This window comes from Electrona antarctica (assembly GCF_951216825.1).
Source record: "Electrona antarctica genome assembly, chromosome: 23".
NCBI classification, from domain to species: domain Eukaryota; kingdom Metazoa; phylum Chordata; class Actinopteri; order Myctophiformes; family Myctophidae; genus Electrona; species Electrona antarctica.
The window spans coordinates 32,936,365-33,080,543 of record NC_136804.1 but is presented as its reverse complement, the minus strand read 5'-3'; the positions used below and the strand labels follow the sequence as shown (position 1 = coordinate 33,080,543).

General features: G+C 43.9%; 1 protein-coding gene across 1 annotated transcript; it reads left to right on the top strand.

Annotated features, from left to right (window-relative positions):
* Nucleotides 1-27,150: 27,150 nt before the first annotated feature.
* On the top strand, nt 27,151-99,437 carry LOC306916760 (thyrotropin-releasing hormone-degrading ectoenzyme-like; the record flags this gene model as incomplete). The annotated part of the gene is made up of 10 exons (XM_079494775.1): nt 27,151-27,162; nt 27,640-27,705; nt 29,718-29,884; nt 72,829-72,917; nt 74,722-74,855; nt 75,259-75,314; nt 91,013-91,160; nt 91,353-91,468; nt 91,789-91,896; nt 99,425-99,437. 10 exons carry the CDS (start codon nt 27,151-27,153, stop codon nt 99,435-99,437), a joined length of 909 nt encoding a protein of 302 aa, XP_079350901.1.
* Between the last annotated feature and the right edge of the window lie 44,742 nt (nt 99,438-144,179).

The window sequence follows — 144,179 nt, the reverse complement described above, 5'->3', positions numbered from 1 at the left end:
CAGGGGGAGTTGCAGAGGCTCTATGCATAGTGACCAGGGGGAGTTGCAGAGGGCCTATAGTGACATGGGGGAGTTGCAGAGGGCCTATAGTGACCAGGGGGAGTTGCAGAGGGCCTATGCATAGTGACCAGGGGGAGTTGCAGAGGGCCTATGCATAGTGACCAGGGGGAGTTGCAGAGGGCCTATAGTGACCAGGGGGAGTTGCAGAGGGCCTATGCATAGTGACCAGGGGGAGTTGCAGAGGGCCTATGCATAGTGACCAGGGGGAGTTGCAGAGGGCCTATGCATAGTGACCAGGGGGAGTTGCAGAGGGCCTATGCATAGTGACCAGGGGGAGTTGGAGAGGGCCTATGCATAATGACCAGGGGGAGTTGCAGAGGGCCTATAGTGACCAGGGGGAGTTGCAGAGGGCCTATGCATAGTGACCAGGGGGAGTTGCAGAGGGCCTATGCATAGTGACCAGGGGGAGTTGCAGAGGGCCTATGCATAGTGACCAGGGGGAGTTGGAGAGGGCCTATGCATAGTGACCAGGGGGAGTTGGAGAGGGCCTATGCATAGTGACCAGGGGGAGTTGCAGAGGGCCTATGCATAGTGACCAGGGGGAGTTGGAGAGGGCCTATGCATAGTGACCAGGGGGAGTTGCAGAGGGCCTATGCATAGTGACCAGGGGGAGTTGGAGAGGGCCTATGCATAGTGACCAGGGGGAGTTGGAGAGGGCCTATGCATAGTGACCAGGGGGAGTTGGAGAGGGCCTATGCATATTGCATATGCAAATGTTGATACAGGCTATCTCCTACTGACAGTTGTTTGCACACGCACTTTGCTACAGTATGTGTCTGGAGAGTTAATTACGTTCACACAATGTAGGCTATAGTACTAAATTAATGAACAATATTTAAAAATACATATCGTTGCTGTCGGGCAGAAACCTTGTATATCCATTTTTTTGTTATGTTTTTCCGTGCATTAATGTCCTACTTTGTCACACCAAAATGGCACAAATATATATTTTTTTTAATCCTGAAAAAGTACCAGTTTTGGACTTTCCACCCGACAGCAAAGATAATTTCTGTGGTTCCCAAACTTTTCAGCTCAGGACCAAAAAGTTACATTTTGTGCCCTCTAATGCTCTAAAAAGTACCAAAAATACATTATGAATTAACTATAAGATGAGAGCGTTTAGATGCCCAAAAGGTAGATCGTGATCTACCAGAAGATCACAAAGGCTTGGTAGGCTAGGTAGGTCACATGGCATGATCCTAAAAATGTAATTTAAATATAAAAAATGAATGAATATATGAATATAAAAATGGCATCTGACACTGACTTACTTGTTTGACAAGAAAAAAGAAACCCTACCAATTCCATTTTCCCTCCATTTCCCATTCTTTTTTTATTGGGTGGTTGAGTGGTTACATACATTCTTGAATACATATTGATACACAATATCGTTTCCCATTCTTATGTCTTACTGTATGTACAGTAGCCCCGGCCGATACTGCCGTGAGCTGCCTATGCCATAGAAAGCATAGGTGGACCCCAGGCTATAGAATTAAGGTGACTTACTTGATTGACAAGAAGAAGAAAAACCTACCAATTCCATTTTCCTTCCATTTCCCATTCCAAGTGTTTGTCTGTCTTAAGGCCTATTCATAGTCTGGATTTTCGGTGGTGAGGTGACCACTGTTCCGGTGGTGAGCTGACCACCGGTCAGCTTTACTGGTGAGTAAAAACAGAGAGAAGGGCTGGAGCAGTGGCGGTGGTTTGCTCTTCACCGCGGCTCGTGACGTCATGTTGTAGTTTGGTGGTCACCTAACCACCGAAAATCCAGACTATGTATGAGCCTTTACGGTATGTAACGCTAGTGCCACTATCCCAAAGCCCCAAAGCCCACTCGGGTGCATTTTTAAACACATTTCAGCAATGGGATAATTTCTTTGTGGTTAGATCTTGTTGAGCTGGTCATTTTCAAAGTGTCTCTCGGGTCAAAACAATGTGGGCACCCCTGTTGTACTTGTAGATCAACCACATCTGAACTAATAAACAAAACAACAGCGTCATAGTGTTACTTTCTGCAAAAAGTTACAAAGTTTCGAATCAATTTGGAAATCTTACCTTTCACGAAAATGTATAGGCTATTTGAAAAAAGTAACACTAATGACATTTGCATCCACCCACTAGTACATCTACGAGCTCACAACATGTCACAACACAACTTGAATTAAAGACGGCCTACTCTCGATACAGCATTGTGTAGAAGGTCTTGCAAGGTAATATAGTCCACGCTGATCCTCTTTAGAAAGATTATGTTCTGTTGAACCTTTTTTCTTTGGTGTTGCGAGAGCTCAGAAAAGGCCTTTGGACGCTTCAACAGTAAAAAGAAAAGAGTGAAAGTGCTGACTTTCTGTCTCTGTGTTCCATGAATAAAACTCACAGCAAGCTGAAAGCTCAGCACTTTGTTCCCCAAAACTCCCAAATCATTGCTTTTGTTTTCCGGTGGTTCACATCAAGGTTATTATTCGTATTTAGTTATTTTTCTCACGTGTCTGTGCTAATTTAGCACCGTCCATCATGTGACATCATTTCCATATAATCAGTCAAATACAGTTCACTCCTGCTGCCCTACAAAGCCAACGTGCAGTAACTATGGGGTGGGAAAAAGGACTGATATAGTATTGTCATTGACTCATTGTACAAGACAACGAAATGTATTTGCAATCCAGCTCAAGTGCATTTAACACTAGGATGTCTGAAAAAATGCACTACTACTATTACGGCTAACGGTCAGGATGACCGTGTTTTTCGTGATATTTGATTGGCCATTCTCTCCCCCACTGTCTAATGATCTTCACACCTCTCTGCACCCGTTGACGGCTTGCCATTGTCTTCTAAATGTTACATTCCAACTAATCAAGGCAGCAGTTTCAACTCGACAGGACAACTCAAGTTATTTTTTATTTCAGTTTACCAAACTATAATTATAGTGACTGTGAGCGCTATATTGAATACCCTTGCGCAGCAAACACTGTCCGACTTTGTATTGAGCCAATAAAATAGGCTACCACACGTTATTGCCTTATTAGTTATATATTGTCATTTTTATATAGAGGGGGAAACATCGATGTAATTAATATATATTTGATTGATTGTGCCAAAAAAAGGAAAGAGCTGTGCGTGCGTGCGTGCAAATCAGAAAAGTTTACAGACAAAGGAGTTGGGAGTTGGGAGTTTGGGAGCGGCTAGCCTTCTATATAATGCTGCGCACATATTAGCCTATATATATTTTAAAAATACCCAGCATAATTTTTGGGAAGGCTAAGCCTGGCCTAGCCTTACATACCCGCTGCCTACGATCGATTTAATTTATATATATTTGATTTATTGTGCCAGCAGAGAGGTCCGTAGCAGCAGCACGGTTTATATATATACACCATAGGATAGATCAAGTCATGTGACGCATCACCGCCACAAATACTGCTACAGCGTTATCTAAAATGCACTTCTGCATACCTCACCGTCAGTTACTTGGATATTCTCTCCCTCTTCACGAGAGAGGGGGAGAGAAAAAAAGAGAGCCGTGATGCGTGGAAATCAGTTCCACTGGTCGCGTGCAGAAAAGTTTACAGACAAAGAAGGACGGACAGAACTGTTCTTCTGACTGACAAAACATTTAGAAGTTCGGGACGTCTATCGGGTTGGACTGATTTCAAACACTGTCATTTTTATTTGGCATCGCGCATCGGCAAGCATTCTCGCTCCAAGGAAAGGAAATGTCGGTCGGGTCAAACAGACCATGCTATAAACTTTATTATTCCAGGATAATTGATTCATTTTTATCATCGCCACCTTACATAATTATGCTATAAAGATGGCGTGTATAGTCAACATGTATTTATATCTATTGAGCTATGCGCTTGGTGGAAACAATACCACACACCATATTTATTTTTCCGTTTCGAGAAATAAAGTCAGACATCGTTATTTCTGCAAACCGCATATAACAAATATAACATCTAAAACAACATTTAGTTTATGTACATTCGTAATGTAAGTTTGCCTAGATACATGTGGAAGTAGTTGGAATGCAAATGACACATTAGCTTGAACAATGCCCGTCTCCAGCCGGGAGGGAGGTGTGAACTTCACTGCTTGCGGGGGAGAAAGGGTGAGAGTCTATGAGCGGTCCCACGGACCGAAAAAGAGCAGACATTTTAGTAGAATTATGTCTAAAATCATATTTCCAAAACGTTTCAGATGAAAAAAAAAACAGATGGTTTGAATCGAACATTTAGAAAAAGTCATGCAAGGGGAACTTTCTCAGGACTTCATGGGCAAAGAAAATCCACTTCAAAATATCAAAATCGGTCAGCCAGACCGCTCCGACACGCTAGTGTTAAGACATATTGCACAGTAAGTCCCTTTAGTCCATAAAGTGTCAAGTGTCAGAGTTCAAGTGTCAGTGTTTAAAGCTATGACTGCTCTGGGGTAAAAACTATTTTTCAGTCTGTTCGTCCTTGCATTGATGACCTTATAGCGCCTCCCTGAGGGCATCCGTTGCAGCAGGTGATGACCTGGGTGGGATGAGTCCTTGAGGATGCTGTTGGCTCTACAGTGTCTAGTGTCTCTTGTCTCCTCCAGAGATGGAAGAGGACATGCCATGATCCTCTGGGCCGTGTTTATGACCCCTGAAGTGAATTTCTTTCTGCCACCGTGCAGAAGGACAGTAGCACATTCTCCATTAGGTCCATTTTCCTCAGCAAAAAATACAGTCTCTGTTGACCTTTTTTTCTGGAGCGCAGTGGTGTTTGTTTTCCAGGTCATGTTGTCCGAGATGTTCATGCCCAGGAACCTGAAGTCTGAGACCCTTTCCAACCTCATCTCCCTTGATGTAGATATAGGCTGGATAGGCTGAATATTCTTCCTCCTGAAGTCAACTATCAGCTCCTTGGTCTTGGAGGTGTTGAGCATGAGGTTGTTCATCTCACACCATTCTGTGACAGCGCTTGCACCTCTTCCCTATACGCAGTCTCATCCCCTTCTGCAATGAGTCCCACCACTGTGGTGTCATCCGCAAAACTTGAGGATGGCATTACTCGGATGGATGGGAGTACAGTCGTGGGTGTAGAGAGTGTAGAGTAGGGGGCTCAACACACAGCCCTGTGGAGCACCAGCTGAGGAGAGATTGGGGTTGTGTTGTCAACAATGTTTCAACTGGTCAGTCAAATGAGGTATCGGCAAATAAGTGATATTACACTAATTGTAAATTATGTTCTTGAGGTAGTTGTTTATCCCCCAAAATCACGAAGGCTAATTTGACCTTTAGATATACGCAAATACGTTGGTGTGTCCAAACACGTATAGTTACTGCACGGTGGCTTTGTAGGGCAATATAGTAGACCATGTCACTGGTTCTCAAGCCTTTTCATGTATAGGACATAGGATTTTTTTTTGTTATATTAGTTTTTATTGGATTTTTTATAGACATGACAAAACAAGACATACATAACAAATACACCAGACTGGGCAATGTATAAGAAACGAGTGGCGGACCTATCGTGATGACTGATGGGATAGCATGGGCCTATTATATATGAACACAGCATGGGCCATTATGAACACAACAATCGTGAAACATCAACAGGGGGGGATGCAGAGCAGCAGCCATACAGAGCATTAACATCAACAGACGCACAGCAGGGCAATCAGTCTAGGAGTTACACAGTTGAATCAAGGTGAGCTGTAATAGGGCCCCATATATATTCAAATGTTGCTAGACTGTCCTGGCCGTTGCATCGCAACCTCTCCAAATGTATCAAAGATACGAATGAAGTAAGCCATTTAGTAAAACATGGTACAGTGAGTGTCTTCCACTCAGTTAAGATCATTCTTTTAGCTACTAATGTGCCGAGCATAAGCGTTGTTGTTAAAATATTTCAAAGATATTCTACATTTGTCACATTTTATTGTTGTTGAAAATAGTCGATCTACAAGCTCTCAACACGTCGCAAGGGTTTAATAAGTCATTAAACAGATGTTGTATGCTTGGCTTATTAGCCAGGCCTGTTTTAAAGGACAACAGTGATCTGCATTTTTGGGGGGAAAGGGCCAGGGCATTCCACACTTGAGTGGCAGCGCCAGTGCTGTAGGGTATGCGCATGCTTAAAGTAAATGGCACATCGAGTGGCATAGCAACATGCAAAGTGAGTTTAACATTGTTTAACATTGTTTAATGCAATCAGATAGGACTTTTCTGTTTGGATGCATGGGTTGTCAAGGCCAGAAAGTAGTTTTTTGCCACTCAGTAGGCATCTCAGTAGGCGTCTCTTCCGGGTTTGATGATGATGTCACGCGCATACCCTCTATTGTGGCTGTGGGTGTTGCTCACTTTTTTTTAGGTAATTAGTCAGGGTACTGAGGGCATTGAGGTCAAAGCCGCATTTACAATTGAATGTCAATCCCATTTTAAATTGCTTAACTCAGAGCCAACCTAGGCTATGTACTTGGTCTGCCCTTTTTTCCCTGTACACAAAACTTCTTTACCGAAAATAGCTGCACAACACGTTCAAAGATTTCAGGCACATTTTCACGATTTTTCAAAAATAGCAGACCTACAAGCTGTCTACGAGCTTGTAGATCTGCTATTTTTCAATAGCTAAATTCCCTATCCCTATCACACATCTCTGAGGACCCCCTGTTGGTAGGTCTAGGCTTCCAATCCCTGTATAGAGCATGTTTCAGTGCTTTAATCAAATCAATATCAAGTCTGTAAACTGTAGGGTTTCATGTTTACAACCATGTCACTGTCGTTTCAGGAGAAACAGCGCTTTCTGACGGACGTCCTCCATGAGGTGATGCTATTGGATGGTTTAAGCTCCTCCCACCCCATCTCCCAGGAGGTGGTTCAGGCTTCTGACATCGACCGAGTGTTTGACTGGATCGCGTACAAGAAGGTACACACGCACACACACACGCACACACACACGACGGGGCGACTGTGGCTCAGGAGGTAGAGCAGGTCGTCCAATGATCCATGGGTCGGTGGTTCGAGTCCCGGCTCCTCCTGTCTACATGTCGAAGTGTCCTTGGGCAAGACACTGAACCCTAAATTGCTCCCGATGTGCTGGTTGGTACCTTGCATGGCTTCTGCCGCAATCGGTGTATGAATGGGTGAATGTAATGCACAATCTATGTAAAGCGCCTTGGATAAAGGCGCTATATAAATGCACCATTTACCATTTACACACACACGCACACACACGTACGTTATGCACTCGTGAAAATTACACTACTAGTGGACCCCAGGGGTCTTTAGTAAAGGAGGCACCTGGTGGTCGGTAATGGTACTACAGCATATGGCTGAAATACATCAGTAGTTCTCAATCATCTAGACTTGGGTGCTGAGGCGCTCTCTAATAAATACAATGAATATTTTAGCATGATTAACTTGATGCTAATATGACATGTATTTTAGTCGCTTCGAAGTTCAGCGTGCTCAACTACAAACAAGCTGTAGTGTTTGAACTCTGTCGGGTGCAGATTGTAAGCAATACTGACACACGTCCCTTCATCAGCGCATGGTGAAGGCCAATAGGGAGAAACGCGTTTGTTTCTGTGACTGCTGCTTCTGCATATTATGTGCTCTAACCCTTTTAGGATTCTACAAATGTCTTCAAAATCTTGACAGTTTTCTGAAAGACATCTAAAAATATGTGACCAGATTTGACTGAGGGGCTGCCATTCGTTTTTTCATGTCATATGAAAGCAGGGAATCATAGCTTCTAACTGACATGTTGGTTGTTCAGTTTGACCCACCAGATTTTGGAGACATAGCTTATAGAGTAATGTCTTACATCAAGTTGAGAAAACAGGCTTGAAACGTTCACTTCTGTGGTCTAACATTACACCTAGCTACATGTTTAAGCATGTATTTCATATTTACATGACAGCTATGACATTTATTTCAGACATTCTCTAGTATGTGAAGAGTCTGCCTGTGCTATTAACTCATTTTGGATAAAATGGCAGCCCAAATCTGGTCACATGTTGTTCCAGAGACCCCCCCCCCAGATGCAAAGTTATGTGTTAAAAAACGTTTGCCGTGAAATAATCTATATTAAAAAAAAATCGCACATTTTTACGACTTTTCAAAAAAGTGCAGCGCTCGGTGCTGCACTCGGTGCTATGAGCTTCTAGATCTGCTATTTATTTTAACTAAACTAAAGTTTAAAATAATTGGTTAAAGTCGTGAAACGCTAAAAGCGACACAGATGCGTTCCCGTCCTATATGGGTATTAACTCATTCACCGCCACCAGGGGGCGCCAAAAGTCCCAGACCGCCACCATATATATATTTTATTTTATATATTTTTATTTTTTTCAAAAAAAAAAGTCTAAAAAAAAAAAAGTCTAAAAAAAAAACTAGAAATAAATATAAAACACGAAAAACACGTCCTTGGCGCTCCAGGACATCATGAAAAAGAAGTTAAATAAGTCCTTGGCGACCATGACCATTGAGTTAAAAGACGTCCAGTGTGATTGGTGTTTGATGTCCAAATGACATGCAATTGCATGTACAGTATAGCAAGGAACAATTACCAATGTGTGTAAAATCTGTAAATACGTCAGTGCAGCTGTTCTCAACCTATGGGTCGTAGGCCGTGGGCCGGTGAACGACCGGGTCGCACATTGACAACTGAAAACAGAAAAATGTGTCCTTACCTTTTCAGTCTGTTTTATTTTGTTGTTTAAAACCCATTTTGACCAGAGATCAGATTCTAAAAATGTCTTCTACATCCTGACAGTTTTCTGAAAAAGCTATGTTTCTATGTCAGTCGTTGTCAGACCTACAAGCTCGTAGCGCGCCACTCGGTGGCGCGCTATGAGCTTGTAGATCTGCTATTTTTCAATAGCTAAAGCATAACATAATGCTAACACCAAAAGGGGTTCCCGCCCAGAATGGGTTTACACTAGCATAACTGAGAGGTCATTTTGACCTTTTATTTTTATTTTGAAGTTGATTATCTTTGCCCATGAAGCTTTCAGAAGGTTCCATGACCATCATCATTATATCATCTCAGATTTTTTTGACATCTGAAAACATTTTCTAAATAAGAATTTAAGCACATGCTACTTCTGTCACATTTTATAATAATACAACAATATATATTCCTATTCAAGGCTACCAATGCAACAGGTTATACATTATTATATAATTGGTACAGTATACATTTTTTTCCTTTTATGAAAAACCAAAGAAAGGAAAGAATAAACAGAATAAAAAGCCTCAATCCCTCCCACCCATACTGCTCAGTGACACTGCATAGAATAAATAGTAAGATGATGAAATAGTCATGGAAAACAACAACATCTGCAATGAAGATGATACAGTCAACCACATCAGTGGTATCATGTCCATTTAGTGCTTCTACTCAAATAATGGACAACAAGGGGCAGCCAAACCTTATCAAATTGTCTCTCTTTGTTTTTCAAGAACCAATGCTATACTTTCATATATTTAAATAATAATAATAATAATGGATTTTATTTATAACGCACTTTACATTCGTTAGAATCTCAAAGTGCTAAATGCCCTACAGTACTTCCAGTTGTGTAAAGTAGGCTACTGTACCGAAGTACAATTTTGAGGTATTTTTACTTTACTTTTACTCCAGTACAAATAATTGGAAAACTATAATAGTGACTTTGTAGATTTGGATTGATATTACAAAATATACATTAAATATTTATTTTTATTTTAGGTTGTATGACCTCAATTACATCCAAAAAACCTGAACTTTGAACATTCAGTGGATTTTCTGTGGTCTTTTCTCTGGGGTTTGGAAGCCTTTTGAGCCGCAATGAAAACAGGCAAAACAGTGACAACAGTGACATCTGTTGGCAAATCTCATTGACATATATGGGATTTGCAGTCTGTGACATCACAAACAGCAGGAAAATCAGAGCACTTGTTTGAGCCAGAAAACCCCAGTCCACAGAAAATCTACTGCATGTTAAAACACCCCGAACGCCCAGGGTTATTTAATCCATTAAATCATAGCGCCCAGCGATTTATATAGCAGCGGAGCACATTTAGCGACGGACCGGATGTTATCCCGGATGTGGCTGAAGTAACGGGAGGTATGATTAATTCTAACGTGACTAGCGACGGGACCGCGGTGGGCCGTCTAACACATAATCTTTTCTTAGAATTGGACGGAATGATTTAGATCAAGAGTTATTCACGTTTTAAGATTTTCGAAAATGACCTATTTCAACTTTATAATTGCACTTTAAATCAAGTGTACAATTCCAAAGGCCGCCTGCATCAGTGAATAAAACTTTGTTGCTTAGTGCAGGTGAAATTAATAAGTTCAATGTACTATTATCTGTGCTAGATGTTTTCTGCTTGAATCCTGCAATCTGTGCTCTTGGCTGCGACCTAAAAAGAAAATCCCTTTTCAATTAAAAAACACCTTTGGAGCTTTATTCAGTGAGCTGACTCTTTTCTATTGCAATGTGTGTTTCTGCCCAGCACCAAGTCAGGGAGTACCTTCTGCTTGCTAACCACTGAAACCCCATGGACTTGAGTTATTATAGGCTGCTTTCTTCCGTCAAATCTCTTTGATTTGTAGATCAGCTATTTGTTGAATGTTCCCCCCAGAATAGGTAAATAGGGTGTTCATTTATGAAAAAGATTAAATCTGAAGCGGCAATATGTTTCATTTACAAAGCAATCGTGACTCGGGATGGTGTTCCTTTCATGAACAATTTGGGCAAGAATTTACACACTTTATTTAGTGTCCAGATTGTTTTCTGTTTGCGGCAGGGTAATAGCATGCCAATGGTTGCTGTCAGCCATGCTTACTCTAGGCTACTAATTAAAGGGCTGTTGAAATATACTTTGTGCATTTTAAGCTGAGGCTGACAATTAGCCCAAAATTATTCTCCAGCAGACATTATAAAAGGTTCTTACTTATCCCTGAGGGGATATTACTTCTCTGCTTTCAGATCCGTCCTATCCCATTTTCATGCTCATTAAAATATCTTCATTTGCAGAGGTGGAAATAAGTGACTAAGTATAGTTTACATTTAACATCCATATTCTTTATGGGTATTGAGGAGAACATTCGCTAAAGATTGCAGATCTACAAGCTCACAAGAGATTTGGTGGAGAGGGAGAAAAAGCAGTCTAAGTACAACTCGGGTCCGTTTGCTAGCTTAAAGGGGAATTCCACTCATTTTCAACATTTTACAATGTCATTAATATACCTTAGAGCTGTTGTGTGGAAATAATAAAGTCCCCCCATTCTGTGTTTCCTAGAACTAGAGGTCTGAAAAAAATCACACCCGTGTGAACTGAGTGGTGTAAGGTCTTATATAGACTGAACAGCTGTGGTCTGACGTAATGAAATCACACCCGTGTGAACTGGGTGACCATAGCAACCATGCTCATTTTTTTTGGTACGAACAGACACGGGTAATTTTTTTTTGGTACGAACAGACACGGGTACAAAGCCAGTTGTTGGAGTGGTTTACACCACTCAAAAATCATTAACATGGTGAAACACATCTTGATGTCATCAAGATGTGTTTCACCATGTTAATGATTTTTTTCATAATTACAGTTCTAGGAAACACAGAATGGGGGGACTTTTTTGTTATTTCCACAAAACAGCTCTTAGGTATATTAATGACATAGTAAAATGTTGAAAATGGGTGGTTTTCCCCTTTAAGTACAATTTTGTAAGTGTAAGTGTTATTACTCAAGTATGTCAATTTTTTCATTATGCTTCCACTACATCTCAAACATGCAACCAATTAAGGCCTTTATTATTCAATAATAGCAGATCTACAAGCTCACCCCTTGTCGCATCGTGAGGCGTAACAGGGAATGCTGTGGGCGGAGTAACAGGGAAGCGTTTCATATTTCCACAGATATATTTGATATACATAACAGGACAATACAACTGCACACAAAGACATCAAAGGGGTCTTCAGCCCCTGCCATTTTACCCATCTGTATAAAAGTGACCTCTCCAGACCATGCATTATTAATTCTGGCGACAGAAATGAAAATGCCCCCTTTCCCTTTTGCCATTTGCCATTGGGTGGGAACCAATTGCAGCTTCAAGAGAATTCTTCACAGAGAACATTGCACATCTCTGTCTATATTCAGGGCAGGTGCTGGATGTCAGGCATCAAGGCAAAACATCAAGGAAGAGGAAGAACATCCGCACAACAGTTTGCCTCATGAAGACCTAGTCGGTCGAAACGTTGCAATTTGTTACTTAAAATAAAGTAAGTCTCGGAGCTCTACAAACTGGTGTGCGGATGTCCTTCCTCCTCCTTGATGTTTAGCTTCGACAGCATTGCCTTTTCCAGACTCTCCTGCACTTGAATACAGCATTATATGTTGAAAGAATTGCCCTCTGTGTAGAAATCCATGCATGCAGTTTGCACATCTCCATAATAGGCTTTATTATACTTAGGTCGCATTCACACCAGAATACTTTGCTGCGATTAAAAACGAATCCTTCTGCGTATTGTCGGAAAGTGTGCTTCATTTGGCAGGTGTGAAGGCTCATTAAAAGTCTGATTCGGATCAAACAATTAGCCCTTCACTAAATCCCACCCCAAAACGCGATTGTCCAACAATGCCAATCCAAATAGTTTAGCAACGGTTGCTATGCAGGTCAAGCTTTCTTCGCTGCTAACGTGCCTATTGGACAAGGATGGGTCGGGGAGGGACTTAAGGTGGCCTTACACTAGCCGATAATCGGGCATTTTTGACGCTTGGGGGGTGCTGAGCGCTCAAAGCGCGATCGGGATCGGCCCGATCAACATCAAGAATGTTTGATATTTGCTCTGCCCCGCTCCGATTATCCTGTAGTGTGTGGTGCTATCAGATTTCAGATTGAAAAAAATCGGCTAGTGTAAGGCCACCTTTAGTGAAGGGCTAATTGCTCATTTCTAGTTTGCCAAAAAACGGGGGGTTTCGCTTCGCTTCAAAGCGCATCTGACTTCGATTCAGTGCAGGTGTGAATGCAATCGCATCAAATAAAGGAAATGAAACGTGAGGAGTATGAGGAGTAAACACAGTTGGAGGACGAGAGGGGATATTTTACGCAGCGCAAAGATCGAGGTCGAATGAGGATAAACGTCGGATAAATCTGTTTGTGCTCCTGTCTCCGTTGTGCCTCTGCAATGTGCCCAAAAGAACAGTGTGTGCACGGCACACACACACGCACACGCACACGCACACACATACACACACACACCCCATCCAATCCCAGACGACACACTGCATCCACGTAACCCTCACTTTACGTCCTATTACTCTGGAATGAACTCCCCAACCATCTCAGAGCTGCTCCCTCTCTCCTCTCATTCAAAACCTCACTCAAAACCCACCTTCGGGATAGCTTTCCCTAGCTGAGGTCTGGTCAGGATGTCCCCTCCCCCCTTTCCCTTGTTTATCCTTTTATCTTTTTAACCCTGTACTGTTGTTGTATCTGTTATGTTTTGCTTTGTTTTTTCTTAATAAAGTCTGTTCCTAGTGTTCCTATGTAAAGCGCTTTGGGTATTTAGAAAAGCGCTATATAAATTTGAGCTATTATTATTATTATTAAGTCCTAACTATTACTCAAACTATATATTTTTTTTATGAATTGAACACATTGATAACGTTCCCTGATGCGGTTCCCTACTGCGGTTTGACACAGCCAGTGTGAAGGCAAACGCAGCAAATGAAATATGCAAGACTTTCTCCGCCCATTGGCATCGAGTCTCCCGAAGTAGAGGTGTGAATGCGACCTTAGTTGGGTGTTGCAGCGAGCCTGTTTTTGTTGTGCAACACTGTGTTAACAAAGTATGATAAGGCAAGCCCTCAAATCGCAGCCAAACCCACCCACCCACCCACACGCACATGTCGGTCTTAATTTGCGACAGGTGTGTGGAAAAACAAAGTAAAGTTCATTTCAATCTCATTTTTGTCAAGGGGGCATGTGGTTAGATGAAATTGAGTGAGAAAATGAGCTCGGTTTACTGAATAATGAAATCACAACAGAGTCATAGCAAATTTAACTTGTATTCAGTCTGTGGAGTTTTGTTCTTCCGTGAGTATCATTCTAATGTTATATTGACATGAGATTTCCTCTAAATGTGTCTCTTAACATTCTCTGCACGTCCCACAAACACTCCCATTGCACACCCTGCACCTACTAGGCGTATATGTCTGTTAGCAAAGATATATTCCCAATTATAATACTCTGTTTCCGGTGGGCACTGGCCTACTTGGAACGATACAAGTTGGAAATGAATGCCCCACCCAGTTATTATGTCGGTGTCCCTTTTATGCCCATATATGGAGTTCTTTGTCAGGCATGCCCAAATATGGAGTCTATGCAGATGTCAGAACAATCATTGTGATGTCAGAACAGGCCAGCTCCATATTTGGAGATATAGGGGTGATCCGGCCCAGATCCCGGGCAGAGGCTTTTGTGCTGGTTCTGGACAACGGTGTATCCGACCGACTCGACACTGGGCACTGCGCTCCCTGTGGGGGTGTGGGACGTGTGTGTCAAATTTGAAGTCGCTGGGGCGAACAGTTCTCGAGTTACGTGGATTACAGTACGTACGATGCTCAGTTCGGAACTCACCAAAATCAGAACGTGGCTTACTGATAACAAACTCTCATTACATCTTGGTAAAACAGAATCCATTCTGTTTGGGTCTAACCACTCCCTTAGTAGTGTAAATGACTTCAGTATCAGAATTGACGACATTGTAATTACTAGCAAAGTAGAGATTACATATCTGGGCTGTATCCTGGACAACAAGCTGACAGGTGAGGGCATGGCAACAAGGGCGATCAAAAAAGTTAATCAAAGGACAATATTCTTGGGGAGAATCTCCTCCTTTGTAAACAAGAGGGCTCTCAGAACATTAGCTGGAGCGCTTATTCAGCCCATATTTGACTACGGCTGTACCTCCTGGTTCTCTAACATCTCAATGTCACAAAAAATTAAGCTTCAAACCTCCCAGAACAAACTAATCCGACTCCTTCTAGGCCTAGGGCCCATGACCCACCTTTATGCAACACATTTTGATGGCATAGGATGGCTCCGGGTAGAAGACAGAGTCAATCAGTTGAAAATGGGGCTGACATTCAAAATTGTAAATTCAGCTCTGCCCTCTGTGCCCTCAGTCCCCATTTACTTAGCTGATTACCTCACAAAGGTGAGCAACTCTCACAGCCACAACACTAGAGGGAGTATAAATAATGATCTGGTGCCACCCACATTTAGAACAAATATGGGTAAATTCACTTTCCACAGCACTGCCAGGGTGTGGAATGCCCTGCCCCCTTCCCTGAAAACAAACAAATCACTGGCTTCCTTTAAAACCGGTCTGAAAAATCACCTGTCTAAAGGAGAGAAGATGATTGCCCAACCTCCCTATACCCCCCCTCCGAGTGATTTATTTGTATTTAGATTTTTTGGTACTTCCACCTGTACATAGTTATTATGAGACTGTGGCTCAGGAGGTAGAGCAGGTCGTCCAATGATCCATGGGTCGGCGGTTCGAATCCCGGCTCCTCCTGTCTACATGTCGAAGTGTCCTTGGGCAAGACACTGAACCCCAAATTGCTCCCGATGTGCTGGTTGGTACCTTGCATGGCTTCCGCCGCAATCGGTGTATGAATGTGTGTGTGAATGGGTGAATGTAATGCACAATCTATGTAAAGAGCATTGGATAAAGGCGCTATATAAATGCACCATTTACCATGTATTTATGTTTTTGAGATATCTTGATTATTGTCATCGTTGTGTAGTGAATGAATGCATGGGACCCGAATGGAAACAAGACCGCATGCATCCAAACAAATCTGATTGCATTAAACAACATTAAACTCACTTTACCAAGTGACTTTGCCACTCGATTTGTCACTCGATTTGCCATTCACTTTGTGCATGCGCATACCCTCTTACTAATGAGTATTAGGCTATATATAAATGTGTCAGAAAGTAATGTGTGCTATTTGTGTGTCCTACAGGGGGCAGCACTGATCAGGATGCTGGCCAACGTCATGGGACAGAAACTCTTCCAGAAAGGACTGAATGTGAGTTAATGTCTTCTCTCACCTCGTTGTTGTCCCTTTCTCTCTTTACCATCCTCCTCTCATCATCTGGGCTATGTCTGTCTCTCTCTCTCTCTCTCTCTCTCTCGCTCTCTCTCTCTCTCTCGCGCTCTCTCGCTCTCTCCTCTCTCCTCTCTCGCTCTCGCTCTCTCCTCTCTCTCTCTCCTCTCTCCTCTCTCTCTCTCTTTCTCTCTTCTCTCCTCTCTCTCTCATATTCTTTCTATTCTACCGAGCTGAATCTTGCTGACCGGCGCTGCTGCGCAGGTGGTTTTGCTGAGTCGCGGTAGTGATGTGGACCAGCAAGACTTCTGGTGACTCAGCACAACCTGCAAACGGCCTAAAGCCACCCGTGAGAAAATATAGAACATGTTGGGACGAATCCAGTTTTAACATTTACACAGAATTCAGCATGATTTCTCACTCTAGCAGTCTTTTTTATTTCTAACTCTCTCTCTCTCTCTCTCTCTCTCTCTCTCTCTCTCTCTCTCTCTCTCTCTCTCTCTCTCTCTCTCTCTCTCTCTCTCTCTCTCTCTCTCTCTCTCTCCTCTATATTTCTTCATCCATTTATCTCTATCATATAATTTAATAATTCTCACTTCATGGCTTCATTTTTGCCTATGTCTTCTAAAATCATGACAATTTTCGGAAAGATGTGAGGCACCTTTTAACGATTTTTCTAAAATAGCAGACCTACAAGTTCATAGCGCGGCGCTCGGTGCCGCGCTATGAGCTTGTAGATCTGCTATTTTTCAATAGCTAAATTATAACATAATGTATGTAACACCAAAAGGGGTTCCCGCTCAAAATGAGTTAACTCATTGCTTATATACTTATATGACTTGTCCTGCCAAGGATGACTTATATACGACATATAGCTTTTTTTTTTACACTACTAGATATGATTCACCATTTGAATCCCAGTGTAACCTGCAGGAACTCACTAAAACTGGCTTCCCATACACTTCCATGTTAGAGAAGTTTCTAGAACGCTCATACAGTATGTCTCTTCCTGTATCGTTTAACTACTGCTGTTACCACCATTACATTTTCAATTGACTTCTTTCTTTTTTCCACCCTTTTTTTTGTGGTGAACATGTGCAGCGACGAACATGAATATTCTGTGACTACTTACGCAAATACGAAAAAAAAGAAAAAAGAAGGCTGGCAGAGTGTGTGGCTAAACGCAGCCAGGAATACATCTGTCAGTCAATAAGTTTAGTTTAAAAAAGGGCCTGTAAACAGCAAAAATGCCATGTTTGGGCATTTCCTGCTGAGAGATGTGTTTTTCTGCGTGGGTGATAAACTCCCACCTGATGACTCTGTGCTCAGGTGAGACTCAGACGTCATCAGAGCCCCTGATGTCAGAGGTCTGGTGTGGTTATGAATTAATGATGTGAAGGTGCACCCGAGGTACACCAGTCTCCTAATGCTGTACCCCAGAGTATATCTATCTCTAGGCTAGAGCAGTGTTGTTTTTGTCAGCACATTTCTATTTTAGGTTAGTCATAGTCTTTGGAATGAAACTTAATTTAGTCACCTGGAATGTTTAGTCTAGTTTTAGTCGACTAAATCTACAGTTGATTCGTAATCAACTGCCGTCGTAATGACTGATTTTACACTTGCTGAAAATATCTACAAGCTCACAACGCGTCGCGCTGCGGCAATATCTCACAACTAGTAGTATTAGTCGACGAAAGCAACACTGGCCACTGATGTCAGAAGTCTGGTGTGGTTATGAATGAATGATGTCAAGGTGCACCCTGAGGTACACCAACCAGTCTCCTAAGGCTATCTATACCCCAGAGTGCATATATATCTATCTTTAGGCTACAGTATCATTATTTCAGTGCTGCACCGGTCGTTGAGAAATAACCCCCGACAGGATCTTGAAGGGGGTTATTTCTAAACAATGATCCCACTTATTGCATGGCTACCATGGCTACCATGGCTACCATGGCTACCATGGCTACCTGCGTACATTCTATATCCGTTGCATGTGCCTGCAAACAAAACAAGCCTCTGTGAATTGGTATCTGAGTCAACACACTGCGTTCTATTTAGTCCTGAGGTGACATCTCGTAGAGCGGGAGGTCCTGCTCAATCGTCCTTAGGCAGCAGGCTACAGTACATCGACCGACTGGGAAGAAGGAAAAACACGTCCGTGTTTTCGACAGCTTGATTGTTAATTAACGATGACGATATTGATATATTTGATCATGACATCGAATAGTTGCTCACTCCTTGCTTATTTTGCTGCTATAGATTAAAACATGGAATAGAAGTCGAATTTGCGTTTTCCGTAGTATGTGTTGTAATTGACAGCATAAAGAGGCAATTGGTTTAATAAATAAATAAACAACAAAGCAAAGTATTTCCTTCCTTACTGAAAGTATTCCACGTTTGTTACCAGTGCGGCCGTTCTTCCAGCGCAACTCAGTTAGTTGCCTCGGAAAAGTGTTGATCAAATAGAACACATTTTCGGTTATACTGCATTGTCTATTTCTCGCTTCAAATGTTTTCAAAGACATTCCTGAGAGCAATGTTCCGCTGTGTGAATTACATTAAATGTGTTTGTTTACATGGCTGTCATGTAAACAAACGGCATCCATTCAAGCAGCGCAGACAGGTGCTCTGAGGCTTTGATTAGACAGCTGTCTGTTATGGAGCCCATTAGTCGTTATCCAGAAATAAAATTGCACCGCTGAAACGAGCATTCACCAAGCCAAACAATAATACTTTTACTGTGTATACAACAAATGGTGTCTCTGCATCTCTCTCTCTCTCTCTCTCTCTCTCTCTCTCTCACATATGCACACACCTCCCATACACGCGATCACACAAGCTAATCTACATGAAAGTGCAGTTCCTCTCCAACTATAATGAATGCATTCGCTCAATCACACATCACTTATGTATTATGTCCTCTTATCTTACGCGATTCTGCATAACTTGAAGGTGTCGACACACCGAAGGATATTCACTTTGGTCGCTGGGTTTTGCGATGGGACAGAAGTGTTAATTCAGGCGTTCAACTAATTGCCTCTTTATGCTGTCAATTACATTATAACACATACTACGGAAACGCAAATAAAAGTTTTTGTGTGGCTTTCGCCTTTATTTTATATTTTTATGGAGGGACAGACAGTAGGCTGACAGGAAATGGGGAGAGAGATGGGGGGGGGGGAGACATGCAGTAAAGGCCGTTGGGATCGGGAGTCGAACCCGCGGCACACTGCCAGACTGGATTACCAGCCAAGGTGCCTTGACCACTGAGCCATGGCCCAGGCCCGCAAATTCGACTTCTATTCTATGTTTTAATCTATAGCAGCAAAATAAGCAAGGAGTGAGCAACTATTCTATTTCATGATCAAATATATCAATATCGGCATCGTTAACAATCGAGCTGTCGAAAACACGGACGTGTTTTTCCTTCTTCCCAGTCGGTCGATATACTGTAGCCTGCTGCCTAAGGACGATTGAGCAGGACCTCCCGCTCTACGAGACGTCACCTCAGGACTCGGGAGTGAATAGAACGCAGCGTGTTGACTCAGATACCAATTCACAGAGGCTTGTTCTGTTTGCAGGCACATGCAACGGATATAGAATGTACACAGGAACCCCTCCAGCATTCATTTAATACTTCTATTTTGTACACTCTTACACTCAAGAACTCAAGAATACCCAAGATGGTTGTTGTGAATGTGTGTGTAGCAGCTAACAATAGCCAAACCACTCTAGAGTCGATCGACAACAACGGGAGGTAAGAATAAATCTATCGCGACTAGCGACTGGACCGCGGAGGGCCGTCTAACACAGGATCTTTTTTCATAATTAGACGGGATGATTTAGATTGCGAGTTAATAATGTTTTAAGATTTTCGTTTTCATCAGCTAAACTGGTTCTTATCAGTGTTGTCTAGAAATGTGTCTACTTCAGCGAATACACCATCTTCAAATTTACGGTTCCGAAAAGCAATCAATGCTATAAAAATGGTGTGTATATATTGCAAACAGATAGCTTCTCATGCACATCCAGGTGGGGGAGGTGCTGCATGGTAGGCAAGGTGTAAATTCAGGCCAAAGAGAACTTCCCCAGGGAAAGGAAGGGACCGCACACTCCAGAGACTCAGGACAAGATTACTTATGCTTCATTTTTTATTGCATGCCGCGTTTCGCCGTTTGGCTTCGTCATACATGTATGCAAGCACCTGACGAAGCCAAAACGGCGAAATGCGTCGTGCAATAAAAAATAAGTAATCTTGTCCTGAGTCTCTGGAGTGTGCGGTCCCTTCCTTTCCCTGGGGAAGTTATCTTTGGCCTGCATTGGTTTACATTGTGTACGGTAAACAATTATACGAATTAGCGATTGTCAAAGTAGTACCCCATCTCCAGTCGCAGGGGGAGCACTCCCTATACGATCACTGCACCAGAGCCCGCTTGACCGCGCACCTGTATCCGCTCAAGCCTAATTTATGCTCCACCAATGCGAAGGTGTTGCACGTAGAGCACGGACAAGAACAGCATACCTCTAAGGCTCTGAGCTCACAACGGTCACGTCCGCGACATGATGTGAGCTTGTTTGTCAGCTATTCTCGGCTCGCAATAGCGTTTGCGGTGTGTATAAGTATATTTGTATCGCTAGGAGCGTCTCAACCACCACAGTGGAGGTTGAATGAACTGAAACCAGCGCTTCCCAAAACTACAGGTTCTGTTGGGAATTGATTACATGAAACCACTGCCCTGCAGTCTCGTTGTTTGTAAACAAAAAATAATCCATCTATAGTGTGTGTGTGTGGCTTCAAACATGGTCTGTAGAAACCAATGGTGATGTCACTGTTCCTGTGTCCATCTTTCGTTACAGTCTATGGAACACAACTTTAATTTATTTTCTGTATTGTCCTGGAGAACAGAGAGAGGAGGCGGCGGTTGTTAATATGCAGAGTTCTCGAAGACCAAAGTGGCGCGGGAGAGTAGAGGAGAGAAACGTGATGTTGAGAACAGAGAAGTTATCACGTTTCCATCTGACAACTTGACCTCAATTAACCTATTCTGTGTGTGTGTGTGTGTGTCTATGTGTCTGTGTGTCTGTGTGCGTGTTTGTCTGTGTGTGTGTGTGGAAAAGCTATCAACTAAGACTCTTGCGGGAGATATAGAGAGAATAGAATGTCAAGCACCATTATAGACGAGAGGAGAGCAGACGGGAAGAGGGAATGGGAGAGGAGAAAAGATTAGAGGACAGGAGTGGAGATAATGAGAGAAGAGTGGATAATGGAAAGAGAGAGGAGAGGAGAGGAGAGGGGGAGAGAGGAGAGGGGGAGAGAGGAGAGGTCGCACAACTAACCCGTTGAGTGGTGAAATAAAACGCAGCTATCTTCTGTTATCTTGTTCTGCGTGTGAGCGTGCGTGCATGCGTGCGTGCGTGCGTGCGTGCATGCGTGCGTGAGAACAGGTCATGACTTTGGTGAGCTATAATCTCACAATAACATGTGTTATTATATCTCTTGTTATTATCTATCTCGTTCTCTTCTCCTCTCTATTATTCTCTCTCCCATTTAAATTCAATGTTTCATTGCAATGAATATCCTTCTTCCCTAATTGTAAAAGTGGTGCAAAGGAGTATGCACGTTTATCCTTTCGTCGTCTTCTACCAAACGCCTCTGTTCGCACACATCTCTCCATGCACAAATACTAACGCATGCCATAGGAAACAAAACGCACTACATTGCATCCTTCCAACGTGCATATTTACCGTACTGTTTGCATTTGTACCACATACTATGTTATTGTGCAACATTTTACCATAGGTGCTGTGATGCAAATGAAATCACATTTTCCTCATTCACCGCCCCCTGCACGCGCGCACACGCACACACATGTCCCTCATGGACAGCTGGGAACCATAACCAACTGGACACTAGGGACATGTGGCCACCTGGATGAGCGGGCAGCTGGACAACTGGGCAACTATAGAAGCTTGTAGAAGCACAACTAGAAGCTTGATGTACACAATGTTATTTATAGCATGTAGTTTGGCAGATCCTATGGGTTCAGATGCTATAGAGACGATACATTTTACTTGCTGCAGTCCACCTATGGGCCGTTCACACCTGAGAGACAGCTGTCTCCTGGGTGTCTCCTGCTGCAGTCTACCTGGGGGCCGTTCACACCTGAGAGACAGCTGTCTCCTGGGTGTCTCCTGCTTCAGTCTACCTATGGGCCGTTCACACCTGAGAGACAGCTGTCTCCTGGGTGTCTCTTGCTGCAGTCTACCTGGGGGCCGTTCACACCTGAGAGACAGCTGTCTCCTGGGTGTCTCCTGCTGCAGTCTACCTGGGGGCCGTTCACACCTGAGAGACAGCTGTCTCCTGCTGCAGTCTACCTGGGGGCCGTTCACACCTGAGAGACAGCTGTCTCCTGGGTGTCTCCTGCTGCAGTCTACCTGGGGGCCGTTCACACCTGAGAGACAGCTGTCTCCTGGGTGTCTCCTGCTGCAGTCTACCTGGGGGCCGTTCACACCTGAGAGACAGCTGTCTCCTGGGTGTCTCCTGCTGCAGTCTACCTGGAGGCCGTTCACACCTGAGAGACAGCTGTCTCCTGGGTGTCTCCTGCTGCAGTCTACCTGGGGGCCGTTCACACCTGAGAGACAGCTGTCTCCTGGGTGTCTCCTGCTGTAGTCTACCTATGGGCCGTTCACACCTGAGAGACAGCTGTCTCCTGGGTGTCTCCTGCTGCAGTCTACCTGGAGGCCGTTCACACCTGAGAGACAGCTGTCTCCTGGGTGTCAACTGCTGCAGTCTACCCGTTCACACCTGAGAGACAGCTGTCTCCTGGGTGTCTCCTGCTGCAGTCTGGGCCGTTCACACCTGAGAGACAGCTGTCTCCTGGGTGTCTCCTGCTGCAGTCTACCTGGGGGCCGTTCACACCTGAGAGACAGCTGTCTCCTGGGTGTCTCCTGCATGTGTCTTCTGTGTGTCGCAAGCTCGCTATATTCTTTTTCAATGGGAGTCACATGGTTTGACGAGACAACCTTGTTCCATGGGGAGGGGGAGGGCAGAAGACAGCCGGGGAGCAAGCTTAATTGTGACACAGCTGTCTCTTATACTGTAGGATGTGAACGGCCCCTTATGTGACTATATTTACCTTGTTGTTTATTGAGTAGAGTTCATGGCATCTACTCTGATCTTGCACTTGTAAGTTACAGTAAATGCCTAACAATAATGGGCCTGTGCTCTGTAGCGTCTGTTTCTAACAATAATGGGCCAGTGCTCTGTAGTCTGTAGTGTCTGCTTCTTGCTTGTTTTTTTCTCTGCATGCTCAGGTTTTTTTGTTTGCTTGCATCATTGTTTTTTTATTTTTTTTTAAATATTTTTCCTTTATTGATAGTACAGTACAGTAGGTTGACAGAAAACAGAGAGGGATATGGTGGGAAGACACACAGCAAAGGTAGTCAGGTTCGGGACCAGCGGGAACCCGCGACACGCTGTCAGGATTACCAACCTATGTGCCCGGACCGCTAGGCCGGCCCGGGCCCTTCATTGTTTTGTGATGCAGCTATAGGGTTTTTTATGCTTCCCTTCTTTTTTGTCTTTAGAGTAGCCAATTATTTATATGTACCCTTTATTTCTCCCAATTTAGTCAAATTAATTCCCCCCCACTGCTTGCCACTGCTTCTGCCGGGTAGGAGCCCCCAGCAAATCCTCCCTATACTCCCGTTCTTCAACATCCCCTGCTCACAGGCCCCACCCCAGCCCATAAGAGTACGCACAGTGACAAAGATCACCCTATTCGGGCACCCACAGACGATTATAACTTTTGCGGATATACAGCTAAAAGCGTATCCGTGTGGATGTGGCCTCAGACACTCAACAGGCTGGGTCTTGCTCGCAGAGTCGTGGGGATATAGTTCGGTGTCTGGGACATTGTATTTTTTGTCCTACTTTACCAAGAGAGTCAGACAAACTTTCTGGATGTATTCTTTGTCTGTGTGCAGTTTGGAAGTTTCAACGGTGAGCTTATAGCTCCTTTCCTGCATGTCTATGGATCAAGTAGCTGCTCCTCTCAAAAGTAGGTTAATAGAGGCTCTGCAAAGCAGAGTGTTTAATATTTTGTACTGTGGAGCTGGGAGTTGCCAGTATTTTCACATTTTTCGCAAAATCCTCAAAATTAGTATGGGACAGTTTACAACTTTTCCTAAATGCATATTCTTATTATTCCACCATATAGCTGAATTTATTTGCTAATAGCTAAATTAACCACTTAAACCCTGGGTTTTACAACTGTACCTGCATTTTGTCCGTCTACACCAAATCTGAAAATGCTGATCTACAAGCTCACAATGCGTCACATTGTGAAGCATTACAAGTTTTGTAGATCAGCTACCTTTGGCAAATGTTACCCCCAGAATAGGCATGCTGGCAGGTCGTCATTGTTGAGAAATAAACCCAACAGGACGATTAATCCCTGAGGAGAAGCCTTCACGAGGGGTTAAATTATCCTGACAGGGTTTATTTCTAAACAATGACGACTTGCTGTCAATTATCCTGCTTATTATTACACAGCTACTTAATAAATAAATGAATACATAAATTGACCCAAAGGTAACAACGCAGTATTTCACTGCTTACGGTAATGAAGGTATTACATTAATTTATGCTATAGGTGTGGCCGCCAGTCCTGCGCAACACGGTCGCCTCGGTGTGTTAATGAAATTGAATATTAAATTCTCGCTTCAAATGTTTTCAAAACAATCCCTGAAAGCAATATGGCTGTAAATGACATTGTGTGGCTGTCGTGTTGGATATGGCACAGCGCAGCAGGTGCTCTGAGCCTAATTGGATATAACGGTGGTCTGTTACTGAGCCCAGCGGTCATTATCCAGGAGTAACACACCGCCGAAAGTCAGTGATTGACCATTCAACCAAGTCGTGTAATAAGCAATTATAACGTGTAGTGTTTTTGAGACATGAACAGACATTCAGGGATTAGGCAAAATATTCTTTCCACGCGTTTGATACAATCCCCCCCAAATGAACAACATTCTGTGTGTCTTTTAAATGCAAATATCTCCTCTCCTCTCTGTCTGTCATAAGAAGTATAAGTGCTGTCAGGGACACAAAGACCAAATCTCTCCAGAACGCCATCGGACATTTACATAAACCTAGGGATTATCACTGTGCGTGCGTGTGTGCGTGCGTGCGTGCGTGCGTGCGTGCGTGCGTGCGTGCGTGCGCGTGCGTGCGTGCGCATGCGTGCATGCGAGAGAGATATTGTGTGTGTGGGGGAGAGAGAGACTGTGTATACTTGGATCACTATTATACATGTCAATTGTCCTCACAAGTAGCCTATAGTAGAATTTGATAGGTATCGTGAGGATCATAATTATCTGGTTTGTTTTTTTATTGTTAAAATGATTTGGGGGAGTTAGGTTTAATTAATTAAATTATATATTTTTTGGTAATCTTTTGAAATAATAATTTTAAAAGATTGTAGAAAATTAAGCATTGGGTGTTTTAATTTAGAGCAGTGGCGATCACACTTTTCAGGCAGAGCCCACCCCCCCCCCCCGCCCCCCCTGGGGACCTCCCACCCTGACAAGCACTTGGAATTGTATGCGTCGAGGCATTACATTTAGTTTGAAGATGTATTGTTAACAAATTTTAAATTAACTACCAAACTACATTAAAATTCTCGACACCCCGCCGAAATGTAGATACAGTACAACCTTTACTAGTGCTGCACGATTCTTGCTCAAATGTGAATCTCGATTGTTCCTCCACAAGTATAATATCTTTTTCCCATGATAATATACTTGTCTTTGTCTGTGGTTGCTGAACATTACTACATTCAAAATGTAGCACCTGGAGCCAACTACTGTGGCTTTAAAGTCTCTCTCTTGCAGCAAAAACACAAGAGTAACTCAAATTAATTGGACAGCCAGCTAGTGTTGTAACATTCTTGCTCAAATTTTGAAATGAGATTGCATTAGGCGTCTGAATCTAGATCTCTGTCTTTTTTTTTATTCATTGCTGTGCATCACTACCCTTCGCTAATAGTCTTCTACATCCTGACAGTTTTCTGAAAAAGCTGTGTTTCTATGTCAGTGGTTCTTCGATTTTTCAAAAATAGCAGACCTACAAGCTCGTAGCGCGCCACTCGGTGGCGCGCTATGAGCTTGTAGATCTGCTATTTTTCAATAGCTAAAGCATAACATAATGCTAACACCAAAAGGGGTTCCCGCCCAAAATGGGTTAACAACCGTTGAGCGGCGGTGGCTCAGGGGTAGAGTGGCTGGATCGTAACCGCAAGGCCAGTTCGAACCCGGGCTCCCCCAGAGTTGGTGTCAAAGTGTCCTTGAGCAAGACACTGAACCCCTAATTGCTCCTGATGTGCTGGTTGGTGCCTTGCATGGTTTCCGCCGTCTTCGGTGTGTGAATGTGAGTGTGAATGTAATGCACAATCTATGTAAAGCGCCTTGGATAAAGGTGCTATATAAATGCACCATTTACCGTTGATATGCCTGGGCAAGCTTCCGTCAAAATGGTGTGTGTGTGTGTGTGTGTGTGTGTGTGTGTGTGTGTGTGTGTGTGTGTGTGTGTGTGTGTGTGTGTGTGTGTGTGTGTGTGTGTGTGTGTGTGTGTGTGTGTGTGTGTGTGTGTGTGTGTGTGTGTGTGTGTGTGTGTGTGTGTGTGTGTGTGTGTGTGTGAGAATCCTTTGAAAAGCCTTCAAAGTTTGCAGTCAATTCTGCAGTATTTATTCAAATGAATGCGAACCATGACACAAAGAGGTCTCCCCGTGTTCACGCACGCGCACACACACACTGTTCTCCCTTTCGTACTTGTGCACATCGATATGCATACGTGCACGCTTACGCCCACATGCACGCAGAAACCTCAAATCTCCATATTTCAACAATTTTATGTTTTTTTTTCCCTCGTAAATTAATGCCAAACCTCATCATACAAGATTGTTGCACAAAATAAGTATTAAAAACAGCAGAAAACAGCAGAGCTCACAATGCAAGGCTTTGTGAGTTTGTATATATCTGTTTGTATATATCTGTTTGTATATATCTGACCACCTTGTCAATAATGTGATCAAAGACTTCAGCCTTGCTTCAGTGACCAATTACATTCATGGTTTACTTTGTAAAGGACCCGGAGCCCAGGACAATGTGAATAGAAATAATGCAACACCTTCTCTTCACGCAATGTGAGCTGGGGTTGAATTGAATAGTCTGTGAAAAGAACTGTGAATTGCTGAATTTCATGGTCGGAGTGGTTTTCAATTGAACACATTCTATTAGCTTTGTTTTCAAAACCAACCGCTGGGTCAATCTAATTAACTATGTAATTATGTTCTGCTTTCGTATGAAATGAAAACGCAAACTGATTTTTTTTTTATTATTATGTTTTGCCTTGGCCTCTTATTGTTTTGGAACAAAACATATTTTGTTACAGTTGATAACCTGTCTTCTTTCTGTTTTGTTTTTGTTGGTATTTTTAGGATTATCTGACGACTCACATGTTCGGCAACGCCGCAAGACAGGACCTCTGGAACAAATGTTCTCAGGTAGCGTGCGTGCGTGTGCGTGTGCGCGTGCGTGTGCGTGCGTGCGCGCTGATGTGATATATAGGCTGCTATGTAATTACCATTATTCCAGACTGCTGTTTTTAATGATAACAATTAATACTGTCAGACTCGAGCTTTATAATAGCATGTTCGACACTGTGTTCGTGCACGAGTTAATACATAAATATAATAATATATCTTCACACACAGAGAGAGAGAGAGTGAGGAGAGCAGAGCAGTGACACATTATGAGACGAGAAATGAACGAGAGATGGAATATGAAGAAAGTCTCTTTAACGCATTCTGGGCGGGAACCCCTTTTGGTGTTAGCATTATGTTATGCTTTAGCCATTGAAAAATAGCAGATCTACAAGCTCATAGCGCGCCACCGAGTGGCGCGCTACGAGCTTGTAGGTCTGCTATTTTTTTTAAATCGTGAAAATGTGGCGCAAATTTGGAATATATATTTTTTCAGAGCGAACGTTTTTAACTCAAATCTTTGCTTCTGAGGGGTCCCTGGAACAACATATTTTCAGATGGGGGTCGGCGGTCAATTACATATAATTTTTGGGGTCCTTGATATGAAATATTGAGCATCACTGAAACATGGGTACCGGTACTTCAGAAAACTGGAGGATTTAGACAAGACATTTTTTAAATTTCGAGGTCAGGCCTAAATTGGTTAAACCCTGCTAATGAGGGGGGGGGGGGGGGGAGAGGGGTAGAGGGGGAGAGAGAGGAGAAATGTGATGACGGGAGAACAACAGGAACAGAGTGAGAACGAGAGAGGAAGCTGTAATTAAAGGGAAGGAACTGAGAGAGGAAAACACTATAAATAGAGAGCGAGAGAGAGGAGAGCTGACATAATGGACCTCTCTCTCTCTCTCTCTCTCTCTCTCTCTCTCTCTCTCTCTCTCTGTTCATTTAGATTTACAGACATGAGTCACACCTTTATACAAAAACTGCTCATTAAGCCTGTGGTTCTCAACCTTTTCTGGATGAGGGAGACTCCCAAAACTCTCGAAAAGGCGGCAGAGAGCACCAAATAGTCTGATGTAATTTATGCCTCCTACCTGGGTCACGTACACCCCCCCCCCCCCCCCCCCCCGCCCCCATTCTGAATCCCCATAGACCTGTTTAATATTGCATCATATAAGAAATGTGTTCCCAAAATGAACAACTGAGAATGGCAGTTTGACATTTGGTCATATCTCCTTCAAATATTTTCCAATTTAATTATTGAACAATATATCTCTGCTGTCGGGAAGAAACCTTAACTCCAAATTGTTCATTTTTCAGGAAATTAAAATGATGCGTTTTTCAGGAAATTAAGAAAACCTTATATCTTCAAAACAAAGCAATACTGCCCCATCAAAGACGGTGTTGTGAGTTCATATATTGTCAATGACTTGCATGAGAGGGGAAGCGGTGGTGGAGTTAGTTGCTTTAGCAGACAGTTTGAGGGTCCAATGGAGTTAAGAGGTTTTCTCCAAAGCGTTTTTTACTACTTTCCATTGGTTCAATATTTCTTAAACAACTCACAGATGTAAAGGGTGTTCAATAGCACTGATTTATGCAAAAGAAAATCAAAAACCTCAAAAATGGAGTTATGAGGTTTCCTCCTGACTGCAACGATATCATATGAAAGCTTACATTCTGTAGTTTCATAATATGTAAAAAGCTGAAAAATGACAATGGCCCCCTTGTGTATCAAACCACTGCATCTGGTCAACTGACGGCGAGGAAACGCTAATGTTACTGCCACCAAATTAATCAAGAGTGAGTGACGTCGGGACCACGTTGTCCACGTGAATTTTCAGAGCACGATCAATTCAACGATCAATGCATTGATTGTGGTTTGGATCAATGCAACTGACATACTGTAGTAGTATACTTTGTGCATATCTTCCTGTTTCTCTCTTAACCTGTCAATGTTTTTGCATAAACAAACAATCCTTATTTCTCTCTCTGCTTGTCTCTCTGCCTGCCTGCCTGCCCGCCCGCCCGCCCAGGCGATGCGTTCAGAGGGGCTGGACATCGACATCAGCGAGGTGATGGACAAGTGGACTTGTCAAATGGGATACCCCGTTGTCACCATCAGCAAGAACGAATCCACCAATCACGTCACTGTACAACAGGAGCACTTCCTGTATGGTCAGGAAGCTCGGAGCGACAACAGGTAAATGAACAATATTGATGTTGCTGATTGTTTTCAAAGATAAGATCAAAAATGTTGTAAAATGAAAAGGCAGGTTGAAACCCGCATAGACTGTAAACATATGGGCAAAGCGAGCCCCATTGGTTTCTACAGAGCGCTTTGAAGCCACTTTTGTGGCGAAATGAAATCGGCCGTCTTTGAACCTCCGAGGCCAAAACTTTGTTCACTTCTTTTGATTTATTACTTTACACCACACTGATGATATAGTTTAAGATGGTTTAATCTGCAACTAAATGGTTAAATGGTGCATTTATATAAGACTTATCCAAGGCTCACTTCCGGGTTCTCGTTCAGCCTGCTGTTCCTATGAATGACCCAGCAGACGCTGTTATTTCACCTTCTACCGTGTGCAATATATTACAATCTCAATAACAGTCCATCTTTTTCTTACTGTCGCCACTTCGTGTTTAAATGGGGAATCCAAAATGCCGCCTGACAGTAGATTAATAAGCCACTGGGGTGTCTTCTATGTCTACTGTTTACTGATTTACCCCCATGGGATAATAAAGGTATCTATCTGTCTATGTTTTCAAGATCCAACGCACGCACGCTCGCACGCACGTGCACACACACACACGCACGTGCACACACACACACACACGCACGTGCACACACACACACACACACACACGCACGTTGCTGCCATTCTACTACTAGTTCGAACCAGTACTGTTCAAACAAACAAAGCTGGGTGCCTGACCAGAGATTGTTTTTCTCGTGATTATGGTTCATGTTTCTTTTGTCACGGCAATACATGAGCGTCGTGTTTTCGATTATAGCGTTGGCTATTCCAAAATATCAGATCTACAAGCTCACAAACTCTATGTCGCAGCACAAGCTATTTTGACCATTTTAGAAAACTCAAAAAATAATTTTGTGGGGTTTTTTTTCTTTTTTTTACACAAATCTTGTCTTAGCCTACTTTGGCAGCCCTTGTGCATGACAATTTCTGTTCAATGGTCCCTCCATTAACACGTCGGCAAACACGTTCTCACCTATCAGCCGGAGATGAGCTACCGCCCCCCCCCCATTAGCTGCTAATTTGCTAATTTGCCCAGTCAATCAGCTAATTTGCCCAGTCAATCATTTAATCCCTGCTACGCGCCGTGTGTGTGTGTGTGCATGTGTGTGTGTGTGTGTGTGTGTGTGTGTGTGTGTGTGTGTGTGTGTGTGCATGTGCGTGCGTGCGTGCGTGCGTGCGCATACGACGAATTAGACCATTCCTCACCCAGGAATCAGCCCAGCTCCTTATCCAGACATCAGTCATGTCAAAACTTGACTCCTGTAACTCCTGATGCAAATTGATCTAAATTGCCGCAGCTCGCTTAGTCTTCAACCAACCAAAATTCTCACATGTCACTCCCCTTCTACGCTCCCTCCATTGGCTCCCGGTACAAAACTCTGATGCTGGCATTCAAAGCAACCAAAGGTATGGCACTACCATATCTTGCAAGTCTGATCGCACGCTACAAACGCTCCACACGTCCCAAACTCTTCTCCCTTCTGGCTCCAAAACTATGGAATGCACTTCCCATTGCAATCAGAACTGATTCGCTCCCAATCTTCCGCCGGAGTCTGAAAACACACCTCTTCAGTGCCCATAGCACTTGCCGTAGTACTTGACATAGCCTCAACCTCCTACAGGCGTATGAAAAGACTCAACTTATGTATCTTAGATAGCATTTTTATGTAGACTTAGAGCAGTTTATGTAGACTTATAGCATTGTATGTAAACATAGCACTGTATAGTATATATATGCATAGTTTCATTATATAGATTTTCCACTGTTACGCTCTTAGCTTACGTATGACTCGTGATAACTACTTCGTATGTATTTGATGTATTGCTATGCTTTTTTATTCTTTGTTCTTGCTTAATGTAAATCGCTCTGGATTAAGAGCGTCTGCTAAATGCCTAAATTGTGCGTGTGTGTGTGTGCGTGCGTGTGCTGCTCTCAGATCTCAGACATTCTTTTATTTGTTGTTGTCAGTCAGTAGTTAGTAGTAAGAGAAGTAGCCTATACAACACTAGTGCCCTGGGTAAATACAGAATCGATATATCTATATTATATTTAAAATAAGGAAAACATAGCTCACTATTATCCACAAATGGCTCAGCTGTTGAATAAAGGAGAGGATGTTACACTATTCATTACTTATAGACTTAAATTGACATTGAGCTTTTTTGTTTTATGTAAATAAACATTTTACCTCTTATTTAAGTTATTTTATAACATTTTGGAACCGAAATAGGGAACCGTTAAGAACTGGAATCGATCAGCAGAACCGGAATCGGTACCGGACTCCTAAAGATACCCATCCCTACTTATATGGAGGTTTGATAATCCTGTTTGTAGCCGAGGTAAACGGTGATCAGATGTTACGTCCCATAGCTGGTGGTGACGGGGCGTTGCAACTTTTTCCCCTGTTGGTACTCTAAACAGACAGACAGACAAAGGGGCACACATTGCTGGTCCTTGGAGTGGCTGCACCACTCAAAAACGTGAGTTTTTCTTTCCACAACTGCTCCGGTGTGCTCAGAGTATTGAACATAGAACAATGCTGTTTGACCCTATCAACCTCCACCCCGGCTCCACATTCTATCAACCTCCACCCTGGCTCCACATTCTATCAACCTCCACCCCGGCTCCACATTCTATCAACCTCCACCCCGGCTCCACATTCTATCAACCTCCACCCCGGCTCCACATCCTATCAACCTCCACCCCGGCTCCACATCCTATCAACCTCCACCCCGGCTCCACATTCTATCAACCTCCACCCTGGCTCCACATTCTAGCCTCTGGGCATTCCTTCCACACAGAGAACCAGAGCACAGACTATGCTGCTTTAAAAAAATGAAAAGTAATAACATCTTAAACATTGAAGGTCAGATCAAACAACATTTTAACTGGACTTTAATGGAAGATCTACATACATACATACATACATACATACATACATACATACATACATACATACATACATACCCTGTAAATAAATGAAGGGCTTAAACTGTCTTGAGTTGCTCCAGTGCCTTCCTTCCTCCATACATATTGTCATATTCTACTCTCATTTAACACGGAGCCCGCCAGAACCGTAGGATTAAATTAGTTGTGCAGCACGCCAGAACCGTAGGATTAAATTAGTCGTGCAGTGCTCCAGAACCGTAGCCTAAGTTTCCCAGGTTTATATTCTTTAATCCATGTTTTGATCGGATCGCATCGGTAGCTCTCTCGTTAGCATAACAGTCAAAGTGGAACATGCAGTGGCCGCGGCCATTTTGAAGATGCGCGTGCATCCACTTGCACTCCATGTGCTGCTTTCAATGGCCTGTATCTCCAAATCGGTGCATTGAATGTCGTTTCTGGTGAAAACAAGGTTTTTCAACGGCCGACAGAAGGCGCTGTGATACTCGCGGTCGGGTTTCTTCACCACCGACCGAGAGAACAGCAACTGGTCAAGACACCACACACAGCATTGTGTCGTTGTAACATCCGGTTACGGATATTTGGCTCTTCAAAATAAGGGTTCCGCGCGATAAAACCCTGGCAATGACTGATAGATAGATTAATTTATCCTGGCGGTCAAACGTTTAACTGTGTTTAACTGTAGAAAGAGAGAGACAGAGCAGCTGTTGCAGCCTGAGAGGTCTTAGCTGTGTGTGTGTGTGTGTGTGTGTGTGTGTGTGTGTGTGTGTGTGTGTGTGTGTGTGTGTGTGTGTGTGTGTGTGTGTGTGTGTGTGTGTGTGTGTGTGTGTGTGTGTGTGTGTGTGTGTGTGTGTGTAAAAGCCGCTGGCTGATTTACACGGTATAAATTGTGTGATGGAGGAAGAAAGAATGAATTATGGAACAGCTCTCTGACACGCCCGCACGCACACAGTGCCAAGGCACATCATATAACACAAATAAGAACATGCAGAAAAAAGTACATTAATTACACTATTAGTCATGTCATATATTATTAATAGTACTATTCTACTCATTATAGAATGATCTTATATTAATATAATATGTAACATTTAAAACGAATACCAGTATCCATCATCATCATACTATAATTCTGACAATGTCTGAATGTGTGTGTCTGAAACACCGCCGTATCTCCTCACCACCTGCACCAATCACTCCCACTTTTCACACAGGCATTGACCATAATAATATGGAGGTCTTAACGAAGCCCTTTTTTCGATTTTACACAATGATTAATAATGAATTCATTAGGGGCAATATCTCACAACGGGTAAGGGCTAGTAATGATAATTGAATGTAAATTGTACATTATAATTTCATAATAACATTAATATTAATACATGCATGCATACATACATACATACCGTAGTACCATCAGTGTGTTGGTTGGTCGTGCACGTGACATCACGTGACTTCATCAGGGATGGCATGGAGATCGCTGACATCATCAATATTAAGCCCGTATATGGAGATCCCTGATGTCATCAATATTGGCCAGCAACTCTACATCTGACCTCAAACCCTTAGATCTCCATATATGGAGCTGACCTGTTCTGACATTCCATATTATGTTGATCCTTCCCCATCCATCCATCCATCCATTTTGACTGATACCTGTCCATTTAAACTCTAGACGGGCCTGCCCCAAAGTTATTAGTGCAGCCACGCCCGGCAGCCGGTGAAAGCTAGAGTTCTCAACAGGCCCGAAAATTAAGCTCTTACCCCCCATGCCAAAGCGCCAGTGCTCGCCCAGCAGTCTGCTGTCACCCAAAGTCAAAGTCATACGATTTGTCACACACGTTACTGCAGTGACATTTGTTCTCCGCATTTGACCCATCTCTTGGAGCGGTGAGCCGCAGCGTGCCCCGCATTGGGAATCATTTGATTAGTAGATTTGACCCCCAATCCAACCCTTTGATGCCGAGTGTCAAGCAGGGAGGCATTGGGTCCCATTTTTACAGTCTTTGGTATGACCCGGCCGGGGATCGAACCCCCGACCTCCCAGTTTCAGGGCGGACACTCTTAACCACAAGGATGCGTGCACGCGACCTCGCCCTTAGTCGTCTTACTGGTGAGTATTATTATTATCCGTCGCTAGCCTCCGGTAGCTCGCATGCTGTGACGTCATCGAATATCCAAAAACTCCACCTACACGCACGCTATCTAAAGCATTTCTAGGGCTCAGATTGAGCTAATGGACGATGTTTAGAGCTTAATGAAACTTGCAAAACCATTGTTTACACTGAGAGAAGACGGCACGGACTGAAGCTATAGGATTCATCACACAAACACTTACGGTTCAACCAAAGAGTTCACAGCTGTCAACGTTTTGTAGTTTTCTTCAGGAAAACACCACTGAGTTTTAGTAGATGATGGATGGAGCCCACACACCATATAGGGAGGACACAAGACTTTCTTCATTGAGAATTCTGACAACGTTTCGCTCTATTTGATCTTCATCAGGTCACCATGACCATTTTGGTTCGCGCAACTTCGCAGCCTCTCGTGCAGCTTGCGGCCCATGGGGGTCACCTCCTATGCTTCCTATAGTACGTCACTGCAGGGGAACGTGGGAAGTAGCCTCGGAAACCCAGACATTTTTATTTCCAGGGAGGAGAAAAAAAAGTCTGGGACAGAGTTCACTTAAATTCGGCATAGAGTAGCGCAAACATCGATCACTCTCTGCTGATTTCTGATCGTCTGCACCTTTGTTAAATTGACGCACACACGCACACCCGTACACACACACACTCCTCTCTCTCTCTGTCGCTCTAATTAATTAGTCTCATTCCGCGCAGCTGCGTCTAGATTCTTCCGGTGGATCCTGCCGGGAGCTGCCTATGCCATAGAAAGCATAGGTGGACCCCAGACTACTGGGGAAGGGGCCCAAGTTCTTTCCAAAATGCTGTGGGCGTGCAGTGCATAGAGCCCATTGACGGCGAGCTGGTCATTGTTGAGAAATAAGCCCCGACAGGATGATTAGATGATCGAGACGCGAAGCGGATGGGTCTTTATTCCATTGATTTGCAGGATCCCATGGGTCACAGGAACAGACGTCAACAAGTCTATTCCTCGCTTCAGATATTTCCCAAAAACATTCTTAAGAGCAATGTTTGTGCTATAAATTGCATTGTGCGTTTGTTTACACGACAGCTGTATTGGATACGGCGTATAAGCAGGCAGCGCGGATTGATATGAGCCAGGTGCTCTGAGCCTTTGATTAGACCGTTACGTCTGTTGTGGAGCTCAGCAGGGTTTATTCAGATATAACACACCACTGAATTCAGGGATGGACCAATGCTAGTATAGCCCATTCTGGACGGGAACCCCTTTTGGTGTTTTAAGCATTATGTTATACTTTAGCTATTGGGAAAAAAAGCAGATCGACAAGCTCATAGCGTGGCACTCGGTGCCGCGCTATGAGCTTGTAGATGATGATGCTTGTAGATGAGCGATATCAGCTTGTATGAGCTTGTAGATCTGCTATTTTTGAAAAATCCTGTAAAGTCGCAAATCTTTATATTCTTTCAGAGCGAAAGCTTTTAACTCAACTCTTTAATTGCTTCTGGGAGGTCCCTGGAACAACATATTTTCAAATGGGGGTCGGCAGCCAATTACATTATAATTTTTGGGGTCCTTTTTTTACGTTTTCTTTTTTTGCGGCTTTCGCCTTTATTTTTATTTTTTTTATAGAGGGACAGACAGTAGGCTGACAGGAAATGGGGGAGAGAGATGGGTGAGTGACATGCAGTAAAGGCCGTCGGGATCGGGAGTCGAGCCCGCGGCACACTGTCAGACTCGAGCTACCGGCCAAGGTGCCTTGACATGAAATATTGAGCACCGCTGACATACAGTAGGAACATAGGTATTTCAGAAAACTGTCAGGATTTAGAAGACTTTTTTTTTTTTTTTTTTGACGTCAGGCGTAAATGGGATAGTAACAGGGAACTGACGTTTCGATGTCTACGGCTTCTTCCTCAGAATCATGACTCTGAGATAGGGCATTAAGCAACTAGTCGACTAGTAAAAATGACTAGAAGTGAATGCCCTACTCTGAGAAAGATGCCATGACTTCAGTTGTGTAAAGTAACTAAGTAGCCTACATTTACACAAGTACTGCATGTACAATTTTGAGGTACTTTACTGAAGTATTTCCAATTTTCAATAGAATACTTCTACTCCACTACATCTCAGAGGCAAATATTATACTTTTAACTCAACTCTACAATTATTTAAAAACTTTAGTTTACTAGTTGTAGATTTTGATTACTATTACAAAACATATACATTATCCACTTCTGCCCTCTATATGCATTTCGGACATTTGAAAAATAGCAGATGCACAAGCTCACAATGTGTCATGGTGCGTCACATTGTGAGCTTGTAGATCTACTATTTTATACATTTTATACACGTGTGAATCTGCATAATAAGTATTTACTACTTTTTGGACTTCAAAGGAGAATTTCATACTAGAAGGCTTTCTTACATTTATTTGTAGTTACGTCCCCACCAAAGAGGTCCAGGTGTTATTTGTAGTTGTTACGTCCCCACCAAAGAGGTCCAGGTGTTATTTGTAGTTGTTACGTCCCCACCAAAGAGGTCCAGGTGTTATTTGTAGTTGTTACGTCCCCACCAAAGAGGTCCAGGTGTTATTTGTAGTTGTTACGTCCCCACCAAAGAGGTCCAGGTGTTATTTGTAGTTGTTACGTCCCCACCAAAGAGGTCCAGGTGTTATTTGTAGTTGTTACGTCCCCACCAAAGAGGTCCAGGTGTTATTTGTAGTTGTTACGTCCCCACCAAAGAGGTCCAGGTGTTATTTGTAGTTGTTACGTCCCCACCAAAGAGGTCCAGGTGTTATTTGTAGTTACGTCCCCACCAAAGAGGTCCAGGTGTTATTTGTAGTTGTTATGTCCCCACCAAAGAGGTCCAGGTGTTATTTGTAGTTGTTACGTCCCCACCAAAGAGGTCCAGGTGTTATTTGTAGTCGTTACGTCCCCACCCCCCAAGAGGTCCAGGTGTTATTTGTAGTTGTTACGTCCCCACCAAAGAGGTCCAGGTGTTATTTGTAGTTGTTACGTCCCCACCAAAGAGGTCCAGGTGTTATTTGTAGTTGTTACGTCCCCACCAAAGAGGACCAGGTGTTATTTTGTGCCCAGACCAGGATTTTCACTAGTGAGGGACATTCAAGGTGGCAAATGCTATCATGTTTTTTTGAAAAGGTCTGTATCCCTAGATAATATTTCAACATGATAGCAGTTCCCAAGTGGTAGCTTAGTTGCAGTTATCAGCCTTCAAAGACACCAACTATAGATTCACAGAATGAAAAATCACCTAACTGTTTTTTGAATAAAACATGTCATACAGAGGCAAAAAATGAAGAATTATCTGCCTTTCACTCACTTTAACCAATGAACATCATCATAATCATCACTGTCATATCAATATCAATTCTTCAGTATTCATCATCTTCATCATTATCATCACATAATCAATCAGTTTCACTTCATGTTTGTAGCTTGCACATTTCTGTGCGCTTTAATTGGTTGGCAAGGCAGGAGCAATCTGAAAGCTTGCAGGTCCGTACACACTTGCAGGCCATAAGTTCCATCACAGCCATTTGTGCTGGTGCCCCCCCCCCCCCTAAGTAGCTTACATTTACTCAGTACTTAAATCACTTAAATCAAAAGGCTAAATGTCCTCCCTGCTCCAGTGTATATTTAGCCTTAGTATATTTACATTGCAGTATTGATACAGTAAATGTGAGTACTTTTTCCACCACTGCATGACTCTGAGGCCTCACTCAGACCTTTACTGCATTGTGAATGTTGTGAGTGTCATGGTCGCTGTCAATGTTGTGAGTGTCATGGCCGCCCCAATGCATTTCCAATGGGAGTCACATGGTTTTTGGACTACATGCTGTTATATGGCTTCCAGCTGTGTTTCGACTGCGCCCCTCCCCCTCATACAACACAATGTTGTGTCAAACCATGTGACTCCCATTGGAAATGCATTGGGGCGGCCATGACACTACACAACATTCATCCAACAAGCATACAGCAATGCAGTAAAGGTCTGAGTGAGGCCTGAGGAAGACTGTTTACTGTACAAGCACTTAAATCAAAAGGCTAAATGTCCTCCCTGCTCCAGTGTCCTCTCCTCCCTGCAACTACATTAACCACTTGAACCCCAGTGTCCATATTCTGGAGGATCCTTTTTCTTTTTCTTTTTAATAATAACAGAAAAGGAGAAAAAAAATAAGCGATACCGATATTGCTTGTAACCCACAATAATGGGTTCGCAACCCATAAAAAAATTGGGTCGCGATCACACCACTGTTTGTATCACACTGCTCTAGCCCCTTTTGGGCGGGAACCCCTTTTGGTGTTTTAAACATTATGTTATAATTTAGCTATTGAAAAATAGCAGATCTACAAGCTCATAGCGCGCCACCGAGTGGCGCGCTACGAGCTTGTAGGTCTGCTATTTTTAAAAAATCGTAAAAATGTGGCGCAAATCTTTGAATATATATTCTTTCAAAGTGAATGTTTTTTAACTCGGGTCTAAATGTGCTAGTTTGGAGAGGAAACTTCCCCAACTCCGTGTTCAGGTTGCAGGCCTTTCCTGGCTCCGTTATCAAAACATCTCAAAGTTGGGAAATCTGTCCTAATTGCCATGAACACATTCTCAGAGTTGTTCTTTTGCAGATGGTTAGGCATGCTGTAGAGAGCAGAGCATGTTCTCCATATACACCCCTATATATCCAGCAGAGTCTGTTAGAGTTCCAGAGGCGTGCGTCCCAACCCGCCGCAGCCCCAGCAAAACGCACACATTCTGGGGCAGGAGAGAGAGATGTGTTGCATGGGATGGGAGCGTCCGGATAGAAATTGAATAATTATTGTGGCTATGACCTTGTCGGATAAGAACTCTTCAAGTTTAGAGATTTCAAAACACCTGACGTTTTTGTCAAGCGAATTATATAACTGACAAACATAGTTATGAAGTAGATATTAATAGAAACGCTACTACAAGGCTAGTTGTTCCTCTTCTATTACTACTGTAGGTCAGAGAGGCTTATTGTCAGCCAGAGGGTCATATTTTGCAGTGTTTGGGGCAGAGGTTCTTCCTTGGGCTTGAAGTCATTTTGACCTGAGATCAGATTCTAAAAATGTCTTCTACATTCTGACAGTTTTCTGAAAAAGCTATGTTTCTATGTCAGTGGTTCTTCGATTTTTCAAAAATAGCAGACGAGTGGCGCGCTACGAGCTTGTAGATCTTCTATTTTTCAATAGCTAAAGCATAACATAATGCTAACACCAAAAGGGGTTCCCGCCCAAAATGGGTTTTAACAGAGGGTATATGCACGTGACATCATCATCATACCCAGAAGTTATGCGGGAACGCTACTGAGTGGCAGAAATCTACTTTCTGACCTTAACAACCTATACATCCAAACAGAAATTACATGACGTTAAGTAAGGGATAATATCTGGCTAGGTGGTAATTGTCGGGAGATAATTCACCGACAGGGAGTTTAACCAACGAGGCGGTTAATCACCCTGTCGGTGAATTATCTCCCAACAACGACCACCTAGCCAGATATTATCCCGCTTATTACATGGCTACCTAACATAAATTAATAAATTGGCCCAAAACACAACAAAAAAGTGTCCTCTGGCTGCTCCAGCCCTGCGGCTGCAGGGCTGGAGCACTGTCGGAAAACAAGGAAGTGAGTTGATCAAATAAATAGAATCCATTTTCGGGTACTGCTTCGTCTATTTCTCGCTCAAATGTTTTCAAAAACATTTTTGAGAGCAATGTTTAGCTGTAAATGACATTGTGTGTCACATAGTGTGTGTGTTTACATGGCTGTCACGTTGGAAACGGCAGTAAATCAAGCGGGGCGCAGCTGGTGCTCAGAGGGTTTGATTAGGCAGAGGTCTGTTATAGAGCGGAGCGGTCATTATCAAGACATAACTCACCGCTGAATTCAGCGATAAACCAATCAGAATCAAGCATTCAACCAAGCCATGTAATAAACAACGTTAAACTCACTTTGCCACTCACTTTATGCATGCGCATACCCTCTATACCCATCGGTAACTGTGCCAGAAATGTGCTGCACATGCATGCGCATGCACGCACGTGCACGGATGGACAGCAGCGATAAACATACTATTCGGCCTTCAGCCTTCCGGCCTGTCAGAGACAGATAGCAGATATACTATTTTTGCTATTTTTGAGGGTTTTTGTCGTTAATTCATATTGTACATTGAAATTTGGGTCCTGGGGAGACTCTAAAATTGCTCTTTTGTGCCTTGAGCTGAAAAAGTTTGGGAAAGCCAGCAGGCGTTACTCCTATTTCACAGCGGCAGCATCACAACTCTGGCATGTTCTGATTGAGCATCAAGTTTCAATGCACTTAAGCCCCTCTTGTGCACTTAAGCCCCTCCACATGATTCAGAATGCCGCAGCACGCTCGGTCTTCAACCAGCCAAAATGTTCACGTCCCCCCCCCCCCACTCCCCCCCCTTCTCCGCTTCCTCCGTTGGCTCCCAGTTGCTGCTCGAACAGAGTACAAAACACTGATGTTGGCCTACAAAGCAACCAAAGGTATGGCACCCCCATACCTTCAAAGCCTGATCTAACCAACCCTACAACCCCTCCCTCTCACTCAGATTAGCTAACACAGCTAGGAGAGTTGTCAGAACCTATAAATAACAAGCTCATATAACATAAAGTTAAAGTCGTGAATGAATTCAGTCCAAAAATGGCTCCCCCAAACCAGTGTTTGCGAAACACTTCTCTAGGAGTTGTGTAGACAGACAGATAGACAGACAGGTAAACAACATGCCGTGCATCAACCATCCATCGGGGACAGCTCCCGTCCGGACGCGGTTATCCTGCGCCTCACGCAGCAGCTCGTCTCCGATAGCAGCGCTGACAGCCAGGCACAGAGGAGGAGGCGAGATGGAGACAACCCATTGTGGGTCACTCGCAGCTTTAGGGTAAACAACCTACGGTACGGTACTCATTTCAGCGGATAAATAGGTCATGCAGTTGCTCAATAGTCATTCATTTCACATCTACAGCTTAGTTTAAATGATTGTTTTCTCCATGCAGACCGTTTCTTCACCTCGAGAGTATAGACACACGGTTGGGTGACAAGGCTGTCACTCATAATAACCTTGGACACGCCCAAATGTATCACATTTAGCTTTGTGGCCTAGTTTCTTTCTTTTTTCTTTTATTTTTTTCTATTACCCCTCTTTCTCCCCAATTTAGTCTTAATTGACACGTAGTGACAAATCTCACCCTCCCCGCTTGGCTGTCCTCCCATGAACCGGATGCACCGTGGAGGATTTGAACCCCCAGACTCCGTGTTGAAGGGCAGGCACTGGTACCCGGCCGGCACTGCGCCAGCCGAGCGCCCAGTGTGTTGACAATTCTGGTTATGTGCTGTGTGATGTTACATGGGGGTCTATAGCGCTTTGTGGAGCGGAGACAGACTCCCGCACTTTGGCTAATACCAGCAATTCCTCTCCTCAAACTATTTTATTTTTTATTAAGCTTAAACAGATACAGGCTCTAAGAATTCATATTCATAGAGCCTATCAATGATCTGCAGCTACTCAGTCTGGGGTAAATAAAAAATGAATATTGGATGAATAAAAGTCCTTGAAGCTTGGTGGGATAACAGTCACATACTGAGGTGATTCTTCAGCCTCTTTTTGAAGGCATGAACACTACTTGAAGTAATGTCTCCCAACAACCGCAGGAACCACATGGAAGGCTGTTCCATGTTGTTATTGAGTAAAGCAATGTCCTGCTGCCTCCTGCATTATGTGCAAATTCAAAACAGGTGCTACGCAGGGCTGTCGAGTGATATCTAACGAGCACTTCCAAACTGCAAGGACAGAAAGTAACTCATAACATGTCTACAGTGGATTTTTATGAAACAAACACTTTGAGGATAGAAAGAGAATAATTCAAGCTTTTCGTACAGCTGCAATGTTGGTGAGTTTGACGTTGTGTAATACAATCAGATGGGACTTTTCTGTTTGGATGAATGGGCTCTCAATGGGAAGTTGCACCTAGGTAGCACCTTGCCATTAACTTATATGGTAAGATAAGATGGCCGCGGTCTGCAAATGGACAATAGCAGAGTGGAGAAAGCTCCTGTCAAGGCATTTGGTGTTTGACTTGGGGGTTTCCAGGGTGTGCCTTGGTAGTACCCTCCGTGTGATTCCACCTGTGGTGTGAGCTTGGGGTAGCAGACTAGCAGTGCGTTGAGGTCCAGACTGTACAGCATGGGAGTGTGCACCTTGTAGAGCAGTGGTTCCCAAACGTTTTCGTGTTGAGGACCCCCAAATGAACATAGGGGTCTATAGCGCTTTGTGGAGCGGAGACAGACTCCCGCACTTTGGCTAATACCAGCAATTCCTCTCCTCAAACTATTTTATTTTGTATTAAGCTTAAACAGATACAGGCTCTGAGAAATCATATTCATAGAGCCTATCAATGATCTGCAGCTACTCAGTCTGGGGTAAATAAAAAATGAATATTGGATGAATAAAAGTCCTTGAAGCTTTGTGGGATAACAGTCACATACTGCAGAGGTGTTTCTTCAGCCTCTTTTTGAAGGCATGAACACTACTTGAAGTAATGTCTCCCAACAATTTACAATTTTACAATTTAGGCATTTAGCAGACGCTCTTAATCCAGAGCGATTTACATTAGGCAAGAACAAAAGCATGGGAATACATCACATATATAAAATGCATTTATCATGAAACATGCGTAAGCTAAGAACGTAACTAGAACATATCTATATAATGACACTATACATATAAACTATACATATATACTATACAAGTAAGACGCGCAAACGCGGGAAGCGAACGCAGCTCGTAAATTGCAATAACAATTAGAATAAATTATGTACTTTTTAAGGTTTTTTTTAAGTTAAGTTTTTTTAAATTAAATGTTTTTTCAAGTTTTTTTTGTGTGTATGTGTGCGTGCGTGCGTGTTTCTTTTTTAGGTTTTTTTTTAAAAAGTTTTTTGTTTACGTTTTTTTTTAAGTTAAGTTTTTTTTTAAGTTAAGTTTTTTGTGTGCGTTTTTCCTTTTTAAGTTTTTTTTTTAAGTTAAGTTTTTTGTGTGCGTTTTTCCTTTTTACGTTTTTTTTTAAGTTAAGTTTTTTTTTAAGTTAAGTTTTTTGTGTGTGTGTGTGTGCGTGCGTGCGTGCGTGTGTGTGTGTGTGTGTGTGTGCGTGCGTGCATGTGTGTGTGTGTGTTTTTGTGTGTGATTCGACCTGTGGTGTGAGCTTGGGGTAGCAGACTAGCAGAGCTTTGAGGTCCAGACTGGACAGCATGGGAGTGTGGATGTTGTAGAGAACAGTTGTTGCTGCAACGATGACTCAGCTTGCTTATGGCGTACTGCTGTAGAGCAAGATCCTCATCTACCCCAATGATGTTTGTGGAGTGGTCGGAGAGGCATTCATTCATCCAGGCTAGGCAGGAGTATACCATAATGCTCCTGGCCTGGGTCTTGTAGATGTTGGACCTGCCTTTAGCACCAAGCGTGTTGGATAGCTTGCGCAGTGCTCCAAGACGTACTGTAAAATAGCTCGAACCAGTGCTGATTAATTCGTTAGGACCCGCTACAGTGGTGTTCGATACGAACTTAACCGGGATGTAGAAACCTCTACTTCAATGCTCTACGAGTTGCTTAGCCATTAGCCAGTTATTCTGTCTCATCTAGAAGACTCGTACCCAAGGTAATACAAGCCATTCAAGGTATATGGGTTGTAAAGCCAGATACCTTGATTCGTATATGTTGACCAGTTGGAGATACCGCGTGCGTTGCCTGGAATCCGGTTTAGAAGCCATGGGAGCCGCCTTTTATGCTGTGCAAGTCTAGTGTTACGATGATGTCACCACATTACAGTCAGTCATTTAGCAGACGCTTTTATCCAAAGCGACTTACAATAAGTGTATTCAACATAGGTAGGGAACAAAAACTGTTGGGCAGTGACTCTGCTGTCCTAACATCAGTGGGGAGTTCATTCCACCACTGTGGGGCCAGAACAGAAAAGAGTCGTGACCGTGTGGATCGGCCAGAAGGACCCTTGAGTGACGAGGCAATCAGTCGCCCCGAGGTGGCAGACCGAAGTGGTCGGGCAGGGGTGTAGGCATCGACCATAGCCCGGAGGTAGGAAGGAGCTGTTCCTTTCACTGCCCTATAGGCTAACACCAGGGTTTTGAACTGGATGCGGGCCGCTACGGGGAGCCAGTGTAGAGAACGGAGAAGGATGGTTGTGTGGGAGAACTTGGGGCGGTTGAACACCAGACGAGCCGCAGCTTTCTGAACAAGCTCCAGAGGTCTGATGGCAGATGCCGGAGCACCAGCAAGGAGGGAGTTGCAGTAGTCCAGGCGGGAGATGACGAGAGCCTGGATGAGCACCTGGGCTGCCTTCTCCGTGAGGAAGGGGCGAATCCTCCTGATGTTGTAGAGGAGGAATCTGCAGGACCTTGTCACTGATGCGATGTTTGCCGAGAACGTCAGTTGATCGTCCAGGGTCACACCCAGATTTTTCGCAGTCCGAGTTGAGGTCACCACAGCATTATCAATGGTGATGGCCATGTCTCGGTGCGGACAGCCCTTCCCCGGGAGGAACATCAGCTCGGTCTTGTCCAGGTTGAGCTTCAGGTGGTTTGTCGACATCCACGCCGAGATGTCAGCCAGACAAGCAGCAATGCGTGCCTCCACTTGGGTATCAGAGGGGGGGAATGAGAGGATCAGCTGGGTGTCATCGGCATAGCAGTGGTAGGAAAAGCCATGGGAGTGGATGACAGCACCCAGAGATGTAGTGTAGAGAGAGAAAAGAAGAGGACCCAGAACCGAGCCTTGGGGAACCCCAGTTGTGAGCCTGTGTGGTTCTGACACAGACCCTCTCAGCATCACCTGGTAGGAGCGACCCGTCAGGTAGGATGCAAACAGGGAGAGTGCAGAGCCTGAGACACCCATCCCCTCGAGGGTGGAGAGGAGGATCTGATGGTTCACCGTGTCGAACGCTGCAGACAGGTCCAGGAGTATCAGGACGGAGGAGAGAGAGTTCGCTCTAGCGGCATGGAGGAGGAAAAAGTAGAAATGAGAGATTGGAAGGTGAGAAGGTCCTCCGGGAGGTTGCCATTTCTCCATTTGCGCTCAGCCGCTCTCAGGCTCCGTCTCTCAGTCCGCACTGAGTCCGACAACCAGGGGGCAGGTGGAGTTTGGCGTGCAGGCCTGGTGGTGAGTGGACAGAGATGGTCGAGAGAAGAGGATAGAGTAGAGAAAAGAAGATCTGTGGCGGTATCAGGGGATAGAAGAGCAAAGGATTCAGGGGCAGGGAGAGCAGAGAGAACAGAAGAGGAAAGATCAGTGGAGGAAAGTGAGCGAAGATTGTGACGTGAGGAAATCATGTGGGTAGGGAGGGGCTGTGAGGGGGGAGAGGAGAGAGAGAGAGAGTAGGACATGAAGTAGTGATCAGAGAGTTTCTTACCCTTTTCACTGGAAAGAGGAGTGACAGACAGGTTAGCAATAGAGCAGCCTCTGGTGAAGATCAGGTCCAGTTGGTTGCCCGCCTCATGGGTAGGAGGAGATGGGGAAATAACTAGGTCAAAGGCGGCGAGAAACGAAAGTAGTGGGTCTAGCTGCTTCTCAGTCGGGAGGTTGAAGTCACCCAGAAGGATGAATCCAGAGCCATCGACAGGGAAGTGGGAGACTAGATGGTCCAGCTCCTCCAGGAAGCCACCAGCAGGGCCCGGTGGGCGATAAACAACTGCAATGGTGAGCCTGACTGGATGAGAAACAGTGACCACATGAAATTCAAATGAGGTAGGAGAGAATTGTGACAGTGAAACCGGAGAGTATTTCCATTTTCTGGAAATTAGCAGACCAGCCCCACCACCTGTCCGCACCACAGTGTATATCCATCTTTGGAGTTTCTACATTAATCTGATGTCAGCGCTGGATATCACTGTTGTCTCCATATATGGGACTATGGGTTATCCCATATATGGAACTCTAAGTGAAAGCCTTCGCAACACGTACGTTGTTCAGCACGTTTACAGATGTTGGACAGATTACTTACTTACTTACTTACTTACTCTGTTAAATTCATATCGCAATACTGTGCGCAATAATTTCTTGAGGTGATCTTCTGTACTTCAATGAAACTATTTCAATGCTTTTTTAAAAGAACCTTGTTTGTCTTCTGAGTTCCTCTGAAGCCAGACGTTGGGAAGGGATATTATGCAGATTCATTCATTTCCCGGCCACTCAACCCGATGTCATGTATAATTAAGCTGCATTCATGCAAATCGCTGCTTTCTTTCCCTGGAGTTGTGGGTGTCATTGAATGTCACACTTTCTAAGATCATCGCCCCGAGCACAGACAAGGATACATGAGAATGCAAAGTGATTCATTCCACAAAGTGCTTATGGATGCAAACTGTGCTCATTGATGCTGTTGCAGATTTCCTCAGAACTGATACAAACTTTCAAACGGTGGTGGAAGTACCTTTCTAAAGTAAAAGTCCTGTATTAAACTTGAAAAAGGTTGCAACAAATATTGGCATCCAAATATACTCTTAAGTACCAAAAGCAAAAATACTCATCCACATTTTCTAAATTTGGCACAATCGTTCAAAAGTATAGCCGATCTACAAGTTCACAACATGTCGCAATGCCATGAGTTGTGAGCTTATGGATCGGCTATTTTTGAATTGGCTAAGTGTAAAATAGGGCTCAATTGTGTGTGTTTTGTAATAATGATCTGAATTTAAGTAACCTGTAAATTGTCTAATGTCTAATACTTGTTGTGGAGTAAAAAGGAAAATGTTTTCCTCAGAGGTGTACTGGTGTACTTCAGTTTGGTCATCATAAAAATGAAGTAGAAAAACAGAATGTGAGTAAAATAATGACTTTCCACCACTGCTTTCAAACTATTAATGTATCGTGTTTGTGAGAATTAGATCTCACATGTATTAAGTTGTAATCTTGTTTTATTGTTTTGTGATTCAATTACATATGGTAGTGTAGCATTGTTTTTTTTTTTTTTTACAAATACGGTATATATTTTGAGCTGAGAAACTTTTAAATCTTATTTCTCCAAACGTCATTTCTATAACGGAGCAGACAACACCTGGGTGAAACACAGCACGCACGCACGCACGCACGCACGCACGCACGCACGCACGCACACACAGAATGCACTGCAAGTCATGAGAGTGTGGGAAGGCTGTGCTACACCTGCTGTTAGCTTCATGTGGTGAGGCAATTAATCCATGAGCTCAGTGGGAGCAGAAGATAAGGTCAGTGCTCTGTAGTGACGACGGAGGAGGGGGTATCAGGTGATACGGCTCCCTGCTGCTTGTCGGGTTAATGCCCATATCCGTGCCTCACACTGGTTCCGTCCCGTGTGTCCAGGCATTTTTAACAGTATAGTCCAATGTAATCTTATAAACTGGCAGAATGAGATTGGTCCACTCATCACATCCAGACCACGGCTAATCGTTTATGCCATGTGATGCTTTTGTACCTATTCCAGGTGAATTGGTGGCGATATGCTGGTCGTGACGGTTTCGTCAAGGTTTTTGTTGAGAGGCAAAGTGATGATTGTCATTTTGGAACGTCACATGCAAGCGATTAGAGCGTCTCATGCAACATTCTATCCCTACGGTTTCGTTTTCTATCCCCTAAAAACGAAACCGTATTAAACGCAGCTTGTGTTTTTGCCCAGGTTCCCTGGCTGCCACACTCTCAGCTCCTTCTATATCTTTTTTTCTATATCTAGAGGGCATAGATTTGTCCGTTTTCCTTTGCAGAGTGAATAAGTGGCTGACTTATTTGTTCGGCGTTTTAGGTCAGCATTCAGGGTTATTTAGCCCCGTTAGGTGTGTGCTTTTCTGTGGTCTCTATGGGATTGTTTGCATTTGGTTCCGAGATAGATTGTTCTGACACTTTTAAATGTGATTTCTGCCTTTTATTTGGCTGACTGGGAAAAATCAATCTGTGGGACATTGGCTGTGTAGCGGTGCAGGTAATGAGGTGACTGATTGCAGTGCGCCTCCTAAAAAAATAACACTTGTCCCTTAAGCCTGGTGTATATATATATGCTTAATCGCGTGGCGGTGTGGCACACCGGAAACAGCAGATGTACAAGCTCGAGAGCTTGTATATCTGCCTTTTTCGGTGCGCCATACAGGCTTTGTATGTGGGCTCATGGGGGGTGCTGTTTTTGGCAGGAGGAGAAAGGAGAATTTGTACTTTTGCTTCTCAGTTCCTTCCACAGATTGTTTTTGCGTTTGCCTTTGTTTATTTTTTTTGTAGCCATTGATCAGAGATGTTTTTTCTTAGTGATGTATTATTTCTGAGTGCCCTCAATAGAGGTGATTTGTTTTAGTTAAGTTGTTTGTCTTTTTTGTTACTTTCCTTTTTTTTAGACTAATTATCTAAATTATCTTCCTTTTTTCCCTCCCATTTGTTGTTGTTATGCTCGCTAATTAATTCCCACTGCTTGCCACTGATGTTGTACCCTATACTGGCTCAACTCCAGCGAGGAGCCCCCACCGGGAGGACGTACTTTAAGCTCTGTCCTACTCCTCCCATTGAACATTCCCCGTTGACAGGCTGCGCCTCCCCAGACTGTAGGACAGGGGTCGGCAACCCAAGATGTTGAAAGAGCCATTTTCGACCAAAAATGAATTCAAAATCTATCTGGAGCCGCAAAAAGAAATTACACATTATAATGCGTCTTGCCAAGCTTTATTATCTCCCGGCGTTGCAACGAAACTAGCAGCAGCAGTGGTGGAGTTTGAAGATGCAATCCACTTTTTAAAAGATTGTTTTCTCTCTTCTACTTTCTTCAGCAGTTCTGCAACAGCACTCTCTCATTCTCAGCTGCATGCTATGACGTAAATTTTAGTTGACATATGTGTTGAAACTTAATATTTATTCTACACATTTTTACAAAATTGGAAAACTTAAGAATGTTTGTCACGTTTGGCTTCCTACAGAAACCATAACTGAAAAGAAAAGTGAAAAAAGAAATGTTCGATTATGTTGTAATGCTAAAGGGAGCCACTAGGGGTGTGCTCTAGAGCCACAAACAGACCCCTGCTGTAGGAGATGGGGGTCCGCGACCAAATACATATGAATGTGGGGGTCCTGAAGTTTGAGAGCCACTGCCCTATACAGAGACAGGACTCTACGGTGGGTGGATTAGGTACTTATACCGCTGCTCCTTCCAGGCGCCCCTGGTTATGCCGTTTTTCATTTGCAGACAACGATCAGCGTTGGTGAAATTCAGTTTGGGGTTTTTTACATTAACTTTTCCTGCTGGTTTAATGGAGGTGCTTCAGAAGGGCACACAGGTGTTTCTGTCCCCTCCACTCTTTCTCTCGCTTTTGTGTTCTCTTTTTCCTCGTTATCTTTTTACGGAATGGGTCGTAGGAGGCCAGACGTCCGTCTGTCTGTCTGTCTGTCTGTCTGTCCGAGGCTAGTCTCACTGATCAGTATTTCACATCGTTTATGTTGTTTATTTCACAACATACCTGTACACAAGTCAATGGAGGTGTAATCAGCCTCAAACCTGGCATCAAGTCATAGATTATCTTTCTATGCTTTCTCTCTCTCTCACTCTCTCGCTCTCTCTCACTCTCACTCTCTCTCTAATTGAATTTCTCGCCTGTCAATCATTTTGATATAAATATCAGATGAAAACTGCAGTTGCTAGGCGGAATATTGATTTCCCAGTCGCCCCCGGCGACATACGGCTATTATGGGATTGGCAAATTACACTGAAGCTAATAGCTAATTATGATGCCCTGCTCACCAGGTGGTGAGGACACACACAGTCACACACAGTCTCACACACACACGCACACACGTACACGCACGTGCGTGCATACACACACGCCTATATGCACGTGTAAACAGACATGCACATGCACACACAGAGACGCACGCACACACACACGCACGCACGCACGCGCACACACACACACACACACACACCAAATGCGTGTGTGAGTGCATTGTGCATCTGCACAAACAATAGTTCCTTGCATCAGTACACCATCTATGCACACACAGACATGGATGGTGTTCTTCTCTCCTCCACACACAGACTCAATACAACGCTCTCTATTTTTACATCTCATTATACGCTGCGTGGATGGGAGGCGACAGCCTCCTCCACAACCGCCACGCGACAAGAAACACAACAAGAATAACATTATACGGTAGCAATAGAAACCGCCGTGGAGATAAAACTACACATCATTTACAATTCAAAACTAAAGTGCAATGCAATAACACATCATCACTGTCACCGTGGAATACTAGGCTACAACAGGTATGTCCATAAAACAGTTGTCTTAGTTCAGTGGTTCCCAAACTTTTTCGTGTCAAGGACCCCCAAATCAACATTTATTAGGCCACGGACCCCCCATTTGAAAACATATGCCAGTGACCCCGATAAGGGAGGATTCTTACGGCTCTAGTTTGCAGTGATTCCGAAACATATTAATTTCATGGACCCCCACTTTCACACGCATTATGCTACGGACCCCCGATTTAATGGCATTTCTATCTCTGGTACCCCAATTTATATTGTAAAACCAATTTAATTTGGGGGGGTCCCCAGATTGCAAGTGAATGGCTGGAAACCAGAAATGAAGAGTTTGCATAGTACACAGAGCATAGTACATGCATACACTTTCCCTAATGATTATATCTGGTTTCAGTATTTATTGTCTCCACCAGGCCGAAGGCATGGGGAGAGAGTATGTTTTGCACTCCGTCCGTGTGTGTGTGTGTCCGTCCGTCCGTGTGTGTGTGTGTCCGTCCGTGTACAGCTAATCTCCGGCACCGTTAATCCGGTCGATGCCAAACTTTGCACACACACTCCCTGGATGCCAACAATGAACCTCTGCCCCGCATTTTCCAGAACGGCCTGTTATAGCGCCACCATGAGGCAGCTTTTCACATTCTTTACCTAAAACTGCACCGATCTGCATGAAACGTTGCATGCACACTCCCTAGAGGCCAAGGACAAACCTTTGACCTGCATTTTCCGCATCTGCCTTTTATAGCGCCACCAGGAGGCCGACTTTTGTAAAACACATTTTTTGATATTACTCCTCCACATTCTGTCCAAAAATCTCACAAATCGTTACACAGTATCTCTATGGTCATGTGCTCAAGTCGGATCTGTCCGATATTTCATATTCCATCCTAATTGGCTATAATTGGCTTTCACAGTTTGCAAGATTGCCCCGTTTGGAACAAAAGCCTCAAATCATGAACGCAGCATGCAATTTACCTGAAATCTTTCACACATTTTCTTACTAGGCTGAGGAATATATCCCACCCTTTTCACATTGGCCTGTTATAGCGCCACCAACAGGTTGATTTTTGCAAAACACATTTTTGGAACAAAATGCCTCAAATCATCCAATTGCCATCAAAGGCAAACATGTTTATATTACTCCTAAACATTTTGCCAAACATCTCACACAGTCCTATCCTCCTGGTGGAGACCTGTGCCCAGAAGGGCACTTTTTCTAGTTTATGATATATTTTCTCTATTATTAGGGAAATTGTAGGGTTATTTTTGTATTGGGGTGGGGAGGGGGGCCGGGGTCCCGAGACATGTCCCGAGACATGGCCAAAGCATTTCCCAGCCAAAAACGTTGAGAACCCCTGCTCCAAAGGTAGCTACACACCGCACCGAATCGTTTGAGAATCGACCGTGGAACGCGTCTCCTGCCCGTCGGCAGGTTGTCGATAGCTAGTCGTGGCCGTATCCACCGGGATCGGGACAGACCCGACATGTTTGGTCACTGAGCAAACTCGATTCTCCGTCGGTAGTGAAGAGAGGAGGGGGTGCAGTGGGGTAATTGGCTCTGTAGAGCACCCTCATTGGCTGTTTAGCTTGTCAATTATAAAACAAGAATGACACGCGTCATGTACGAAATGACAACAAACACTGCTGTTTACATGCAGCGGGTGGACAGAACTATCCATGTGTGTGCTTTGTACCTACATAGACCTATATGTTAGCTATTCGGCTAGCCAATGATGTAGCCAAAGCTGATATTGAGGTAGCGTGGCATGACAGTGACACGACAGTGTGTTCTTTTGTTTTGGTCAAGATGCCGCGTTTGTTTGTTTGATTCCGGCTGGGCACCGCACCACAGACTACTGCCACCTCCTGGTATGGAGAGTTATTGCACAGGATTTCCTCTGAGGTGTGTGCGCACAAAATGTCGCTGTGTCATCGGCTGTCAGCAGATTAAGTGCCCAGTCTGTTGCAATCTGTTGCAACTAGTTGGAACTAGAAGGAAATAGTCTAAACAAGTCTGTTTGGTGGAGAGGGACCTTAAGACTAGAGGCTTCGAGTGGTTAAAACTTCACACTCGTCTGAGTTTATGCCTGATTCCCCACTCATCCTGCTCTGGTTCTGCTCTCATTTGGCTCCTTGGTCACTAGCAGTATTGAAAGTTTCAAATTCACATGTTTCAACCGTCTATTTTCAAATAGAAAAGGTATAAAATAGGGCTTAAATGGTTGATGCATGTTTTGTAAAAAACTAAAATAAGTGTATTCTGTAAAGTGCCTGTAAGGGATGTTTTCAAATGACTGCTATAGCCTAGTTTTAGTAAAACATACAAGAGGGAGATTCGGTCTGTGCATAATGGAGGAAGGGTCACCAGGTGCAGCTCCAATTTGACAAGGGAGCCCTTTAAAAGATGATCTAATTGTGTTCGTTTTTATTCACTGAGTTGGAAAAGACACAGCTGTTAATAATGAGCCTGGGGGGTGGGGGGGGGGTTTAGGTCATTGGAGGAGAGTTTGCTGATGTGTAAGATTGTAGATTGTGATGGTTGGTTTCTGTGAGTTTAGAATGAATGGGAACTACATTAGTGGTGTAAAGTGACTAAATTTACTCATTTACTCAAGCACTGTATTTAACCTTTTCACTCCTATCTACGTTTATAAACGTAGCTAGGAAATCGGTACCTACTGGTGCTATCTACGCGTACGTTCGTAGACAACCATATACTCCATATATGAAAGCAGCGACCGTCAGTTGCATTAAGTTCCTCTCTCGAAGAGTCATTTGGGGTGCCGCACTGCCGCCACCTGGTGGCGCAAAAGCAACCAGGTGGCGGCACCCCGAATGACTCTTCTTCGAGTCACTTATACAACTGAGGTTACTGAAGTAACCCGAAGTTACCTTTTAGCATTGCTCCGGTTAGTATTGAGAGCCTCCGTCCCAACCAGCTATGGGATTTTTTAATCCAGCTCAATTGAGCCTCCATTATAACAGGATTTTCAAAGCGCTGTATCTCAAAAGGTTCGAGTGCTGTCCATGGTGAGCCGTCGCGCATCCTTCCTTACTTACTTAGTCCTCTTGCACTTCAGGGCGCGTAGAGCCAACCATAGCAACCAGGTCTCTCCATCTGGGTCTGTTGTGGGCAAGATGTTATGCTTGTGCCATAGTCACGTTACATGTTTTAAGGTCTTGAGTTATTACATCCAGCCAGCGGGTGTGGGGGGCGCCTCTAGGTCGTCTCCAACCAGCTTGCTGGGGTTTAAAGGCCAGGATGGTGCGTGTTGGATGATCCTCTGGCAGGCGAATGGCGTGGCCATACCAACGCACTCGCCGCATTGCTGCAAGGCAGGATGCTGGGAGCTGTTGGGTTAGCTCTCTTAAGGTCTGGTTAGTGACATGCTGGCTCCACGAGATGCCTTTGATCCTACTGAGGGCTCTGGAGTCAAAGCCTGGCCGCCAGCGTGTTATTCAGTGGTCGCGCATCCGATTCATTTGTGAGTTTGTATCGCTTCGCTGAGCACATGTAACTGGTTGTAATGCTAGCTAAGGGGTCTGAGCTAATGCGACTGATCACTGTGCTCATAACAAAAGCCCCCACCTCCCTGAATAACCCGGAAAGGAAACGAGGATCGTAGAGTTAGAGTGGACGGGTGGCGTTCCTTAGGTGTGCGTATGCTGCCACCTAGTGGCAGCGAAAAAGTACATTTTTTACGTACTTTTATTTTACTGGAGTATTTTCAATTGCCAGTACTTTCACTTTCACAACAATTGCACTTTTACTCTACTACAATTATAGTTACTTTGTAGATTTTGATTATTATTAAAAAACATACAGTAACCACTTCAGCCCTAAATACAGTTAAAAATATAGCGGTAGCCTCACAATGCATTGTGAGCTTGTAGATCTGTTATTTTAAAGATACTTTTTATGCAGTTTATACATTTGAAAATGCGTGACATCGGACATTCTGCATAATGTATTCTATACTTATGGTAATTAAGTACATTTTGATACCAATACTCTTGTACTTTTACTCGTGTATACAAGTTTAATTCTGGACTTGTACTTGTAACAGAGTACTATAGGTTTACTCTACATTGCAGTATTGACACTTTTACTTAAGTAAAGAATGTGAGTACCGTATACTTTTTCCACCACTGCTAATCACCAATGGGATCTAAATGCAGCTACTGCCATGTGTCTCGCTCTCTGAGAGAGAGAGAGGGGGGGAGAGAGAGAGAGAGAGGCAGAGGCAGGCAGTGGCGAAGCATGCTGTTGATGTTACTGCATTGCTACACAAACAGTCAATATTGAACCAGAACTTTGGCACAATACAGACAACACCTGCTTGCTGCCTTACAATCACGCCCACGCACGCATGCACGTGCACAGTCCGCGCACACACACACACACACACACACACACACACACACACACACACACACACACACACACCCCCACCATAGAGTGTAAAATCGCACCTGTGTGAACTGAGAGGTGCAACTATACTTTTGTTGTGATACTTCCTGTGCCAACATTGGCACAGGGGAGATTGATCACTGGCACACTTACAGTATGCCACTGTAAGTGTGAGAGGGAGATTTATTTTCTTTTAAAATTAAAAACATTAGTCAATTAAACTATGTCCACTCATTATACAAATTACATCCTGCACATAATTGTACATTCATTCAAACTGATAACTTCAAGGTTCAAGGTCTTTATTAATGTCCCAGAAGGGCAATTAGGTTTACAGCAAGAGTAGTGGTTTAAAACATACACACAATACAAACAATACAGGACAACAACAGACATGAGACACCATAGCATAAACAGAGGTCTTGCATCTAGTGCAAGTATAGAATCAAAGATAGAAAATAAAAAAGGCTACGTTCAGAAAGTGCTAGGATAGGAGGAAGGAGTCTGGGAGATAGGCAGGCTATTGCTCTTCTAAGTATATAGTGATCATCCTTACATCCTAATGTAAAAGAAAATATTTGTAGAAGAAGGGAAAAAAAGCTTATGTATAGCCTACGGATATTGAACAATCAAAATCAGTTGGAAATATTTAAAGTTGATGCCTGAAATTTCAAGAAAATGAAAACACGACGGGGGGATCGGTAGTGATGTCGCCTCAAAGCTAGAAGGTCCTGCAACTGTGCTGCTACCAGGGAGAAGGCAAGTTCAAGGGTTTCATACATGATGCAATGATGAGTCATGTATGGACAGCCAAGAATAAATCTGCATAAGCAACCGCGTAAATACTAAATAGTATTGATCATGCATAGAAGAAAGCATTAGGTCAACAAAATAAATACAATATTATGAACTAAGGTGACGTGGCAGTTTCTGCAGAGCAGCGTGTAGTTCAGCAATAGGCCTATCTCACAGCCCCCTTTCCACGCCCCCTTCCGGTAGATAGTGGTGTCATTTAACATTAGCATTTACACGTTTTTTTCTCTGGAGAATCTAAGTACATTTCCTAATGTAAAAATGTGACAGACCAATATTATTATGAAGCAAACAAGATGGTAAATCAGCTCGAACAGATAGAACAAACCTTACCTTGAGAAAACAAAAGTTGTAGACTTCTTAAATTACCTCTGTTAACATGTAGTTTCACCACTAACTAGGAAAGGGGGCGTATTAAGGGGGCGGGGAAATTCTGTGAGATAGGCCTATTTCATATCCACCAAAGTTCCGGTTATTTCCATAGGCCTGTTCATACTTTGTCATAATGTTTTCAGATTTTTTTTATGTGCACTATGCAAGTATGCAATGTAGTTTATTGCTCTTAAAATCAGCTTTATCTGGGAAGTCTGTGACCATTTTGTATATTCTTTATTTTACATAATTTAAATTTTGACAATGTATGCAAATCATATACTAATAAGCTAAGGTTGCAAGACTTGGGTATTATTACATTTATTATTTGACTTAAGAAGTGACAATTATAATTTGATGGATAGGCCCCATACAAAGTAGGTATGGTGGATTATATGTCTAGTACAGGGAATCATTGCTACTAAACAATGTTGGAATGGATTCAGCACCCCACAAACCTCTAATTACACGTCCCATAAGCTCATATTGCCCAATTCTTCCATTTGTTTCGCTCTATGTAGCATAACTTTGTTTGGCTCCCACAAAGTTTCCCAGAGGTGTTGGGTTGGAACTACAGTATTAGACTGATTGAAAATTGTATAGTTTTGTAATAATAATAATTGTAGAATGGGTACAGTTCAACAAAAGTACAGATCAATACAAAATATACTAAGGATAAATCCAGAAAAGGTCCTCCATTTTCAATTCATCATTCAGAACATTAAAGACATACAAATAAAATATACACTCCTACACAACAAAAATAAATCATCATATAGCCTACAGCTACACGGTCAGAAAACAATCACACTTGTGTGAAGTGAGGGGCACTCTTATCACCATACATCATCACATTCCGGCCAATCATATTTGGCCACTTTTCTGTCCTCAATTCTTATCCTCACTTTTTAAGCTCTCAGCCAATCAAATCATCACTATGGGGTACACACGCACTGGACCTATTTGTTCAGTTAAAGGACCATTTCACCACTTTTCAACCTATCTTCATATAATAGGTCCTCAGTAATAATCATGATAAAATGGAACAATTTTTTTCTACTCAGTCTGTGTCTCATAGGAGGGCTGTGGGCAGTTCAGAAACCCGTCCACCAGGGACATCATCGATGGGGAATCCAAGCTAATAGAAACCGCAGGCTTTCTAGTCCTGAAGAGTTGTAATGCTAAAATGGAAGCCATCGTTCTCACTATAATAAAAATCTAAACATTTTTTTTAAAGAAGAAACTTCTGCCTAGTGTCATAGATGTTTCGATAATGGTGGCACTAATTCGTATGAAAAGTGGTAAATGGGACATTTTGACAACTTTTTAACATAGCTCATCATTTTCAGCAATTTTTTTCCTATCGGGAAACACTGATTAGAAGTACATTTCCAGGGGGTACATGATACCCCGTTCTTTTTCCAGTGAGGAATCCAAGCTGATAGAAATGATAGGTTTTCTACTCCTGGAAAGTGCATGTGCATGCTATAATTGAAGCCATAATTCTGGCATTATATACACTATATATACATGTATCAGAGGCGTATCTACAATAAGGCGAGGGCAGGCGTCCGCCTGTCCAAATCCATTTCTGGCCTGGCCAAAATCCATGAGAAATGAGAAAAGAGGACAAAAACAAGACCTGAGAACTATTAAAATGGACAGCTGATTGGCCGTTGCGGTAGAGCGCGACCCTCAATCACCCATTCGAATGTAAATGCATGCCTTTCAGCCTTTGTATCCCACTCGTCTGGCAGGTATATCTCTTTGAAAACCTTTAGTGCTACGATTGTGCGCAGGGAGACGAAAATTAACATATATTGCCTGGCCAAAACGTAATTCCTGGATACGCCACTGATATGTATATACACATGTTTGCAGAACCGCCCACAGCCCAAGAGTATACTTGAGAAAATGTAGACTAGACAGTCACTTTCTGCCACTGTCCGTCAATACAGTATGCAGGGTTTAAATGTGCGTGTGTAGCTTTGGTCTCTTCTAGTTTCTGTGGTGGTCAGCATCCCACCCACACTGGCTCTGGTGCTTTAAATAAATTGCTCCGAAAGTGAACTTTTAAGTAAGGCTGCAACCAATATAGATACGAGTTTGAACTTATCTTAATAAAAATGTGTCACTGTGGACCTAAGGGCAGTTATTACATCATTTGGGTGGGGGAGGAGGGGTGGGGCTGTGAGAGAGAGAGAGAGAGATTATTCATTTTGATTCAACTTTCTGTAGTTTCAGCAAATCATACTAGGTCAGCTGCCATATCTTTTCCTTAACAGCTTTTTATAGTTTTTAGGCATATTTACGGAATGAGTGTACAGTACAGTACAGTACAGTACAGTACAGTACAGTACAGTACAGTACAGTACAGTACAGTACAGTACAGTACAGTACAGTTCTGCCGTGTTGCATTGGTCATTGCACGGGGTACCACACCGTCCACCCAAAGATTTTTCAGGAGCACAGGAAGCACAGGAAAATGTGGCAGACCACAGCGCGTCGGAGGAGACTAAAGAATAAAAAAAACATATGCAAAATAAATGAAAACAGTAAATGGAAAAACACAGCCCCCTCACGTATTGTAAGGACAGTATCAGTCACCATAAAAAAGGTTGGGTGTTTTCGATGAATGGTTAAAATGGAGTTTAAGGGTTTGTATAGGATTAGGAAGGGGGCGGGGCACCTACAATTAATATCAAATATCTATAAATACTGAATCAAGCAACTGCATGTCTGGGGTGTTCACCTGAGTAGATGACGAAATTACCACAAGTTTTATTTTTAAAGTGAAATATCCCTTTAAGTTTGTTTGGTCTGCAAGTCACCTTACACCTCCATTGTGATCCAAATAAATAGATACAGCATAATGGTAGGAAGAACATGTTAACTAAAATCACAATAATAATGACATTACAACACATTCATAGATCAGTAAACAAAAGTAATAAATAGATAAATACCACTTGCCCATCAGCCAATTTCTCAACATATTTTTAAAAATGTTTAAAGACTGGGCAAATTTAATTTCCTTTGGGATTTTGTTCCAATCCTCCACCCATATATATTTAAATGAGCTACCTACCTTATTTTATAGGTTTGGTGGTTTAAGATCAGCTACACTCGCCCCTGTATTCAAGCTATGGGACTCGTTAACATACGGGAAGTAACCTTTAAAAATGTTTGGGCATTTTTCTTTTAAGATTTTATAGGTCCATAATTAGTCTGTTGTTGTATTCTGCCTTCGACTGGAAGCCAATTTAATTATCTGAAAAATGGTTAGCGGCGATGTGGGTTCTTGGGGAGAGATAAAGAACTACCTTCATTCGTTTTTTTTGTGATGTTTGTAGTTTATCGACTTTGGTATTTTTAGATATGCCACTGTACCAGATTAGGCAGGTGTAATCAAAGTGACATTGAACTAATGCTGAGGCCAGTGTCCTCATAGTGGTTCTGTCTAGGACTTTGGCGATCCTAGCTAGGAACTTAGTCCTTGCGTGGATCTTGCCAATAACTGAATGAGCCATCGATTCACTGCATGTTCTGGTCTAGTGTGCAAACATTATGTAACTTTGGTTTTCTCCTGGAGTTTAACTCTGTTACATACACAGTTGCCAGTTACTTTAGTTTGGGCTTATTTCTGAAGTGAAGTTGCTTATTTGGGCTTGCTGTCATGATTATTTTTGAAAAAAGCTGATGTAATAGGGCTCAAGTGGTGAAACTGCATGGTTGCTCCTTTCATGGGCTTGTTTTCATAGACCTGGTCACTTGTTTCACTCACAGAATCTGGCAACCCCGGAGCCTCATCCTGTAACAAAACAAAACACAGCATTTTGTCCCGCTAGCTTTGCTTTGGAGTTGATCAATTAATTGGTATACATATCGGTATATGAGAGTTGAGATTGAGAATATGGTATCTAGTTCACACTACACGAGATCTGTTAGATCTGCTATTTTTCAATAGCTAAATTATAACAATGTTTAAAACACCAAAAGGGGTTCCCGCCCAAAATGGGTTAACTGTCCTTTTGCGCAGATCACGCAAACCTCAGCAAAAAGAAAAGGACAATATCGATGGCCTCCAACTGTAGATGTCAAATTACAGTATATTTGCAGATTAGTATGTTAGAAACAAACTAAGGCATATCAGGAGCAGGAGCAGGGTATTTGAAGATAAGTAAGGATAGAGACTTTAAAGATATTGAAGGAGTTGATTGATCTAAGAGAACTGGGGAGATTGTTCCAGTCATCCGGAGCTTTGTATTCGAAAGCACGTCGACCGACTTCTTTCCTAATGTTGGTGGGGACAATGAGGTAAGGTCCTAATGTTGGAGGGGACAATGAAGTAGGCATACTCTGTGTTCCTCAGATTATATGGTGAGCTATAGGGATGCAGATACTGTTTTAAATATTCAGGGTAGTTAAAATGAATACATTTGAAGATGAATATGAGCCAATGAAAGTGCCTTCTAGATTTGAGATTTAAGCAGTTGAGGGTCTCATACATAACACAGTGATGGGTCATATAAGGACACCTTAGTATGAATCTGCAGAGGTTATTATACGTTACCTTAAGAGGATAGAGGTGTGTTTCAGAAGTATTTTGATAAACAATGTCAGCGTAGTCTATTATTGGAAGGATTAGTTGTGAGACAATTATTTTTCTGACCTGAAGAGTGAAGCAGTTAATGGATCAATATAGTACTTTCAAACTGAAATTTACTTTTTGGACAACAGAGGTAATATGCGATTTGAATGAGAGTTGAGGGATGTAGTGGTTAGTGTGTGTTTTATAACAATAAACGAGGCATGCTGGGGTTTAAGTGGTGTATAAATAGTAACGCACACTGACTCCATCAGCACAGAGACAACTCCGGTGGGTCGGCCCTGTCAAGTGCTTTTATGAACAGCTCCGTTCAGTCACCAGGACGCCAGGTGGTCCAACGCCATGGTATAAAGACCAGCTGAAACCAGGCGCGGAGCCAGGAACTCTTTGAGTAAGGCCTGGCCAATATGTGGTATAGTTAGACCAGGGATGGGCAACTTTGACGATGGAGACGGCCATTATATTTCCATACTCACTCCAGAGGGGCCACGATGCATGCATGTCGTAGCAAAAATAGCCGATCTACAAGTTCAAAACGCGTCGCATTGCGACGCGTTTTGAACTTGTAGATCGGCTATTTTTGCTATATTTGAAGTCATTTTAACTAAATACAAATATATTGGACATAAAAAAGACAATAACATTATTTGTAATACTACTAACAAGCTACTAATTTAGACTAAGTAATTAAAGCGGGTCATGTTTGCATGTTTGGAATTGTAACAGCTGAAATCAATAACATATCATTATTCCAAAATTAATCTGAGGGCCACATTAAGTGAAGGTGGGGGCTGCATGTGGCCCGCGGGCCGCCAGTTGCCCATGTATGAGTTAGACAGTCCCCCGCAACCCCAGAGTTGGTGTCAAAGTGTCCTTGAGCAAGACGCTGAACCACTAATTGCTCCCGATGTGCAGGTTGGTGCCTTACATGGTTTCCTCCGCCATTAGTGTATGAATGTGTGTGAATGTAATGTGTGTGACTGTAATGCACAAATATGTAAATCACTTTGGATAAAAGCACTAAATGCACCATTCACCATTTGAACCACATGCATCACTCAATGCGCCGGTCAGGTATAGAAAAATGGAAAACACATGATACACAAAACCTCTGGCAATAGGTAAAACAAAAAGCTATACAAGGCGGGGCTTTGAGTTAATCTGATCTGCCTATTTGGTCTCTTTCAAATGTCGATAGTGTAAAAACAGTCTCATTTTTGAGTGGTGCTAGCCACCACGCAAGGCACAGCTTTGTCTGTAGGTCTGACCGTTTTGAGCACAGAATTGTATGTACCATGAGCTGCAGCTGACCAACCTGCTGATTGACGCACGCACGCATGCACGCACGCACGCACGCACGCACGCACCCACGCACACACCATTCAGTTCTATTAGTCTATATTCAAGCCATGTGTATTATTGGTGATACCATCTGCTGTTATGCGGTGTGCGTAATTTACCATTGATTTCAGCTGGGAATTTTGTTAGCTGTGGTTGAGTTACTGGCTCCTCCATAGCTGATAGATTCCCGAATTTCTCTGTAGAGACCGGCAGTCCAATGGATGCAAAAGCAGCAACAGCTACTGAGGTCTCCCCCAGTGCGGGTGGTGGTGATCCTAGCCGGGCTGGTAGAGCTACTGAGGTCTCCCCCAGTGCGGGTGCCGGGTGGTGGTGATCCTAGCCGGGCTGGTAGAGCTACTGAGGTCTCCCCCAGTGCGGGGTGAAGGTGGTGATCCTAGCCGGGCTGGTAGAGCTACTGCTGAGGTCTCCCCCAGTGCGGGTGAAGGTGGTGATCCTAGCCGGGCTGGTAGAGCTACTGCTGAGGTCTCCCCCAGTGCGGGTGAAGGTGGTGATCCTAGCCGGGCTGGTAGAGCTACTACTGAGGTCTCCCCCAGTGCGGGTGGTGATGGTGGTGGTCCTAGCGGGGCTGGTAGAGCTACTACTGAGGTCTCCCCCAGTGCGGGTGCCGGGTGGTGGTGGTGATCCTAGCCGGGCTGGTAGAGCTACTGAGGTCTCCCCCAGTGCGGGTGGTGGTGGTGGTGGTGATCCTAGCCGGGCTGGTAGAGCTACTGAGGTCTCCCCCAGTGCGGGTGGTGGTGATCCTAGCCGGGCTGGTAGAGCTACTACTGAGGTCTCCCCCAGTGCGGGTGGTGGTGATCCTAGCCGGGCTGGTAGAGCTACTGAGGTCTCCCCCAGTGCGGGTGGTGGTGATCCTAGCCGGGCTGGTAGAGCTACTACTGAGGTCTCCCCCAGTGCGGGTGGTGGTGATCCTAGCCGGGCTGGTAGAGCTACTGAGGTCTCCCCCAGTGCAGGTGGTGGTGGTGGTGGTGATCCTAGCCGGGCTGGTAGAGCTACCACTGAGGTCTCCCCCAGTGCGGGTGGTGGTGGTGGTGGTGATCCTAGCCGGGCTGGTAGAGCTACCACTGAGGTCTCCCCCAGTGCGGGTGGTGGTGGTGGTGGTGATCCTAGCCGGGCTGGTAGAGCTACCACTGAGGTCTCCCCCAGTGCGGGTGGTGGTAGTGGTGTTGTTGGTGATCCTAGCGGGGCTGGTAGAGCTACTACTGAGGTCTCCCCCAGTGCGGGTGGTGGTGATCCTAGCGGGGCTGGTAGAGCTACTGCTGGCGTGCTTGCTGGTGTAAACGGCGCCATGGTGGTACAGCTTTCTAAAATACGTTCGGACAAACCTTTTTTTTCCCTTTTTTCGGCGGTGCAATTGCTGTCTGCTATCAAGAAGCATCAAATGAAGAATCAAATGAAAAACCGGTTCTGTGGATGGATGCAGGCAGACACATTTCACACTCTAGCGTGAAACAGAATCCTGAGAGAATACACATTGGCACGCAAAAGACTCGACATCCTCCAGACACGCAGGACCGAAATAGAGAGAGAATACGGTGTAAGTCTGTCTGCTTTGAAAATCCGCTTGGCTGAGGGGATCGAGGGACAGCGTGACCGAGGAAAGGCTTTTTCCTCTCCGTGCCTACTGTGAATCGGCGCCTGGCTGAAACAGACTCTACAGAGGTGCAACATCAACCCCAATGACCTGGAGTCAGCCGGAGCAAATTGGCCACTCTGGCGTTCTTTATGCCACAAATGGGGGTCACAGACCGTCACACACTTCGAGGAGAAACACACCCAACAAAAGGATGTTGCACGTGGTGCCTGCAGCAAAGACACCTCCAGTACCAGCTCAGCCTCCTGATCCCAGTGCAGGCCTCAAGTGTCCTAATGGTGGCAGGATCCATGGTCCTAGAATGGGACATAGTAGTCATCGTTGATAACCAGGCTTTGTCGATAACCACTGACTAACAAACTCTGACAACAAACACTGACAAACTCTTATCACAGCATAAGAATGCTACGTGATCTTCGACATCGATAGGCTGCCTGCAGAAAGCTGAAGGGGGGGAGAGAAAAATAGATAGTGGGGTTCAATTGGTTAAGTGCATAGAAGAGAACATGTTACTACTATCACTGTTTCCATCATCTCCAGGCATTCACGGCCTTGTGTATTGTTTACTCAACCAGAAGGGTTGACTTGACAGTGCACTCACATCTTGCACTGAGAGTGGCTCTCCGTTTACCTGAGAGCTATTTAAAAAAGTACAGAAGCCAGATATCTTCGAAACCTCAGAGGAAAGGCTAAAAAATAACTTGCCTTCCTAGGATCCAATGCAGTTATTATTTAGTCACAATCTCTTGTTAATAATTGAAATATGGAGTTAGGTTCCTGCCCGACAGCAACAATTATACATTGATAAATGTATATTGCCTTCAGTAAAAAGTACCTACTCTACACATGAATATATATGAAGTATTTGTTATGATGGTGGCTGACGCATTTAGACCCTGCGACGGTGTGAGCTGCATAATTCTCCGGACCATAATTTCCCAGGTTTGCTTTCGGGCCGGAATACTTGTATCTCCATGATTCAACTTTAGGCGTATTTGTTTGAATTCTTGAAATTTATGAATGTCCTATACAAAAGTGTCATACAAAAGAAGCAAAAATCGACCGACTCGACAACAAGCACTGCACTCCCTGTGGGGGTGTGGAACGCGTGTGTCGAATTTGAAGTCGGTCATGGGGCGAACGGTTCTCGAGTTACGTGGATTTCAGACGTACACACGTACACACACATAGACTTGGATAAGGGATAAGGGTGGCGCAAGATGGAGCCCATAATGTTCAATCCTCTGTTAGCAGCCTACAGTACACTACATACGAGATGTCCACACTACATGCAGAGGTTCATCGCTGCACGTAGCCTTTGTGTTGTGTGTGTTTTCGAGTCAGGTCACATCTCTGTCTCTGCAGAGTCCTATCCTCATACCACTAAAGTTTGCTTTGCTGCTAGAATTTGAATTCATATCCCAAAACATACTGTGTGTGTGTGTGTGTGTGTGTGTGTGTGTGTGTGTGTGTGTGTGTGTGTGTGTGTGTGTGTGTGTGTGTGTGTGTGTGTGTGTGTGTGTGTGTGTGTGTGTTCTCTGTTACTTTTTCCTTAAATTGTCTATTTCTCAAATTCTACCATACTTGTGGGGACACATATTCCTGGTCCCCACAAGATAAATGGTTCATTGTTTTATGGTTTAAAAATACCTTTAGGTTTAGTTAGGTTTACAGTACACTTACCAAAAGGTGGCGGTTAGAATTAGACATTATTTAGAGGTTAGATTTTGGAGTTAGATTTGTATCCGATGTATCCTTAGTTGCGTGCTGCCTGGTGGCACACACCGAAAATAGCAGACCTATACAAGCTCAACCTGTTCATGCATGCATGTGGTGAAGGACATTCTGTAGTCTAACAAGCCACTGCTACGGTACCAGGAGGCCACTTAATGACGTGCTTGTAGATGCAAAGTGAGATTTGTGCTCGGAATGGACGTCAGTTCCAACTCCCCGTGCAGGTGTGCTTGTCCACCTATGAATGAATTGGCTTTCAGCGCTGAGCGCCAAGCAGACAAACTGAGGGAGCTATCTAACACAAGGCAGGAAAAATAAACTCGACACACCAGGTAATAAGTTCCCATTTGCAAAGATTTATTAGGGTGAGTGATGTTTTCGCTCAAGCGAGGCACTACCTCATACTTCTGAGCCTTGGGGGCTGGAAATGTCATACTTTAGTTACAGTATGCCGTGTTCACACCGACAGATGCAAAGCTACACTGTACTCTTTCATTTTCAATGGAAGCCATGCAGCGACATGAAGGTACAAAGCTAAGTCTTACGTTTGCAGCTGCTACTGAATCTACAAAGCTACAATCCAAGTTGAGCTGGCAGCTGTGTTGATTAACCATTTCCTTCACCTTAATCTCCACACAATTCCTGCTGGTAATTGGGGTAAACTATTTCTGTCTGCTAGTTCCATGTTCCTTGTTGTAACCCCAGGCTTTAATTTATTTCATATATTTCTCGCTCATCAGACGCATGCTGGATTATGCCAACAAACGCGTTGATCAACAACATGTCAACGAGCGTGTATGTCGTTTTGTAGCTTTTGCATCTTTAGTAGCTGAAAAGGGTCCCGCACACTGTCTTCACTTATAGAGCAGTACTTTTATTAGATGACAACGTTTCGGTCTAAACGACCTTCACCAGATACCTGATCGTTTCGGTCGTTTGGTTTCGCATTTGGTTGCCGCCTCCGACACACCTGTCCTTGTAGGAGTGCACAAGGCCGTTTTGCTGCATCTTTAGTAGCTGCCAGTGTGACTGCAGCATCGGAATTAATCTTTTCAAACGCGAGAGCTACATACTTTGCAGATTATTGCGACCACTGGTCGCATTTACTATGCAATCGTGCATTTCCCATCAGTGTGTTGGTTGGTTGGTTGGTCACCCCAGGCAAGCCCCCATATATGGTGCCCAGTAGTGATGCGCGGGCCGGCCCGTTGCCTGTGTTTTGTCATGTCCAGAGTCTCAACACACGCTGCTGGAAAATGAAGATCAGCATCAACACAAAGCTTGTCAATGTACGGAAGCACACAGTGCTGTAAAATATCATAATAGATGGTTGTGTTGAGACTCTGGACATGACAAAACACAGGCAACGGGCCGGCCCGCACAACGCTACTGTGATGATTTAGGCCATGTTATTTGCTATGGTGTTGATCCACTGACAGTGAAAACTTAACACTGGTTTCAACAGCCATCTTTTTAGAGTACACTGTGCTTCAGTATGTTGACAAGCTTCATGGAGATGCTAATTTTCCTTTCCAGCTTGATTTGGCACCTGCCCACAGAGCCAAAAATACTAGTAATTGGTGTACTGACCATATGGTATTACTGTGCTTAACTGACCAGCCAACTGGCCTGATCTGAACCCCACAGAGAATCTAGGACGGTTGTATTGTCAAGAGGAAGGTGTGAGACATAAGACTGAACAATACAAATTAATTTACGGCTGTTATCAAAGCAAACCTGGGCTTCCATAACACATCAACAGTGCCACAGGCTGATCACCTGATGAAATGATTTGTTCAAAAGTAGCCCAGACCAAGTATTAACTGCATACATTAATATACTTTTTAGATGGTCAACATTTCTCGTTTAAAAAAAATGTTCTAATTAATTGAGGATTTTTTGATTTTCATGAGCTGTATGCCATAATCATCAAGATTAAAACAAAAAAAAGATTTTAAATACTTTATGCACAATGCATTGAGAATATATGAAAGTTTCACTTTTTGAATTATATTTCGGAAGAAAATGAACTTTTACAAAACATTCTAATTACTTGATGGACCTGTATGTGTTTAAGTTTTACATGTTCATTCAAATAATTTTTTACGACACTCTTCGTCGTTAGGCTACTTTTTGTTTTTGCGGGCCGCGGGGCGGGCGGTTAATATATTGTTTTGCGGGGCAGGTTGGTGCGGGCTGGCTCCCGCGGCGGGACGAGACGGGCGGGTTATGAAAAAAAGCCGGTACGCGCATCACTAGTGCCCAGGTTATTGTGACATCCCTGATGTCATAGTAAATGCGACCTGCTGTCGCAGTTAAGCCCATATATGGAGATCCCTGATGTAATCAATATTGGCCAGCAACTCTACATCTGACCTCAAACCCTTAGTTCTCAACAGGCCCACCTGTCCATTCGGGCGGTGGTGGCTCAAGGGTAGAGTGGCTGGATGGTAACCGCAAGGTTGCCAGTTCGAACCCGGGCTCCCCCAGAGTTAGTGTCGAAGTGCCCTTGAGCAAGACGCTTAACCCCGAATTGCTCCTCATGTGCTGATTGCTGCCTTGCATGGTTTCCGCCGCCATCGGCCGCTACCACCCTTATATCTCCATATACTGTATGGAGCCCTGTACACTCAAGACATGCTCCTTATATGGCCAGGACAGAAGTCATTCCATGTTGATCTAACCCCCCCGTGCCAGTCAACGAGGCGTGTGCGTGTGCGCTATTTTTTTATTTGAATCCTAAAGAGTAACCGTTTTGGACATGAGGTTCCCACCCGACAATGATGCTATATAGAGAGGCCTAACCAACATGAGAGAGGCCTAACCAACATGATATATAGAGAGGCCTAACCAACATGATATATAGAGAGGCCTAACCAACATGATATATAGAGAGGCCTAACCAACATGATATATAGAGAGGCCTAACCAACATGATATATAGAGAGGCCTAACAAACATGATATATAGAGAGGCCTAACCAACATGATATATAGAGAGGCCTAACCAACATGATTTAGCTGTATTTTGATGTCCATTATTTGGCGAGGCTGTACCTGAATGTCAACATAGCGTGGGAAATATTGACACATAAATTGCTTAAACAGCTTTACAAATTAAGGTTTCTCAAGGAACAACAGCACCGTGTCTGAGTGTGTACACTACAGTATCCTCATTAATCATTTCCATAATCGTAACACTGCGCGCACAATGTCACCTCAGTGTGAAAAGGACATAGAGCCATAATTTATGACATATAACAATCGGCATGGATGCTAGAATTGAATGTATGATGAATTATGAGTCAATTTAATATGGATCTCCTCAGCCTGATATCGCAACTATAAGGGGCCTCCCTTATAGTTGTGATATCAACACACTGTGTGTGTGCAGCATTATGTTACTGTAGCCTAATATTATTATTTTCCACAAGTAACTGTTAGTATATGAATGAATGAATGAATATTTTATTTTCGTGTCTGGACAGTTTCTTGACCCATCCCACATGGGAGTATAACTTAAAAAAGCCAATACAGTAATATTGCAGTTATTAAACCAACTATACTTTGAGTCACTAAATTACAATGAACATGATTCGGTTGGGGTTTTTTTTTTTACCCAGAAGACTATATTAAGCCTATAATTTATACTCCATAGTAGGAGGTTGTCAGTTTTTGAGTGGTGCAACCACTCCTATAGACAGCTATGTGTGTCCCTGCCTGGGTCCCTGGCTGTGTCCCTGGCTTGCCTGGGGTGTGTGACAGGAATTGCGACTTCGTGACAGAGTTACGGGAATTGTGGGTTATGTGACAAAAACGCAAGATTTCATAGTTATCTGCGACCTGTATATATATGATGATTTGGAGTGGTACAGTACAGAACAGTACAGTACAGTGATAGTACAGTAGGCTACAGTACAGTAGACTAGAGGGACCCCCTGGGGACCCCCATACGGTAACTCTGTCATTTCTCAACCATTTCGGACACAGGGTGGCTCGCCGGAATGGCATGCACTAAATAGGGATAGATTATTGATCATTGCTTTTTTATAAACTATTATTATTATAGTTATCTATATTGATTTTCTTTTAATAATAATGGCAATCAGAAATCACCCTGTAACTTTAACTGGACCACTTTGAAGCTGGTTTTAGCCTTAGATGCCCTTTCAATGCAAAGCATGGTTTATTAGACGTATCAGTTATAAGAAACAGTGAGCATTTCTGCATCTATTACAGAATTGTATTAACTTGGCATTGAAGACACAAACTGTATTAAGATTCAAGACGTGTATACTGTAAGTCTTGCATAATTATGCAGAGTTAACATTCTTTTGTTTTGGTTGAGCAGCAATATTAAATAAATAAAAGTAACAGAAGAAAAAAAATGCATTTGCAAAAAAAAAAAAAAGAATGAAAAAGATGCAATAGCTTTTCTACTTCTAAGTGGCCACTGGGCACTGCCTGGCCAATATTTCCGGTCCAAAAGAAGTCCAGGCTGGTTCTCCTTATTTTGTGTAGTGTGAGTGTCAGCAGATGAGAACAGAGCAGGCAGAGGTTTTGTCTGGGATAGTGGTGTCTCTATCGGTGCAAACAGAGGCTGTTTAGGAGACGCGTCAGACAGATAGGCGGCAGCTTACAAGACACTGCGGCCAACCATTTAAATAAATGCTTTGAAAGAACGTCATATTTTTTTGGCAGTGGTCCCATCCTCGTTCGTAAGACTAGACTGAATCTATAGACGTCTGTTCCCTGGGGTTTTGCACTTTGTTGTTGCACTTCACTTGTGATGATGTATGCACAGTTTGACTTTTAAGAAAAAGTGCCATGGCCCATGTCTTTTGTCTTTTTTTCCTTTTGGCTTTTCCCTTCAGGGGTCGCCACAGCCAATCATCTGCCTCCATCTCAATCTGTCCTCTGCCTCCTCTTCTTTCACACCAACTAACTCATGTCCTCTTTCACTACATCCATTAATCTCTTTGGTTTTCCTCTAGGCCTCCTGCCTGGCAGTTCCAACGTCAGCATCCTTCTACCGATATACTCACTATCCCTCCTCTGTACATGTCCAAACCATCTCAGTCTGGCCTCTCTGGCTTTATCTCCAAAACATCTGACGTGTGCTGTCGCCTCTGATGGACTCGTTCCTGTTCCTATCCATCCTTGTTACTCCCAGAGAGAACGTCAACATTTTAGTCTCTACCTGCTATACCTCCAGCTCTAGTTAACACCAGTGTTGCCAGTCTTGCGACTAACGCGTTACTAATATAACCTATTACATAACGCAACTACTTTTTGTGGTAACTAATAAGGTAACTAGTTGATGATTGGTTAACGTAGTACAAGATGTCAGGGTAAACCAATCAGACGGAGTTGGGCGGGTCTTGCGTTATGGGGTAAACGCACACACAAATACTTGCCGACAGCACGCCCACCACCACAAGGTACAATGGCAAATGCAGATCGCGGCGACAGTGGGAGCTTTTCAGCTTGGAAATACAAACATTATTTTGAATTTGTGCAGATTAAGGACACTAAAAATATCGAGGTAAAATGCAAATTGTGTGAAGGACAGAAAGCATTGTCCATAGAAATAAAGAGCAATGCTTAATCTACATATTAACACACCTTACAAAAGTCCATGGGGCTACCAAACTAGTGGCCAAAGACCCCAAGGTCTCTACCACCATCCCCACCAGTGACTCACTCAGATGGACCAACACCATCTAAACAGACACAAATAGATGTTAAATCGCCTAACCCTAACCACTACATTTCATAGTGTATATGCTACACTATTTTAAATTGTTTTTTTTAACTAAAGTATCCAATAACTAGTTACTTTTATAATTTAGTAACTAGTAAAGTAATTATTTACTTTTTCAGACCAGTAACTATAACTATAAAAAGTAACTTTTCCAAAATAACTGCAACACACTGCTTAACACATTCCCCGATATTAATGTGTGAATTACTTTGAAACTGCCATGACCAGCGGCAATTATCACCTATCAAGTTTTTTTTTGTTTTCACATTTTCTTGGATGTTACACAACGTATATACATATACATATATGTATAACATACTATATACACAACCCCTGAATAGCATCACTTCGCACTGCACTTGTACATCAGATATTTTTGAACATTTTGAAAACTGTTGAAAGTGTGAGAACTCTGGAAGGCATGGTCTTAACGGGGGCGTGCGTGCGTGTGCGTGTGCGTGTGCGTGTGTCTGTCTGTGTCTGTGTGACTGTCAACTTATTGTATTTGGAAGTCTGGGCCATGTCCATAAACTTGTGCTCAGGGGTCTGCAATTGGGTGGATTGCAAAAGACAAATGTAAAAAAGCTGGCTAAATACTGTTCTGTCTCAGCTATTATGGGCAGTCTGTCTATCTGGAGAAGGCGCTGTTTCATTTATCCCTAGGTGGCTTAAAAAAAAAACATCCTGTCTAGTAGTGTCAAGTAATAGTATATGTCATCAATGTGCTATCTTTTTTTCCCCTCTGTGTGTTAAGCATGTGCAGCAGTTATATCTGGTTGGACCATATAATGTAACCTAATTCTGATCAGTGTTTGGGTCTATTGTATTGCGCCTCTTGTGCAGATCCAAATAAAATAATTCAAATGTGTGCGTCTCTCTCTCTAGCTCTGTGTGGCAGATCCCGCTCTCTCTGACTCTCGGAAATTCAACCAGTACCTTTACGGAGACTCTCTTCTGGATTCATAATAAGACAGGTAACACGCATGCACGCACGCGCACACACACACACACACACACACACACACACACACACACACACACACACACACACACACACACACACACACGTCGCAGTCCCTCCCCCTTTCATGACGACGCCAGGCCCAGGAAATAATTACCAGTGCATTTTTTCACATAGACATTTCAAAAAGTATTTATTTAAAGACCTTTTTAAGCGTCTTACAAAGCCAACTCGAGTCGTGACAAATCATGACAACAAACACAATATTTTGGACCAAACAAATAATTAAAAAGAAGAAAAACAACAAAAAAAAGTGTTGTAACCTGCTGTTCTTTTCTTCTTTCTGATTTTTTGTTTTTGTTTGGACCAAGTTTTTTTTGTTTGTTATCATGATTTGTCACAATTCGAGTTGGCTTTGTACAACGCTTAAAAGGTCTTTAAATACATTCTTTTTGAAATGTCTATGGGAAAAAAGCATTAGGAATGATTTCCTGGGCCTGGCGTCGTCATGAAAGGGGGAGGGACCGCGACACTCTATACGTTTGGTACTTTAAGTACATTTTGTACTTTTCCTCAAGTAAAAGAAAATTGCAGAACTTTTACTTTTTTTGACAGCTAGTCCATTGAACCATGTCATGAAAATACAGTATGCCCATATGTTCTGCTTCTCTTTCTAACAAACAAACCAACAGGGCCAATTACAATACCCTGCCATGCATCGCTGCGGAATCATGACAAAACAAAACAAAGAAAACGCCCACTCTGTTAAAACTAGAGAGAGAGAGAGAGAGAGAGAGAGATACGAGGAAAGAATTATTATTTTTTTCAGAACAGATTAATAATGATTATCATTTAATACAATTTCCAACATGTTGTTATGGTAACAAATAGAGGAGATGCAGCATGCATGCCAGAGATAAACATTATTCATTCAACAATTTTGCAGTACACTTAAGCCTAAAACTGGGAAGCATCCGTGTCATTTCATATTTTAACCACTTTAACTATTATTTACAGTATTTTATACTTTGACTATTCAAAAATAGAAATGCAAGCTCATTGAAAAAAAAACCTTTGTGCAAATCTTTGAATATGTAATGTTAAAGGGAACACTTTTAACTCAAATCTTTGCTTCCGTGGTCCCTGGAACAGATGGGTGGTCGGCGCCCAAAAACATATCATTTTGGGTGTCCTTGACATGAAACAGTTTGAGCACCACCACGATCTCTTTTTTTTCTCCAGAACAGATTAATAATGATTATTATTTAATCAAATTGCCATCATGTTGTTATCATAACAAATCGAGGAGCTGCAGTGCATGCCAGAGATAAACGTGATTCATTCAACAATTTTGTACTTAATATTAAATGTTATCTTTTTTTCCCCTTTCATCTGCTGCACAGAATACCATTATTGTGCGGCAGAAATCTTGCATTTACATTGTCAGCTTATTGTGTTTTAGCTTGGTTTTTGGGTGTTTTCTTTTGCGTTTCCGTAACGTAATGCCCTACTTTGTCGTACAAGAGTGCTGCGCAATAGCAGATCAACAAGCTCACGACGCAACCTTTTGTGAAAGTGGTTAAGTGCGACTAAGATACTGGACAACATTGCTGCCAAAACATGTTTTCAGCTTGTAGATCTGCTACTTTTGCTATTTCTGAATCCTAAAAATGTTGGACATATGAGATTTCCACCCGACAGAGATGATATATTTGTTTCTATTGTAGGCTACAGAAAGGAATATTAAATACAGAGAAACTTGGGTACAAACAGAGACGTGTTTGTGTGTGTCAGCTTTTTCGATTTTTATTTCCCAGAAAACCACAGTGTTGGTCGAATGGATGAGGACACCTGGTTGCTAGGCAACATCAACCAGACAGGCTACTTCAGGGTGAACTACGACCTCGACAACTGGAAACTGCTGATTCAACAGCTTTACAACAAGCACGAGGTAACACGCACGCACGCACGCACGCACGCACGCACACACACACACACCCCCTATATGATTTCTCATCATACGTTGGTTAGACATAACAGTCCGACAGGCATTAGTTCGACAACACCGTCACTCCCGACATGCATGGCAGGTTAAAACTAACCGTGGCAGGTTTAAACTAATCTGCGGTTTCCAGCATGCGTGGCAGGTTAAAACTAACCAGTGGCAGGTTTAAACTAATCTGCGGTTTCCAGCATGCATGGCAGGTTAAAACTAACCAGTGGCAGGTTAAAACTAACCCGTGGCTTCCTGCAAGGTTAGGTTTAGGGTAGGGTGTCGGACTAATGCCTGTCGGACCACATGCACCTCTAGCAAATTAAGTAACTCCATCTATCTTGTTTGTTTCTTTCTCCAGATGATCTCCGTAGGCAACAGGGCAGGGCTCATTGACGACGCTTTCAACTTGGCCAGGTAATAATGAATTGCATTTTTATAGCGCTTTTCCAAGTGCTCAAAGCACTTTACAAAGTGCTCAAAGCACTTTACAATGGTTCATTCATTCATACATTGGGAGGTGAAGCGGCGAACAGTCGACGCCAGCGTCCTCACTTCCCACATTCACACACCAATGGTGGTAAGCTCACACCGACCAACTCATTGGAGGAACTGTAGCCCCCTTTCTGAAACCAGCTCCTCGCCACTCGCTCTACACACTTGCCCTCGATATGCGCGTTCACGCGAGGCTGCGCCATATTAAGTGTCGTCCGAAACCAAGCAGCCTTGAGTGGAAGTGGCTTATAAAGCCCTCAAGAGCGAGTCTGTGCCGATCTAGACTCGATTGCCTTGTGCAGCCCTGCTCTGTGTCCGCATGGAAACCGCGACCTACAAATGTAAGAACCACCACAAATAAATGATAAATAAACTCCTCCTAAACAATCGTCATCTGATGCAGAATAGACAATGCTCCAACTGATGTTCACAAGGGCTCTTTATTTACCCCACCGTGAAAAAACTATAAATTAAAGTTATGAAACCACACAACTTTTAACACAATGATTTATAAACACCATGGATGTATATGACATGTCATTTTTGACAGTCACGCTGTATTTCCTTTTTCCATATTAATGAAATCCACATGTCACAAACATACACGATGCAATGCAATATAACTGTACAAACAAAATAACAGGTAACACAATTGCGTGATGGTAACCATGGCAACGAATGGTGTCTGTTTCCTGTTTCTGCACAAGGAGGGCGAGTGTATTTCCAAACAGTTTTGTATACCCAGAACCCTAATCAAGGGAACTTGATTCAGCTGGAGGGGCACTTTCTGACGAGGGAACCTCCTGAGAGCACGTCAAGGGACTGGTTTCAGAAAGGGCCTTAGGTTCAGTGTCTTGCCCAAGGACACTTCCACATGTGGACAGGAGGAGCCGGGATTCGAACCGCCTGAGCCACAGCTGCCCGTAGGCGTGGCCAGTGCTTATAAGGCATCTGGTCAGAATCTGGATTAACCACTTGCCATGGACGGAGATCTCTGTCTTTCTTTTAATGTTTTATATTGATTCAGTTTGAGGTTTAGTTGCTCTCTATTACCGTATATCAGTGTCTCTGTCGCTAAGAGATAAACCGTCCGTCAGTAAAAATGTTCCCACTCGTTGACGTCAACAATAGCCGAAACCCTTTTATCTCGAATTATGATCCCAGATTCTGATTCTAATCAACACAAGCTTTAGCCCCCTAGGGTTCAAGGGGTTAATAGTTCAAGCAGATCTGAGGCAACGATGTCAATACATGTGTCATGCTTTACATGTGTCTCTCACTAAATATTCAACCTGAGGTTATTTACATAATCCCTTATAGGTTTTATAGGCAGTCTGAATCCAGCCTGCCTTAATCCAATTTAATCCATAAATCCACTGTGCATATATGAGAGAGAGAGAGAGAGAGAGAGAGAGAGAGAGAGAGAGAGCGAGAGAGAGAGAATTATTAAGTACATTAATGAATTCTCCCTCCTCTCCTCTTCCCTTCTCTAATTTCCTCTCCTTATCTGTAAGGAGAGTATATATGCCCATCATATTATTGGTCATGTTCACACAAGCATTCAAAGCTGACTGGTTGAGCTCAGGATCATGTACTGTACAGGGCTAGTTGAGTAACCGTCTTCTCTGTGCAAGTATGTATGTGCGTGCGTGTGTGCGTGCGGCCGCTCAGTAGTCATTAGCTCTCCACTGAGCCTAGCCAATGATAAACTTACAAATGGACAACCAATTAACTGTCCCTTAACGATGTTAACAAGTTAATGAGCTCGTTAAGGACAATGCCTGGACACACAACCCCGGAGGGGGGATGAGATTAATAGGGCATAGCAACGGCGGCCATTTTGCGGTGCCACAGATCCATTTTTCCCATAGAGATTTCAGAAATTATTTGATATCAATTATTTTAAGCCTGGAACCAAGCCATCCATTCTCCTGGTGAATCATGACCATAAAACCTTTGATTCAAAAAATATTTGAATATTAAATTGTATTAATACTATTTAATAAATAAATAACATTTTTAATAAAGACTAGGGCTGGAACTTTAACGTATTACTTTTGATTAATTAACTAAAGAAAACATAACGTTATTATAAAAATAAAAATATAAATAAAATAAAAATATTTAGGACGACCATTGAGCCGATTCTACTCTATGGCTCCGACACTTTCAAAGGAATTAGAGAAACGGTTGGATGGCACTTACACCCACCTTCTAATGAGAGCGCAAAATCTGTCTTGGAAGAGCCACCCATCGACTAATCTAATATATGGCAACCTTCCCCGTGTTTCTTCACTAGTCCGATCCAGAAGAACACAGTTTGCCGGCCACTGCTACAGAGCTGACAATGAGGTTTATATCTTCCCTTCTCTGGAGTCCTGCCTCAAAGCAGACCAGAGGTAGAAAACTGTGGTTCCCTGATGTCATCACTAGGGACACATGCATCAGTAAGCAGAAACGCAATGAAGGACCAGAACGTCTGGCGTGGCATTGTGAAATCGATGATCTCGACCGCGGTAGAAAAATGATGATGATTATAAAAATAACCAACACCAACCAACAGACAACAAACCCCAGTGCACGCAATGGGAGAAGAAGCCGGTCAGACTCGGCTTGGCCCAGTGGAAATTTAGATTAAAAAATCACACCTGTGTGAACTGAGTGGTGCGTGCGAGCGACTGTGACTGTTCTGACATTCCATATGTTGATCTGACCCCCCCATGCCAAAGCGCCAGCGCTCGCCCAGCAGTCTGCCGTCAGACTGCTCGGCGAGCAGTCTGACGTGCGTGCACGCGACCTCGCCCTCAGGCATCTTACTGGTATATAGCTAATGGATGGTATGCGCATGCATGAAGTTTAATGTCGTTTAATGAAATCAGATAGAAGAAGACTTTTCTGTTTGGATGTATGGGCTGCAGTCAAGGCCAGAAAATAGTTGTTTGCCACTCAATAGGCGTTCCCGCATAACTTGCACGCATGATATCACGTGCACTGCATACCCGTCCCATTATTGCACTGGTCGAGTGTCAACCTACATTTTGTGTAGGCCTAATTACGCTTTATTCCAAACACGCCGTGAGGAGGGCCACGGTGTTCTTTTCTGGAGTCACTCTGCCTGTAGCCGTTCAAAGAAGAATCTTTCTTCCAAATAACATGGCCATGGAGATTCTGTGCAGAGGATGCCAAGTCCTAAAGCCTTGATGGAATTGAATCGAATGCCCTTGAGGAATGTTCTTCTTTTCGCTATGTTATGTGGCTTTGTGCTGAAATGCGTAGTTCTCTTTTTGCTACTCGTGCCAATTTAATCAAAGCACCTGAAAGAGTTTTCCGTGAGTGCTGATAATCCCTGTGGCTGTAGTGTCTGGACAGCATGGAAGCATTGTACTGTAGGCCTATATGTCCAAAACTGTCCAAATGGGGGGAAAAAAAGAGAACTTATTTTTCCAGTTATGATCTGATATAGTGTTATAGTACTTTATTGTCAGTTCACACTGAAATTTGTCTTGCGACCCAGCAGCCATATTGTTAGCAGAGCTACCATTGCAGTGTTAGGAAGAGTCTAGATAGCCTAGTCGGATATAAGTCAAATATACGGAGGATAAATAAGACACAAGTAGGCAGCAGCAGCGTCAGTTCACATCATCCTCGTCAGCTTCATGTTGACACACAACAGAACTGACGGGAGGCGTTTATTCAGCCAATATATACACACAGGTTAATGGGCACTTCCTGTTAAGCATGTACACTTCAGAATAAGAGCATATCTAATATAATAAAGATCACAATCTCAACACATATACACACATTTGGCATGAAGACAAGAGCAATGTCCACAGCTTAGAATGATCTGGCTACAACTCCTGATTAAGCCTCAAAGTCGACTGGTGGACAAAGTACCTCTTTAGTCTGACTTTATTGTATGCTGGGACACCATATTTCCTTCCTGAAGGTAGCAACCTATAATTCTCCATACAACACATTGCTATAGTGTTTGAGGTGATATTCCTATGATGCCGTTATTCATACGTGGATGTATAGACTAGAGTCTCTGAAGTGGTTGTCCAACAATTTTTGAACAAATGTTCAGTTGTTACAGCATTTCTGACTTTAGTTGATCCAACATAGTCATTATTTAGACAATTAAATTAAAATTAAACAATACCCAAACACATACGCCTAACTACTTTTAACATTTAAAGAAAATGAATAAGTGCAGAACAACAAGCTTAGAACGAGTGGCCGGGCGAAGCTTGTAGATCAATTTATTTTCCTGCTGTTGTGCGCCACTCTTAATTGTGCAAGTAACTAGGACATGAATTTACCCCAAAACCTGTAAAGTTCAAAAACTCTAATAGTCCAGGCAAACTAGCTTGTTTTGGACCTAAAAGTCAAAGTAAGCCTAGACTATCAGGCATCATCCTGTAGTTGTGTTGTATTGGTACCAATTCTTTTTATATATATTTTATCTGAATTCCTCACTCCTCAATTGAAATCTCAGACGAATGGAAATTGGACTCAACATGGCTTTTTGACAATAATTCCGCAACTAGGATTTGTTTATAGGACTTTTAGTATGTTGTTCTGGTGGTGACTTTATAGAAAAGGTTTTGTGAGGGAAAACAATCTATTACTATTTATTATTATTATTATTTCTCATAGGACTTTTAGTAAGCTATGTTGTTCTGGACACCTCATAGACATGATGTACAGTGACACAAATTATGTTGATGTAAATCAATTACGTTGATGTAAAATGGTAGTTTGCCTGGACTATAAACAAACAAACAAACAACAAACAAACATGAGCATGATAAGCATCCACGCAGATCCGGATGCAAAAGCCTGGGGTGTCTGGCTGCGTAGCCCAACCCCAAAGGAAAAGAAGGGAATACATACCTTGACCGGATGACTTATACACCCGCGGAGAGAGAGAGAGAGAGAGCAAGGTGATATTCCCAAGAGGTTGGCATAATCGCCGCATAATCATGGCAGTCGGCACAGAAACCTTGTATCTCCGTATTTCAACTTCTTTTAATGCTTCTCATGTAAATGAATGTGTTTCATCGTGGTACAAGAGTGTCGCGCAAAAGTATCGCACAAACTTAGCACAAGAAATAGCTGATTTACAAGCTCACAAGCTTTTGAGCGTAGTACAACTGCTATTTTTTGGCATTTAAAAAAAAGATGATTATGTTTTGAAAGTGTGGTTAAGTCTGTCTGTGGGTTTTCTAAAAAATTAAAGTATTGTAAAAGTAAAACGAGAGCTTGTGACTAAATCATAACTACATTGGATCCATTGAAACACAGGACATTTTTCTCCCCCTTAACCCATTCAGGCCTGACGTCGAAATTAAAAAAAAAAAAAATCTAAATCATGACAATTTTCTGAAAGATTTGAGGCACATTTTAACGATTTTTCAAAAATAGCAGACCTACAAGTTCATAGCGCGGCACTCGGTGCCGCGCTATGAACTTGTAGATCTGCTATTTTTCAATAGCTAAATTATAACATGATGTGTAACCACCAAAAGGGGTTCCCGCTCAAAATAGCTTAACCTGAAAAGTAACCACTTTTGGACATACGCGGTTCCCAGCCGACAGCGACGAGAGGCTTCTATGAAAGGGAGAGAGAGCGAGAGTATAAATATAGCAAACGGGCTCATGCTGATATTGGAGCCCTTCGCGACTGAAGGCAGGCGGGAGGTGAACGTCCCTCCACGTCCATGCACCTGTGTTGAAGGACAAACAGTCTGAAATAATTTGTGGGGCAAAAGAGCAAGTTAAGGCATGAAAGTGAATTTGTATAGCACATGTCAACGAGGGAATTCAATGTCTCAAACATCAACAGCAACGGAAACACAATTATAAAAGGACATTTAGGACAATAAAAGCAAAACAAGTTAAAAAAAAGAATAGAAAAAATAGCAGTGCAGAGAGAGAGAGAGAGAGAGAGAGAGAGACCTGAAAGGCAGCGACAAACAGAACGGTTGTTAGCTGTTGTTTAAAAGAACAAAGTGTCTGCAGACGTGCTGTTTTCTGGGAGCTTGTTCCAGATGCATAAAAACGAAGGCCCCGTTTAGACGACAACGGTTTCTAGATGAAACGGCAAAATAAAATATCAGATGTACTGTCCGTACTTCATTTGGACGGCATTATCGGGGGTTGAAAAAAAAACGTGAAAGCCCTTATTTTCCAGAATGGAAATCTCGGAAAACTCTCCACCTCCGTCTCTGTGTATAAACGGGCAACACGGGGGAATCCGCAAAACCTGTGACGCCATGAGCCATAACTCGTTGCCTCATGTCGGCTCACGCCACGTACTGTACATGCTACTACATTCGTGTAAACAAAGAGCCCTGTTCTATTCCGTGCATCAAGCAATACTACTATGTTATTATGATGTTAGTTCCATTGATCCAAAAGTCAGAATTGATCGTTCAAATAAACATGCTCTGAAAAGTAAACACACACATTCCACCTGCCTTCCCAAGCGTTCACACGTCACAGCCCACCAATCCAACCACCATAACACCGGTCAGTTGGTCAGGTGCGGAACTTCCCACCTGACCATCTGACCAGTGTTCTGGTGGTTGGATTGGTGGGCCCTGGCCATCTGACCAGTGTTATGGTGGTTGGATTGGTGGGCTGTGACGTGAGAACGCTTTCAAGTGGACCCTGATCCAGAAAAAGGTTGAGGACCACTGAGTTATAGCCAAATGATCAGAGGGGAAACCAGGAGGGAGAAAAGAAATTACTTATTTTCAAAGTTTCAGCGGAGCGGCATGGTGAGAAAAGCTCCCAGGCTTAGAGACAGATGGACTGAGAGAGACAGAGAGAGAGACAGAGAGAGAGAGAGACAGACAGAGAGAGAAACGGGGACCGTGGTGGACTTAGCAGTGGATAATGAGAGGGAGATGGCAGACGGCGGTGGATGGAAGTGACCGAGGTCATCTGATTAGGCCGTTTTGAGCCCTTTCCTGGCGGCTGCTTTAGACTGGCTGGCTCGTCCGTCTGGGAGGATTTCAGCGATGCAAGGAGATTGGAGGCTTATTGGAGGAGAGACTGTCAACAGGGATGAGGTAGATAGAAGTACTGTATACCTGAGTACACTTCTGAGGTACAATTAGGGTACTTATAATTAGTTTTAGCCTATACTTTATACTTTCATTCCAATACATCTCTAGTACTTAGGACACTGCACTCCACTGCATAGGACGATGGTTCCCAAAACAAACCTTTGGGACAGTGTTGATTTCATCGACTAATACTATGACGAAAAATGTGTTCGTCGACTACCTTTTTTCACTGGCAAAAACTAAATTAAAACTAAGCTATGATGACTGGGGTGCATACGCTTCGATCACAGAGAGATCTTCGTCAGCAATTACCTTACTTTTAATTTATACTTTTTTACTTTTGACTATAATTGTTTTACCAGCTGAGTGGCTTTGTGGTTAGTGTCCGCTATGAGATCGGGATGTCATAGGCTTCAATCCCCAGGCAGGGTCAAACCAAAGACTCTAAACGTGGGACCCGAAGCACAGAGTGCTTGGCACTCGGCATCAAGGGTTGGATTGGGCGTCTGTCCCTGGGACATACTAGTGTCATGTCCCTGGGACATACTAGTGTCATGTCCCTGGGACATACTAGTGTCATGTCCCTGGGACATACTAGTGTCATGTCCCTGGGACATACTAGTGTCATGTCCCTGGGACATACTAGTGTCATGTCCCTGTGTTCCCTCCTCCGCGTCATCAGTGCCCATACCCGAGGTGGGGTTGGCGAAAGGGCCTTTCTGTGTGGAGTTTGCATGTTCTCCCCGTGTCCCCTAGGGTAGTTACCCTCACAAAAACATGCAGTAATCCTGGTCTCTAAACACTACCTCCCCCTGGTCAGCCGGGGCACCTGATGGAGGGGAAAGGAACTGGTCGGAATAACGTGTTCCTTCCACGCGCTACGTCCGGCCAGGGAAACTCCCCTTGTCAGGTGAAAAGAAGCAGCTTGGACTCCTCATGCATAGAAGGAAGCATGGGGTCAGTCCGCTGCCCCCCCAGGTTGGCAGAGGAAGTGTAGCGCCCAGGATTACGTTAGATAATTGGCACTGGGTGAAAAAACTGGGTTGCAAAATCGTGGGTTGTGGAACTGACAATAACCTGAATGAGTGTATGATAACTAGGGCTGACCTTCGATCACGCTTTTGATGATCGACGCTTCGAAACGAATAGCGATCGATCGTCGACGCTTCGTCATCCGACGGGGGGGGGGGGGGGGGTGCGAGGCGAGCAGTGACGCACAATGAATTACGGCCGGGCTCCACCGGACGCGTTGCGTCTCCGTCGCGTGCGTCAAAAAACGCACCGGTTCAATTTTAATGCACGCTAATGTCACGCAACGCGGGCAGTGGAGCCACCCTTCATTGATTAAAAAGGGAACATTCCCTGACGGTGACGGAGACGCGACGCTGACGCGCCCGGTGGAGCCCCGGTGTTTTAGGCTTAAAATAAATAAAACAACGATATAGCAGAGAGAAACGCATGCTTGGATTGGTCTCAATTATTTTATTTAAGAATAAGCAACAATTGTTGCTTTCACCCAATCCGCCCAATTGTAGCAGCCTTCATGAAAGCAGTGACGCACAAATAATTAGGCTTACAATAAAACATCCGACCGTAACAAGTCAACATTAAATAAAACTACCTGACACAGGCATTACCTCTCAAATAAAAAAGATATAATCCAAAGCAGCACAGCAGCACACGACGAACCATGGCTTCGTGGAAACAGCACACGCAAGTGTAAAGAAAAGGCATTTTCATTATCTTGCCGTAAAATTAACTGAAATAAAGCGTCATTTAATCGAGGCTTTATGACGAGTGCTTGCTGCGAGGCGCACGCAATCAGAGCTGCCTGGGAGAAATGCGAGGCCCTGTGCTTTAATAATTAATTCATTAATATCCAAAACTGATCACATTTCTATCTATAAGGACAAACCTTATTAGAAAAAAGATTAATAGCATATGAAAGCCTTTTGAAATGTGTAGGTGTAGGCCTGTAGGTTACTGAATTGCAGGTGCTGCCAAATAAGTATAATTACTAGGCTACCAAATGCCAGTCAGTTGCGCAAATATAGGTCAGATCAATTAGCAGAGCGGAGCAGCCTCTCATCTCACTGACCAGATCTTCTTAAAGTTTACTTAGCCTACTTTAATAATATGACATAGTGTTGGATCTCCATCCTCCAGACAAACAAACCTTGGATTATAATTGGATTATGCCTATAATTCTTCTTTCTTCAAACCAGCACAGCCACAAGGTAAGAAACTATATAATGATTCACTGTTCGCACAGCACCCAGGCAGCTGTTCTTAATCGCGTCACATTCCCATCAAAGTAGCACACTAACTTTGCTTAATTTGCTTATTTTATTTGTAAAAAGCAACACTGTATTAAGACATGGCAGTATAATATCGATGCAAAATGGAAATATGAGAGAGAGAGAGAGAGAGAGAGAGAGAGAGAATTGCTTTGAGAGAGAGAGAGAGAGAGAGAGAGAATTGCTTTGAGAGAGAGAGAGAATTGCTTTGAGAGAGAGAGAGAGAGAGAGAGAGAGAGAGAGAGAGAGAGAGAGAATTGCTTTGAGAGAGAGAGAGAGAGAGAATTGCTTTGAGAGAGAGAGAGACACGTAAAGCCGTTCCATTTCAACTCGCAGGCGCGACTCCGTGAGGCCCTGTTCGCACAACCTAAAAAGCGTCTCTGTCTCTGAGAGTGCAATATTATAGTTAGTTACCGTACTTATATTAGTGCAGAAAAGAGACAATAAATCCCGCTTTGGAGAAGATGCGTTCCGAACCGAAGGGGTTGTAGTGGCAGGGAATCAGGGATGGATAGAATCCACTTCCTTGTTGTTACCACGAGTGAGGGGGGAGAGGGGAGGAGGCGTTGCGAGGTCTGCGAAGCGCCAGCATGCAGTATGGCTCGCGGACCAAATGGGGCCGGCTCGCGGACCAAAAGCGGCCGCTTTTTTTGTTGTTGTGACTATTCGATTTTTTATTTCAAGATCGATTCCCGTGCATATCGATCGATCGTCGATTAATCGATTTTTTTGGGTCAGCCCTAATGATAACATGATATTAACAGCTATGTGTAGATGGGCACGCACGCACGCACGCACGCGTGCATGTGCATGTGAAACATCTCCCCTAATCAATTTTGCATTGCCTGCTGATATTCTGAGAGTGTGTGTGTGTGTGTGTGTGTGTGTGTGTGTGTGTGTGTGTGTGTGTGTGTGTGTGTGTGTGTGTGTGTGTGTGTGTGTGTGTGTGTGTGTGCGTGTGCGTGTGCGTGTGCGTGCGTGCGTGCGTGCAGAAACATGATATTGGCATATTAAACATTTATCATATCCTGCCATAATATAATATAATGATAGCTGAGCATGAGTGCGCGTGCCTTCGTGCGTGCATTCTGTGTAGCCTATTGTGTTTGTATAAATTATTACCAAGATAAATAATGTATCACATTCTGCACAAAGGACAAGGTGACTGTGTGTGTGTGTGTGTGTGTGTGTGTGTGTGTGTGTGTGTGTGTGTGTGTGTGTGTGTGTGTGTGTGTGTGTGTGTGTGTGTGTGTGTGTGTGTGTGTGTGTGTGTGTGTGTGTGTGTGTGTGTGTGTGTGTGTGTGTGTGTGTGTGTGTGTGTGTGTGTGTGTGTGTGTGTGTGTGCGTGAGTGAAAGTCAGTGAACAGATGGCATTTTGAGGTGTGTGTCTGTGCACGGGTGTGTCTGTGCAAGTGTGTGTGGGATGTATCATATAAAATAGCGTACCTTGTGACATTTCACACGTGTATTTTACACTTCAATCATTTATATAGAGAGTTGGGGGGGGGGGGGGGAGAGGGAGAGAGGGGGAGGGCGAGAGAGAGAGAGAGAGGGGGAGAGGGATAGAGAGAGCTCAATATGTAGGCATACTAGGTGCTCAGACAGAAAGACAGACTTTACTTTACTTTGATGAGCCCAAGACGGGTGTAATACATACACATGAGCGAGTATAAATATGTGGGATTTAGTGAAAGCTGCTTTCCATCCGTATAGTCCCCCAATAAACAAGAAACAAGAAACAATGCAGAACAAAGCAATATAACAATGATACAACATAAGTTAACATCAACAACAATGATAGCCTACACACTTTGCAAAAAGCATGGAATACGGATGTGTATATTTCAGGAAACTCCCGTTAAACTTTCCAACAAACTCCGGTAAACTCCCGAATAGTACCATCACACCTGTATATTACCGTATATTAACTGTATATGCCCGCTAAACTTATACAGTGCGAAATACAGTGCCCATAATTGCCCGTTAACTCCCATTCACAATAAATCAACAATATAGGCATAATTATAATCTAATGTTGGGCCAAGTCTATACAAATATTGTACATTATCGTATGTCTGGTTATCTTACAGACAGACAGACAGACAGACAGACAGACAGACAGACAGAGTTGTATTTTTTTTTGCTGGACATCCACTGGTCCAGTCGAATTCCCACTCAGCACAACACATCCTCAGGTATACAGTAGGTTTGGGATCCGGAACCAGAGAAACTGGAGGAGTTAACTGGATCCGACATAGAGGAACCTGCAGGAATCGGTCCCTCGATATGGAACCGTTTCTGGAACCATTTTTTTTAATCACACAGTGAGAGCTGGTATGTATTTTTCTATTATTTTAAAACATTTAGAATATGTTCAAATAGCGGATCTACAAGCTCACAACGTGTCGATACAGATTGGCTATATATAGTTGAACTATTTTAAAATGTTTTAAAATAGTAAAACAAACAAAATGGCAACTAAGTTTAGGGATAAGGGGTAAGGGGTGGGGCAAGATAGAAGATAGGGCCCATGGTCTCTATTTCCCGAGGTAAGTTGGGAGAGAAACCCACCGAAGGCCGTGAGGATTCTCATCATCCTGCCTCTGTGGATCGAGTCAAATGCCTTTTTGAAACACGACACAGCAGTCAGATTGTTCTTGTATACCTCCTCAGGGGCAAGATCTGGGCCACGGTACAGTTCTCCCCTCGTCATCTACCTTTGTATGCTCATGACACGCTGCTCCCATAGGAGAAGTTCTCCATGCTCAATGTAGCGTTAGACCTGCAATAGCATGAGCAGCCTCAATAGAGTGTGCTGCCACATTATTATGCTGTACCTACCTTAAGGGCGCGTTTAATTTGACCTACATAATTATGGACATGAGAATGAGGATATAAATAACACCCTTTGTAGTGAAAGAAGTAAAGCTGTTATTAATGGGGATTTATTTTTTCTTTATTTTTATTCCCCCAATGGGGGAGTTTAAAATTAGTGCAAATATTTTACGCATGGAGCACATCATCACTACCACATTTTACGTAAAATGGAACAATAATAATATTAACTAGAAAAAGTGCCCCTCTGGGCCCAGGTCTCCACCAGGGCAGGTCAGGTTGTGGCCTCCTGGTGGCGCTATAATAGGCCAATGTGAAAAGGGTGACATTTCTTCTTAGGCCTTGGATGGCAATTGGATGATTGGATTTGAGGCATTTTGTTCCAAAAATGTGTTTTGCAAAAATCCAGCTGTTGGTGGCGCTATAACAGGCCAATGTGAAAAGGGTGGGATATATTCCTCATCATAGTAAGAAAGTCCGTGAAAGATTTCACGTAAATTGCACGCTCCGTTCATGATTTGAGGCTTTTTGTTCAAAACGGGCCAATCCTGCAAACTTTGAAAGCCAATGTTAGCCAATTACGATGGAATCTGAAATATCGGACAAATCCTTCTTGAACACATGACTATAGAGATATAGTGTGTAACGATTTAGGGGATTCTTGGACAGAATCTGGAAGAGTAATATAAAAAAAATTGTTTTTCAAAAGTCGGCCTCCTGGTGGCGCTATAACAGGCCGTTCTGGAAAATTTGGGGCAGAGGTTAGTCGTTGGCATCCAGGGAGTGTGTGCAAAATTTAGCATCGACCGGGTTAACGGTGCCGGAGATTAGCTGGTAACAGACGGACACACACACAAACACACACACACACACACACACACACACACACACACACACACACACACACACACACACACACACACACACACACACGGACGGAGTGCAAAACATACTCTCTCCCCATGCCTTCGGCCTGGTGGAGACAATAATAATATTTATGTATTTTATTTGGCCGTGGGCACCTTTTTTTTTTAAATATTTTGTGCCAGCCTCCCACCCTCCCCCCACCCAAATATAACAGAAGATCTGCCCTTTATGAACAGCTGTTAAAGTGGTGAAACGATTATTGTGTTGATGTATTTACAAATTTAGCTGTGAACCTCTGGAACCCCCTCAAGGACACACGCACGCAAACACACACACACACACACACACACACACACACACACACACACACACACACACACACACACACACACCTCTGGAACCCCCTCAAGGACACACGCACGCAAACACACAGCAGTGTTAGGAGGTAAACAGTCCAGACAGGTTACAGTACGTTGCCTTCATTAGAACACAATGTTTATCATGCAGGATGATCATTATGCACAACACTTTTTATTATTCAGGATATTATAGTTTATTATGCAGCACATTATCTAGAACATGACCCCGCACGCACCGCACATCATAATCTTTTGACCGCGATCATCGAGATCATGGATTTCACAATGCCACGCCAGACTTCCCAGTCCTTCACTTCCATCCCCAGTTCCTGCTTACTGATGCATGTGTCCCTAGCGATGACATCAGGGAACGACAGTTTTCTACCTCTGGTCCGCCCTGAGGCAGGACTCCAGAGAAGATGGGAAGATAATAACCTCATTGTCAGGCTGTCAGCTCTGTAGCAGTGGCCAGCAAATTGTGTTCTTCTGGATCGGACTAGTGAAGAAACAGGGAAGGTTGCCGTATGTTTGGGTGGCTCTTCCAAGAGAGATTTTGCGCTCATTAGAAGGCAGGTGTAAGTGCCATCCAGCCCTTTTGTCTAATTTCTTCAAAAGTGTCCGTTAAACTCAGTCTTAGATCCTCCAAACCTTCTGAGCCACACCCTATGAAGACAATTGATTGGAAAGAGGTCTCTTGTAATCAAGAACCTTGCAAAGAGTTTCACTCTTGAAGTATACAACAAATTTCAGTCACTCTCATCTGAGTCATCTTCATATTGATGCAGATAATGTAGAATATGTGTATGACAGTCTGATGAAATCGACTGAGGAAGTAGCCTTAGCAATGCTTCCCAAAAAGAAGGGTAGAGGCAAAAGTAAATCTATAACCTCCCCTTTAGTATCCGAGGCAAGAACACATATTAGGTCAGTCTCTCAAGCCTACCACAAATCACCATCACAAGCCAAGAAAGTCCAACAAATAATGGCTAAAAGGCACTTGATGATGCTTACCTAGATGCTGAGGTGAACTTTATAAATGGCAAAATCGACCATCTCTCAGAGCAACACACCAGCAAGAAGCACCATTAGCATGGAAAACAATCAAAGCGCTGTCGGACAAGAATTCAAACTCCATCTTCCGAATCAAGGGAGGGTCAGCCAAAAAGCGTATGGAAAGCATGCACGCACGCGCGCACGCACGAACACACACACACACACACACACACACACCACACACACACACACACACACACACACACACACACACACGCAATCAGGATTTCTCATCATATAGGGGCTTTTGTGGAAATTGCTCTCAAGAACAGCTCAACTGATTTGGTCGTATTTTTGATGTCATCTACTAATACTATTACTAACTACTTTGATGTCATCAATGTCACCCTACTTTGTATAATTCCTCCCTCTCTTCAGAGTTCAGTTCCACATTTGCATTTCCACTTTGTTTACAATGTTGATTTTCCAAGCTGGCATTGAATGGAAACAAGCATGCGTTTATCTAGCATCAGTATTATAATGACTCAAATATTAAATGAGTTGCATATCAGCACCCCCACCACCTCAGGACATTGTGGTACTGCAGCTAAAACGGCTTCAGAAGCAAAAAAGAAATGCCATGGACTGGTTATATCAGAGTGGTGATTGAGGCTCAACCCATTAGAAATAAGTTTGAGGGACATAGACAATATGATATTAAAAACCTGTTTTAAAATTCATGTTATAGCTGTTGTAACCCATTCTGGACGGGAACCCCTTTTGGTGTTTTAAGCATTCTGTTATACTTTAGCTATTGAAAAGATCTACAAGATCTACAAGCTCATAGCGCGGCACAGAGTGCCGTGCTACGAGCTTGTAAGTCTGCTATTTTTTTTTAATCGTGAAAATGTGCCTCAAATCTTTGAATATATATTATTTTAGAGCGAAAGAATTTAACTCAACATATTTTTAGATGGGGTCAACGGCCTATTACATATAATTGTTGGGATTCTTGACATGAAATATTGAGAACCACTGACCACTGTCAGGCCTAAATGGGTTAACTCTCTCTCTCTCTCTCTCTCTCTCTCTCTCTCTCTCTCTCTCTCTCTCTCTCTCTCTCTCTCTCTCTCTCTCTCTCTCTCTCTCTCTCTCTCTCTCTCTCTCTCTCTCTCTCTCTCTCTCTCTCTCAGGGCGGGGTACCTACCTCAGTCCATCCCACTGCAGATGATCTGCTACCTCCCCCAGGAGCCCAGCTTCCTGCCCTGGCACGCGGCCAGCAGATCTCTGTACCACCTGGACAAGCTGCTGGACCGCACGCAGGACTACAACCTGTTTAGTGTAAGACCTGTCAGCCTGCCTGTCTGTCTGCCTGCCTGCCTGTCTGTCTCTCTTTCTGTCTCTTGTCTGTCTGTCTGTGACCAAAACACGTTATCTGTGTCATTTGAGCTTGTAGATCGGCTACATTTTTAACTTATAAACTTGTGTGCGTGCGTGTGTGTGTGTGTGTGTGCGTGCATGTGCGTGTTACAGGACTATGTGTTGAAGCAGGTCGCCAGTCAGTACCACAAGATGGGTTGGCCTAGCAACGTGCCCAGCAACGCACCTAGCAACGAAGCAAACATCATGCAGGCGTCCTACCAGATCGAGTACGTACAGATCTGATATCTGATTATTGACTTAATTCATTACACCTTGAGATGCATCAGTGGATAGGATAGTAACTAAGTTATGTACTGTTATGGCTGTTGACTTGGAGAGAGCAGGAACAGAAAAGCCATTTGAAATCACAATGCTTTGTAGATCATTTTAATTAGGCCAAAGTTTGATTTGAAATTGGTTTGATTTCAAAATCACCCTATTCATTACTAATGTAATTGTGTCATGTGTTTTTTTGATGCTATTGTTATTGAATAGTTAATTCTGTCTTTTTTTCCTGTTTGACTGTGTGACTGTGTGACTGTGTCAGTGAGCTACAGAGAGAGGTTATAATGTTGGCTTGTAGCTTTGGAAACAAACATTGTCATCGCCAGGCTGTCGCTCAGATATCTGACTGGATCTCCAGTAACAAAAACAGGTACGTACACACACACACACACACACACATACACGCGCGTGTGCGCACATACACACACACACTCACACGCACACACACTGGGGCACGGCACCCCCATAGAGTCCACGCCAACGCAAGTTTGAAGTGGTGCCTAACCCGAGGGGTTCCCAACGGGCGCCTCTAGCACTGTGGAAACCTCATATCTAACCCTAACCCTATAACCCGAGGGGTTCCCAACCGGCGCCTATACCACTGTGGAAACCTCATAACCAGAGGGGTTCCCAACAGGCGCCTATAGCACTGTGGAAACCTCATATCGAGGGGTTCCCAACAGGCGCCTATAGTACTGTGGAAACCTCATATCGAGGGGTTCCCAACAGGCGCCTCTAGCACTGTGGAAACCTCATAACCCGAGGGGTTCCCAACAGGCGCCTATAGCACTGTGGAAACCTCATAACCCGAGGGGTTCCCAACGGGCGCCTATAGCACTGTGGAAACCTCATAACCCGAGGGGTTCCCAACAGGCGCCTATAGCACTGTGGAAACCTCATATCGAGGGGTTCCCAACAGGCGCCTATAGCACTGTGGAAACCTCATATCGAGGGGTTCCCAACAGGCGCCTATAGCACTGTGGAAACCTCATATCGAGGGGTTCCCAACAGGCGCCTATAGCACTGTGGAAACCTCATATCGAGGGGTTCCCAACAGGCGCCTATAGCACTGTGGAAACCTCATATCGAGGGGTTCCCAACAGGCGCCTCTAGCACTGTGGAAACCTTATATCGAGGGGTTCCCAACAGGCGCCTATAGCACTGTGGAAACCTCATAACCCGAGGGGTTCCCAACAGGCGCCTATAGCACTGTGGAAACCTCATAACCCGAGGGGTTCCCAACAGGCGCCTATAGCACTGTGGAAACCTCATAACCCGAGGGGTTTCCAACAGGCGCCTCTAGCACTGTGGAAACCTCATAACCCGAGGGGTTCCCAACAGGCGCCTGTAGCACTGTGGAAACCTCATAACCCGAGGGGTTCCCAACAGGCGCCTATAGCACTGTGGAAACCTCATAACCAGAGGGGTTCCCAACAGGCGCCTGTAGCACTGTGGAAACCTCATAACCCGAGGGGTTCCCAACAGGCGCCTATAGCACTGTGGAAACCTCATAACCAGAGGGGTTCCCAACAGGCGCCTATAGCACTGTGGAAACCTCATAACCAGAGGGGTTCCCAACAGGCGCCTCTAGCACTGTGGAAACCTCATAACCCGAGGGGTTCCCAACAGGCGCCTGTAGCACTGTGGAAACCTCATAACCCGAGGGGTTCCCAACAGGCGCCTCTAGCACTGTGGAAACCTCATAACCAGAGGGGTTCCCAACAGGCGCCTGTAGCACTGTGGAAACCTCATAACCCGAGGGGTTCCCAACAGGCGCCTATAGCACTGTGGAAACCTCATAACCAGAGGGGTTCCCAACAGGCGCCTATAGCACTGTGGAAACCTCATAACCCGAGGGGTTCCCAACAGGCGCCTGTAGCACTGTGGAAACCTCATAACCCGAGGGGTTCCCAACAGGCGCCTATAGCACTGTGGAAACCTCATAACCCGAGGGGTTCCCAACAGGCGCCTGTAGCACTGTGGAAACCTCATAACCAGAGGGGTTCCCAACAGGCGCCTATAGCACTGTGGAAACCTCATAACCCGAGGGGTTCCCAACAGGCGCCTATAGCACTGTGGAAACCTCATAACCCGAGGGGTTCCCAACAGGCGCCTGTAGCACTGTGGAAACCTCATAACCAGAGGGGTTCCCAACAGGCGCCTATAGCACTGTGGAAACCTCATAACCCGAGGGGTTCCCAACGGGCGCCTATAGCACTGTGGAAACCTCATAACCCGAGGGGTTCCCAACAGGCGCCTATAGCACTGTGGAAACCTCATATCATAACCCGAGGGGTTCCCAACAGGCGCCTATAGCACTGTGGAAACCTCATAACCCGAGGGGTTCCCAACGGGCGCCTATAGCACTGTGGAAACCTCATAACCCGAGGGGTTCCCAACAGGCGCCTATAGCACTGTGGAAACCTCATATCGAGGGGTTCCCAACAGGCGCCTGTAGCACTGTGGAAACCTCATAACCCGAGGGGTTCCCAACAGGCGCCTATAGCACTGTGGAAACCTCATAACCCGAGGGGTTCCCAACAGGCGCCTGTAGCACTGTGGAAACCTCATAACCCGAGGGGTTCCCAACAGGCGCCTATAGCACTGTGGAAACCTCATATCGAGGGGTTCCCAACAGGCGCCTATAGCACTGTGGAAACCTCATATCGAGGGGTTCCCAACAGGCGCCTATAGCACTGTGGAAACCTCATAACCCGAGGGGTTCCCAACAGGCGCCTATAGCACTGTGGAAACCTCATATCGAGGGGTTCCCAACAGGCGCCTATAGCACTGTGGAAACCTCATATCGAGGGGTTCCCAACAGGCGCCTATAGCACTGTGGAAACCTCATAACCCGAGGGGTTTCCAACAGGCGCCTCTAGCACTGTGGAAACCTCATAACCCGAGGGGTTCCCAACAGGCGCCTGTAGCACTGTGGAAACCTCATAACCCGAGGGGTTCCCAACAGGCGCCTATAGCACTGTGGAAACCTCATAACCCGAGGGGTTTCCAACAGGTGCCTCTAGCACTGTGGAAACCTCATAACCCGAGGGGTTCCCAACAGGCGCCTGTAGCACTGTGGAAACCTCATAACCCGAGGGGTTCCCAACAGGCGCCTATAGCACTGTGGAAACCTCATAACCCGAGGGGTTCCCAACAGGCGCCTATAGCACTGTGGAAACATCATAACCCGAGGGGTTCCCAACGGGCGCCTATAGCACTGTGGAAACATCATAACCCGAGGGGTTCCCAACGGGCGCCTATAGCACTGTGGAAACATCATAACCCGAGGGGTTCCCAACAGGCACCTATAGCACTGTGGAAACCTCATAACCCGAGGGGTTCCCAACAGGCGCCTATAGCACTGTGGAAACCTCATAACCCGAGGGGTTCCCAACAGGCGCCTATAGCACTGTGGAAACATCATAACCCGAGGGGTTCCCAACAGGCGCCTCTAGCACTGTGGAAACCTCATAACCCGAGGGGTTCCCAACGGGCGCCTATAGCACTGTGGAAACATCATAACCCGAGGGGTTCCCAACGGGCGCCTATAGCACTGTGGAAACATCATAACCCGAGGGGTTCCCAACGGGCGCCTATAGCACTGTGGAAACCTCATAACCCGAGGGGTTCCCAACAGGCGCCTATAGCACTGTAGAAACCTCATAACCCGAGGGGTTCCCAACGGGCGCCTATAGCACTGTAGAAACATCATAACCCGAGGGGTTCCCAACGGGCGCCTATAGCACTGTAGAAACATCATAACCCGAGGGGTTCCCAACGGGCGCCTATAGCACTGTGGAAACATCATAACCCGAGGGGTTCCCAACAGGCGCCTATAGCACTGTGGAAACATCATAACCCGAGGGGTTCCCAACAGGCGCCTATAGCACTGTGGAAACATCATAACCCGAGGGGTTCCCAACGGGCGCCTATAGCACTGTAGAAACATCATAACCCGAGGGGTTCCCAACAGGCACCTATAATAATAATAATAATAATAATAAAACTTTATTTGTATAGCACCTTTCATGACATGAAATGCAGCTCAAAGTGCTTTACACAAAAAAGAAAAGAAAAGCAGGGCATAAACAATACAGTGAGGACATGAATAACATTTTTTTTTAAAAGACAGATAAATCAATTAAAAGCAAGGGTGTAAAAGTGGGTCTTGAGCTGAGCTTTAAAAATGTCTACAGAGGCTGCCTGTCGAAGGTACAGTGGGAGTTTGTTCCACGCCGTCGGCCCGTAGAAGCAAAAAGCTGCTTCCCCGTATTTTTTAGTTGCCATTTTTTTAGGCAAAGCGAGCAGGCCAGCAGTGGAAGACCTTAGGGGGCGGTTTGGGACATATTTCGGCAGGCAGTCATGTAGGTAGGAAGGTGCGAGACCATTGAGAGCTTTATAAACAAGTAAAAGAATTTTAAAATCAATCCTAAAAACAACCGGAAGCCAGTGCAATGAGGCCAAGACTGGAGTAATATGTTCTCTCATCTTAGTTCTAGTTAAGACTCTGGCTGCTGCATTTTGGACAAGTTGTAATCTGTCAGTTGATTTCTTAGGCAATCCAGAAAAAAGTGCATTGCAGTAATCAAGCCGAGAAAAAACAAAGGCGTGGATTAGCGTTTTTGCATCGTCCAGTGACAAATAGGCTCTGATTCGTGCAATATTTCTAAGATGAAAAAAGGCAATCTTGGTAACATGATTAATGTGTGAATTAAAATTCAGTTCAGAATCAATAGTGATCCCCAGGTTCTTTACTGTACTGTTACTTTCTACAGTCAGGTTGCCAAGTCTGCTTTTTATCGATTCTTTCTGCTCACTAGAACCGATTATGAGAACTTCTGTCTTATCCTCATTTAGCTTGAGAAAGTTCTCACTCATCCAGCATTTAATGCTAGACAGACAGGTCAACAGCGGGTCTAAGGCACAGAGATCATCTGGATCTACAGAAAGATAAAGTTGGGTATCATCAGCATAGAAATGAAAATTGACTCCGTGATTGGTAATGAGTTCTCCCAATGGCAGTATGTACAGGGAGAATAACAGAGGACCAAGAATTGAGCCCTGTGGAATACCAGAACTGATGTTGTGTTTGTCTGAGTCAAACTCAGCTAGATTGACAAAATAGCTTCTGTTTGTTAGGTAGGAGGAAAACCAGGACAGGGCCGTGCCAGACAGGCCTACCCAGTGCTCCAGACGCTGTATTAAAATTGAATGGTCAATCGTGTCAAATGCAGCCGTTAGATCTAGAAGTAAAAGAACGGAAACATGTTTCTTGTCAGCAGACACCCTAAGATCATTCATTACTTTTACAAGTGCTGTTTCTGTGCTGTGGCCTTTCCTAAAGCCAGATTGGAATTTGTTATGCACATTGTTGTTCTGTAGAAACACATCCAATTGATGAAAGATGCATTTTTCTAAAACCTTGCCCAGAAAGGGCAGATTAGAAATGGGTCGGTAGTTACCCATCACAGAGGGATCAAGATTGTGTTTCTTGAGTAAGGGCCTAACTACAGCCGTCTTCAGTGAGTCTGGAAAGACGCCTGATTGTAGAGAGCTGTTTACAATTTTTAGGATATCTCCAATCACACTGTCTAAAACCTCTTTGAGAAAGGTGGTGGGAATTGTGTCCAATGAACAGGAGGATGATGTCATCTGAGATATGGTTTTTCGGAGTTCGTCTTCATCAATTGTACAGAAAGACAATAGGCTCCCCCTGGAGAGATCAACCCTGGCACCATTAGCTGCTGTTAGAGGGCTTGAGCTAGCAGCAGCACCATTCATAATATCAGCTCTAATGTTACAAATTTTGTTATCAAAAAAGCATGCAAACTCATTACACTTAGCTTTAGAGGCCGGGAACGACTGCTTGTAGGACTGGGGGGGGTTTAAAAGTCGTTCAATGGTAGAGAATAAGACTCTGGCATTTTTCTTGTTCTCATTAATAATGCCAGAGAAATAAGCCTGCCTTGCCAGACGCAGGGCTTTGTTATATGTGACTGTTGACTTTTTAAGAATCTCTAGGTGGATGGTGAGTTTGTTTTTTCTCCAAGCTCGCTCAGCTCTACGACAATCTTGCTTCAGTGAACGTGTATGCTCATTTATCCAGGGTGTTACTCTGGTGTTCTGTTTCTTTTTAGTTTTCATAGGAGCCACTATGTCAAGAGCTGACTCTAGTTTAAGATTAAACATTTGGACCATATCATTCACTGGGGGAGTATCGGATAGGGGGGGGCCCAGATGACGAGAGAACTCGTTGGCTGCAGATGAGCTAAAAAAAACGCTTTTTTATAGTATATTCAGTGATGTTTTTCTCTAGATCAGAGACAGTCATATTAAAACACAGCAAATAGTGGTCTGATAGCTCAGGCATTTCAATAGTCCTTTCAACAGTGATGTTCAGACCTCTAGAAATCACCAGGTCCAGAGTGTGCCCCTGTTTATGTGTAGGCCCAACAACATGTTGGATGAACTCAAAGGAGTGCAATAACTCTAAGAAACCCAGAGCCACCGCATTTGAAGCATCGTCCAGGTGTAGATTAAGATCGCCCGAGATAAGAGTTCTGTCATAGTTAGTGGAACAGATAGATAAAAGTTCTGATATTTCTGTTAGAAATACAGCTTTGCTGCACTTTGGAGGACGATAAATGCTGATCATTGGGATAGAGGACTGACCCTGCAGTATTGTGGCCTGGTATTCAAAGGATGAAAAGCTGCCGAGCGTCAGAGCCTTGAATTTTAAAGTGTCTGAAAAAATGATTGCCAGTCCACCTCCTTTCTTAGCCTCGCGAACAGAGTGGATGAAACTGTAGTTTGCGGGACAGGCTGGCGCTAGGAGAACAGCTCCATCCGAGCCAAGCCATGTCTCTGTTAGAAAGATAATATCTAGCTTCTCTTTACATATTATATCATTTACAGAAGAGGACTTATTTGTTAATGACCTGATGTTAAACAAGGCAAGGTTTAGCTTGTTATCAGATTTTTGGGGGCTGTGATGCCTGTGAGGTACATTAACCAAGCAGCATTTTCTCTTCAGGCTACTCCTTGTCTTGGACAATCTATTTGAAATAACAGTGGAAATGTTGTGAACCTCAACCTGTACGGTGATTGAAACACCAGGCTTTCTAGAAGCAAGGGGTCCATACATGTTTGTTGCTACGCATAATGGACCCTGTTCATATCAGTTATCAAATGTATTTTCTAGGCTATATGGGCGTGGCATATAGCGTGGGATTAACTCTGCCCATGGTATCTCTCGCATTTTGGGCTGTTGGGCTGGCCGTACGGTAAGGGGGGTCAGCCTTACTCCAGCGTTTATCAGGTCCATCATGCCCGGAGTGAATTTGAGGTGATGTATTGGTGAAGGAGTTTGAAATTCCTCCATTCGACTGTCATTGATGGACCTCTCGGCGGCCTCAGTATCCTCTCCACCAGTGGCCCCTGTGACTTCACGCTCTGTGAGTTTATCTCCACCAGGGGGCGCTGTGACTCCACGCCCTGTGAGTTTTCCTCCACCAGGGGGCGCTGTGACTTCACGCTCTGTGAGTTTTTCTCCACCAGGGGGCGCTGTGACTCCACGCTCTGTGCGTTTTTCTCCACCAGGGGGCGCTGTGACTTCACGCCCTGTGAGTTTTTCTCCACCAGGGGGCGCTGTGACTTCACGCCCTGTGAGTTTTTCTCCACCAGGGGGCGCTGTGACTTCACACCCCGTGCGTTTTTCTCCACCAGGGGGCGCTGTGACTTCACGCCCTGTGAGTTTTTCTCCACCAGGGGGCGCAGTGACTTTACGCTCTGTGCGTTTTTCTCCACCAGGGGGCGCTGTGACTTTACGCTCTGTGCGTTTTTCTCCACCAGGGGGCGCTGTGACCTCACGCTCTGTGCGTTTTTCTCTGCAATAGTCACCCCCTATGAACACGGGGGTGAGTTCATAGGGGGTGAGTTTTTCAGGGGGCCATGCATCACCAGGGGACCATGCATCACGCTCTATGTAGTCACAGCAGATGCAGATATACCAGGGGGGATGCACTTCCTCTTCTCCATCAGAGGAGGACCACTCTTCTGCATCAGTCCAGATGCAGAAGCACTGTGGAAACCTCATAACCCGAGGGGTTCCCAACGGGCGCCTATAGCACTGTGGAAACATCATAACCCGAGGGGTTCCCAACGGGCGCCTATAGCACTGTGGAAACCTCATAACCCGAGGGGTTCCCAACGGGCGCCTATAGCACTGTGGAAACCTCATAACCCGAGGGGTTCCCAACGGGCGCCTATAGCACTGTGGAAACCTCATAACCCGAGGGGTTCCCAACGGGCGCCTATAGCACTGTGGAAACATCATAACCCGAGGGGTTCCCAACAGGCACCTATAGCACTGTGGAAACATCATAACCCGAGGGGTTCCCAACGGGCGCCTATAGCACTGTGGAAACCTCATAACCCGAGGGGTTCCCAACAGGCGCCTATAGCACTGTGGAAACCTCATAACCCGAGGGGTTCCCAACGGGCGCCTATAGCACTGTGGAAACCTCATAACCCGAGGGGTTCCCAACAGGCGCCTATAGCACTGTGGAAACCTCATAACCCGAGGGGTTCCCAACAGGCGCCTCTAGCACTGTGGAAACCTCATAACCCGAGGGGTTCCCAACGGGCGCCTATAGCACTGTGGAAACCTCATAACCCGAGGGGTACCCAACAGGCTCCTATAGCACTGTGGAAACCTCATAACCCGAGGGGTTCCCAACAGGCTCCTATAGCACTGTGGAAACCTCATATCATAACCCGAGGGGTTCCCAACAGGCTCCTATAGCACTGTGGAAACCTCATATCGAGGGGTTCCCAACGGACGCCTATAGCACTGTGGAAACCTCATATCTAACCCTATAACCCGAGGGGTTCCCAACAGGCGCCTATAGCACTGTGGAAACCTCATAACCCGAGGGGTTCCCAACAGGCGCCTATAGCACTGTGGAAACCTCATATCCCGAGGGGTTCCCAACAGGCGCCTCTAGCACTGTGGAATCCTCATATCTAACCCTATAACACGAGGGGTTCCCAACAGGCGCCTATAGCACTGTGGAAACCTCACATCGTCGCTGTTTGACAAATACCTTGTATCTCCTTCACACTAAATCCAAGCGTTTAGGTCCTAAATACTTATTTGTAACACTTTTTAAACGTGTCAGTGTTTAGATTTTAAACAGAAGAACATCCCACTGAGAAATAGCCGGCTATTAGACGCGCGTCTAAAAATGCGATTAAAAAGCGGCTAAAAATGAAAGTTTTTTTTAGACGTCTATCCTTAGATTAGACATTGATTAGCGCTTGTTTAAACGTCTATATATCTCTCTACGTCGTCCTCAGACGAGCCTTCCATCGGCGTTTCCAGTCATCTCGGTTCTCCATACATCTGGCCAGCTCCTTTGTGCTTTCCGCGCCAGTATCTTTCTTTAGTACGTCCATGTAGGTAGGTGTGGGACGTCCTCTCGATCGATGCCCGTGTGTCGGTTCCCACAGTGGCCAGCTAGTCTCATCCTCCTTACTGCTATCTTCTCTGTTACACTTGGTAATGCCCCGTACAGACGCTTGTTGGTGATGTGCTCGTCCCTGTTGGTGTTAAGTACCAGACGTAACATTCTGGTGTAGCACCCATCCAGGGATTTCTGTAGGTCTTGTGTTAGTGTCCAGCATTCACAGCCATAGAGGAGAACAGACTCCACGGTAGTAGAGAAGAAACTGATCTTGATATGCCGAGGGAGGTTGGATTTCCACACACTGGTCATGCCATTAAGAGCTCGCCAGGCAAGTGCCTTCCTCACTTTAAGGTCCTTCTCTGTGGAGCCGACCCATGCGCCCAGGTATTTGAAGTCACTGACCTCCTTTAGGACAGTACCTTCTATTGTTGTTAGGGGCAGATGTCCTTGGGGGATGTTATAGGTTATGACCTCAGTCTTCTTTGCATTTAGCCTCAGGCCAACTTTGGCGCACTCCAACTCCACACTGGTCAGGAGAGCCTGTGCCTGCCTTACGTTGTCAGATAGCAGGCAGATGTCATCAGCGTAGTCCAGGTCTGAGGGTTTCTGCAGGGTGTCTCGTAGACCTTCTGGGTGCGATAGTGAAGCCGAGCTCTGTCTCCCTTCCATTAATAGCTTGTCTCAGAGCATAGTCCAATACTATTATAAAAAGGAAGGGGGCTAGGGTGTCTCCCTGCATCACTCCGGTTTGGATGTTGAATTCCTCGCTGTTACCATCCGGCGTTGTCACTCGGGCTCTCGTTCCCATGTACATGGTATCAATGGCTCGGAGCAGGTTCGGAGGAACATTGTAGGCCTTGAGTATTCTCATCATCATTCCTCTATGGATTGAGTCGAAGGCCTTCCTGAAGTCAATGAAGCATAGCACTGCTGCTAGGTTGTTCCTCTTTACCTCTATAGATATAGACCGTCTATATAGATCGCATTTTTAGACGAATATTAGACGTCTATTAGACAAAAAATGCTTTTTAAACACATAAATGTGTTTATGTTATACAATCAAAAGTCAGTCGTATACGTGTTTAGAATAGTAGTTTAGTTTGAGATGACTCGTGTTCTAGTGTATTTTATATCCATAAATAAACATTTGGCATTTAATTATTACACACTGGTGTTTAGGTTTTAAACGCGTCACATGTTCCAGGGATTTAGGATTTAGTTAATGTGATGGAAGAAGTACTTGCATGTTTTACTTACTGTAAGTAAAAGTATCAATACAGCAATAGTAGATAGTAGACAGAGTAGATATACTCTGTTACAAGACAAAGTCCTGTATGGAAAAAGTAACGGCATAAGCGCTACGAACTTGTAGATCTATTTTTGAAAAATCGTGAAAAATGTGCCTCAAATATTTGATTATTACAGAGTGAACATTTTAACTTAAATATTTGCTTCTGGGGGTCCCTGGAATAACATATTTTCAGATGGGGGGGCGGAGGCATATTACATATCATTTTTGGGGTCCTTGACATGAAATATTGAGAACCACTGATACAGAAACATAAGGTTTTTCAGAAAACTGTCAGGATTTTGAAGACATTTTTTTAATTTCGACGTCATGGCCTAAATGGGTTAAATACATACAGTACATGCACTTAGTTACACTAAAGCACTGCATATTTCTACGTTGTATGTGTTGTTTCCCCCTGCATACAATAATGTCATGTCGCATCATTCATGACACGCATCAGTTGGTAGAATTGCTATTTTCACAATTTTTGAAATTACTCAACAGTGAAAGTTGTTAAGTGTGTCCGTGTGTTTAATAAATATTTAACAAATTAAATCTATTAACAAGAGCTTGCCACTAAATAATAACTACATTACATTGGATACATTGGACCACAGATTATTATATATTTTTTCCTTTTCCTGAAAAGTCAAATTGTTGTGACATACAACAGTGATACTAGCATAGTTTACACTAGTCTAGAGCAGTGGTTCCCAAAGTGGGGTCCGGGGACCCCCAAGGGTACTTGAGGGAGTTCCAGGGGGGACCCAGCTAAATGATAGTTTGGAACCAAATAAACCCTCATGGGTCTGTAACTCAGAGAATGTACAAATTTGTGTACGCTACCAGAGTTAAATTAGCATTGATCTTACAATATAAATTGGGGGTCCCAGAGATAGAAATGCTATTAAATGGGGGTCTGTAGACTAATGCATGTCAAACTGGGGGTCCTTGAAATTAAACTGGTTGAAAATCACTGCTAGATCCATAAAAATCTTATCTTATTGGGCTCCCTGGCATATCTCTTCAAATGGGGGTTCGCGGGCTCATTAGTGTCCATTTGGGGGTCCTTGACATGAAAGAGTTTGGGAACCACTGGTCTAGAGTATATTCTCACAGGATGAGAAGTATATCATCAGAGAACTAAATGACATTTATCGACGGTACATCGGTGACTGAATAAAACAAAATGACGCGCACCTAAATCGTATAACCCTGAATACACAGAAGAATAAATCAGAAAGCTGCTGTCTAATTGCAGCCAAAACAGCTCTAAAATATGAGCCCACAAAAACTGAGTAGACATAAGGAGACGGCGTAAAGGATGTGCACATCACGCAGCTGTGAAAACGAGCCATTATTCTCCTGCTGGAGTGAGCACGTGCACGTGTGTGTGGGCATGCGTGTGTGTGTTTATGTGGCTGTTGCTTGTGCGCTGATGTGTGTTGGTGCGGTGGGCGTAAAGGTGGGCCATCTGTTTTCTCTGCTGGAGCTGCTGGCGCGGTGCCCACCTCACTGGAGGGCTGCGTGTGGGCATTGTATGGGTGTGGGCAACCATCCATGCCGTCCTCCCTCATGAGGGGGCACGTTGCAGATGATTTCCTCATCTGTCCTCCTTGTATCCCTGGTGTCGAGCAGCTGTAGATGGACCTCTTCAAACGCTCCAATCTTAATTATTTCTCTGTGAGGTACGAATGCATTCCTATACCCCCCAGCTATGGGACGTTATCAGCCAGGGTCGTACCCCCTCGTATACTCCGTCTATATAGTGGTTGAGCCCCACAGCAGCTTTTAACATTGATCCGGGTTGCTATGAAACGCCTCCGTCACCACCGGCTATGGGACGTTACAACTCGTCTCCGTTTACTTCGGTTCAAAGCAGGATTTTCAAACCTCCATAAGTCGGAATCTACGAGCGCTGTCCTTGGTGATCATCATCAGCCATCCAAAGTTCGGATGTCATTTGTGACTTTGTCTCGCATCGCTCACGACATGTAAACGTTTCTGGCGACGGGTAAACAGTGTGCGCTAATGCTAATGCGGTCAAATGGTTGCAGTGAGTGTGTGCATGTGGCTACAGCGGTGAGGAAAATGATTCTCTTCAAGTGGACGCAGGCGGTGGCACAGCTTAATTAACTGCAATTATGCTGCCAGCTAGCATGCAAAAAAAAAGAGTTAAATGGCCACTTCACCCCTTTGCAACCAGAGCTTATTTGAATGATGTTTAGGACACAAGAAACACTTTCCTGGGGTTTGTATGTGTGTAACATGTTTTTTATTTTTATTTTATTTTGTATATTTTAGTCCTGGACTACATAGTCACACCTCCATGCAGCCTACCCCTCTCTTAGAGTATAAATATAATAGAGTCGTCACTGAGAGGAAACCCTGAGTTGAACAAAGACATAGTGGCCGAAAGTGGTATTGCACTATGGGCCAGGCGCTATGCATTGCGCGCGTTCACGTGCCATGCTCCATACGTGAACACGCGCAATGATATCAACCGACCACCCCGTCCTTTCTGTCAGGGGAGTGGCTGTGCGTCGTTAATGATGTCCATTCATATTAAATATGAATGGACATCATTAACGACGCACTGGCTGTATCAAATTTTGATACAGCATAAGCCTTGAAACTACATATGTCAATGTCGCTGCTAATATACGTCACGCCCAGCTGTCAACACATTGCGTTCCTGAGATTCCTCGTTGACGTAAGCTCAGCTGGTGGTGACTCGACTCGTACTAACCACGAAACATTAAATATCAATAAAATTAAAATAAACGTAATTCAGACATTCAGTTTCTGTTGTGCGACGGGCAGATGCAGCCACCCGCCTACCTGGAAATGTAGTCTCTGGGTTGTTCGACTCGTTTCTAACGCTTATTTTGTTACTCTTTGGGTACTTGTACATTTCCACCTTTAGTCGATGCTTCATATCCATATGAGTGAAAAGGCCGGGGTGATCGGTTTATTTTTCAAACACAGTTCTTATATGAGGTGATCTAAAATCCCCCTATGGAAATTACAATGCAAATAAAAAGTACATGAACCTGTGGACTGATGCCCTCTACTGACAGTGACGTCAGGACTTCGGTGCTCTATACAATGTTTCCAACCCGGAAGAATGCCTCATGCGCTGGGTGAGCAACTCGATGAAGAATGCCTCATGCGCTGGGTGAGCTACTCAATGCAAGTGGATGGGAGGAGAAATCTGGTGATGTCTCTATTATATTTATACTCCAAGCCCCCTCTCCACAAGGAGGGGACGTGCACTAAAGCATTATGGGCATTGTAGGAATTCAGCAATCCAGTCAAACCCTAGTCAAACACACAGGCGGCGTTCGAATTCATTCCCTATAGTGCACTACTTTGGGGTTCCGCCATTTTGTTATAGTGTCCGAATATGTAGTGAGCATTTTTGCACCCTAATGTAGTGGATTGTGAAGTATCCCACAATGCACCGGGAATTGTAGGGACCATCCGATGGTCACTACAAAAACACAGCGAAGCAAATCTGCCCCATAATGCATTGCGCAAGCTCGCTCTTGAGCGCACATGCACGCGTTTGCGCGCACGTGCGCTGCTTCTGCATGCATGCGCTTATTGCGCTCCAACTCAGAAGAGGCAGAAGTTGAACCAGCGAAAGAAATCAACACAAATGTACTTTTTAAACTTTCGTTTCCCCTCTCTTTTCTTCCCTGGTGGATCTCGAAGCTACAGATCTCAAGACAAATGATCTGTGCATTTATTTGCAATTGTTTTGTTTTATTTATTTATAATAAAACAATTCATTTGCAATAGTATTACTAATTTACAATTTACAATTTAGGCATTTAGCAGACGCTCTTAATCCAGAGCGATTTACATTAAGTAAAACAAAAGCATGGCGTACGTCACATATATAAAAAGTAGTTATCATGAATCATGCGTAAACTAAGAACGTAACAGTGGAGTATCTATGTTAACTATACATACTATACTATATAATATATTATACATGTGTACTATAAAGTGCTATGACTGCATAAAGTGCAATTCTAGAGCTGTCTACGTAACAAGCTATAAGTCTGTTTAAAATACTATCTAAGTCTACATAATGTGCTATCTAAGGGGCTAGGGCAAGTGCTACGGGCCATGGTGGAGTCTGAAGAGGTGGGTTTTCAGACTACGGCGGAAGATTGGGAGTGAGGCTGCAGTTCTGACTGTGATGGGAAGTGCATTCCATAGTTTTGGAGCCAGAAGTGAGAAGAGTTTGGGACGTGTGGAGCGTTGTCCCGGCGTTTTTAGTGAAGGTACCTCCAGCTTCCCTGCGTTGGCTGATCTGAGTGCACGGGAGGGTTTGTAGGGTACGATCATACTTGTGAGATATGGGGGGGCCATGCCTTTGGTTGCTTTGAATGCCAGCATCAGAGTTTTGTACTCTGTGCGGGCAGCGACCGGGAGCCAATGGAGGGAGCGGAGAAGGGGGGTGACGTGTGAGCATTTTGGCTGGTTGAAGACCAAGCGGGCTGCGGCATTTTGGATCAGTTGGAGGGGCTTAAGTGCACATGCCGGTAGGCCAGTAAGGAGGGAGTTACAATAGTCAAGTTTTGACAAGACTGTTGTCTGGATTAGGAGCTGGGCTGACTCCTGGGTGAGGAACGGTCTAATTCGTCGTATGTTGTAGAGTGTAAACCTACAGGATCTAGTGACAGCTGATTCATTGTATCACCCAGGCCCAGCGCATGACGTTAGGAGAGGAATGAGTTGCTTGCTGTAGAAGGCCTTATATTTTAATAGTTTTTGGATTAAGGTTGGTGAGGTTGTAAAGCTATGTGCTAAAGTCCAATATATATTTTGTACATGCATGTGAGACACATTAATTGTGTCTCCGAACACATGTTTTATTAATATTAATTAATTCCTGCCATTAAAAAATATATGTTATCTAACATTATTTCATTGAATTGCGCTAAATACATTAAAACTTCATTATGTAGGCAGTAATTTATTGGACTGCTGTTTCTGTTAACGTCCGTATTGTGAGCAGAGCTTGTAGATCGGCTACTTTTGGTAATTATTTACCAAAAGTACCCGATCTACACAAGCTCACAACACGGACGTCGCGTTGCTTATAGATCGGCTATTTTTGCCGTACTCCCCCCTAGGGGGGAGTACGGCAGACGCTCTTAATCCAGAGCGATTTACATTAAGCAATAACAAAAGCATGGCATACATCACATATATAAAAAGTAGTTATCATGAATCATGCGTAAACTAAGAGCGTAACAGTGGAGTATCTATGTTAACTATACATACTATACTATATAATATATTACACATGTGTACTATAAAGTGCTATGACTACATAAAGTGCAATTCTAGTGCTGTCTAGGTAACAAGCTATAAATCTGTTTAAAATACTATCTAAGTCTACATAATGTGCTATCTAAGGGGCTAGGCTAGGGCAAGTGCTCACCATACAGTCAGAGTCGGTGCTCCCCATACAGGGAGTATTGTCCGAATTCATCACTATTTGAGTCCACTGAGTCTGGATCCCCGTATGGGGAGTAGGGAGTAGGGAACAACCCTAGCAATTCGAACGCAGCCGGCACTGTTTTTCTGGCAAATCTAAGCTAGCAAATATAAGACTTCCGGGGGACGATCTCTTCAAAATAAGAGTACCCGAAAAAAAGATGAATTTGCACATTAAAACTATAAATTAAGCATTTAAACGATGCTATAGGACACACATTATGTTTCTGTGTAAAAATAAGTAATAAGTAATGTTTCTGTGTAAAGATAAGTAATTAAAAAGTTATCTAAATGGATAAATGCTATTCACTGGAGTGCATGGACTTTATAAAGTGGACACTGGACAAAAATCCCTGCTATGTATCGACTAGTGTGACATACGCACATGTCCGGGGAGACCTCCTCTACAACACCACACTGTCCGCTAAGCAGCAGAGGTGTAAAACAAAAATTGGCACGCCAAACAGCGAGGTGAAATATAAAAAAAAATCCCATTTCCAGACTAAAGTCAACTAAAGTGGACACTGGACAAAAATCCCTGCTATGTATCGACTAGTGTGACATATGCACATGTCCGGGGAGACCTCCTCTACAACACCACACTGTCCGCTAAGCAGCAGAGGTGTCAAAATTAAATTTGCACACCATACAGCGAGGTGAAACATAAAAAAATGTCCCATTTCCAGACTAAAGTCAACTAAAGTGGACACTGGACAAAAATCCCTGCTATGTATCGACTAGTGTGACATACGCACATGTCCGTGGAGACCTCCTCTACAACACCACACTGTCCGCTAAGCAGCAGAGGTGTAAAACAAAAATTGGCACGCCATACAGCGAGGTGAAACATAAAAAAAGTCCCATTTCCAGACTAAAGTCAACTAAAGTGGACACTGGACAAAAATCCCTGCTATGTATCGACTAGTGTGACATACGCACATGTCCGTGGAGACCTCCTCTACAACACCACACTGTCCGCTAAGCAGCAGAGGTGTAAAACAAAAATTGGCACGCCATACAGCGAGGTGAAACATAAAAAATGTCCCATTTCCAGACTAAAGTCAACTAAAGTGGACACTGGACAAAAGTCCCTGCTATGTATGGACTAGTGTGACATATGCACATGTCCGGGGAGACCTCCTCTACAACACCACACTGTCCGCTAAGCAGCAGAGGTGTAAAAATTAAATTTGCACACCATACAGCGAGGTGAAAGATACAAAAATAGAAATGTTTGGACTGAGCTGGGTTTGCTTTATATACGTACATCTAACTTTTGATCAATTTATGTGTGTGTGTGTGTGTGTGTGTGTGTGTGTGTGTGTGTACAATGTTTGCACTTTATGTTTGCAGTGATGTTTTGCACTATAGGTACTTACTGCATGTTGTACCTTTTTATACATTTGAGTGATGTGTGCACTTATAGGTACATTGCATGTTGTACCATATTATACATTTGAGTGACGTTTGCATTGAAGTACATTGCATGTTGTACCTATACTTTTGAGTAACGTTTGCACTTGGTACATTAAACGTCTTACCTTTTTATACATTTGAGTAATGTATGCACTTATAGGTACGTTTGCACTTATAGTATCATTTTGAATTTTTTAGTGACGTTTGCACTGATTGACGTTTGTAGTTTTTGCATGTGTTTGAATAATGTTTGCTGTATTAACACAGATGCACACACATACAGTAAATTGATCAAAAGTTACTACTAAACTATTAAAGTAGATTCTCAGTCCACCTTAAGACAAATTACGTTTAAAAACAAATATTGTAGGGATTTGGAAACTTTTTTTGCAGAGTGAATTTTTCTTCTTCTGTGTAACAGTGAATGAGAAACACCGTAAGCAAACTGTATGCCTTTTTCTTTCCATTGAAAGTGTACACTGTTATATTAGCAATGATTAATTAAAAGGTATTTTTTGGTAACTTTCAAAGCCTTGTCTGTATTCTTTTATATTCTATTGTATTTTAGTCCACTTTTTGACCTTTCACCTCACTGTATGGCGTGCCAATTTTTGTTTTACACCTCTGCTGCTTAGCGGACAGTGTGGTGTTGTAGAGGAGGTCTCCCCGGACATGTGCATATGTCACACTAGTCGATACATAGCAGGGATTTTTGTCCAGTGTCCACTTTAGTTGACTTTAGTCTGGAAATGGGACATCTTTTTATGTTTCACCTCGCTGTATGGCGTGCCAATTTTTGTTTTACACCTCTGCTGCTTAGCGGACAGTGTGGTGTTGTAGAGGAGGTCTCCACGGACATGTGCGTATGTCACACTAGTCGATACATAGCAGGGATTTTTGTCCAGTGTCCACTTTAGTTGACTTTAGTCTGGAAATGGGATATTTTTTTACCTTTCACCTCGCTGTATGGTGTGCCAATTACATTTTTACACCTCTGCTGCTTAGCGGACAGTGTGGTGTTGTAGAGGAGGTCTCCCCGGACATGTGCGTATGTCACACTAGTCGATACATAGCAGGGATTTTTGTCCAGTGTCCACTTTAGTTAACTTTAGTCTGGAAATGGGATATTTTTTGACCTTTCACCTCGCTGTATGGCGTGCCAATTTTTGTTTTACACCTCTGCTGCTTAGCGGACAGTGTGGTGTTGTAGAGGAGGTCTCCCCGGACATGTGCATATGTCACACTAGTCGATACATAGCAGGGATTTTTGTCCAGTGTCCACTTTAGTTGACTTTAGTCTGGAAATGGGACATTTTTTTATGTTTCACCTCGCTGTATGGCGTGCCAATTTTTGTTTTACACCTCTGCTGCTTAGCGGACAGTGTGGTGTTGTAGAGGAGGTCTCCCCGGACATGTGCATATGTCACACTAGTCGATACATAGCAGGGATTTTTGTCCAGTGTCCACTTTAGTTGACTTTAGTCTGGAAATGGGATATTTTTTGACCTTTCACCTCGCTGTATGGTGTGCCAATTACATTTTTACACCTCCGCTGCTTAGCGGACAGTGTGGTGTTGTAGAGGAGGTCTCCCCGGACATGTGCGTATGTCACACTAGTCGATACATAGCAGGGATTTTTGTCCAGTGTCCACTTTATAAAGTCTGGTGCATGGATGGACTTGGGCATTTATCCATTTAGATAACTGTTTTACGTTATTTAATTACTTATTTTTACACAAACATAATGTGTGTCTTCACAATAACTGTAATGTAATAACAATACTAATAATGTAATGTAATAATTATTTAATTAACCACGCTTTTATTCTGAAAGCAACCGGATGTCTTACATTTGCTAGCTCTCAAACAGGAAGTTCTAGATTTGGCAAAAGAACGGAGCCAACGCAGCCCCTGTCTCCGTTCAGTCTCCGCTCGCCGGGCCCGCCCCCTCGAGTCTCTTGCTGCCCGGCCGGGAGGAGCTGCGGTGAGATGAGAAGAAGAACACTTTGGGAATTAATTTACAGGCATTTTGATAAAATAATTACGGTATCGATGTGTCGGTGGGGTCCCAACAACATCCCGATTTTTATGTTTTATAAGTTTGGACGAAATTATGGACGGGATTTCTACATCTGCCTCACAACACACCAGTGTGGAGTCTGTCTACCGTCCGTCCGGACAGTAACAACAACAGGTATTTAATGACCACAGAAAAGCAACAAAACGCCTCTAAAAACATGTAACATTGCGTGTTTAAACTGCCATATTTTTTTATTTGCTTATCTTTGACCAAGGGACTGATGCTAACGGAATTTGCGCTTTAGCATGGTTGATTGATTGATTGATTGAAGAATTTATTAACAGTTTGCAGAATTACAGTACATTTCAAGCACAAACTCAATACAAAGGCTGTTAACTGTGAGTGGACGACCCAATTAAGCATTACACTTGTTTCCAATAGGGTCCACCATGTTCAAATCATCAAAACATTTAGAGACGTACAAATAGACACTTCTATAGACAGAACAGGAATTCATCATAAAGGAGGTAAAAAGGGAAAATAAATATATACAGTGAGGGGAAAAAAGGGGGGGGCGGGGGGGATTCAGATTTTACGGGGGCCAGTTTCGAATTGCAGCCATCCGTAGGTGCCCTTTGAGAGCGGTTTTGAAGGAGTCAAGGGATTCGCATGTCTTAATGACAGTTGGTAGGGCGTTCCACATTTTGGTGGCATAGGAGCGAAAAGAATTTAGTCCCTTGTTTGTGCCGAATCTGGGTTGTACATGGTTCGTTGCACTCCCTCTGGTGTTGTGGGTGTGGACTTCGTTAACATTAAGGAAGTATCTAGACAGGTACATGGGTATCTTGGTGGTGTATCGAATCTTGTGGACCAGACCCATTGCAAGATGCTGTACTCTGTCGTCGACCCTAAGCCATTCCAGCCTGTCGAAGTGGGCAGGGGTGAGGTGGGTTCGGGGGGCTAGATCAAGTAGGAGCCTGACCAGTTTGTTTTGGGAAGTCTGGAGCCTGGTTTTAAGGGCCTTTGAGGTGCTGTGGTACCAGGAGGTGCATGCATAGTCAAAGAAACCCTGTACAAGGGCTCCTGTTAAGGTCTTCAAGGTGTTTTTGTTGACCAGTGAGGAGATCCTGTAGAGGAATCTTGTTCTATGGTTGACTTTTTTGATTACGTTGGTGGCCATTTTATCACCGGAAAGATTAGCCTCCAGGATGGAACCTAGGTAGGTAATTTCATCTTTACGTGTGATAACATTGTCACCCACTCTAACCAAGAAGCCATTTGCCTTGCTGAGATTACTAATAGAGCCAAAGAGAATGGATTCAGTTTTTCCCAGGTGTAAAGATAGTTTGTTATCAGCGAGCCAGGTGCAGATTCTACCGAGTTCAGAGCTGAGGGCATTTTCAACCTGCAGTTTGTCCCTGTCCGAGACCAGCAGTGCTGAGTCATCTGCGAACAGGAACAAGTTGCAGTCACAGGCTGAAGTCATGTCGTTTACATATATTAGGAACAGTAGAGGCCCTAGTATGCTTCCTTGTGGAACGCCACAGCTCACTGGGAGGGGGGGGGACAGTGTTCCGTTCACTTCCACCATCTGTTCTCTCCCCTCCAGGTAGGATTGCATCCAGCTCACTGATGTGCTATCGAAACCAATTGCTTTTAGCTTGTTAACAACACAACAACACAGACAGAGTAGACCATACAACAGTATGTCAAGCCAAATATTATGTTCCATAGATGAGATCAGTGATCATTATACTCATTAGAACCCCCAAATGACTCGACATTATTTTAAATATATTTAGCTTGGGTTATTATGTAGCAGATTGAGGGAGGGCATGAGCTGTTAGCTCCGTTTTTGTCAACTTTATCAACATCATCATCATAACTACAGTTGTTAAACATGAAAGGGTTTGATTTGTTGAAAATAGCCGATCTGCAAGCTTGTAGGTTGCCTTTTTCTGACCAGATGAAGAAGGAAGGCTTTAATGTGGCAAAACGTTTGATGCTGTCAATACATGTTGGGTCCATCTGGGTGTCTGAGTTGTGTAAAGTGCTCAGTGTAACATGGATTTTATATTCTTTATGCTGAAAAACGTTTTTCAAAAAATAGCTAAACCTTTCATGAATTAAACCAAAATGCAGTGATTTTTTTTGCAATAACTTGAATACACTGAAAGAAAAAGCTAAGAAATAAGCTCATAGGAGTCCAAGCTAGTACTAGTGGTTCTCAAATGTTTACACATGGAACCACATGGACGCTTATGGGTCCATTTAGTTTCATTTGAACACCCTCAGCTAATATTGTTATTGTTGTTGTCCACTCATTGTGTGTGTGTGTGTGTGTGTGTGTGTGTGTGTGTGTGTGTGTGTGTCTGTGGCAAAAATTGAAACAATGTCCACCACAAGCCAACATGTTGATGACCCCTGGTCCCAGGAGAATGTCTAATTTATATTTTGGGTCACAAGCTAAAACTTCTGGGAACCACTGTCCTACTAAGGTCTCAGGGGCACTTGCAAACAAAGTAAAATAAAAAAATAAAATGTCCATTGTAAAATGATAGGTCACATTTGAACATATTTTGGGGGGGCCCAGGTGATGGTGACTGAAGTGACCATAGTATAAGATGGCCGATCTACAAGCTCACAACGCCTCGCAAATGTGAGCTTGTAGATATGCTGTTTTCACTATGTAAATATTGTGAGGTTTCGGATGTAAATCAAACACAGGGCTCAGGTTAACCAGGGTCTGGACTTTTCTAGCCACGGATTTTATTTTCTCAGGGTTTCTCACAGGGGGAAATAAACAGTGTGAGGCAATGTTCAGGGGGGGTGAAGCTCTGTTCTCCTCTGGAGTCCGGTCTGTAGGGTGAGAGGGCACAGAGTTACACACTGACAACCAACAGAAACATACGTTGGGGCCCTGGGTCCACCCAGGGCGGTCTACCAACGTTAAACACCCGATAATAATCCTCTTCTTAGCACTTCACTTCTTGGACAGTTGGTACGGCGGCAGAGCCCTAGGGGGCGCCCTCGGGCCGCCTGACTGCCGCAGGTGGGTCTAGAAGAGGCTTTCTCTGGTGCGCGTCTAGACACGGAGCCCGGCCCAACCGGATCTTCAGACGGATACGGTTGAGTGGGTGGGTCCTTCACCGCTATACGATATCTTCGGCCAAATAGTACTAATAATAACAGCTTCTCAATGTCTCTTCCCCTGCGATCTCTTCTTTCAGATCGAGGCGCTCACACAATGTACATGGGAGCTGGCCAGGCTCGAATTGTTAATCACCGTCTTCTTTAACAGTCTTCTATGGGCCGTCCATAGAACGTAAGATTAAAGGGGGGCTTACGACCTGAGATGAATGAAGGCGTCCGGGAGATGCGAGCTCCTTGTCCTCGCATTGATCGACCGGGCCATTTACATATATTCGTCCATAGACGCGGCTGCTCCGCTCTCCGTCTCCGCGTCAGGACTGCTACTGCTGCTGCTCCATGAAGCCTATGAATGGATAGAGTGGTGAGGGTGTGGATCAGGCATATAGGAATGTGGTACAGAGAGGCGCTGCATTTCTATGCCACTTACCACCCAAGGCTCGCTCTACGAGCGCGCTGCGTCTTTAGCTCTCTCTACGTGGTGAACCAACCTGCACTGACACGCGAGTCCGTCTGTGTTTATATAGTCCTCGTTCAGGCTCGCAGGTGAGTGTGGTTACCTGACGAGTAGGCGGCGGCATCAACCCTGACTGGCCGAGTAGGAGGTTCGGTAGGTAGGCGTTGTCTACCACGACACCCAGAGCGCGTCTCGTGACGTAGGGTTTCTGTCTGCTTGGTGCGCTGCTGGTTACCATGGCAACGTATGCCGGTGAATGGTGGCTGTCACTGGAGACACCACACATCCTCCCCCTAAGCTTCTCGCCCCCGCCAGAAGCTTCACTGACCTGTCCGTCTTCGTACCGCCTCGAGAGTGCATCGGCGTGTTTTAGCTCTTTACCTGGGCGGTGTTCCACCTTGAAGTTATAGTTTTGCAGCTCGACGAACCACCGTGTCACTCTGTCGTTCCTATCTTTGTTCGTCGACATCCACTTGAGTGGTGCGTGGTCGGTTATGAGCGTAAACCTCCGTCCCCATAAATAATAGCGCAAGTGGTGAATTGCCCACTTCACCGCTAGGCATTCTTTTTCTACTGTTGAATAATTCCTCTCGTGTTTCAATAGCTTTCTGCTTATGTATGTGATCGGGTGCTCGTCGCCCTCTATTGTTTGTGCGAGCACCGCGCCGACGCCGGTGCCGGATGCGTCCGTGTGCAGCGTGAAAGGCTGGCTAAAGTCTGGTGTGACCAGTACCGGCTCGCTGCATAGTGCCGCTTTCAGCGCTTGGAACGCAGCCTCGGTGCTGTCGGTCCAACATACGTGGTGGGGCAGGTTTTTTTTTGTTAGGTCGTGGAGCGGGCCAGCCAGAGTGGCAAAGTTTTCCACGAACTTTTGATAGTATGAAACCAGGCCGAGGAATGATTTGACTTGTTTTTTGGTGGTGGGTCGGGGCCAGGCCTGTATTCTCTCCACTTTCTTTTGTTGTGGGCGTATGCAGCCCCGGCCTATAGTATAGCCTAAGTAGTCCGTCTCCGTCCAACCAACCCGACACTTCTTTGGGTTGGCGGTGAGCCCCGCGGTGCGTAACGCGGCCAGCACCGCTTCCACCCGTTCTATGTGTTGGGACCAAGTAACGGAATGAATGATGACGTCATCAATATAAGCGGCCGCGTACTCTCGGTGCGGGCGGAGGACTTTGTCCATCAGGCGCTGGAAGGTGGCCGGCGCGCCGTGGACTCCGAACGGCATTGTCTTATATTGAAAGAGCCCGTCGGGGGTAGTGAAGGCAGTCTTGGGTCGGGACCGGGGGGTTAACAAGACTTGCCAATACCCTTTTGTTAAGTCCAAGGTGCTCACGAACCGTGCGGGACCGAGCCGCTGTACGAGTTCGTCGACGCGCGCCATTGGATAGGCGTCGAACGCGGAGATCTCGTTTAACTTCCGAAAGTCGTTGCAGAACCTCAGGCTGCCGTCTGGTTTGGGGACCAGTACGATGGGGCTGGACCATGGGCTATACGACTCTTCTATCACGCCTAATTCCAGCATTTTTTTTACCTCGTCGCGGACCGCCTCCCTCCTGGCCTCGGGGATCCTGTATGGGCGGAGGCGCACGACTTTGCCCGGCAGCGTGTCGATGTCGTGCTGGACGACATTGGTCTGCCCTGGCAGTTCGGAGAACACATCTGTGTTTCGGTCCAACAGCTCCCGGACGTCCTGCGCCTGCTGGGGGGACAAGTCCTCGCCCACGGCCACTGGTGGGATCTGAGGAGAGACAGCAGTTAGGAGAGCAGGTAACGGGATGGCCTCGGGCTCGTGCCATTTTTTTAATATATTAATGTGGTATACTTGCGTCTCCCTCCTTCTTCCTGGCTGACTGACGCGGTAGTTTACCGGGCTGAGTTTCTCTACCACCTCGTAAGGTCCTTTCCAGCGGGCAAGGAATTTACACTCCGTGGTGGGCACGAGTACTAGCACTTGCTCTCCGGGCTTGAATTCTCGTATGAGCGCGCCTCTGTTGTATATGCGCGCTTGGTCGGCCTGTGCCTTCTGCATGTGCTCGCGCACCAGTGGCCACACGCGTTTTGCGCGTTCTTGGAGTGTGACAACGTGCTCTATCACGCTGCGTAATGGCGAGGGCTGGCTCTCCCAAGCCTCTTTAGCGAGGTCTAGGAGGCCGCGGGGTCTCCTCCCATAGAGGAGCTCGAACGGAGAGAAGCCGGTCGAGGCCTGGGGAACCTCTCGTATGGCACACAGAACATACGGGATGAGGCGGTCCCAATCTTTTCCGTCCTCCTCTGCTACTTTTTTTAGCATTTTTTTTAATGTCTGGTTAAATCTTTCAACCAGCCCGTCCGTCTGCGGGTGGTAGACGGAGGTTCGAATCTGTTTCACTTTTAGCCATCTGTACAAGCTGGTCATGAGGCGTGCCACGAAACACGTGCCCTGATCCGTTAGGATTTCGTCCACGACACCCACCCGGCTAAATAGCATCATTAGCTCGTGTGAAACAGTTTTAGCCGTGGCGGTGCGCAACGGGATGGCCTCTGGGTAGCGCGTCGCGTAATCAACTATGACCAGGATATACTTGTGGCCTCTGGCTGATTTAGGCAACGGGCCGATTATATCCATCGCAATGCGTGAGAACGGAACGTCTAGGATTGGTAGGGGTATAAGCGGCGCATGGGCTACTGCGCGGGGGGCCACCAGCTGGCACTCTGGGCACGCTCTACAGAAGCGCTCGACCGCGCTCTTCACTCCCGGCCAATAGAAGCGAGTGACAATTCTATCATAGGTCTTTTGGACCCCTAGGTGGGCACCTAGCTGGTGTGAGTGAGCCAAATACATCACACGTAGGACGTATTCTTTTGGGACCAACAGCTGTTCTACAAGCTCGCCTGCCTTGTCCTTATAACACCGGTATAGAAGGCCCCGCTTCACTACAAAGTGTGGTAGGGAAATTTCACTCACCCCAGGGTTCAGGACGCCGTCGACGGCGGACACGTGGTTCCGAGCCGGCGCCAGGTTCGGGTCGGTCCACTGGCCGCTGGCGAACTTCCCTTGGAGATGGGCTGGCGGCGTGTCAAGCTCTGGGAAGTGAGTGAATGGGTCGTCGCTTGCTTCTCTCTCTGGTGCGTCGGCGGGCGGGAGGGCCGGGTTGCTGGGCCCGGGCCGCTCGGTGTCTGGGGAGGTGGCGTCCGATGAGGGCTCGGACGGGGTCCCGGCGAGCGCCGGGCAGGCCAGGCGGGGGCCAGCACTTCGTCGACCCCTCCGGCGTCGGCCCCCCGGGGGCCTGGCCCGCCAGTACTTCTTGAACAGTGAGCAGTCGGTGCCAATCAGAAGGGGCACCGGGAGGTCGGGGACCACGCCCGCTGTGACCTGGGCGTCACCCCGTGGGGTCTGCACCTGGAGCCGTGCCACTGGGTAGCGGCGCACGTCTCCGTGTACACAGGTGACCGGGAGGCTCCGGGGCCCGGTACTGGTGGCGAGGTCCGCCCTCACCAGCGTCACCACGCTGCCGGAGTCCACCAGCGCGTGGGTATCGGTTCCGTCCACCCGCACCGGGATGGTGGCGCGTCGGAGGCTGCCCCCCGTGTGGAGGCAGGGCCGGCCGTGGTCGAGACTGGCGGCCGACGCCATAGAGGCATCCGCGTCGCGGGGCCGGTCCGGGCAAGCCCAGGAGAGGTGGTCTCCTTGACCACACACATAACATCTCCTGGCCTTCTGGGTGCGCTCGTTCTGCTGACTCGCAGGGGGTTGGGACCGAGAGGGTGTCGGTTGCTGCCGTCGCTTCTCTCGTCCTTGTCTGTCGTCGGCCTTCTGGGTTGGTTCACTGCGTGTTTGCTTCGCCATGTCGATGCTCACCTGGTGGTTCTCCAGCAGGGCCACCAGGGCATCGACGGAGGTGGGGCTAATGCCGGCAGCATATTCTTTGGCCTTGGGTGGCAATGCACGGACGGCCCGGTCAACTACTATCCGCTCTATCCATGGCATGTCCTCTCCTGTGGTTAGCCAGTTCTGTGCCAGTCTCATTAGACCTGCGATCTGGGGCCGGGGGGCTTCGGAGGGCGTGTATGACCAGAGATGGTACCGGTGGGCCCTGGCTGGAAGGCTGTAGCCCAGGCCGGACAAAATGGCCGCCTTCAGCCGTTCGTAGTTTTGGGCCTCCCCAGCGGGCATGTCAGTATAGGCCCTCTGGGGCTCTCCGGACAGGTACGGGGCCAGGATGTTGGCCCACTCGTCTGCTGGCCAGTGCTCTCTGGTGGCGGTGCGTTCAAACACCTCCAAGTACGACTCCACGTCGTCCTCTGGGCCCATCTTGGTGAGCGTGCCCCCTCGTGGCCGGCGTTGCTCGCCCTCGCGTTCGAAGGTGCGCGCTAGGTCCCTAACCGCATTCTGGAGCTCTGCCTGGCTCCTAAGCAGGGCAGCAATGGCATTGGCGTGTTCCATCGCCAGCGATGATTTGGATCGAAGGTACCCACGTTCTCCACCAAATGTGAGGTTTCGGATGTAAATCAAACACAGGGCTCAGGTTAACCAGGGTCTGGACTTTTCTAGCCACGGATTTTATTTTCTCAGGGTTTCTCACAGGGGGAAATAAACAGTGTGAGGCAATGTTCAGGGGGGGTGAAGCTCTGTTCTCCTCTGGAGTCCGGTCTGTAGGGTGAGAGGGCACAGAGTTACACACTGACAACCAACAGAAACATACGTTGGGGCCCTGGGTCCACCCAGGGCGGTCTACCAACGTTAAACACCCGATAATAATCCTCTTCTTAGCACTTCACTTCTTGGACAGTTGGTACGGCGGCAGAGCCCTAGGGGGCGCCCTCGGGCCGCCTGACTGCCGCAGGTGGGTCTAGAAGAGGCTTTCTCTGGTGCGCGTCTAGACACGGAGCCCGGCCCAACCGGATCTTCAGACGGATACGGTTGAGTGGGTGGGTCCTTCACCGCTATACGATATCTTCGGCCAAATAGTACTAATAATAACAGCTTCTCAATGTCTCTTCCCCTGCGATCTCTTCTTTCAGATCGAGGCGCTCACACAATGTACATGGGAGCTGGCCAGGCTCGAATTGTTAATCACCGTCTTCTTTAACAGTCTTCTATGGGCCGTCCATAGAACGTAAGATTAAAGGGGGGCTTACGACCTGAGATGAATGAAGGCGTCCGGGAGATGCGAGCTCCTTGTCCTCGCATTGATCGACCGGGCCATTTACATATATTCGTCCATAGACGCGGCTGCTCCGCTCTCCGTCTCCGCGTCAGGACTGCTACTGCTGCTGCTCCATGAAGCCTATGAATGGATAGAGTGGTGAGGGTGTGGATCAGGCATATAGGAATGTGGTACAGAGAGGCGCTGCATTTCTATGCCACTTACCACCCAAGGCTCGCTCTACGAGCGCGCTGCGTCTTTAGCTCTCTCTACGTGGTGAACCAACCTGCACTGACACGCGAGTCCGTCTGTGTTTATATAGTCCTCGTTCAGGCTCGCAGGTGAGTGTGGTTACCTGACGAGTAGGCGGCGGCATCAACCCTGACTGGCCGAGTAGGAGGTTCGGTAGGTAGGCGTTGTCTACCACGACACCCAGAGCGCGTCTCGTGACGTAGGGTTTCTGTCTGCTTGGTGCGCTGCTGGTTACCATGGCAACGTATGCCGGTGAATGGTGGCTGTCACTGGAGACACCACAATATATATAAAAAACTAAATGAAATACCTCAACTTAACTCCTACAATTTCAAGTGCTTCTCAGGGTGGGGGTCCCCACCGTCCCCAGTTTAAATGTGATTATTTTGGGGGTCCAAGCCTGAAAAGGTTGAGAACCACTGCACTAGGCTGTACGATAAAAAATGTACCTCAATTTCTCCCACATTCAGGTGTTTTATATTTTGTGTTCATATATGGTTGCGTCCCCTCTCAAAAGAGCACTCGCCCGGTCAGGCAACCTGAAAGCAGACTCCACCTGCCCCAAAGTGTTATTTAGCTGCCAGGGGCAAGTGGGCACCCCTTGGTGTTTTATTTAGCTGCCAGGGGCAGGTGGGCACCCCTTAGTGTCAACGCCTGAGGAACCCAGAGGACTAGGTATTAATTAACATCTCAGATACATTAATAGCTGTTTTTTGAAACAGTCAATCACTCATTTGATTTCTGGGGGTCAACATTTCTGTAACTCTGACACAAACAGCTGATATCATTTTTGACACATTTAGAAAAATGTCTTCTAAATCCTGACAGTTTTCTGAAAAAACCATTGTAGGAGCCATGAATGGGATTGTTGCAATGTGTGGTTATGTTGATTATATGTTTGGTCAATGAAATGAATGCGCTGTCACTGGTGCTATGGATGATTGATTGACGGGCATAGGGGCGGACCTGATTAATTCATAAACGTCACCTGTTCACCTGTTTGGTACACACAGTGAGAGAGAGGGGGTGTGTGGGACGCCATACCTTTTGTTGACCGCTTTATTTTACTTTATTTCATATACTTTATAGCTGTGGTCATTTTGCTTTACGTTTGAGCACCGTTATGAGTTGTTTATATTTCTTTAATAAAACCCCTTAAACGCATTGTTTTGGACCCAGTGAATTCCTTATGTTTGTGGAGCGGAGCGCGTCTGACAACCTGGCCCATCCCATCGCCTCTCAGCGACTTTAAGGTTATCTTTTCATGTAGTCGCTTTACACCCATGTTTCTATGTCAGTGGTGCTCAACCCTTTTCATGTCCAGGACCAGAATTACCTCTATTTGGCCTTGGGCCCCCATCTGAAAATATGTTGTTCCAGGCACCCCCCAGTTTTCAAAAACAGCAGATCTACAAGCTCGTAGCGCGGGACTATGAGCTTGTAGATCTGCTATTTTTCAATAGCTAAAGTATAATATAATGCTTAAAACACCAAAAGGGGTCCAGAATGGGTTAAATGAGCATTTGTATAGCAACACAAATTGACATTAATATAACATTAGGGTTATCCCAAAAGAGATGATTTAGGAAACATATGACATAATTCTCATATCCCCTAAAGCACTGGTTACCAAACACTGCGTCTGTTATGGTTGTTTCCTAAATTAGATTGTATTATTTCAAAACATTTTCCAAAAAATAAATTAAACCAAAATGCAGTGATTTTTTTTGGCAGTAACTTCATGAATACATAAAAGAAAAAGCTAAGAAATAAGCTCATTAGGAGTCCAAGTAGTACTAGTCTACTAGTAGTACACGGCCCCACCCAGGGGCCCTTCGCTCTCAGGGGCCCTTCAGAGAAACTGGACTGCGCGGTAATTGATTTGACGCCCTGAAAAGGGCTCCTGGGGCCCTTCCTTGGCCATTGATTTAGTTAAATTTAGGTCAAAAACGCGTGCTATGGGGGCCCTGCAAAACGTACCGGCCCAGGGGCCCTTGTGGGGGTTAATCCGTCCCTGGTACTAGTGGTTCTCAAATGTTTTATTTGTACCCCCTCAACTCTGAAGTAGTGAAAACAGCTGATCTACAAGCTCACAACGCCTCGCAAATGTGAGCTTGTAGATCTGCTGTTTTCACTACGTATATTTTTATATTTTATATAAATATATATAAAAAAACGAATTAAATACCTCAACTAAACACCCGAGGAACCCAGAGGACTAGGTATTAATTCACATCTCGGATACAGTAATAGCTGTTTTTTGTTTCTGAAACAGTCAATCACTCATTTGATTTCTGTAACTCTGACACAAACAGCTGATATCATTTTTTACCCATTTAGACCTGAGGCCGATTATAAAAAAAATGTCTTCTAAATCATCAAACCCATGTTTCTATGTCAGTGGTGCTAAACCCTTTATGTCCAGGACCCCCAGAATTATCTCTATTTGGCCGTGGACCCCCATCTGAAAATATGTTGTTCCAGGCACCCCCCAGTTTTCAAAAATAGCAGATCTACAAGCTCGTAGTGTGGCACTCGGTGCCATGCTATGAGCTTGTAGATCTGATATTTTGCAATAGCTGAAGTATAACATAATGCTTAAAAAAACCAAAAGGGGTTCAGAATGGGTTAAATGAGCATTTGTATAGCAACTCAAATTGACATTAATATAACATTACCCTCAGTTAAGTATTGTATTAAAGCTGCAATTAATACACAGCCATTCAGAAAAAGTTACATCCAACCAACTATGTTCAGAGAAACGACAGAGATAGTTTTTAAATGAGATGGACATGTATATGATGGAAAACATTAAAAGTGGGTTTCAGGTGGGGTAATCTAAACTCAGCATCTTAACACTGTTGAAATAGTGCATTTCATATTTAATGTAAACAAACATACAACAGGACTAAGGTGAGGCAGTCAGCAGGTTACAGCACTGTAGGGCTTCGAACCCTATATCCAGGCAGAAGCTCGGATAGTACACTACCAGCGCTTTATTTTGCTTTGCAACACCATGTCTGTACTTGCATGTGAATTCAGAAATATAAGATCTACAATATGCTATTAATTAATAATAATCAGTTAACAATGAAGGAAAGCTGTGTTGGCTTAATCAAAGCACGCTATTCTTATCATATTTTATACCTTTTCACCCGCAGCGCCTGGAGCATCCACTTGGACACAAGCAAGGGTCTCATCGGCCGTGGACGCCTGGACGGGTCGCCTGGAGAACGGTGTCTGTTGCGAGACGCAGAAACATCCAATGATTCCAGGTTTGTGCATCAGCAGATGTTTTACTTTATCATGCAAGTAAGGACGTGTTAGCATGGCCTAAACAATCACCGGTAGAAGGTACTTTCAGGTTTCTGAAATGGGGTTCAAGTCCCTGCAGTGATGGAAGGCTTAATGTTTTACACGTGTCCTGCTTGTGTGTTTATTACATGAAATGTTATCACAAGTCAGAATAGTACCCGAATGGACAAAACTAATTGTAATTGCAACATGTAACACTTGGTTCACGGCGTTCTCTTTCACAGTAGGCTTTGCACAATCCCAGGCGCGAACCATGGACCTCTCGTGGATGTCAGATTAAATGAGATGTAAATTGGAACACAGGTATGCACCTCTGGCGACCTTGGACACTCCCATATGCTAATCTGGACACCTTGGCCACTCCCGTATGCTAATCTGGACAACGGAGACCGAGCGGAGGAAAACCACTACTGTACGGCTCGACGTCTAATCTGTGTGTGGTTCAAACCTGAGTGGAATAGTAACAGAGTGGCGACACTAACGATGACTCCCATTGTAACAATGGAATGCGGAAGTGCTCGTTTTATCTCAATGGGATAGTTCATAGAGTATAGGGGATAGTTCCAGCCATAGGAGCAATGTTTGGAACTATTGCCCATAGGCACCCGCTTTGTGGCGAGATCAAAGCGTGTCGCTACTCTCCTACTCTACACTCTGATTCAAACATACTGTAGCTGATCTACAAGCTCAATGCACCACAATGTGTAAAGGACCACTTCACCACTTTTCAACCTATCTTCAATCTTCACTTTTCAACCTATCCTCACTAATAATAATCATGATAAAATGGCACAATTATTTTCTACTCAGTCTGTCTCATAGGACACAGACTGACTGTCACCTGTTGTAAGCAGTGGATCAGGGAAGGTCTCTGGAATTAGTGCTACTTTGGCCCAGGTGGTATCAATCTTCCCTTATTGTCTCCACCAGGCCGAAGGCATGGGGAGGGGATAGAGTATGTTTTGCACTCCGTCGGTCAGTTTTTCAGAGCAGCCTGTTATCGCGCCACCAGGAGGTCGACTTTTGTAAAACACAGTATCTCTATAGTCATACGTGCTCAAGACGGATCTGTCCGATATTTTTTGTTTGGCCAAACATTTGTGTTTTATTGCTGATTGCAGCCTCATCAAACACAAATGTTTGGTCAAACCATGTGACTCCCATTGGAATTGCATTGTGGCAGCCATTATTCAGAGACAGCTAAGAACATCCGTTTGATACGTGTGAATGAGGCCTCACAAGTGCCTGGTTACTTGTTGGGTGGGTGTGATACATTGATTCCCGGGGGAACCCAGTGTACTCTCTGCTGCCCCATCTGGCGGAGTCAGGTTAGTGGCAGCGGTGGCCGAACGGATTGCGGAGCGGTCTTGATACTGGAAGGTCGCCAGTTCGAATCAACGTTAAAATTACCACCGATGAAGTGCCCTTGAACAAGGCATTGAACCACTACGATGAAATGTTCTATGAGCAGGGCCTGGCTGGAAACAAGTTCTTGAGCTTAGCCCAGATACCCTGGGTAAATATAGTAATCATTTCATTTCATTTCATTTCAAACATTTCCGACGATTATGCAAAACTATTTTTTGATTGTGATCAGGCGTTTTGTGTAATTATTGTGGAAGGTCCACTTCTGAATGGTGGTTGCTATAGACTAGAGAATAGCTGCAAAGAAGGAAGAAGGAAAAAAAAAAAGCCCACTGCTTTGGAAATCAATCCTATATGCCCAATATAATATGAATGAATCTGTTCTAAAGATTTTGGATTGGTTCAGCAATGCAGTGTCTTTTAACCCATTAAGACTTGAGGCCGGTTCTACAAAATGCTTTCTAAACCAGTAGTTCTCAAACATTTTCGTGCCAAGGACAATAGAGTTCTCAACGGGCCCCAAAACGTCGGGTCCGGTTAAAATACATCTAGGTTTTAGAGCATAGTTTGCAGTACATTCCTACTAGTAGCTATGGTAATATACTGTATATATAGCACAAACACAGCATTACAGTACGTGATAAAGCCTGTCGTCATATTTTCCATTCTAGTCTGGGCCAAAATACTTTTGAATAGGACATGGCAAACATTTTGATAAAAAATGAACTTGGGGAACATTTACAGTCGTTCATGCGAGACCCTGCTGTGCCATGCGCCAACCACCACTATAAATCGTGCTTGTTTGTAGGCTACATTTATTTTTTGCAACCTTGCCTTTCCCTAGCCTCGGTCCCAGGCTTACCGGAATGCCTCGTCACCATTTCAAAATTTTGTTCTGCTATACTTTTGAAAATCTTTGCCTATGACATGACCGGACACTGGGTTGAAAGTGGTTAATTGTAGAATTCTTTACTTGGTAAATGGATGGTATTTGGACTGCATTTATATAGCGCTTTACACTACAATGTACTTCACATTCACCCATTCACACACGGATGGTCATGGCGGAGGGAACCATGCAAGGCACCAACCTGCTCACCGGGAACAGTTACAGACAGTGAAGGGGTGTTCAGTGTCTTGCTCAAGTGTCTTCAGTGTCTTGCTCAATCTGGGGGTCCTTGTGACCTTGTGTGATCTGGGGGTCCTTGTGACCTTGTGTGATCTGGGGGTCCTTGTGACGTGGAAGTGCTTGAGAACCACTGCTCTGTATGACTCCAGGTTGGACGGCCAGCTGACAGAACGTGACGGGAGGAGCAGATCTAACACTATATTGTGCCTTAATAGCTGAATCAGTCTCTCCATGTGGGACTTAACCTTGTTTGTTTTCATTTTAGCCACTTAAGCCCTAATGTATTTCGAATAGCAAAAATCTACAAATTTGCAATGTGTTGCGATGCAAGCTTGTAGATCTTCTATTGTCAATGTTTTTTGCTCGTTGCAAGATTTCACAAAACATGCAACAGCAAAAAGGCTGAACACATGCTTCCCATGATGGTTGTCATGTGATTGCTACTGTTAAACCCTCTCATTGTCTTTTGTGTAATATGTTGTCCGTTGTGAAAACAAATCATTTGATTGATTAATAAAATTTGATTTTCTGGAGGAAATGTCACATCATTTTGTTGCTACTTTCAGCTTTGACGAAGAAATGTAGCCATGTGTTAACAAAGCTAGTTGTTTAGGTCATTGGTCGTCAAAGTGGGGTGCAAAGTTTGATTGATGAATACTTTATTGGCAGAAATGTATCAGTACAGGGTACGGTCAAACAGAAATGAAATCAGAAAAAAGTCCTTGCGGTCTTGTTTCCATTCAGGTCCTGGGTATTCAATTCATAATCATGACATGAAAAATAACAACAAAATTCTAATCATCCTAAAAGGTAAAAATAACATGTGTACAGGTTGGATAAGTACAGGTTGGATCCAAGTGGTTCCAACGTGTTCCCAGCAAAATGAGTTTATATCGCTTTACACATCAGCTCAGTGGCCTTGCGGTCGGGGTTCGATCCCGACCGCAAGGATCCCGTTTGATACGTGTGAATGAGGCCTCACAAGTGCCTGATTACTTGTTGGGTGGGTGTGATACATTGATTGGTCTGCTATGGCTTTACCATTCACATGCAATGCGGTCAAAGTGGTGCATAAGGATGGTGTTCCATTGTCATTAAAACACTGTATTGTTCACAGTACAAGATGCCCATAATTAAATGAGGTGAAACCGTGGCTGAAACAGATGTGTTGTGATCATGTGATGTACTCTCTGTAATGAACACACAAAGGAACTGTAGCTGTCAAACCTTTATTTGAAAAAGAAGAAAAATAGGAATGTTGACTGGTATAACACAGTACATATTTCACTTTGCAATGCACTCTATGATGATCTAAACAAATGATGAATAATATAATGTGATAATCTGTTCAAACAACACACGTTAACACACAGAGACGAGTTGCAATTGCACCACTAGTGCATGCATATTCATTCATTAATATAATGAATATGGCATTTTAATTCCTGACGAATGTGGACAAACACTGATTCTCATATTGTCATATCTGTATCATCAGAAGGTCATAATACAAGTTGAAAATAGCTTTCTTCACAGATGTGTTCATAAAGGTTGGGGTGCTCAATCTGTTCCAATGATTTAGTAAAAATGACTCCCTGGCCATATAATCATATAATCTCCTTTGTATACGTGTCCCAGACATGTGTACTGTAATACTAACTAACAAGCCATGTAATGCATATGTCAATGGATGTCTATGTGGTGTTTTTATTTTTTTGACAGAAAACATGTTAATTGATTCAATCCTGCCTTAGTATTTTTTACTAAATTAACACCTTGAACACCAGCACCATCCCTATTCTGGGGGAATAGGGATGCTATCAAAAATAGCACACCTATACAAGCTCAAACAAGGTGTAAAGGTGGTTACAAACTGATATAGTATTCAAATGATCTACACTACTACAACACACTACTAATTACTATGTCTTGTAGTATATGCAGTACTAAATTACTCACACAAAGTTTCCTCATTTGTGTATTTGTAGTACATTAAAGTACTCACACAAAGTATTAACCTCAGGTAGTATTTCAAGTGAGTCAAAGTAATCACATAGAGTATTCATTGTTCTGCAAACAGGACAGTCCCTGTTCTTGTTCACCGTCCACCATTGCTGCAGACAGGCGCTGCAGAAGCTGTGGCTACACGACAGGATAACAGGATGTTTAAAGATGTTGCAGCAAACAGGACAGGTGAGCTCCTCTTCCTGTCGAGCCATTCTGTCTGCTAGCATCACTCCCTCCCCAGGAGCAGAATTGTTGTTGTTGTTGTTCATCTTCACTTGAAGTCTGGAGTCCACAGTCAGTTCTGGTTCGAAATGATTGATATTCTGGAGGAGTTCCAGAGGAGTTGTGGACTGAGACATTACAACTACACTCTTCTTATACTAGAGAGCCTGAGGTGGAGGCTTGCAATGATTGGCCAAAGAGGAGAACAATAGAACCATCTGTCCACCAATCACAACCTAACTCACTCAAGGTTCAGTATTCAACACTACTTTAAAAAGTGAAGTAGACCTAAGCAGGAAGTAATAAATATACATTACTAAAAATGTTTACTACATTCAGGCAAACTAATGTAACTGATTGAAATACAACATAAGGGAAACATTTTTGCTTCCCATCCATTTCACAACAACATACAATTGTGGGACTTTCCATTTAGAAATATATCATTAAATTAAATATTGCATATTAAAAAGCTAGCAGGCTTGTATATTTTATTAAGCAATGTGAATAGCTAATAATGTGGGTAAACATAAATACATGACATCCACTAACACCCTGAAATACATTCGCATTACACTTTACAATGTCAGCACTATATCAATTTCATTTTCTGGTGTGAACATGAAGTAACAATAATATAACACTAAGTAAGTCCTAATAAATAACACTAACAAATAATGTGTCTTAATTGAAATTAAAACAATTCTACTCATCCCCTTTCACTTTTTATATTTTTATTTTTCAGAAGAGAAGAAATGTAATGAAATATTAAATATTTAAAAAACAGGTTCACCTAAATCAGGGGTGCCCACACATTTATGACGTGAGATCTACTTTCAAAATGACCAGCTCAACAAGATCTACCCACTGAAAAGTGTACCATTGCTGAAAATAGTTTAAATATATAATGTACTTGGGGGGGCTTTGGAATAGGGAATAGCAGTTTCTGCTGTCAAAATATGTCCCCCCCGTATTTAACTTAAACGCCCAATGAATTCTCAATGGCAATAGCACAAACTTTGGCATGCTACTTAGTCCTACATACTTACACCTAGAAACCCCATTCAAACCTATTTAGAATAGGTTCATCTTACGGTGGACATGTTTGCCTGAAAATAAATCTTTGAAATGTTTCATAGTTTTAGAAATATAGTGCTTTCAAATTTGAGAAATTCACAATGGGGCTCAATGGCAGATATTGGCACGTCAAAAAAGCACTTTCACCTAGAAACTCCATTCACACTTTTTATAATTCAGCTTACTGTGGAGACACATGCTGGAACTTTTTACTTTGAAATGATTTGTAGTTTCGGAGTTATTTAACTTAAACGCCCAATGCACTCTCAATTCCTAAATAATGTTATGATCTATAGAAAACTCAGTGTAGTCGCTGTTATTAACAGTAGTGAGAATCATTTAGATGAGCTGAATATAAAATACAACAAATAGAGTAGTAGAGTGTAGACAATGTTGGCTATGTCAGTAGTTTCGCCAGTGTTCTTTCACAAGTTAGTCTGATTACTTGTTGCCCCACCCATGTATCACACCGTGTGATACATTGATTGGTCTTCTATTTACCATTCACATGTAATGCAGTCAAAGTGGTGCATACGGATGGTGTTCCATTGTCATTAAAACATAGTCATTTTCCTAGTTTTGTCTGAAAAGAACAGAGTGTATGTAATGATGATGGCTAGTCGGTCAGTAATTGATCTACGCTTTAAAATTCAATTGTCATTCAGTAGTGCATAATGCTGGTGGATCATTCAATGCTATGCTCACTGTTTTGTCACTAGAAGGAGGTGTTTGACGATTGCTTGGTCTATAGTGGTGGTTCTCGAAATATCTTCTGTGCATGGCAGCAGTAGATGCAAATATGTGTGGAGAGAAACTCTATTCAACCCTGTCGTGAGTTTAATCATGCTTGTGTGAATATATTTATTTTATGTATGGCACTCTTGCATTTGTAGTGTTTCTCTCCAGTGTGACTTCTCTGATGTAGATTAAAAGAACCTGGAGTTATAGGCCTACTAAAGCTTTTTCTACACTCGGTACAGTGCAAGCCAGGCTTTCACTCCTGCATGTATGTGTGTGTCTCCATGACACTGAGCAAAACTCCTCCCACACAGTACACAGGGACTTTCTGAAACCTTTTCTACATTAGCCACATTGTATGGTCTTGGTATGGCTTCTCCAGTGTGAATTCTCTGGTGATTTGCAATGAAAGGGCTTCTCTCTGTATGGACGCAATGATGAGTCTATAAGTCACAATATTGGTTAATAGTCCCCTCTGTTCTTCCACGAGACCCTGTAGTGTTGGATGTTTTGTCTAACTAGTTACAAAATAAATCTTTAGTTTTAGTCGAGCTGTCAAAGACAGTATCTTTCGTATCTTTCCTCCAAAAGACATTCTAGTCTAGTGCCTGCCCCTTCTGGACTGGACATCAATCACATCACTTCAGAAGAATACCCTTTTTTATAGTTTATACCCTCTCACCAATGTTTTTAGACATTATATAAAGTGTCCTATAATGTTGGAACATAGCTATGGCTACTTTATGATGGAAATTGTAGCATGATGTTTTATTTTTTAAAGAGTTTTTAAAGAGCCCTTATATTTTTCATATGTGAATTTAGTTTGCCAACTTGGAGGCTGGGGGTGTTATCAAGTAGGCCCATTTGTTTCAGATGTATGTAACAGGGGCCAAATACCCCCCCCCCCCCCCCCCCCCCCCCCACTTCCCCCACCAACAACTCACACCTTGGTAAAGGGGTTACCTGATTGGTCAGAGAGGACCCTAAGTACCCTGACTAGACTGCATATATACTAGGTTGGGGTCAGTCTAGCAGATCATCTGAATCTAGAGAAAGCAGCAGGAGAAAGATCTAGGACTCAACGAACACACCATGCCTACATTAATGACCAGGAGACAACAGGAGAGCAAAGGATTAAAACTCAAAGTAGGAGGTCTGAAAAAGCACCGCTTTGAACCATACCAGCGCTCTTCAAGGACATGTACAGGTAAGGATCAATGACCAAATGAGAAAAAATACACTTGTATTAGTATGGTCTGAGTCACCTATAGTAAATATATACCATAGATGTCTCTATAGCATATTCTGTAAGTCAAAATGCTAATAGATATTTATGGCATTTTATTAGATTCAATGTGAGGATACTTGAGCAAATTAATCACTAACTGTGGATTCAAAATGTCTCTTTCATAATCTTTGTAGTCCCTGAATCAGCAGTGATATAGAATAGATATTATGATTTAGATATGATGATAAGGAATATATAGTTAAACAAAAAGTGGAGATATATCCAAGATGCCAATGGAATGTCATGGTACTTATTGGTTATTTTGTATCATAATCCAATTGACTCTAAATTATCGGTCTCTGTCCTCTCTCTTTAGGTGGTTCCATGGACAAAGCCATCCGACACTCCAACATGTCCAGCTCTGAACCAGACGTGGTGTTCATCTCTGAAGATGTCCCGTCGCCAGCGGTCTACATTGACATCATGACCACCAACTCCCCCATGCACTTTGACACAGAGTGGGGCAGGATCTGTTCCACTCTGTGTTGTGACAACATTGAACAGGACCTGTTCAATTTTGTCATCGTCCCTTCCCCGGCGGCTTACGTCGACATCCTGACCACGTCCGCCCCCCAACAACACGCCATCGTGTCCTGCTCAGATGTCCCTAATTCCCCAACCACGCCACTGACCAAAGTGACCACCAGCTCCTCCTCCCAACACTCTGATGGTCCAGGGTTGGATTCAGAGAGTTGCATAGCCGAGCAGGACATGCTGGATGGAGGCCAGTACATCGTCACAAGCTTCATGGCGGAAGGGGGCTACGGGATGGTGGCCAAAGCCATCAACACGCGTACATGTGACATGGTGGCCATCAAGATAATAAAGAAACGCAAGAATTACGACGAAGTGGCAGAACACGAGGTAAGGCATTGCTTTGGAGAAAAAAAATGTGTGTGTGCATCATTTGTTATATGACGCCGTGTCTAAATGTGTCTTCTTGTATTCCCAGATGGCCATGTTGCAAAAGCTGAGAGTCCTGGACCCTGACACGTGTGGAATAGTGAGATTTCACGACAGCTTTGTCCACAACGGATTGAGATGCATTGTGTTTGAGTCTCTGGATGTCGATATCCTGGAATTCTTGAACGGAAGAGATTCTCGTCTGTCCATGACGGAGATGAGACCCATCGTCCAGCAGGTATGAGTTTGAAATGAGAAGTGATGACAACAATATTGAGTTAGACTTCACAACTCCTTTGCTGCAGTGCACCTACTAATCATGCTCTTTATTCTTGTCTTGCAGCTTGCCATTACACTCCAGGCACTGAAGGGAATCGGTCTGATCCATGCAGACATCAAATTGGAGAACATCATGCTGGTGAACCAACGAGAACAAGCCCTCAGAGTCAAACTCATTGACTTTGGTCTGGCCATTCCTGTCTCTGAGACCAAGCGACGGGCCATCGAGCCCAATCTGGAGTACAGGTGAGTTCTACTCTTGGACAATGTCTTAAATTAATGTGTTTTACTGAAAGCAAACATTTAATGACTGCATTTGACAAGATAGTTATTGCATTGCTATAAAACTTTATTTTCTTTTACAACCCACAGAGCACCAGAAGTATTCCTGGGCCTCCCACTCACAGAGGCCCTTGACATGTGGTCACTGGGCTGTGTCATGGCTAACATGATGCTGAGCGAGGATTTAATCAGCGGGGACACCCAATACGATGTGGTGAGTAATCTATTGATGAACTGCACATTTAAAACAGAATGCTTTCAGACTCTATTCTGAACAAACACTGTAGTTACACATTCTTCTTATGAGCTGGGAGTTTACTTAAGACTGAATTGTTGAATATCCTCTGTTTTTTTTCTTTCTGCAGCTTCAATCCATCTTCTCGATGCTTGGTATGCCAGCACAATCTCTCTTGGATACCGGACTAAAGACATGCAACTATTTCATCCCAGAGAACAATATGTGGAGATTTAAGGTACCCCCCCCCCCCCCACACACACACACACACACACACACACACACACACACACACACACACACACTTGGTGTAATAACTTCCTCTCTTATATTCAAGTATCCTTGCTCATATTAATTCAAATCACTGAAACTAACTTTTGTTTTTGTTTTGTTTTGATATAGAAACCAGAGGAGTATTACGTAGGGGGAGAGAAGAGGAGAGGAGAGAGAAGAGAAGAGGACGAAGACGAGGATGAGGATGAGGATGAGGATGATGAGAGCTCACTGGAAGAGGTGTTCGACTTTGACGATGCCGACAAAACGTCTTGTGACGTCTTCATGGACCTGTTGAAACGGATGCTTCACCTGGATCCTGAGGAGAGGATAACACCTGAGCAGGTGTTGAACCATCCCTTCATCACCACCAAGCCAAGTCCCACCTAGTCTCTCTCTCGAGACAGACGGTTGAATTCAACGGAAAAGAGGATGCTGTTTTTATTTTATTTTTTTCATGATGGGTTCTCAGATTGAGTCCCACCAAACCACCTCGTAGTCCACAAATAGTGTGGGATCTTGAGGTGGTGTTTTTTTTTGTGTGAAATAAAATTGGAAATGCTTCTTTTGCAAGAACGCACAACAGACTCAATGCATAGATTACACTCCACTGCTGTTGCACTGCATGGTACTGTCACTTATGTCTGTTAAGAGACTGCTGCTGGAAATGTTTGACTACTTGCAAAAGAAGCATTTCCAATTGTATTTATTATTCCCATGCACATTATGTATATTAGACATTTTAGACATTGTGTTACGTTCACATCATTGGCTGCATGCATTCCAACTGAGAGAAGAAATTAGCACAATACATTTTGTAAATAATTGTTCTATTGATATGTGTTTTAAGTTGTAAACATGGTTGAAATATGTGTTGTGTATGTTCTTTTTTTATATACATTTTGATATTTTCCAGTTATATCTCTACATTGATTGATTTCATACTATATGTAGACAGTCCTTGCAGGGTTTCTTCATTATTTTGCATTAAAATGACTTTGAATGAAAGCTTAATCACAACCCATTGAAACTAATGTCACACCCCTGAAAATGACTCAAATCATGAAGGCAGCGTGCAATTTACGTGGAATCTTTCACAGACTTTCATACTAGTCTACTACTACTAGCCATATGCACTCATGTTTATGTTGCATGTCATGGTAGGCCTACCTGCAATTTTTTTTGCTGCTAGTATTGAAGTAGCGTTGTGTATATATATTTTTGTTCAACTTTTTTTCTTCTAGTATTGAAAAAGCGTTGTATATATTTTTTTTGTTCAACTATTTTTTAAAGTGGCATCTGTATATATTATTTCTCTCAAATAAATGGTTACATTCCTACAGTTGATCTGTTGTTGTTCTTGTTGTAGTAACGACCCAGCACACTCAAACAAAAGAGGCTGATGACCCCCCTTGGGCCCCCTCCACTCTCACTATAACTAGACACATACCCCCCCCCCCCCCCCCCTCTCTCTCTCTCTGTTTAAAAGTCAGGAAAAATCTCAAAGTACATGTACAAATATAGTACAGGTAAATCTCTCTCTCTCTCTGTTTAAAAGTAGGCTACTATTGTGAATCAGTGGACATGACAGCTTAAACACAACTCTTCTTTACTTTCAAAACTCAGAGTCAATAATAAGGCAAAGCAACATCATCACACATCATGTTGTATGTCAAGACTGAAGTAGTCCCAGATAATCCCCCCAATCATCACAAACACAGGAATATGCAAGAGCGCAGCACAATCAAACAGCTGTCAGTGAGACATAACAGCTACATGTAAAAATCTCTCTCTCTCTTTGTTGGGGCGACTTCTCCGGACTTTTGGGGGCAAATTCTCCGCGCGTTGGGGCGACCGCTCTTCCCGTTGGGGCGACCGCTCTTCCCGTTGAGGCGACCGATCTTCGCCGATTTGGGCGAGTTGGAAAATGGGCGAGCCGTCTCGTATTCGCTGACATGGCCCCTGGTGTGACTCATAGCAGACCCCTGAGCAGTGTTGGAGCAGTGTTGCGCCTCACGTACGTTTGTAACATCCACTGTTCACACACCCTCTTGGCAATTTGAAAACACACCAAATCTCTTTGTCAAATATAAATACTCAGCCATATGCCCAACACATTCTCACAAATAACAGTCCTATTGTGATGAATAATTGGGGAGGATAAATCACAGAGCTGCAATATGTGACGATTACAGAGCAAAGGTGACATTAGATAATAATAAAGCTTCGCCAAACCACTGCTTTAAGTCATCAAAAAAAATAACAGTCCTATTGTGATTAATTGGGGAGGATAAATCACAGAGCTGCAATACAGTATACGATTAGAGAGCAAAGGTGAAAGGTGAAAGTCTGAGTGAAACTGGTCAAGTATATATGGAAATATTTATGTGGCATTTTCATTATGGGTAATATACCGGTACTTTAGGAATGAGATTGACAATTGGTCATAGCAGATTATCTAGCAGTGAGTGATGCAGCAGTTAGCTGTCATTAGTTGTTGTAAAAGCTTTACATAAATATAAATGTATTGATATAATCCTGCATTGAAAGTAAAACATACTTGGCCCTCAATCCCAAGACCTTTAATTATCATCATCATTATCATCATAACCTTTTCCCCCATTTTTTATTTTTTATAGTAGTAAAGTAGAAAAGTGATTTTGGGGATGGGATCAGATGAGGTTCTCAGTCATTTTCACAGCCACTTCATGTTCTCCATCATGTTAACCTCGTGTATGTATCCCTATGGACCTGAGTCTGCTAATAAAGTTGAATTGAATTGAATTGAATGTTATGATCTATAGAAAACTCAGTGTAGTCGCTGTTATTAACAGTAGTGAGAATCATTTAGATGAGCTATTTTTATTTTTCAGAAGATAAGAAATGTAATGAAATATGAAATATTTAAAAAACAGGTCCACCTAAATAATGTTATGATCTATAGAAAACTCAGTGTAGTCGCTGTTAACAGTAGTGAGAATCATTTAGACAGCTGTTTGAATATAAAATACAACAAATAGAGTAGTAGAGTGTAGACAATGTTGGCTATGTCAGTAGTTTCGCCAGTGTTCTTTCACAGGTTAGTCTGATTACTTGTTGCCCCACCCATGTATCACACCGTGTGATACATTGATTGGTCTTCTATTGTTTTACCATTCACATGTAATGCAGTCAAAGTGGTGCATAAGGATGTTCCATTGTCATTAAAACATAGTCATTGTCCTAGTTTTGTCTGAAAAGAACAGAGTGTATGTAATGATGATGGCTAGTCGGTCAGTAGTTGATCTACGCTTTAACATTCAATTGTCATTCAGTAGTGCATAATGCTGGTGGATCATTCAATGCTATGCTCACTGTTTTGTCACTAGAAGGAGGTGTTAGACCATTGCTTGGTCTATAGTGGTGGTTCTCGAAATATCTTCTGTGCATGGCAGCAGTAGAGGCAAATATGTGTGGAGAGAAACTCTATTCAACCCTGTCGGGAGTTTAATCATGCTTGTGTGAATAGGCTAGATAGCATTTTATGTATGGCACTCTTGCATTTGTAGTGTTTCTCTCCAGTGTGACTTCTCTGATGGAGATTAAAAGAACCTGGAGTTATAGGCCTTCTAAAGCTTTTTCTACACTCGGTACAGTGCAAGCCAGGCTTTCACTCCTGCATGTATGTGTGTGGATCCATGACACTGAGCAAAACTCCTCCCACACAGTACACAGTTGAATTATTTATTTCATGTGTGAATCCTGTAGTGTTTCTCTAAAATCAGGGACTTTCTGAAACCTTTTCTACATTAGCCACATTGTATGGTCTTGGTATGGCTTATCCAGTGTGAATTCTCTGGTGATTTTTCTTTTTCTTGACGGACGGCCGGACGCTTTCCCCACAATTGCAATGAAAGGGCTTCTCTCTGTATGGCCGCAATGATGAGTCTATAAGTCACAATATTGGTTAATAGTCCCCTCTGTTCTTCTATGAGACCCTGTAGTGTTGTATGTTTTGTCTAACTAGTTACAAAATAAATCCTTAGTTTTAGTCGAGCTGTCAAATACCCTAAGTAGCAAAAATAGCAGGTATACCCTAAGTCAGTGGTTCCCAAACTTTTTCATGTGAAGGACCCCCAAATTGACACTAATTAGCCTGCGGACCTCCATTTGAAAACATATGCCAGGGACCCCCATGAGAGAAGATTTTAAAGTTTGACATGCATTAGTCTACGGACCCCCAATTTATATTGTAAAATCAATGTTAATTTAACTCTGAGAGTGTACAAATTTGTACACTCTTTGAGTTACAGACCCATAATGGTCCATTTGGTTCCAAACTATCATTTAGCTGGGGACCCGCTGGAACTCCTTCAGGTACCCCTGGGGGTCCCCGGACCCCACTTTGGGAACCACTGCCCTAAGTAGCAAAAATAGCAGATATACAAGCTCAGAACACGTTGCAACACTTGTATAATGGAAAACAAAAACAAATAAAAGCATTTTAACAACTCATGTCACTATATCGGTTGTGCTCAGACCTTTTCATGTCAAGGACCCCCAAAATTATATTAATTTGGCCGTGGACCCCATCTCAATACGGTAGGCCAATGATGTTTCAAGATTTGAGGTAAAAATGTTTGCTTAAAAATACTGTATATTCAAAGATTTGCAAAAAAAGGGGTTTAGGGGTTAGGGTTAGGTTTATTGTTATAGGCCTAAGTCAAAGTGGTGCAGAAGGAATCAAGGATGGTGTTCCATTGTCATTAAAACACGGTATTGTTCACAGTACAAGATGGCCATAATGAGGTGAAACCGTGAACAGTGTTGTGATCATGTGATGGCCTCTCTGTAATGAACACACAAAGAACTGTAGCTGTCAAACCTTTATTTGAAAAAGAAAAATAGGAATGTTGACTTGTATAACACAGTACATATTTCACTTCGCAATGCACTCTATGGTGATCTAAACAAATGATGAATAATATAATGTGATAATATATAATAAAAACACATTTGCATACACATTTTAATTCCTGACGAATGTGGAAAACACTGATTCTCATATTGTCATATCAGTATCATCAGAAGGTCATAATACAAGTTGAAAATGATTTACCACTAGCTTTCTTCACAGATGTGTTCATAAAGGTTGGGGTGCTCAATCTGTTCCAATGATTCAGTAAAAATTACTCCCTGGCCATATAATCAGCCATGTCTGCTTGTGTATACGTGTCCCAGACATGTGTACTGTAATAATAACTAACAGGCCATGTAATGCATATGTCAATGGATGTCTATGTGGTGTTTTTTTTGTTTTGACAGAAAACATGTTAAGTCGTGAGTTTAATCATGCTTGTGTGAATATATTTATTTTATGTATGGCACTCTTGCATTTGTAGTGTTTCTCTCCAGTGTGACTTCTCTGATGGAGATTAAAAGAACCTGGAGTTATAGGCCTACTAAAGCTTTTTCTACACTCGGTACAGTGCAAGCCAGGCTTTCACTCCTGCATGTATGTGTGTGTCTCCATGACACTGAGCAAAACTCCTCCCACACAGTACACAGGGACTTTCTGAAACCTTTTCTACATTAGCCACATTGTATGGTCTTGGTATGGCTTCTCCAGTGTGAATTCTCTGGTGATTTGCAATGAAAGGGCTTCTCTCTGTATGGACGCAATGATGAGTCTATAAGTCACAATATTGGTTAATAGTCCCCTCTGTTCTTCCACGAGACCCTGTAGTGTTGGATGTTTTGTCTAACTAGTTACAAAATAAATCTTTAGTTTTAGTCGAGCTGTCAAAGACAGTATCTTTCGTATCTTTCCTCCAAAAGACATTCTAGTCTAGTGCCTGCCCCTTCTGGACTGGACATCAATCACATCACTTCAGAAGAATACCCTTTTTTATAGTTTATACCCTCTCACCAATGTTTTTAGACATTATATAAAGTGTCCTATAATGTTGGAACATAGCTATGGCTACTTTATGATGGAAATTGTAGCATGATGTTTTATTTTTTAAAGAGTTTTTAAAGAGCCCTTATATTTTTCATATGTGAATTTAGTTTGCCAACTTGGAGGCTGGGGGTGTTATCAAGTAGGCCCATTTGTTTCAGATGTATGTAACAGGGGCCAAATACCCCCCCCCCACCCCCCCCCCACTCCCCCCACCAACAACTCACACCTTGGTAAAGGGGTTACCTGATTGGTCAGAGAGGACCCTAAGTACCCTGACTAGACTGCATATATACTAGGTTGGGGTCAGTCTACTCTTCAGAGCAGATCATCTGAATCTAGAGAAAGCAGCAGGAGAAAGATCTAGGACTCAACGAACACACCATGCCTACATTAATGACCAGGAGACAACAGGAGAGCAAAGGATTAAAACTCAAAGTAGGAGGTCTGAAAAAGCACCGCTTTGAACCATACCAGCGCTCTTCAAGGACATGTACAGGTAAGGATCAATGACCAAATGAGAAAAAATACACTTGTATTAGTATGGTCTGAGTCACCTATAGTAAATATATACCATAGATGTCTCTATAGCATATTCTGTAAGTCAAAATGCTAATAGATATTTATGGCATTTTATTAGATTCAATGTGAGGATACTTGAGCAAATTAATCACTAACTGTGGATTCAAAATGTCTCTTTCATAATCTTTGTAGTCCCTGAATCAGCAGTGATATAGAATAGATATTATGATTTAGATATGATGATAAGGAATATATAGTTAAACAAAAAGTGGAGATATATCCAAGATGCCAATGGAATGTCATGGTACTTATTGGTTATTTTGTATCATAATCCAATTGACTCTAAATTATCGGTCTCTGTCCTCTCTCTTTAGGTGGTTCCATGGACAAAGCCATCCGACACTCCAACATGTCCAGCTCTGAACCAGACGTGGTCTGAAGATGTCCCGTCGCCAGCGGTCTACATTGACATCATGACCACCAACTCCCCCATGCACTTTGACACAGAGTGGGGCAGGATCTGTTCCACTCTGTGTTGTGACAACATTGAACAGGACCTGTTCAATTTTGTCATCGTCCCTTCCCCGGCGGCTTACGTCGACATCCTGACCACGTCCGCCCCCCAACAACACGCCATCGTGTCCTGCTCAGATGTCCCTAATTCCCCAACCACGCCACTGACCAAAGTGACCACCAGCTCCTCCTCCCAACACTCTGATGGTCCAGGGTTGGATTCAGAGAGTTGCATAGCCGAGCAGGACATGCTGGATGGAGGCCAGTACATCGTCACAAGCTTCATGGCGGAAGGGGGCTACGGGATGGTGGCCAAAGCCATCAACACGCGTACATGTGACATGGTGGCCATCAAGATAATAAAGAAACGCAAGAATTACGACGAAGTGGCAGAACACGAGGTAAGGCATTGCTTTGGAGGAAAAAAATGTGTGTGTGCATCATTTGTTATATGACGCCGTGTCTAAATGTGTCTTCTTGTATTCCCAGATGGCCATGTTGCAAAAGCTGAGAGTCCTGGACCCTGACACGTGTGGAATAGTGAGATTTCACGACAGCTTTGTCCACAACGGATTGAGATGCATTGTGTTTGAGTCTCTGGATGTCGATATCCTGGAATTCTTGAACGGAAGAGATTCTCGTCTGTCCATGACGGAGATGAGACCCATCGTCCAGCAGGTATGAGTTTGAAATGAGAAGTGATGACAACAATATTGAGTTAGACTTCACAACTCCTTTGCTGCAGTGCACCTACTAATCATGCTCTTTATTCTTGTCTTGCAGCTTGCCATTACACTCCAGGCACTGAAGGGAATCGGTCTGATCCATGCAGACATCAAATTGGAGAACATCATGCTGGTGAACCAACGAGAACAAGCCCTCAGAGTCAAACTCATTGACTTTGGTCTGGCCATTCCTGTCTCTGAGACCAAGCGACGGGCCATCGAGCCCAATCTGGAGTACAGGTGAGTTCTACTCTTGGACAATGTCTTAAATTAATGTGTTTTACTGAAAGCAAACATTTAATGACTGCATTTGACAAGATAGTTATTGCATTGCTATAAAACTTTATTTTCTTTTACAACCCACAGAGCACCAGAAGTATTCCTGGGCCTCCCACTCACAGAGGCCCTTGACATGTGGTCACTGGGCTGTGTCATGGCTAACATGATGCTGAGCGAGGATTTAATCAGCGGGGACACCCAATACGATGTGGTGAGTAATCTATGGATGAACTGCACATTTAAAACAGAATGCTTTCAGACTCTATTCTGAACAAACACTGTAGTTACACATTCTTCTTATGAGCTGGGAGTTTACTTAAGACTGAATTGTTGAATATCCTCTGTTTTTTTTCTTTCTGCAGCTTCAATCCATCTTCTCGATGCTTGGTATGCCAGCACAATCTCTCTTGGATACCGGACTAAAGACATGCAACTATTTCATCCCAGAGAACAATATGTGGAGATTTAAGGTACCCCCCCCCCCCCACACACACACACACACACACACACACACACACACACACACACACACACACACACACTTGGTGTAATAACTTCCTCTCTTATATTCAAGTATCCTTGCTCATATTAATTCAAATCACTGAAACTAACTTTTGTTTTTGTTTTGTTTTGATATAGAAACCAGAGGAGTATTACGTAGGGGGAGAGAAGAGGAGAGGAGAGAGAAGAGAAGAGGACGAAGACGAGGATGAGGACGAGGATGAGGATGAGGATGAGGATGATGAGAGCTCACTGGAAGAGGTGTTCGACTTTGACGATGCCGACAAAACGTCTTGTGACGTCTTCATGGACCTGTTGAAACGGATGCTTCACCTGGATCCTGAGGAGAGGATAACACCTGAGCAGGTGTTGAACCATCCCTTCATCACCACCAAGCCAAGTCCCACCTAGTCTCTCTCTCGAGACAGACGGTTGAATTCAACGGAAAAGAGGATGCTGTTTTTATTTTATTTTTTTCATGATGGGTTCTCAGATTGAGTCCCACCAAACCACCTCGTAGTCCACAAATAGTGTGGGATCTTGAGGTGGTGTTTTTTTTTGTGTGAAATAAAATTGGAAATGCTTCTTTTGCAAGAACGCACAACAGACTCAATGCATAGATTACACTCCACTGCTGTTGCACTGCATGGTACTGTCACTTATGTCTGTTAAGAGACTGCTGCTGGAAATGTTTGACTACTTGCAAAAGAAGCATTTCCAATTGTATTTATTATTCCCATGCACATTATGTATATTAGACATTTTAGACATTGTGTTACGTTCACATCATTGGCTGCATGCATTCCAACTGAGAGAAGAAATTAGCACAATACATTTTGTAAATAATTGTTCTATTGATATGTGTTTTAAGTTGTAAACATGGTTGAAATATGTGTTGTGTATGTTCTTTTTTGATATACATTTTGATATTTTCCAGTTATATCTCTACATTGATTGATTTCATACTATATGTAGACAGTCCTTGCAGGGTTTCTTCATTATTTTGCATTAAAATGACTTTGAATGAAAGCTTAATCACAACCCATTGAAACTAATGTCACACCCCTGAAAATGACTCAAATCATGAAGGCAGCGTGCAATTTACGTGGAATCTTTCACAGACTTTCATACTAGTCTACTACTACTAGCCATATGCACTCATGTTTATGTTGCATGTCATGGTAGGCCTACCTGCAATTTTTTTTGCTGCTAGTATTGAAGTAGCGTTGTGTATATATATTTTTGTTCAACTTTTTTTCTTCTAGTATTGAAAAAGCGTTGTATATATTTTTTTTGTTCAACTATTTTTTAAAGTGGCATCTGTATATATTATTTCTCTCAAATAAATGGTTACATTCCTACAGTTGATCTGTTGTTGTTCTTGTTGTAGTAACGACCCAGCACACTCAAACAAAAGAGGCTGATGACCCCCCTTGGGCCCCCTCCACTCTCACTATAACTAGACACATACCCCCCCCCCCCCCCCCCCTCTCTCTCTCTCTGTTTAAAAGTAGGCTACTATTGTGAATCAGTGGACATGACAGCTTAAACACAACTCTTCTTTACTTTCAAAACTCAGAGTCAATAATAAGGCAAAGCAACATCATCACACATCATGTTGTATGTCAAGACTGAAGTAGTCCCAGATAATCCCCCCAATCATCACAAACACAGGAATATGCAAGAGCGCAGCACAATCAAACAGCTGTCAGTGAGACATAACAGCTACATGTAAAAATCTCTCTCTCTCTTTGTTGGGGCGACTTCTCCGGACTTTTGGGGGCAAATTCTCCGCGCGTTGGGGCGACCGCTCTTCCCGTTGGGGCGACCGCTCTTCCCGTTGAGGCGACCGATCTTCGCCGATTTGGGCGAGTTGGAAAATGGGCGAGCCGTCTCGTATTCGCTGACATGGCCCCTGGTGTGACTCATAGCAGACCCCTGAGCAGTGTTGGAGCAGTGTTGCGCCTCACGTACGTTTGTAACATCCACTGTTCACACACCCTCTTGGCAATTTGAAAACACACCAAATCTCTTTGTCAAATATAAATACTCAGCCATATGCCCAACACATTCTCACAAATAACAGTCCTATTGTGATGAATAATTGGGGAGGATAAATCACAGAGCTGCAATATGTGACGATTACAGAGCAAAGGTGACATTAGATAATAATAAAGCTTCGCCAAACCACTGCTTTAAGTCATCAAAAAAAATAACAGTCCTATTGTGATTAATTGGGGAGGATAAATCACAGAGCTGCAATACAGTATACGATTAGAGAGCAAAGGTGAAAGGTGAAAGTCTGAGTGAAACTGGTCAAGTATATATGGAAATATTTATGTGGCATTTTCATTATGGGT